Source organism: Artibeus jamaicensis, unplaced genomic scaffold, assembly GCF_021234435.1.
Source record: "Artibeus jamaicensis isolate MK-2021 breed Jamaican fruit bat unplaced genomic scaffold, CSHL_Jam_final scaffold_1689, whole genome shotgun sequence".
Lineage (NCBI taxonomy): Eukaryota > Metazoa > Chordata > Mammalia > Chiroptera > Phyllostomidae > Artibeus > Artibeus jamaicensis.
The window spans coordinates 8,551,955-8,676,294 of NW_026522029.1; the positions used below are offsets into that span (position 1 = coordinate 8,551,955).

Here is a 124,340-nt window from a genome sequence, read left to right on the forward strand (position 1 = left end):
TACAAGGATCTACTTAAAGGAAGAGGCAGACTACAGGCTGGAGACTGAACCCGGCTGAGGAGGGGAGAAGCAATGGTTAGGGCAGCCCTGAGTGACCGGAATTAGGGAGAGAGTTACGGCAGCCCTGGCCAGTCCAACAGGCCGGGCCTCCACCTTCTCTCTCAGCTCCCCAGGAGCATCTCACACACACCCAAGTCTGAGAACTACCGCAATGCTAGGCAGCATCCCTCAAACTTGAATATGCGTGTGAACCATCTGGGGATGTAGTACATCAGGGTGGGGCTGAGACTGCACATCTCGGACAAGCTTTCTGGTAACGAGAAGCAGAATCTAAGAGTGAAGAGTGATGGTTCTCAAGTATTTCTTGAGAAAGCACTGCAACTGTTTCTTTAACAAAATTTTAGGGAAGCCGAGGCTATACATGACTTCTCTCCTACAAGGAGCCCCCAGCATGCTCCCACCGCCCCTCCGTGGCTCAGGAGAGCACTGATTGAAAACCACTAGAAAACTGGAAACAGGTCTCAAGAATGCAGATCCAGGCCCATGTACAGTTCACTGAAGACTAGGTCATTGGTACTTGGGGAGTTTTTTTTCAGTATTTTTTTTTTATAATTGAGAAGTCTTTTCACAGTTCGTTTTTAATAAGCGAGGCCTTATTAAATACATGTAGGCACCTATTAGTAAGTGCAGGCACTGGAAACAGAAGCCCTTTAAGAATTTAGAGGGACTGTGCTTGCTAGAGCTGCAGGCACCCCGCAGTGCTCAGACAGCAGTGGTCTGGGAGATGAAGGGGAGACCAGGCAGTGGAGAGAGACTCCAGGCCTGAGCCCTGCCTGCGGAAGGAAGCGTCGGATGGGAAGCCGGCCCAGACTGGGAGGCAGGCCAGTGGGGGTGCTGGTAGGAAGGCTTCATTTCCACTCACATCCTCTGAAGTCAGCCATGTCCGACTGGGCACATGTGTGTGTGCACGCTGGCCTGTCTGTAGTTTGGCGGTTACAATGGCCTCTGAAGGTTTTTCCCGAGGTCCAAAACCAAGCAGTCCCCTAGGAGTGTGTGGCAAGCTTTCTCATGAAGCAGCACACGCTCCTGACCGGGTTGGCACGCACCACTCTGCATGGTCGTCTCTGCCATCTGGCCCATCACTGGCCTCCATGGTGCACCCAGAACGGCCTAGACGGACTCACCCTGAGCGCACCCAAAGAGGCAGGGAGCATTATCTTTATTCCAGTCTCCTCTCAGCACCCGTTTCCTCCACTGGGCCCATCTGCCCATGCAAACCGGAAGCAGACCCCCTGGCACCTGCCTCCCTGACTAACTGAAGAGCCAGCTTTGACCTTGACTTCACTGTCACCCTGAAATGCAACAGGAAAATCCCCTTCAATTTCATGTGAGAAAAATGCCTTACCCATTCCAAGCGTACTTCCAGAGCAGGTTACTGCAATAAATAAAAACACAGCATTTAAAATACACTTAGTGATATATTTAACATGATAAAGATAAGCCTTAAGGAAGAATAAAGGACAAGTAAGCCGAAGAATGAACAAGAATCAGTTTGGGTAACAGGAGAAGGAGAAACTACTAGCAGCGTGGCCTTGGGCAAGTCACTTTACTACTCTGTGCCTCAGTTTACCTATAAGTGATAAGAAGAATACCACCATTGTAGGGTTGTTATAAGGATCAATTAATACATGTAAAGCCCTTATAATAGTGGCCGGCACATAGTCCTCAGTAAATACTGGTCATTATTATCATTTACAATACTGTCCTAATTATCAGAGTAAGTCATTACCAACAGTGAAAAAATAAAATAAAAACAAAAAAAATTTCCCAAATGCACGGTTTTTACCTAGGAAATTAAGCATTCAATGAGGTGGGTTTTTTTTTTTAGCATTTAATGAGGTACTGAATGTGAAAACATTTGACAAACTGTAAAACATACAGATACAACGAAATGTTGTTATGAGTTGTAGGTTCTGTTATGAATTGTTATGAGTTGTTATGAATTAGGTTCTCTAACTGCTCATTCCCAAAAACCCATTTCTGTCCCTTTCCATAGGGCCATGCTTTGGGCCAGCTTGTCCTGTGGACAAAATAATGAAAAAATAAGGAATCAGAGCATGACAGCCAAGGACAGCGAGAACACCCCGACAGGGAGCTGGCCCGGCCCCATACCCAGGAGGCCTCCTGCACCTGCATGTGATTGGAGACTTCAGATTCTGGTCATCAGTAAAGATGTCTGGGCCCATGTTTACTCCTCTTCCTGTGTTGGAAGGCTTCCTCAGCTCTTTCTCTGTCTTTTTTTTTTTTTTCTAGAAGTATATGAAAAGCACACAGCTATGCTCTGGGCAAGGTAGCAGAAGGCAGGTGCTGGACCATAGAGCAGGAAAATTGCTGGTGCTCTTTCTGCCAGCTCTGGTGAGATGCCACTCGCTGACAGTCACATGTTGTGGTCACATATTGCCAGACCTAGCATATGACGTATACATTCCTTTTTTTTCCTGATCCTCCAGCTCTTCCTCAGTCATAAGGCTGAATCTGTGCAAATAAAAGCTCAAGTATCTTAATTTCTGGCACTTTAGGGTATCTATCATTATCTCTAAGGCTATGTCAAAAATGTAAACTCAGCCCTGGCTGGTGTGGTTCAGTGGATTGAGTGCTGGTCCGTCAACCGAAAGGTCACTGGTTTGATTCCCAGTCACAGCACATGCCTGGGTTGCACTGGGGGGTGGGGGTGGGGGGCGCTTGAGAGGCAACTGATCCAAGTATCTCTCACACATCGATGTTTTCTCCTTCTCTTTCTCCCTTTTGTCTCTGCTCTCTCTAAACATAAACAAAATCTTTTAGAAGAAAATCCATGCCCAAACCTCAAAGCAGGAAATCATTTTAAATTGGCTTTGCTATTTAAGTAGCAAGCCTCTGGTCTTTTTCCTGAAGGAGGAGAGAGGAAGAGGGAAGGCAGAGTATCTCCAAATCAAATAACAATAAGGCATCGTGATTCCGAAGAGAGTAGGGGTCCCCAGTAGCCAGAGCCTGCCTGCAGTGTGTAGAAACCTCATGCCCTCTTTGACCTTCCTTCCCACAGGGAAGCGTGAGTGCTCTGCATCTTAATTCACAGACTGAGTGAAGGGTTAGATTTAAACAAAGGGTCATAGCTTGCTGTACCTGAATATATCTTTTTGGGGCAGAAAGTGAGCTTCAGGCCTGTCTCAGCCACTGGCGACACCATCACGGTGTATACGTCCCCGCAGGGTATCTCGGTGACGTCACAGAAACTGAGGCCCGGGCCTGGAAAACAGGTGAAGATGCCTTTGGAGCCGTAGAGGTCGGTGCTGTAGTTGGCAGAGCCCCTGGAGGCCTGCCAGTCGATCCGGACGCCAGTAGGGCTCAGCCTGTACAACTTCACCCCCAATGGGCAGCAGGCACCTGGAGGGTAAAGACACACACAGATCGTTCAGTCCCCCGTCCCACAAACATGGCCTTTGTTACTGGGGGGAAACAGTGTAAGTGACTTATTCTAAATAACACACGATTGGAGCAAGATTTGATGAGGCACACAGTTCTTTCCATGGTGGGCCACATGGTTAGAAATCCATGAGGAAAAACAGTTGAGTAAATGCACTAGACTGAAAACAGGGAAGGGTAGGGTAGGGAAGGGAAGGGAAGGGAAGGGAAGGAAGGGAAGGGAAGGGAAGGAAGGGAAGGGAAGGGAAGGAAGGAAAAGAAAAGAAAAGAAAAGAAAAGAAAAGAAAAGAAAAGAAAAGAAAAGAAAAGAAAAGAAAAGAAAAGAGAAATGAGTGGGGCTGGAGGGCATGTATTTTTAATAGGGAGCAATGGTGAGTCAAAAAGCCCACACTTGGCAGATACGTGTTGTGTGTGAGTCAAGCCCTTATGAGTCAAAGGCCCAGAATCCTTGTCAAAAGCCTTCCTGATGCCCTAGTTTCAAATGAGTTTAGTGGGGTTGAATTTAAATGTAACTAACTGCTTTCGGATTTAATTGAAAAGACCTATTGTGCTGAGCTGAGGAGCTTGACGCCAGGAGAGCAGCGACTTGCACAGCCGGCAGGGGACAGAGCTTTGCTGGTCACACTTCGTCCACGTGAGCAGGCTAGGTGTTTTTTCCTCTCTTCCACATGCATGGTAGAAGTCACACATTGGATGTCAAGCAGGGCACCAAAGGGTGGATTCCTCAGTAACTAAGATAATGACGGGTTTGTATAATAATTTAAAAATTCAGCTATGGATAATCAGGCTCGTGGGATGTATTCTTTAAAAAAAATTTTTTTGGAGGGTGTGAAGCTAAGCAAAGGGCCATATTCCCAGAACTGGGTATCAGAGTGAGAATTTAGGCAGCACAAATCAACTTATGTATTTGTAGCACACGATAAATGGTTTCACATTGTGATTATTCCTATATCGCTTCCCAGCGAGGAAACCGAAGCAGGAAAGATGAGGCAAAGTGGCTGATAAGGAGCCAGGTCTTCAGACTCCTAGTCGCAGACTCTACTACACCCGGGATGGAAAAATCAGACTCCAGCTCCGCTGTGTCAGCCCGCAACAGACGAGACTAACCGATCGTCTAACTCTTTCCCATTCAGCCTGGGAGGTGTCCTCAGTTTTTTGGCGAAACACTGTTCCAAGCAGCCACTTCCATGGACAGACGAGAAAAGAAAAGCCTGATTTGCTAGTGCTGCACCCCTTCTCCCTTCGCTGCCACTCCCTGACGGTTTGGTCTTTGTGAAGCTGGAGAGAACACCGTCAGCAGGCAGTGTCCCTTCAGCTTGTGGAAATGAGAAACCAGAGAAGGAGCCCGAGTGGTTTAGGGGAGAGGTAATAGCGTAATAAGAATGAGAAGAAACCACGCAAGCCAAACACAGGGTGTGGCAGAAGGTAACGCCTGCTAGAGTGTGGTTCATGGGTGTAATAATTCATAGTTTTAACTTGAACATTTCACCTAAAATGCCACACGGTGTGCTCGAGTGTGACCAGGTTATGTTACACAATTACATGCTTATGATTTTGTAATATAACAGGGGCGTTACGTGTGCCAGACCCTGTACAACGCCTGCTCTAAACGTGGTCTGAGAACTGCGGGGGGCTGTGTCCTACAAAAACCCACCCTCTCTTCAGAAAAAGTGCACCCGGACCCTGGTTCTAAGGGAGTTAATTCAGCAACTACCAACAGAAGCCTCTGAAGCTTGGAGGTTCCAAGTCAAGAGCAAAACCAAACATTTTAGAAGGTAACCTGATTCATGACACAGGGTAGGTAGAGATACAGCCTATTTTTGGATGGAAAGGAGGGGCTTCTGGCTGGATGGATGACGGCTGGTCAAGGTCCTTGCCGGCAGAGCTCAAGTCCAGAATACACTTACTAGAGGAATAGCTGGGGTAGGCGCAGTCTGCGGTCACCCCAGTGGCACTTATTGCTTTTAAGGCCACTGTGTAGTTGACGCCACATGTGATGCATCCCAGGAGGCAGTGGTTCTGATGAGTGTGACATTTGGACTGTCCCGTGGGTGACTCCAGAACTGTCACGTAGGTTAGGGCCCCGGTCCCAACTGTCCAGCTCACGTTGATGACTGACTGGGTGACCTGGGTTATTGTCAGGCCAGCTGGACAGCACGGCACTGAAATGAGGAAAAAGAGAAAGAATTGGGGATTCGTTTCCATGGAAGGTTATTTGCATTTTGCCTGGGTTTCATTTCATAGCCTACATTTTGCAAACCTTCAATTGTTAATGAAAAGTTTCTTTTGTTAAGCAAAAATCTCACTTCCTCTGATGTATCACTTAACATCGACTGAATATATAGTGGGTGCTGTCCCCAAGGTCACAATGCACTAACTGGCTGTGGGTAATGTGAGGTCCCCCCAGTTTTTCTGAGAGTAAGAAAACCCTTTGTTGTCCCCCAGCTTTAAAATTCCAGTTGCAAATTCCAAAGCAGCGGCGGCACGCCCCGCTTCTCCCAATACCATGTTTCACAGCATTTGTAACTACATGCATTTTGCACTTCTCATGCATTTCATAGTATATAATTGATATGAAAGCTTGAAATAGTCCCAGCTACCTAAGACTGCCACAGCCAAGTCTCAATTTTTTAGGGAATCATTGTATAGGATATAGGGATATCCAGAATCTTCCTGTGTATTTGGAGTTGTCTCTATTCTGTGGCTTTTTACATTTCAAGTGTTGTAGTCCAAAGTCCATCTGTTGTTGTATGTGTATGTAAGGGACAATGTCCAAAGGCTTTGAGTAGTTGCTAAATTTCATTCACATGCAATACTGTACGGCAATCCCAGCATCCTTTCATCCAGCTCTTACTGTGCAGCAGGTACTATGCAAAGGGCTTCGCAGAATTAAATAACTTAATATTCACAACCACCGGGATGAAGCCATGACCCACCTTTACCAATTAGGAAATAGAAAGGCAGAAAGCATCGTTTAGAGGAAGACCTGAAAAGGGCTGACCCAAAGAAATAAGTAACAAACCAGCTCATTTGGTCCTTGCTAGTTGTTTTGGTAAACTGTGTCACTGGGGAAAATCAACTCCAATAAATGTGCTGCAGAGTCAACTTATCTCCCCTTTGATGTCAGTGTGTGACTATATTAGAGCCTCCTGATGAATGATATTTTTTACAAAGCCTGTGTCCGCATGTTGCATTATTTTGTAAGCTCGGGCTCTTGGAAAGGCCTCTGAGTGTAATGTATTTCTATCACAGTTAGGGGAGATCAAGTTAAAAAGTTCATGTCTGAAACAATTCCTTTGGACCCCATTGAAGTCAGCGTCCAGGCTGACAGCTGCCGGTACCAGGCCGGAATTAGATAAAAGTAGCCAAGAGGAACCCGAGGCAGGCTCCAGACTGACTCAGTACCTGTTTCCAGGGGCACATTGTAGCTGGGCAGGCTGCGTCCCGCCTGGGTCTCAGCCACCGCGGTGACGGAGAACATGGAGCCACAGGGCAAGCCCGCCAGGGCGCAGGACTGCCCTGTGCTGCGGCACCGGTACAGCCCGTCCTCGCCCCAGGCGGTCACCGTGTAGGTCGCACCATCATTACCGGATCTCCAATGCACATGGACTACAGAGAAGGCGTCCTTTGAAACACTTATTTCAGGACTGCAAGGAGCTAAGAGAGTTCACATTATTACTATTTTTTATTTCTTTTTAGAGAGGGGAAGGGAGGGAGAAAGAAAGTAAGAGAAACATCAATGTGTGGCTGCCCCTTGTGCAACCCCCCACCAGGGAACTGGCCCACAACCCAGGCATGTGCCCTGACTGGGAATCGAACTGGAGACCCTTTGGTTTGCAGGCTGGCACTCAATCCACTGAGCCACGCCAGCCAGGGTTAGAGAGTCCAGATTATTCATTGAAACAGTGAGAGTCAAAACTATCACCTGTGCCATTTGCTCTAAAACTAATTCTCTTCACCCTGATTGGGTGGCTCAGCTGGTCGGAGCCACGGCCCCCGCAACAAAAAGCTGCAGTTTCCGATTGTGGTCAGGGCACATATGTGGGTTGCAGGTTCGATCCTGGTCGAGGCACATGGGAGGCAACCAATCTACTCTCTCATACCCATGTCTGTGGGTCTGTCTGTCTGCCTCTCCCCCACCCTCTCTTTCTCTCACTCCCTTCCTCACTCTCTAAAAATCAATGAGAACGTATCCTTGGGTGAGAATTAAAAACGTAAATAAAATGAAATAAAACTGATTTTCTTCCCCCACGTGTCACTGTCAACCACACCATGCCTGAAAGCCAAGTTCATCCTGTCTGGGTGGGAACCTTGCTGCCCTTGATATATGGTCTTGGGTTCCTGGAGCATCAGACTAACTGGGAGATATTGAGGAGCATTTTGGACTCCAAAAGCATAAGTAATTAAGGCAAACATTTCTGGTCTTAACCTTCACGGTGCGATTACCCAGCAGGGCCCCCAAAGGGGGAGGGTGGTGACTGGCTGACAGGCAACACCTTCCATAATCCCTTCGTCTCCTCTTTTACTTGTTTTTTTTCCCTAGTTTCCCTCGTCCACCTTCTCTTCTGCCTCTTCCTAGTAAGACAGGGGCTCTAATGGACCCTGTAAACAGCAGGCCTGGCTGGGTGGCTCGGTGGTTGGATCACCATTGGTATACCGCAGGTAGTGGGTTCAATTCCTGGTTGGGGCGTGTATGAGAGGCAACTGATGGATGTTTCTCACATCCATATATTTTTTCTCTCTTTCTCTCTTCCCTACTCTCTAAAAATCAATTTAAAAAAGAACCATACCCTCAGGTGAGGATTTAAAAAAAAAAAGTGGTTAGTGGGAGTTAGCCTTTGGATAGTGCTTGCTGAAGGCCCGCCCCAGGGGCACCCTGGGGTGGGTCAGGCAGACGTCGATGAGCGAGGTCCGTGCCGCATCGTACCTGTGGTTACGAATCGGGAGGCACAGGACGTGTTGCTGCCCCGGACTTCACTGAAGGAATACACGGTGATGTTGTACTGGGTGTCGCACGCCAGAGCCGAGAGGGTACAAGCAGGAGCAGTGTCGTTGCACTCGACCGTGTTCAACCCGCCCACGGCCTTGGTTTCATACAGTTCGGCACCTCGGACAGGGGACCAGACAATCTCGACTCTGTCACTGGATACCAGCACAGGGTTAATGTCACTGGGACAACAGGGAGCTGGAAGCAGGAACAGAGAGGGGACGGAGGTCAGTACAGAGCAAGGCTGTCAGAGGGGGACGCAGATGCCCGCCCCTGAGCCCAGACTCTGTCGCTGCCCTCCTAAATTGTTGCAATGCTCTCTTGCAGGCCGTCCAGCCCTGAACTTGGCCTAACACCTGCTACGTAGGGGCTAAATCCTCTAAGCATGACATTCAAGTTCATTATAAGCTGTGCCCAGTGTGTATGTTCAACGGCATCTCCCTGGGTTCCCTACCACACCAGACCCCTCAAGCCACACGGCACCGGTGCTCACATTTCCCTGGGCCTCAGACTGCTGGCCCCCTGTGCAAGGCCGTTCCCCTCTTCTGCCTGACAACTTTCTGCAGCCTATTGGTCCTTCCAGATGCTAAACCAGATAAAACAGGGAGGCAGAGGAGGACAGGCAGCATCATCGTATTATCAGATGTTAGAACCATCCCTTGAGATCCAGTTCAAGGTCACTCCCTCTAGAAGACCCTCCTGTGCTCTTGAGACCTGGAGGACGCTTACTCCAAATTCTGAAGACACTGATTGATTATTTGATTCCTTCACCCTGGTAAAAATGTCTCATGATTCAACTGGTATTGTTTTTTTTTACATAGTTATATTGTAGTATCCTTATCTATAAACATAGTTGATTCATTTTAAGTCACTTCATTCACTCTTTAAAAAGCAAGCATCCCCCCACATGCCAATCACACAGTGATAAGCATTGAGGATAAGGTGATAAATAAAACATAATCCCTGCCCCTAGAAGATCCAAGCCTAGTGGAGCAGATTAATAATAGTAAAAGTAATAATGATGCTAATAAAAATGTTTGCATTGTACATAATCATATACAAATATTTTTTCATATTCATCCTCTTATGATTTATTATTCGTCCCATTTTGCAGTGGAGGATACTATGGGACTAGTGAGGAACCTGCCTAGTTCTAGAACCTGTGCTCTGGTTTTGGGGGAAGAATGAGGTGTTGAGACATAAGGAAAGCCCTTCAGCTCTTCCTCACCTAGCACAAGGCTGAACGACATATAGACCGTGGGGGAGGGTTCCCTTTTTCAGAGCGGGGGCAAACAACCATGTTCTTTCCCCTCTTTTCACCCCAAAACCTTGCATTTTTGTCAAGCCTGGGTCCACAAAGCCCAAATGTCCTACTCTGGAAAGAGTATGAAAAAAGAGCTCCGCTTTCAGTTCTCGGTCCCAGAATGACCCCTGGGGACCTGTGTAGCATAGGTGACCCGTCCCACCGCAAAGTGTAGCGAATTCAGAACTCCCTTCACTAGCAGCAAGTGCGACTCACCTGTGGTATAGTTGAACACGTCACCCAAAGGACTCTGCCCCGCCTTGTTATAGGCGAAAACACTGATAAAGTAGGTGAAGCCACATTCAGACCGGAAGTTGCACTGTGTAAGGGACGTGTTGCAGTGAACTTCCAAGCCATCGTCACTCTTCACAAAGGCCACGTAGTAATCTCCCAGGTCTACATGGGACCAAGACACAGACAGGTGGCCGGGAGGGTCTTCTTGGATCGTCACTCTTCCAGGGGCACAAGCCACTAGGAAGGGATGAGTAATAAACAGTTGCGAGAGACTGTCTTTGCTCCTTTGCAATTGTCCAAAACACTAGACACCGTGGACCAGAAATACATCAAAGAGTAGGCACAAGCCAATGAGACATTCTCACATGGCCTAAAATTTGTCTCACACAACGCCTGCTAGACAGTGTCAGAAACCCGACTGGCTAATGTGGTGGTAATATTGTTTCTCCATTAAGGCACCAACATCAGCACAGAACCAAGTCTTCTGAAGGAATGAATTCCAACCGAGGCTTGTTCTTCCGAGCTCTAAGCTCTTAAAATCTTAGTCATCTCTAATGGATATCTTCCAGAAATACACTACCCAATTCTCGGTCCCAGGAAACACATAGAACTTTCTAAACATAGTTTATCAATAAGTCAAGGTCGTTCCTGATGGTGTTGTGTACAGACTATAGGGGTGCCTCCCACCATGAAGGTGAGTGGGACTATTTCAGGATGCTTGCTTGCCAGAATCCACTGCAGAGTATTTACAGACTATTCATATCCTGTCTCCACTCCCGGCAACTCGATTTCACTGGTCTTCTGTGGGACCTGGGTGGCAGGATTTTGTAAAAGCTCTCGGGATGCTTTTAGTGCGCATCTAAGATTGAAAAAAAAAAACACTGGATAGTTCTCTCTGGAGTTGGATGACTAACTCAGAACTGCTGGGCTTTGGAAAATATATTTCTTTGTTTCTATTTTTAGGACACAGAGTTTTATTCAAATAATTGGAGGGGGGTGAAGGGGACACCACCCTTCTACTCAGTTAAGAGAAACATTGTTACCAGTACAGAGGTCTTTCTATTTTGTTTCTCTGGTCACACCATGCATTCATAGGGAGTGGGTTCCAGCAGCCCCGCCTCCTGTCAACTGGTTCTCACTAAACATGCATCTCTGGGTGGTGCCTGCTGGTGCTTCAGCTGGACCACGTATCTCTCTCTATGGCTTCTTTCTCTCTACAATCATTTTCCTTCACACATTTCAGGGAGCTATCCTAGCTCTTAGAATATTTACCATGCTACATACGTACATTGATTCTCTTGGCAAGGACCTGCCCTGCTGGACAGCCCTGCAGGCTCCTCCCATTTTGCCCTGAGAACACCTGCAGGCCTTCCTTTTTGAACAGTGCCCATTCCCTTCCTGCCTACAATATCACCTTTCCCGTAGGTTCGCAGGTATGTGGCCAAAGGGACAACTCCCTGTTTTCTAAAAGGCCCGGAGCACATAGAGCAGGTGCCTCTTCTCTATCCCTTTCGGCTACTCATTTTGGCGAATCACCAGAAGGTGGCTGAAAAACAAAGGGAAAGTGTGTTTCTTAACTCTCCTCTCGCTCTCAGCTCCCTCATCCTCATACCTGTTTCCTATGTGCCATCCACCTGAGAGGTCAACTCACCGAGGTGTTATCAGCAGCTTTAACATAATTATGATTTTACTTAATGCAATTGAACTAGGGTTTTATTTATTTATGATGCAGAGGGTCAGCTGTAGGTTTTCCCTGCGGAATACGGCATGTATCGGCTTGGCGATGGCTCTTTTCCTCTCTGCTCAGAAGCCTTTTAAATGGTTCTGCATTTGGGGTAAAGGGGACATTATTGTGGTTATCTACATTTTCTGTGCCTTAGAGGAGTGAAATCAGGCAAACTTGGCCTTGAATTCCAGATGGCGCAGGAACTGAATATCGCTAAGGCCTTGGAAAAGTTATTTGGCTCCTCTGAACTTCACTTTTCTTAGCTAATAAAGGAGGTACTAGAACCTGCCTCGCTGAATGGTTCTGAGAATTAAATAAAGTGATGTATTTATAATACCTGGGGCATCATAGGTCTTCACTAAGTGTTAGTTACCATCCCCAAACACATAGATATTTCTAAATAGAGGAATGAATCTTCACATCTATACATCTTTATGTCCTTGATAAGAATAATATCTGAAGATATCCGGAGATATAGCCAGAACTACAGACAGGCCCTCTTTATCTTAAAAAATAGCTCCCACCAAGCCTAGGTCTGTGAAACAGGATGCCAAGAACAGGCCACTACCTGTACTGCACAGTTAGAAATGGGTGCACCTCTAACCAGGTCTTAGAATTTTTGCGACTTTACAAAGTAAGATCACAACAGGAACCAGTTCTCCAAAGTTTAAAAGTGCGTTTTCTAAGGCACAGTATCTGGCTTCACTCAAACCCATCGGAATGTCCGACTCCCTGCTTTCATTTAGACCAGGCTTCTGTTTTCACTTCTTCCAGCAGGTTCTGGAACAGTGTCAGGCGGTCACCTGTTTCCCACATGCCGGTCACTTTGGCTCGCTGGCCACACAGTGACCTAGCCCCTGGTCACCTACCGGTTTTCAGGGTCACTGCTGAAGTTGACCTGCTGGACCCTGCGTCGTTCCTGGCGATGACGGAAACCAGGTACTCCGTCCCACACTGGAGGGAGGAAATGGTGCAGGCCCTGAGCAGGGTGCTGCAGCTCCGCTCGGAAGAGGCGCTCCGAGCCATGGCCGTGTAGTTGAAAGCACCTTCCGCCGGGGCCCATGAAACAGACGCCTGCAGAGCCCCACTGTCGAAAGAGACTTCGATGTCGTCAGGAGCACGAGGACCTACATTTTTGAGAAACAATTAGGATTTTGCAGTAGCCTGAAGCACCCAAGCACGATGTGACCTTCCAAGAGCTTTGACAGAAGGATGCCCAGGCAGACAGCGTCAGGCACAGCATCTGCACCATGTCCCAGAGGCGACAGGTTTCCTGAAGCCCTTTTCTTCATTTGCTTCTCCACATTTTACGTTTCAGAGACTTTGGGTTTAGCCTGACGGGGCCAGGACTGCTGTAACAAAGTGCCACATATTCAGTGGCTTAAACAACAGAAATGCATCATCTCGCTGTCCTGCAGGCGAGAAGTCTGAGTTAAGGGGTTGGCAGGGTGGGTCCCTTCCCAAGGCAATGAGAAAGGATCTATTGCGGGCTTTCTCCTTGGTCTTCCTGTCCATATGGCATTCATTCTCCCTGTACGTGCATGACCGTGTCCAGATTTCCTCGTTTTATAAGGCCATCAGTCCTACTGGAATAGGGCCCACCCGAATGACGTCATTGTAACTAATTGCACCTGCTATGAAATCAGCATTTCTTTATTCACGCAGAAAGCATTTCAGCTACCAAGGGGAACAGACAAGGCACTATAAATAAACTCATCATAAATGTAAATAGCTGCTGCCAGCTGCTTTGTGCTCATCCCTCGACACTGCGCTCGACGGTGACCATACACAGCCACTGTCATCAATCAGAAAGGAGATCTGGGGGCCGAGCCGAGAAGCCTTACTTGTTCTCTGGTTGCAGGTGGAGTCGTCCCCGGGGGCACCCTCGGCGTTCCACGCATAGGCCTTGACGGTGTAGAGAGCGCCGGGGTCCAAGCTGGTGAATGTCAAGGTGGTGTTCGTAGTGTTCTCCTTCCATACTCTGCCCAGACCGTTGGCTCGCACAAGGGACACGGAGAACCCGATGGCCATGTGTACAGCTTCCCACTGAACAAGAATGGAGTCTGAACTCGGGGAGCTTACCTCGAGAATCGGTGCGGCCAACACTGCGAAGGCAAAAACACGTCTGCTTGTGTCACGAAAGGGTGGTAGAGGAGAATTCACACTCAGGAGTAAGTAGTCTAAGGCTGATTTTCTGTGTTAGGAAATAATGATTTGCTTTGCAAATGGATTCGTGGTAAAGCGTGTCATTAAGAATGGCTATTTTTTTAAAAGCCACAAGAATTGCTATTTACATGCGTATTAATCATAAACAACTCATCACAGGGACAAAGAACAGAGAAATTCTAATATTAGGCATTACTTCAAACTGGAGGATGGTAAGGAATTAAATAAAACAACCTCATAATTATAGTATAAGCCAGTAGTGGAAATGGTGGTTTGTACTATTTTACTGTGTAGACGACCTTTCAGAAACTTGTTTAGGTACAACTTAGTCAAATCCATTTAAGTTATGCTGATGACAAACTCCAAATGTTTTTATTCCAAAAAAGTCAAAGCGCAGCAAAATCCCTCCTGTGTGTGCTTTTTATTTAGCATCATCTTGATGGATAACTGAGGTTAAAAACGGATATCCCTTTTGCACAGATTTACAAGCAGGGACACTTTTAAATATGCCCAGGAATAGTTACTTTAAAACGCAAATTCTCTGGAATTTAAATATACCTTCTAGCCCTGGCCTGGCAGCTCATTCAGTTAGAGCATCATCCAGATACCCCAAGGTTGTGGGTTCGATCCCCAGTCAGGGTACATACAAGAAACAACCCATGAATGCATAAATAAGTGGAACAACGAATTGATGTTTCTCTCTCTCCTCCCCCTGGCCCCTCTCACTTTAAAATATATAAATAAATAGGCCCTGGCTGGTGTAGCTCAGTGGATTGAGCGCAGGCCTGTGAACCACAGGATTGCAGTTTGATTCCCAGTCAGGGCACATGCCTGGGTTGCAGGCCAGTTCCCAGCAGGGGACTCACAAGGGGCAACCATACATTGATATTTCTCTCCTTCTCTCCTTCCCTTCCTCTCTAAAGATAAATATAAATAAAATCTTAAAAAATATGTATATATAAATACCACCTTCTCCACAGATAACCAAATTCCCAGAAGAGATCATTTGGTGCCTTTTGCTTCTAGGCCCTGAATCATAGGCACTCATGGGACACAAAACTGCATCAGGCAGTTGCAGCCCCGTGTGTCTGATCCTGGCCACAAGTAATGGCTCACAGAGGACGGCGTCTAGCTACCTGTCTTTGCCTGCTTCGGAGGCGAGGCCTGGCTTTTCCCCGTGGCACTGACAGATCGGACCGTGATTTGGTACGAGGTGGCGGCCTTCAGGCCTGTCACAGTGCCTGGGGAATTGGCCACCATGGTTTCAATGACGGCGTCCCCATCTTTGGCTGTGAGGAGGTAACCGGTGGCCCCTGGGACGGCGGCCCATTCCACAGTGATACTGTTGCTGAGTTTTGAATATGCCTGGTCAATAGTGGGTATTTCCGGAGCTGCAAGAGATTTTGAAGTTGCACATTGATTAGCTAGAATGCCTAAAAGAATTACTTCTTTCATCATCTTCCTTTGCAAACTACGTCATTTTTGTGTTATCCTTCAGACACAGACTCTACCCTTACTTTACAGATAAAAAAGAAAGAAAGAAAGAAAGAAAGAAAGAAAGAAAGAAAGAAAGAAAGAAAGGCAACGCCGATTTCCAGAAGAGAGTCAGAGAGCTCACCCTTTCACTCAGAAATGGGATTTCAAAGGGGTTTTTCCCACTTGCCTCTGGGATAATTTGCATTGTTTGTATTTTTAAAAGTTGAATAAAAATGGTGCCCTGGCTGGTGTGGCTCAGTGGATTGGGTGCAGGTTTTCGAACCAGAGAGTCGCCAGTTCCATTCCCAGTTAGGGCACATGCCTGGGTTGTAGGCCAGGTCCCCAGTGTGGGGTGTACAAGAGGCAACCACACATTGATGTTTCTTTCCCTCTCTTCCTCTAAAAAAAAATTTTTTTTTAAGTTAAATAAAAGTAGGAAATGATTGTGAGAAAAGCTCTCTGAGATGAGGAAGAGGATCTTTGATGCGCTTTATTCTAGAAGATCTTACTCTAGTATGGCGTCCTGGGAATTTCCCAGCCTGCTTTGCCACTACGCCCACTCCCTGCCCTCCGGCAGCGCTTTACCACCTCCAGTGAGGGCTCACCTGCATTGCCACCTCTGCCGTGGCTGAGTCTCCCTCGTACCTGTAGCTCACTTCCCACAGTGGCATTTAATTTAACAGAGGAAGCAGGGAGAACTGAGTTTTGTTTTCTAATTATGCTATCGTACTTTCCTGTTATTGGAATGAGACCATTTTCAGACTGTTCTATATAAAATCAGAATAAGCTTGATTCTCCCTTTCTCTATCAAACTATCTGCCTTAGCATAAAACGGACCTGGCCATGGTTTTCTAGGCAGATATGAACGTTCATGTCACGAGTTCCTGCGAAGCATTCCTACACGTTCAGTGCGGAGGCGGAGACATCGTATGATAATCAGATTCACTACTTTGCAAAAACCCACAGACACAAAAATGCCCCGGATGTAGATCTAAGTGGAAGAAAAGGTCAAACAAAAAGAGCTGGGTTTCAGGTTTGAAACTGGCACTGGGCCTTTTATGTTTAATGTAAAATGTTCACTGGGTTAAATCACTACACGCCAAATTCAGAACCAAAGGGCAAAGCATAACTATAGTGCAGAGGGCGGGGAGAGTACACGCAGACCCCATATGAGACCTGCCAGTATCACCCCTCCCCCTAACGGCCCCCACCTGCCAGATCCCCACGTGCCTGGCACGGCCACCTTCTCTTTCTGCACCAATAGCCCAGAGCGCTGGCTTAGGCAGCGTCTCAGAAATAACCACGCTGCAAGAGCAAACAAAGTCTCCACTGTGCACTGGCCAGACATTCCTTGAACGTCACCCAGGACTGTCTCCTTCGCCATCGAAAGAAAATGATGCTGATTCTGTGTACTGGGGGGACAGACGTTGCAGGCCTGTCCATCTTAGCTTAGCCATTTGCCAGCAGAAGCTCACTCTGCAGGAAGCACTGTGTCTCCTCTCCCCTCTGCAGGATAGAAAGGCCCCAGCAGGACCCTGGCTGGGTATCTCATTTGATTAGAGCATTGTCCACACAGGCCAAGGTTGCAAGTTTGATGCCTGGTCAGGGCACATGCAAGATGCAACCAATGAATGAGTCAATAACTGGAACAACAGATCAATGTTTCTCACTCTCTCACTCAAATCTATTTAAAAAAAAAAAAAGCCCCAGCAGGGACTCTCCCTTTTATGCCCCCAACACGCATGCATCCTTTTCCTGCTCCCTGAGTTATTTGCTCTGTGTTATATGACATCTTTCCTCTAAATCTGTGGTTTCTCTCAGCTCCTTCTCTTTCCTTTGTCCCCATAATTCATCTGCTATGTCAGCCAGTCTTGCTCATTGGAAAGAAAGAATTTCCTGGGAAAATGACAACCAAACTAGCCATGGACATGGGGGCCTGAGAGCGCATCCACGGGGTGGCCAGGAAAGAATTCGAAAGACGAGCAGGTTACAGACTGTTCCCCACAGGACTGTCAGGGGCCTGGAGACTCCGCACACCCTGCCCAGGTGGACTGAGCTGGGAGAAGCCTGCCCGGGAGGGGTGCGACCTGGAGCCAGTTCCAGCAGGAGGAGGAAGCTCAGGGTCCCCTGGCGGAGGAAAGTAGCAAAAGGATTTGGGTTCAGAGACTCTGGGTGTGAGCCATTTACTTTTGCTGGTGAAAGCGTACACACCATTTAACCTCTTCTACATTCAGCTTCTCCCTGGAGAATGTGGAATAGTAATAATAGGCACATATTAGGGCTTCTGTTGATGTGTAAATACCTACATCATAGGACTGTGGTGAAGATGAAGTGAACGAATGTATGTGAGGGGACTTGGAAAGGGTTAGTGTGCCTGTTTGTGCGCATGCGTTGTGGACCAGGTCGAGCAAGTTTTGGGTTTGGAAAAGCCAGGCTGCCCGAGGGGGTGCCAGGGAAGGCGAGATTGTGGGGAGCTCTGGTAAGCCCAGACTGGAGAGACAGATCACCCGTCTTTCACTTGGTTCTAGGGCAGGATCTGAAGAGGAACAGCAATAAACCGAGGTCAACATCCCTTGTACTGTTTCCCTTCAAAAGAAGAGCGCCGCCAACAGGAGGGCGAGGCTGCGTAAATGAGCAGCGCCTCCCTCTCTCTTAGTTCGGTGTTTGGCCCACTTGCGTCATTGATGGAAGAGAAAGCATTCTTCCCTGTAGAGGTGCTGCCAACCACTCGGATGAGTCAGACGTAACGAGCTTTGATGCTCAGCATCTGTGCATATTCTACCAGCCCCGAGATCCAAATTAGCCGGCGTGGCCCCGGCGCCCAGAGACAGACAGCTGACGCCAGAGGAGGGAGAGAACCAAAATAACACACACCTGAAAGGAAACCTCCTACGCCGTGTCGATAATGCACAGCCCTTTAGAGAAAAGCCAGGCCGCATCAATTAACAGCCTCCCTAGCAGCTCAGCCTGCCCCATCCTTCCCCCAAATAGTGAGGCGCTAAACAGAGCCTCATTCTGGGAGTTTGGTGGGCGTGTCCCGGGACCGCCAAGAGACAGCAGAGCTACCTCGTGTCCACCCAGAGGCCACTTATGTGTCCACCCAGATGCCACTTATGAAAAAGAAATTGCTCTGTGTATGGCCCCACAGTCCTCATAGCTTTCTGCTCAGTTCTGAAGATTTCTCAAGAACAAGTGAATAAGAAAAATGCACGAAAGCCCTGTTTGGGTAGCCCAGTTGGTTACAGTGTTGTCGGGATCTGCCAAGGTTGCAGGTTGAGCCCCGGTCAAGCAACATACAGGAATCAACCACTGAATACAAAAATCAGTGGAACAAAAATAGATGTTTCTCTGTCTCCCCCCCTTCTGTCTCCAAAATCAATCAATCAAGTAAGTAAATAAACAAAAATAAAGCATGAAGTGATTTTTAAAAACCTATTGTATATGTATGCATTTTATGGCTCAAAGATGTATGTCTAATACCAAATTTGAAATTGCCTTATTTATACCTGCTTTACTATGCTATAGATAAAATAATCTCTCTCTCAAGTCAATAAACATGTCCTCAGGAGAGGATTTAAATTTTTTAAAAAGTTGTTCTAATACCTGGCTGGTGTAGCTCAGTGGATTGAGCGCAGGCCTGTGAATCAGAGTATTGAGGTTCGATTCCCAGTCAGAGCACATGCCTGGGTTGCAGGCCAGTTCCCAGCAGGGGACACATGAGAGGCAACCATACATTAGTATTTCTCTCCCTCTCTCCCTCCCTTCCCCTCTAAAGATAAATAAATAAAATCTTTTAAAAAAGTTGTTCTAATGTTGAATTGGTATGAGAGTTTACTGATGGCATAAGTGATATCATAAGGTCCCTCCAGGTCATCTAAATCCTACAGAATATAAATTTCCATTCTGGGGGTTTGGGTTTCTAGAACGTACAAGCTAGGAGAGGCCTCTAGGGAAATAATCCATGTCTCCAGTCATCTACTCAAGAAAAATGGTAATAAAATAATTAGAAAAGAAAGCCTTTTCCCAGCTCCAACGTATCATTGTCTATATTTTAAGGATGCAATATTAGGAGTGTAAAATCTTTTTTTTATTAAAGTAGAGAATCCTAAGATTTTAATTAAAAAAAAGCATTTTTAGTTTTCTCCTCTAGTTCCTCAGAAGACAAATAAGAAAAGGTACATAGATTAGACTCTTCACTGTTTATAACTAAAATTTTGTTTCTTTGACAGAAATGATGGCCATTGTAATATTTTGCTGAAGGCTGCCTCTGTTCAAGAAAACCCGTAACTACATGACTCTATACATCTTAGTAAGAACATCTTATGAGGACTTTGAAGTTTGATCCCTGTGTTTGTCTTACCAGTTCCACTCACAGTATGAGTGCTCAGAAAATGTTGGAAGCTTTTCCCTGGTATATAGCCTAGGTCTTTCGGGGTAGCGCAAGAATTCACAAGGAAAATTAAAATCAGATATGAGGAGGGGAAACTTGCATTTTAGAACACTTTACCTGTTTTTGCTGAAGCAACCTGAAAAGGAAAGTTTAGAAAATTAGAACCATAAAGGAAATACCGTTTGGGGGAGTGGAAGACATCAGTCAGAGCAGTAATAAATTTATCACATTTTTTTCACACGTAATGTGAGTGATCTTTCAGCCCATACAGAATGTTTATTTGCACACATCAGTTCCCAACACTCATATTTACCACAAAGAAATCCTAAATAGAATTTAGAGGCTGCAGGCAGATCACATTACTATTTCATTTTTTTTTCTCCCTGAATCTGCCTATTGAACTAACTCAGTAGCTGCTGACGGATTTTTCAGAAATCTTTGTTCTTAAAATATAATGGTAATTTTGTTCTTTCTCCAGTAAATCGCATCACATTTCAAACATATAAACATACATGATCTTGGTATAGTCTAAAAATATTTTCATTTCTATCTCCTCACTCCCTAGGCCCTAAAAGAGAAGGATAATGAATGTCTCCCCCCCGCCCCAAATAGTTGTAGGTAGGTCAGAATGGCCAACTCACCATTTTCAGACAGAGAAGACTGAATCCAACCAAAGATAAACATTTCTCGGGTCCGCCAGCCATGGTGTTGGACACGGCACGCACAGGGCACAGAACGAGCAGGGTCCACTTTGGTCCCCAGGAGGGCAGCACAGTAGGGCGCTGGGGTGTGGGGCTGCAATTCTGGGAACAGACACTGGCAATTGGCTCCTCCCCTCCAGTGCGGAGCTGGCCTGTAACTAGGGGCACCTGGAGACTGGCAGGGACAGGCATTACAAAGACAGGGAAAAAGAGAGTTGAAGAAAGCCAAGCCAAGCAGGCCAAAAAGCTACGCTGACCTGGGTTTAGAGGTAATATGTAGACTGCTCTCCTTTCCTTTTAAAAAAATCTTTCATTTCTAAATGAAAATTGTTACAAAGCTGTCTAGAACATTGTTGAGATAGCAGAATGACCGTTTTCAGGTTGGGGCTCCTGGACGGTTTTGTCAACCCTTTCCACACCTTTGTTGTTCTTCTCGTTGTCTTTGTAGGACGGGTTTGTCTGCCGTGGGTAGCAATTTGCTGCAGAACTTCAATACTGAAGGTGACAGCATGAGGGATGGGGCGGGGGCATCAGGGAGGTGGTGGTTAAGGGCTCAAACTTACAACTAGGAGAGAAATGAGTCTTGGAGATCTAATGCACAAATGCACGGCTTAGTGATGGTAGTCCACAATATTGGATTAGAAACCTTGAAGCTGCTGAGAGACTAGATTTTAATCATTCTGTGCACACACACACACAAAAGATAATTCAGAGATATGATGGAGGTGATTAGCTAGTGCTGCTATAGTAATCACATTGTAATATATAAATATGTCAGACCAACACACTCTACACCTCAAATGTATACAATGTTGCATGTGAATTATATCTCAGAAAGAAGATGAAAGGGCGGAAACGTGTCCTTGTGCTGGGGAAGATCGCAGGAGGTGCCTGGGGAGCAGAGTGCATCCATCCAGTACCACCCTGCAGTTCCAACGCCTTTTATCTCCAGAACCATCTTCCCTATTCAGGCTCTAAATAATAATGAACACTTAGTCCAAGCACTGCAGTATTTAATTCTAACAATAAACAAGTACCTAAATGACTAATAAATATTATTAACTGACTTGTATGAAATCACACAAGTATTCCTGTATTTTTGCCATATATAATGCGCACTTTTTTGCCTAAGTTCTTGAGGGAAAAATAAGGATGCCCATTACACGTGGGTAGTACTAACTCCATGTCTATACAGATGTTTTTACTTCTTTCATTTATGCTTATGCCTTAAAAGTGTAACTCTAGAAAGCAATAATAATATCCATATGCAAAATAATACCCTGGACTATGATCACTGGTTTTGTCTCTAAATATAAATAATTAGAAATCAAATTAAAATATTAAAGTGAAGGATTTTTTCCCTTGAAAGTTTAGGCCCAAACCATGGTGTGCATCATACAGGGGAGCACATTGTACCCCACAAAATAGGTAAATGGTGGAGCTGGGGTTAAAACTCATCCGCACAGCCTCTGCTTCCAACTAACGTAGAATCATACTCTGGTTTTTCTTCAGAGCGTATATATCGTTCACCTTTAACCAACTACGATAGAATGAAAAGGACTGGATTCACCCTGCCTGGCTTCAAGACTATGAAGCAATGGCAATTAAGACAAGATTAATTATAAGGACTGGTAACAAGATAAGATAAATAGATCCCTGGAACAGACTGAAGTCCAAAAATAGACCCACTTAGATGGACAACTGATCTTCAGCAAAGGTGCAAAGGCATCCTGGAGTCTTTTCAACAAATGGTACTGAAACAATTTGACGACCATGTACGAAAACCATGAACTTTGTTCCATATCACACACCATATACAAGGTTAACTCAAGCTCTGGCGGGGTAGCTTAGTTGCTTAAAGCATCATCCTGATATGCTAAGGTTGTGGGTTTGATCCCTGGTCAGGGCACATTCAAGAAGCAACCAGTGAGTGCATAAATAAGTGGAACAACAAATTGTTGTTTCTCTTGTGTACGTTAAAAATTGTTTTTAATTAAAAAATAAGTAACTCAAAATGGATTATAAACCTAAATGTAACATCTAAAACTATAAAACTTCTAGAAAAAAATACAAGAAAATCTTTGTGACTTTAGGAAAAGATTTCTTAAATAGAACATTGAAAACTTGACCTATTTAAAAAATTAATTAGACTTCAAAATCAAAAACTTCTGCACTTAGTAAGGGACTAAAAAACATGACACAGAATGGTGGAAAATATTTGCAAATCACACATTTGATATAAGACTTGCATCCAATTTTTCTTTTTATCATACCTGGTTGAGAGCTTCATTTTAATTTTTTAAACGTTTTTTTAAAATATTTTATTTATTTATCTTTAGAGGGGAAGAGAAGGAGACAGGGAAAGAAACATCAATATGTGGTTGCCTCTCATGTGTCCCCTGCTGGGAACTGGCCTGCAACCCAGGCATGTGCCCTGAACGGTAATTGAACCGCAATCTTCTGGTTTGCAGGCCTGTGCTCAATCCACTGAGCTACACCAGCCAGGGTGCATTCAAATTTTTTAAATTAAAAATTTAACAATGTATCTATGTATGGATGTATTTGTTTATAACTCTCATAATAAGAAAACAACTCAATAAAACAATAGGTGAAATGTTTGAATTTTGTAAAATGAAAATTTGTAAAATGTTTGTGTAAAATGTTTAAACAAACATTTTACAAAAGAAGATGGGCAAATGAAAAAATGCTCACCACTATTAGTCATTAGGAAAATGTAAATTAAAACTACAATGAGATAACACTATATATTTATTAAATGTCTAAAATTATAAATCCCTGGCTGGTGTGGCTCAGTAGTTTGAGTGCTGACTGAAAGGTAGCCTGTTCGATTCCCAGTCAGGGCACATGCTTGGGTTGGGGACCAGGTGCCCATTTGGGGCGTGGGCAAGAGAAAGCTGATTGATGTTTCTCTCCCATGTGGATGTTCTTCTCCCTCCGTCTCTCTCTAAAATAAATAAAACCTTAAAATTAGAAAGAAAAATTGACAAGGATTTAGAGCAATTGGAAATATAACAGGTGGGAATATAAAATGGTACAATTGCAGAGCAATTTGAATATCTCTTTAAAAATTAAAAATACACCTATTGCTTATATATTTTTTAGATTTAATTTATCCATTTTTAGACAAAGGGGAAGGGAGACAGAAAGAGAGGGAGAGAAACATCGATGTGTGGCTGCCTCTCACATGCCCCCAACTGGGGATATGACCCACAACCCAGGCATGTGCCCTGACTGGGAACTGAACCGATAACGCCTTGGTTCACAGGCCAGCACTCCAGTGAGCCATACCAGCCAGGGCTGTTTATGTTTTTTAATTGATTATTGAATATGTTATTTATTGATCTAAGAGAGAGAAAGAGAGACATTGATTTGTTGTTCTGCTTACTTAGGCATCATTTGGTTGATTCTCCTTATGTGCTCTGACTGGACATCGAACCCAGAACCTTGGTGTGTGGGCACTTAGCCAGAGCAAATGTACACCTATTCCATGAGTCAATCATTTCACTCCTAGGTATTCACAGTGGAGGCGGAAGGGACTGCAATGGAGAATGACGAGTTGATAGGGGCAACAGACTGTTCAACCCACTGGAAATCATTGTTGGAAAGGATATCAGATGAAACTATGGGAGCTGGCGATGGGAGCGTGGGATGCGAGATGGGCACTGGAGGAGTTCGGCTGTTGGTAATGTCCAGCGCTGCGGTGTAGCTGTGGGAAGTGGCAGCTGGGGTCGGCAGAGAGAAAAATCGCTGGAGGTCAGATCGGAACACGGAGAGACCTGAGTATCAGAGAGACTGTTCAGTGGGTACTGGAATCACAAGAACTACGGCAGGTGAGGAGATACTGAGCAATCTGCTCAACTCTAACTACGTATTAAAGTACTAGGGGGGTGTCTTTCGAGATATGTGGGTGACATGAGCTGAAGGACAGTGGGTGGTTATAATCTGAGGATGTGAACTTTAGAGGCATGAGGGTGTTGAGACAAGAGAATCAATGGTCAGGAAGCACAGTGATTTTATGTTAACTACTGATTCCTGGCCAGTGTCAGCTTCTTGGTTGTTGTCAAAATAGGTTATGAGTGTTATTGTTGACCAGTCCCATCAGGGAGCAATGCCAATAAAACAGCTGTTTTGTGATATAAATTTACTTTAAAACTTTGACTTACTGGCGAGTTCTCCCTCTCAGGAACACGTCCACGCCTTCCTTCCCTCTGAGGCCTACATTTTTACTTTTCTCTCCAAACTCGAAGGGTCCCCAGGAGACCTGCATCCAGGGAGCAGTGGACAGCGGCAGCGTGTCTCAGGCCAACCCTCTGAACTTGTTTCCAAGGCCCCAGTTCAGTGAGCTGACTGACAGCAGCCCCGCCTAGGGTCTCCCTCCCTCCTGTTGACACTTTTATCCTAAGCACTTCCTTGTTTCACTGTCCCTGGCTTTGTAAATGTACACACACACACAGAAAATGTTAGGATGGTGGCTATCCAGAGTCATCATCGGCTTTCAAGCTCACAATACCTGCTGGCATCCCACCTCCCTCACTAGGCCGAGTATTTTAGGTTCTGTTACATGGTATACAAGTCAGAGAGCAAATCTGGAGTTAGGGTTAGGTTCTGCTGAGTCACAGAAAACCTATCAAGAAAGTAGTTTAAACAGAAGTTTCTTTCTGATATAAAGTGGTGGAGGCCAAGTCCTGAGAGGTGGTGGGCCATCTGTTCCATGGCGTCCTCAGACCCAGGCTCCTCCCACCACTCTGGCCTCCGCCTGTCACTCTCCATCCAGATAAAGCTCCGGCTATGGCAGCGGAGGGAAGGCAGAAAGCTGACAAACGATCTCTGCATGTGAAGTGAGAGTGAGTGTCGAGGTGGAGTAAGGGACTTACCAAACTAGTGAAGATTTAAAATTGCCCTTGTAAGGCCCTGGCAGGGTAGCTCAGTTGGGTAGTGTGTCCTCCCAGTACACCAAGGTCGTGGGTTTGATCCCTAGTCAGGGCACATAAAATCATCAACCAGTCAATGCATAAACACGTGGAACAACAAATTCTCTCTCTCCCTTTTCCTCTCTCTGAAATCTATACACTAAGACATTTTAAAAAATGAAGTAGCCCCTGGAGGGGAAATAAGAGTTGTTTAGTGATGGAGAACTACGGAGTAGGATCGATTGTCCAGGAAGACGGGACACCAGACCGAGGGCGGCCCTAGCTCACACTCCATCCTTCCGCCACGCCCGGGCATCGCCTCTGCCCTCGGAGGAACCACGCCCAAGGAAAAGGAATTGCGCCCAGCATGTGTCTTCCACTTCTTTGCCAAGTCCAATTGAGTACATTCTCTTACCGGTGCTGAGCAGAGACAGGTAAGAATGAAATGTCAAGAAAACGTGAGACCTTCCCTGATCAGGGGCCCCTGGGGGCTACCATAAGAGGATGAGTTAGGCTTGTGGATTCCAAGGAAGAGACACCCAGGCCATCTTGAAAAAAAGAGAGGATGGACATCCTCGAATAACAGCTATGCAAGCCTTACCTGTTTTAAGGACTGAACGGCTTTTACTTTGTTCTGAGTCCAAATCCTAGCAGCCAATCTGATTCACTTGCATGATTCCCCGCCGAGTTTTCTGGTGGAGCCCTTTCTACCAGACCCTTTCAGGGGTTACCAGCCAGCCTAACGAAGCTGTGCCCTCATGATCAGTACCTTAGGCCACTGTATCAGCCAGGGGCCAGGTGCGAGACAGAAAGCACAGTAATTTGAACAATGAGTTTGGTATCGTGAATTTCTGCCCTGGCCAGTGTGGCTCATTTGGTTGGAGCATGGTCCTGTACACTGAAGGTCGTGGGTTCAGTTCCTGGTCAGGGCACATGGCTGGGCTGTGCGTTTGGTTTCTGGTCAGGGTGCTTACAGAAAGCAACTGATCAATGTTTCTCTCCCTCCCTCCCTCCCAAATCACTAAGCATGTCCTGGGTGAGGCTAAAACAAACAAAAAAGCAACACAAAAATGGTGGCCACAGGAGCAGCCACTACCTCTAAGCAGAGGACCTATGAAAGAAACAAATTTGGAAAAGGTTCCCTTCCAAGACTGACAACCAGACTGTGGAAGTGACTGGGACCCTCCCCTCACTGAGGTACTGACATCTGGGACTGAAGAAGGGGTGCCAACAAAACTAGTATTAACAGATAGGAAGCCACTCACTAGGGTATGGATAACACTAGGAAGTTGTCTGCTGAAGCACCAGCAAGACTTGCTGGGAAGCTGGGGAGGGGGAAACCGGAGGACTTGCTGGGAACATCAGGGCCAGGAAGCCAAGTTCACCTTCTGCAGCACCCCTCAAGCCTCCCCTCCCAACAAGGTGGACACTGTGCCCACGGGCAACAAGGGGAACATTCAGGGCTCAGCCCCAGCCCCAGGAACAACATATCAGAGAGCCACGAAGGGTGGACTCGGGAGCTGAGGCTAGCTGTTCACCTTGAACGAGTGAGCGTCACTCCTATCTGCACAGGCTGAAAGGACCTCCCCACCCACCCTGCACACAATCCCGTGCATACATTGTGGACTGTGGCTGTATCACAGGGTCCCTCGCCCATCACAGCTGAGAAACAGAACGGTGGACTTCAAGTCAGCCGTGACAGTTAACATTGTTTGGCTGGTTGTACTCATGCTTTCATGTTTCCTACAGCAACGGGTGTTGCTAGCAGTGACACTGGAATGAAAGTGATCATTAATCAAAAGAGCTGGCACATCTCATGGGATGCTGTAAGACAATCCCAAATATACTTGACATTAACTGGTATTATACCTTCTATGAAAATGTTCCTCAAAACAACTTTAAATGACATAGGAAATGAAACGCAGCTCATGATAGAACTTTTCACCTCCATTTGAAATAAACTCTTCCCACCTTTTACATAAAATACACTATGGAATTAACATTTTAGGTGGCCCTGGCTGGATAGTTCGGTTGGTTAGAGTGCTGCCCCCATTCACCAAGGTTGCAGGTTCGATCCCAGGTCAGGGCACACAGGAGCAATCAATGAATGCACAGATGGAACAACAAATCCATGTTTCTCTAAAATCTGTCAGTAAAAAATAAAAATTGAAGCTATGTTTCTAGTGTTAATTCAGCTGATCTAAAAAAAAACCCATAGCATTTCATAGAGAAATTTCTTCATTTAATGAGATTTTTCTGGAGTTAGGTAGATACAAATAAATGTTAGGCCCACATATGACGGGCTCTTCAGAAGTACTTGTCTGCTCCAGTTAACACATTTGCCAGGCGGCTGCAGATGCCCCTCAGCTGGCCAGCAGAAACCGTGAGATGGCACAGAAGTTAACACAGGAGGGTTTCAGAGACGCTCTCGGCGGCCCGGGCACTATCTGGACGCCACCCCTTTGCGCCTGTTCCTGTGTTCTAACAAGAACTAAATGAGTGAACTTGGGAAAGTTCCTCTAAGTCCAATTATGCACTCTAAATGCAAAGTACCTCCATAAGCACCTTTGATACAAAACTAAGTAATCACCCAACCCAGAGAACCACCCAGAAACGCAACACGCACAGACAGAGGGGCCTGCCGTGAAGAACTCCAGTGAGGACTACTGAGCACCCGTATATGTGATCCCAGGCCACATGCTTAAGATTCACTAAAATGTATCTCTACAAAGTACGACTCTAACATTTTACAAGTTTCCACAAAAACACTTCAAGAAAATATTAACACATAGGGGAAAAGCCAACACCCAGGATAAAGGATTTAATCCAGTATTTATTCCACACTCATGATCCTTCTCTGTAATCAGAATACAAGTCATAAGAACAATCTATCAAGTAATTTGCTGATAATCTTAAATAATGCAGTATAGCATTACTTTTAATACTTCTCTGTTCTAGATTAAGTTTAAAAACTCAAAACAGCAATCTTCATTATCAATAAAAAAGTTTTGAATTTTAAAAAAAGGACACTATATCAAGCTGTTTTATAATTTAAGTATTTTCCATTTATAAAAATGCTTTGGAAGCTTGAGGCTTGAATCTATTTTCTCTACTCATCCGCCCCACCCTCTCCCAATTCCTCATCAGTGTAGGGTTGCTGCCCGAATGCCAGGCTTTAGACATTTTTTCCTTTAATATAGTACTTTAAAATCTGAGAAATTCAAGGAAAAAAACCCAATACATGTCATGTATTTTTTTCAAATAAAACAGAAAAAACTAAGTGAACATATTTTAGGCATACTAAGTGTCCCTTTGAGGTAGAATGCTAAAAGGACTTTTGATCAAATCACAGCCTAATTTAAACCTCTGGTATCAGAAACTACTCATAAAGTCTCTCTAAAGTTTACTGTGGAGAATATTAAGTGTAACATATTAACAAGAGCCTTCCGAGATAATATACAGTGGACAAGAATATTAATCCTACAACTGCTGGCTTCGTGTACATTGAAAGCACATAATTCTCCTACGATAAACAGCCAAGATCCATTCTCCAAGCCTTCAGCATTCTGTTACGAAAAGCACAGCCATGCGAACTTCAGTACACAAACCATAATCCCACACCTACAGAACGAAAATAGAATTAGTGGCAGTTTATTGCCTTATACAAATTTAACCAACATGGCAACCATGCCAAAGAAATGAAAACATTTTCAGGACATATGTACAGATTGTACACCTCAAAAACAATTAAACAATAAAAATGCAAGAACAACCTGCGCGCCAGGTACTTAACTCAACAACTGGTGAAAACGTCGGTGCGGCAAATGGGGTTACAAAGGCACTTCCCTACACGAAAGAGAAAATGAAACCACGGCCTGCAGGGAGCTCGAGAGTGCGTACTACTGCGACAACCTCAAGTTGGGAAGGGGAAAAAGCAGATTTAATCAAACATGTATTGGATTCAATGTGATCCACTTTCACAAGAAACGTTCACACAGCCTCGTCTCTGTCCTTGTGCTGCTTGTCTTGGCCCTCCAGCTCTGTGCTCTGGCTCCTCCGATGCTCGTGTCTGTCCGGCTGGTCCTTGCCGTCGCTGTGATCCCGCTTGTGGGAATGCTCTTTGCTCCTGCTGCGCTTGCTCGACTTCTCCTTGCTGGGGCTGTGCTCCCTCTTTCTGGCCTTTTCAGCGCTGTCAGTCCTCCCCTGACTGCCACTGCGACTCCGTTTGCTGGACTTCTCCTTGCTTTCACTCTTACGCTTGCTCGCCTTCTCTTTGCTCCTGCTCCTGCTCCGTTTCCCTGCGTTCCTGCTTCTACTCCTGCTTCTGTGTTTCCTTTCTCTGCTTCTGCTTCTACTGTGTTTTTTCTCTTTCTTGGAATCCTTTTTGTCATCTCTATGCCGTCTATCATCTTTGTCGTCTTTATGCTTTTTTTCTTCTGCCTCACCCCTGCTTCTCCGTTCCCTGGACCGCTCTCTCTCCTTCTCTCGGTCCTCGCCTCTCTCCTTCTCGTAGTCACGATCTCGTCTCCTACCCCTCTCGTTTTCTTTCTCCCTTTCACGATCCCTGTCCCTTCGATCTCCTTTCCGGTCACGACTTCGACTCCTGTGCCTTTCCCTACTCCTGCTATGCCTGCGCTCTAACCCCCGATCAATACTTCGGGATCTTCGCCTTTCTTTCTCTCTTTCTTTAGCTTCACGCTCTAGTCGCTGGCGTTCTTTCTCTCTTTCTAATTCTCGGTCAAAACTAGAACACCCATGGCCCTCCCGATGATGGCTTCTACTTCTTGATCTTCTTGGGGACCTCCGTGGACTCAGTGATCTCCTTGGAGACCTAATGTTTAAGACAGAAGGAGGAAAGAAGAAAATGTAAATGAACTGAATATACTGTAAAAAAAAAATTTAACTGTCACCAGTGTTGTTTATTTAGATCCACAGCTTACATAAACGTATCAAAAATGATTAAAGGGAAAAATGTGTACGTTCACATTTACAGATGAATAATTTTGTTGAAAGTGTCATGAAAGGCAGAAAATGACCTTTGGAAGAGAAAGTGACACTCAAAAGAAACACTATAAACAGAACTCGCCACTGACTTTCAAAGACCTCTGTATGAAGTGTGTTTTTAAAACAAGCTTAACGGAAGAGTTGTATTACCTTGAACGCCTGCGTTCAACGTGTCTGTCTATTTCCTCAGCACCTTCCTTCCCATCTTTCTTGATTTTTCTGGGCCGGGTTTTAATCTGTTGATCAATATTCTTCTGAACTGGAACTGGGATTCTTGGAAACAAGGTAGAAAACCACTCCAATTTCGTGAGAAAAGACCGCAGCATCTCCCCAATGGTCATCACGCAGCCCCCGCCAGCCTTCACATCCAGGTCCTGAAGAGAGAGCAGACGCCCTAGCCGTCACACGACCATCTCAACAAGCACGTGAGCACTATAAAAAATTACCATCCTTAGAATCTCAAATACAATACAGATTCTAACAGAACAATTGTAATCTGTGCACCCTTCTAATCTCACAATGAACAACAGAGAACTACGTGGGCTTCAGTGTGTACATGCAGGTGCGGACACACCCTGCAGCTTCCTGGGCGAGAGGAGAACTGATCTCACTCGGTCAAGGATGTGAAACAGGCCCTCACATCATTACTAACTGTGCGGAACAATCGACGTGAATCTGCATCCCGCACGATACCCACACTAAGTATACAGTTATGTCTGTGTTTGCACACATCATTCCTGGCACTGTGACCTGGCCACATATGAACTAATCAAGACAATTCCTGTCTACGGACTATCTTTTAACAGGTCAAGTATAAAATGAAGCCCTAATAACACTGGAAGCAATAGCAAACCAACTGCCATGAAGCAGTGAGGTTTCTAATTTAGAGTCATGTAGAAAATAAGTAAATGGACAAATCATTGGAAACGCGTAATCCAGGATGACCATTGTCTCTGAAAAGGGTCATTACCGCATGAAGGCCTTCTTGCTATGCCCTCTCACAGCTCAGGACATGTTAGTCAGCTATTGTCAGTCCCAAACCTACAGTGCAAGCACACAAGGAAAGTGAGATTTGTTATCTACACAGGAAAACAAGAGCTAAAGGTCAAACTGCTTGCACTCACACACATTTAAGTGTTCAGATATACAGTATTTCCAAATATAATCGCTGCAGATATCTAAGGAAGAAAACAATAAGTTAGCTTAAACAGAGATCCTTGGGTTTGTGAATACAATTAAAAAGACATCACGCTAAGTGTTCAGAAACCTAATACAATACCAAGTCTGAAAGAGACATGCTTCTTAAATATTAAAACGAGATGTATTTCAGCCTAAAAAAATCTCCTCTAAAATTTTTTTTTAAAGATTGTGGTTTACTGCCTGACACACACTTTTTGCTTCTTTTGAGATATTGAACAGAACTGTAAACAGGCCAACAAAATGCAGACAAATATTCCCATGTCTGCCCTGCCCAGTGCAGCTCAGTGGGTTGGGCATCACTCTACAAAGTGAAAGGTCGCTGGTTCGATTCCAGGTCAGGGCACATGCCTGGGCTGTGGGTCCAGTCCCCAGATGGGGCCCAGAGGAGAGGCAACTGATCCATGTTTCTCTCCCTCTTTCTACGCCCCCTCTAAAAAATAAATAAATAAATAAATAAATAAATAAATAAATAAATAAAGGATGGTCTAAAAAATGTTTCATGTTTACACAAGTGAGATTTTTTCAGGTGCGCACACAATAATAGTAGCGCTAGAGAAATTTCTACTACAACTGTCCTTTAATTCAACGACTTCTTTACATAAATTTTAAGAACAGGGCTCTGACTTGTCCCGGCCCACGCTTTCCTCATGCCCCGGTGCTCGGCTGCAGCGGGGAGGGCTGGCAGGACGCACGGTCTCCCTCTCAGCCTAGAAGGGCCACCCTGAGTACAGGGCTGGCTCTTAAAGGCACAAGAGGACAATGTTTAGAAAAATAAAGTAACGATGCAACACTCAAAGTTCACCTGTGAACCTGAGAATACAAAGCAGTGGCTTAAGGGTATGTATTTGGACAACACAGCCCATTATTAAGTCTCTTTTGAGTTCTTGGGCTTCACGATGTAAGCATGTTAATAATACCTATATAACTTAAACCTAACAAAGTTTTCCAAAGTAACTTTTGTTTTCTGAACATATGCAACAAGCTCAATCTCTTTAAGCTTAAACGGTCAACTAAATTTATAATGGGAAAAAAAAAGTGGTTTAAAGGTTTACTAGTGTTGTGCATATAGCTCACTAGAAGTCCAAAAGCTAGAATCAGAATGTTTTGGTGCCCTGAACGAGCCATCTTAACTCTCAGCCTGCTTAAGCCCCATCCAGCTCTTCAATTCTATGCTTCTACCCTAGCGAGAATATTAGTACTTGGAAGTTAGAGTAGAGAACTAAAAAGCTCCAGGAAAAAAGCTAATTAGTGTGTATCTTATCTATGTGCATATCTTATCTCTTAATCTTGATCGAGGTCCACCTTAAAAAAGCCACCACTGACTCTGCAAGTAAAGATCAATACCACACATGTAGCATAATTAGAAAAACAAAAGTCTTAATAGTCATCAAAAAACATTGAAAAATGGGGATATAAAACTTAAAAATTGACCTAAAATATATATGATCCATCAAGTCTTAGTAAAAATTTGAAAAGTATGAGTGAAATTTAACTACAAAAAATTCTGGAAGACATTGTATCCAGTAAGTATAAGATCCAGTATCCAGTTAAGTATAACATCCAGTAAGTATAAGATATTAAAAACATGAAAGTAATCAAAAGAAAACTAATTATTACCCTTGTCGACATACCTCTTCATCATCTAGGAAGGATTCAAACCAGTCCCAGAGATCTGTAGGGGGCTGTGTGTACCTGGAATTACAAAAGGCTGATTAGGCTGATGTGAATTAAAATGAGACACTCATCAAAAAATGGAGATAAACGCACGCTCACCTTATGTACATAAATCCGAGGGCTCTAATATACGGAGAGTCTGTGTGTGTTATAAGACCCATCACTTGCTTTCGAGTTAACTTCAGGGTAAATAACTTGTATAACAGGCAAAAGGCTGTAGAAACAATTCCTCCTGTTCCAACACCACGAACCTTTAAGATGAAAAAATTTAAAAAGCAGTGAAACAATAAAGTTACTTAACACCAATTGATTAATCCTGGTAGGTGTTATTAAAGCAAAAACAAAAACTGAACTTTAAGATTTGCCAACTACTTGTCATTTGAGAATGCAACTGACCTAAATATAAACTTATTATCAGACACAGAAAAACTAAAAAAAATGCACGTACTTCTACTTACCCCTCCGCACATCCCTGTCTGGCCCGCTGTCTTCCTGCTCCCTTTCTCCCACGGCTCGACATGTGTGACCTGAAAATAGAAAAGAGGAACACAGCAAACATTCATACTTCACATTTTTTTAAAAGTATGATTCAAGTAAACCCAGGGCATAACACAGCAGCTCTTCCAAAAGAATATTTTGACTGATGTATTTATTTTATTTACACACGTCAAGTATGTAAATCATCTTTAAAAAGCAGCTTAGGTATTTAAAGAGCACCAATAAAGCCTCTAGGGTTGAATAAAATCTCAACAGCTTTACAGAGCAGAAACCCCTCTGGCTTTGTAAGGAGCTGTACCATGTGAGGCCAAAATACTTCCAGTCTCATATATTTTTTAAAAATATCAGATAATACACCAACTTTATAGTTTTTACGAGTTGCTTAAAAAAATAAAGTCTCATTTTAAAATGAACAGAAACTCCCACTTAAAGTAAAAAGTATTAATGATTAAGTATTTATTAAAAAATTTTTATAATAACCTCAATAGTTCAATTTTATGGTGATTTAAAATTCAATGCTAAAATAAAAAAAAAAAACACAACTTGAAAAAAGTATGCCAAAACAGTAAGTTATTTCTGATGCATAATTATGGCATTTTTTTAAACCATGGTCAGATATTATATTCATTCCTGACTAAAGATGAAATTACAAAGACTATACCTATACTGATATTCTGGTTGGTCAATGTATATAATTCATTTTCAACCTAATTATGTGAACCAATTCACCCCCCCCAGAATATAAACTGTATAAAAACCTGAATATGATTAGTTATTACATCAAGTATACCCAAAGATTCAGTATCATCTTTGCTAAAGTGGGGACCCTATAAAAACCACATATTTTACCTAAAATATAACCAAAAAAAAGCTCTACAAAAGATATAACTCAAGAAGGCCTTTTGGAAAGATAAGATCCACAGTTTCTTAAAAACAAAACTAACTCCTGTTCTTTCACTATGTATTTCTAAAACTATTTTCATCCACCATGGTTAGTTACATTTTAGTCTTTTTTGGTGGCTTCAGACAGAAAAGCATACATTTAAACCTAAAGCACTACAGTATTTTGCTCGGCTGACCCCTACAGGGCTGCAGGGCTTTACGGTTTCATTTCCTTCCTCCCCTAGCCTGCGGCATAAAGGATGCTTCAATTCAGTGAAGTCTAGCAAAGGGGTGGCTGCAAAGCAAACTGGACTTACAAAACTGAGGCCCCTCAGCATCTCAGTGATCCGGTGATCTAATGTATCCCTGACAAAACCTGGGGCTTTAGTTTTATAATTAAAGTGAAATAATTTCTAGTAGAATCTGAAGTCATTTCAAAACACAGTATTTGAAGTTAGAAAACAAGCCTTTCTTCTCTTATATAAACATCTACCTGATCTTATATAGAACCTGCCACAAAACGAGCAGGAACCCTTTTTTCGACTGTTTGAAGTTGACTACTAAATAAAACTAAGGGCTGAATAATTCACCACACTGAACCCATGCTGAAAAAAAGCCTTAGCTTTAAAAACTCCCCCCCCCCAAAAAAACCCAACAAAAAAACCAAACAAAAACCTAGTTAATAGTAATACTCTTGCAAGAGGATATCAAAATTTCAGTGTACATTTTATACCCACAGTTGAATTGTATTCTCAAAATGATTTTCTATTAAAAGCAATTGATGTAAAAAAAAACCCTTCAATAACCTAGTCATTTAATTAGGGAAAAGGTGAACAAAACATAAGCTAACAGCAAATTTAAAAAATTTACTATTGTTTGACATCTCTACAGATATGTTCAGCTCACAGGAAATACTTTGTGGTCTGTCAAGTGTTTTAAGAGTCCATCTAGACAAAACGATTTGTATTTCGTTAGATACTCTACCTAAAATATTTAAAGATCAGTAAGGCTATTATAAATCTTCTTTAAAACCTTAGGAGGCCCGGAAAATATTTTTTTCAAACTATGTAATTGGCAGGTAAGTGGAGAAAGTCTATCTAGTTGTTGAAGACCAAAACCAATGGCCAAAATAATCTAATTAGCCGTTCATTTAACCCAGGGAAATGCATTTATGGCGATTGAGCATGATTAATAGTGCATACCTCTACCTGCGACCCTGGGCTGCTCCGAGCCTCGCTGCAAGACTGAGTCAATCCTGCTAACGAAACAAGAACTGAGACAAGAGTGCAGTGAGGAGGCGCCAGGTGAGCTCCCCAGCACAGCCAAGCCAGCACCGACCCTGCCGCAGAAGCCCAGGGCCCAGATAATTCTCATAAGCCCAACGCACAGGTAACTGAGACCACTCACTCCTGACTTCCTGCTGGGAAAATTTCCAGGCCTTCTGTTACACCTCTTGTACTGGCACCTCTCCACGCTCCACCCTCCCACCCCACTCACTCGCACCGACCACTTCCCCGTCTGGTCAGAGAGTACCAACGACACGAGGCCAACACTGCTGTCAATACATGCCCTGACTTGGAGTGAGCGGGAAAAGCACCAACAAGTTGGCGCGGGCTAGATCCGCATCAAAAGGAATGATTTTAAACTGTGAACTGGAGAGGCGACAATGACTCTCTTCGGCTTTCCCCTACCCTTCTCGTCCAGCTCCCCCCTGGGGTGGGCAGGAGATCTGAGAGATCGACAGCGGCGGGCTCTCCCGGTCCTAAAAATCCGAAAAGGAAACGAGGGCGGCCCCCGTCTGACCTGTGCCTGGCGGACTACAGGCCATCGCTCCCTCCACCCACCGAACTTTCTCCCTATCATCCACCAATCTTCAGCTCTCGGGGGCCGCCCCGCCCGTTCCCTCCGAGCTTCCTCCGAACTTAACCCCAGCCCAGGCCTAGGCGCGTCGTACCTTAAAGTAGATCTCGTCCACCACCTCGTGGTAGGTCTTGAGCTCGTAGAGCTGCACTTTGAAGTAAGGCGAGGACAGGATATTGGTCAAGATCATAGGGTTGAGGTTCATAGTCTTCTCGTTGCCCCACAGCGGCAGCACATTGCCCTGCTTGCCCGAGACCGCCGGCTTGGTGGGAGCTCCGCCGCCGCACGGTTGTTGCTGCTGCTGCTGAGCTGCGGCTGCGGCCGCCTGGTGCTGCGGCTGCGAGTTGCCTGTCAGCGCGGGGCTGTTGTTAGCCATGTTGCAGCGGAAGGAAGGAGGGAGGGAGGACGGGGGGAGGGGGCCAAGCTCGATCTCGCTCTTCGGGACAACGGTCCCGGACCCTACTCCATGGAACGCCGTCGGGACAGCGGGGCCGCCTCGCTGTGCCCAAGCCCGGTGAGGGAGGGCAACGAGGACGCCGACAAATGGCCTTCGGGTGGCGAGCAGACGCCGAGACGCTGGCCGCGAGAACTCACGGCAGAAGGCGAGCCGGCGGCCAGGGAGCGCGATCTCTTCCGCCAACTGCCCCTGGGAACAAGATGGCGGGCCGGCGGATGTGACGCCACCCGCCCCAGCGTTCCGCGCGTCGCAGGTAGCCAGACTGAGACGCCCGGGTGGGCCGGCCGGTCTTGTTTCTACTTCCGCCGCGCGTCCTGCGTGCGTTTCGGGCGCCGTGGTGGCCCGCCCTCTTAGATTTACGCCGGGAGTTGGGGCGGGGGGTGGGGGGGTCACGGGGAGGCGTTGTACGTCCGATTCGAATGTTTTCGTGTTTGCACTGGGGCCCCGGTTTCTGCTCTCGAAAGCCGGGCAGGGGAGGGTTCGCGTGGCGTGGGCTTGCAGATTCGTGACTCTGACTCCTGCGGGGTGTCCGAGTCTTTTTGTAAGGTTTTCTGGAAGGGATAATGGCCGGGACCTCAGGCCTCGGTATGATTACGGTCGAGGTTTTTTTGTCCTCCCGAGGGCTGTAGCGTCCTACCAGTGGTCTTGTTTGAGCCTAAATTTATTAAACTATAGATCGAGATAACATCTTGCTAAGCATTAAAGGAGCTACTATGCTTGGAGGGCCTGGTAGAATGCTCCAGGCATTTGTTAGAAGCTTTTTCGTTTCTTCCTACTCGAGTTCTGCGGGTGAACGATTAGTAAACGTTGGGCAAGGCACCGAAATGGGGCCGGAAAGGGCGAGAGGAAGTGGGGGAAAGTGTAAAAATGAGTCAGTATCTGTCTTATCTCTCAAAAGCCACTGTTAACCTAGAGGAGGCTCGTGTGTCTGAGAGTTAAGAGAAGGCTACAAAAAAGCACTTAAGTTTCTGCAGGTGGGAATGGACTGGGCAGTTTTACCGGCAGAGAATAGCCTGAATATACCTAGACATAGGGAAGATCAAGGCTTGTTAGAGAGTGAACGGCCCTGGTGACTGTAGCCAGGAAATACGCTTATATGGGAGTCGGGTACTGGATAGAAATTGGGCCACTGAAGTACCTAGACTGCTAAATTAAAGCAGGGATTCAGTGACATTTAAATCAAGAAGCTTTGTGGGCATCAGGAGCACTAATCCTATTCTGGAGGGCTCAGTCCTGACTTCAGCTCCTTCCAAAGGCTCCACCTAATATCATCGTCTCTGGGGGTTGGGATTTTAACGAGTGCGGGAGGAACACTTTCTGACCGGGTACACATGACCACGATCATGGTAACAATCTTGTACTGCCCTTAAAAGGTCTGTCCCTCCAGCCCCGTCCCCAATCACTTTCTGTCAACACAGTTTGCATTTTCTTGAATTTTTAATTTTTATTCATTTATCTTTAGAAGGGAAGGGAAGGCGAGGGGGAGAGAAATTCAATTTCTCCCGCTGGAGGAAATTTATGTCCCCCGCTGGGAACTGGCCTGCAACCCAGGCATGTGCCCTGACCGGAAATGGAACTGCAATCCCTTAGTTCGAAGGCCCGCGAGCTGATCTACACCAGCCAGGGCGATTTTCTTGAATTTTAAATGAAGTCCATACATTATGTTCTTTTGTGCCTGGCTTCTTTGACTCAACATAATTTTGAAATTCTTGTTGCTTGTACCAACAATCTATATGATTATACACACACATACACACACATATATATCTATAAAATATATGAATATTATGCCATTATATATATAATTATATAATTATATATGTATTACTGAGTAGTATTACATTGTACAGATTTACCACAATTTGCTTATCCAATCATTTGTTGATGGTCATTTCAGTTTCTGATTTTGGGCTATTACAAATAGAGCGTCCATGAACATTTGTGTGCTAGTCTGTGTTTCTATTAGCTAACCACCTAAACTCAGAGCAATGGGGTCATATGATAGTTGTATGTTTAACGTTTCAAGAAACAACCAAACGTTTTCTATTCCCACCAGCAGTGCATGAGAGTTCCAAGTTTGGTACGCTAAGTATTTTTAGATTTTAGTTTTTTCAAAGTATTGTTTTAGTTTACATTTCCTTTACATACAACTGATGATGTTGAACTTCTTTTCAGGTGCTTATTGGCATGCATGCATTTCCTAGTGTGAAATAACTTCAAATCATTGTCCATTTCCTTCCTTTGGCTTATCAGGACGATTCTCCAACCAATCGAGTTACCAGGCCAGGGCTGGCTTTTAATTTTCTTAATAGTGTCTTTCAAATAGCAAATTATTTTCTATTTTAATAATGTGCAAGTTATTAATTTTGTTTATGATTCATGCTTTGTGTTCTAAGAACTACCCAAGGCTGCAATGATATTTTATGTTTTACTCTTTTTTTTTAATCTCAGAAGAGAGAAAGAGAAGGGGATCAAACCAACCTTGGCATATTGGGACAACACTCTTAACTGAGCTACCCTACCAAGGCCTTTTCTTTTGTGTTTTCTAAAAGTTTTATAGCTTGGGATTTTACACTCAAGTTTATGACCATTTTGAGTTCATTTTTGCCTATGGCATGCAGTAGAGCTGATTTTAAATTTTGTCCACAGATATTCAGTTGATACAGTACCATTTGTTGAAAGACTTTTCCTTAATGGCATAATCAATAACATATATTATTAAAAAAAAGACTTTTCCTATTGAATTGGTTTAGCATCTTTGCCAAAAATCACTTAACCCGCTATCGTGGGTCTATTTCTGGACTCTACTTTGTTCCCTTGATCTTTATGTTTTTCTTTTCACCAATAATAAACCATCTGGATTACTCTGGCTTTTTAAGTTTTGAAATTAGGTAAGTTAAATCTTCCAATTTGTTCTCTCTCTTAAAAATTGCTTCGGTTACTCTAAGTCCTTTGCATTTCCATCAATTTCCTTAAAAAAAAAAAAAGCCTACCTATTGGCACCTAATTGGTGTTCATGAATGAATGAGTAAAGAATTAAAATAATTGCCATGGGTAACTAAAATAACATATGTCCTAGTGTTCTGAACACTTTATTGTCTAAAACCACCATGAATCTAGAGTAACTTAAGCCATTGTATAAAGTACCCAAGAACTAAAAATCTGATACCATTGGTAGGTTGTTCTGAACAACCAAGGGTGTTGAATAAAGCTACTCCTGTTTCTTTGGTTATGATTTCAAAGCAGTGAATCAGATAAGGTATGAGTTGAAGTTTAAGAGTTATTTGGAGTCACCAGGCAAATAAAGAGGAAAGGATATTCTATTCTCCTTAGGGCAGCCTGTGCAAAGGCTCTGGGGCATAGCCATACAGTTAACATACTGGTTAAATACCAGCCCTGAACATACTGTAGTTGTCTGGTTATTTGTCATCCTCAGCCACCACAGGGGGATTCCAGGCCTTTCAGCTAATCATCCCCAGCAGTGGGCACAATGATTGACACTTCGTAGGTACTAAGTAAAGATTGAAAAGAAAACTTTACTCACAAAACTCTGACAACAAATGTGTGAGTGTTTCTTTCCCCATACCAACTCTTTGGACACCAGCTGGGTGTCCCAGAATTTAATGTGTAACATTACATAGCTGGAGTTAGCAAATTGCACAGGTCAAGGGCTCAGCCCCATAAGACTACATGTAACTTCAGACATGCCCGGGACCTTAATGCTGGGTAGTCATAAGAGGTGGGTCCCCAGGTTATCCATACTTCTGTCCTACTTGAATACAAATCAGGGGTTCCCATGACCCCTTGTCAGGCTTAAGAATTCGCCATCACAGCTCACAGAGCTCAGGGGAGCCCTCCAGTGACCATCACAGGGAGACTATTGTTTAATATAAAGCTGGGGTGTTCAGCTCATTTTCACTGGGGGCCACCATCAGCCTCACAGTTGCCGTCAAAGGGCCGAAATAATTTTAGGACTGTATAAATGTAACTATTTCAACTGTTAAGGAGTTGAAATTATATCCGGCCCTTTGAAGGCAACCTCGAGGCTGATGTGTCCCCCTGGTGAAAATGAGTTGGACACCCCTACTATCAAGGATACCTATAAACCAGGAAGCTCTTTGAACCTCACTGCTTAGAGTTTTTATGGAAGTTCTCTTAGACAGACTGATTAAATTATGAGGTCATGGTCACAGGAGAGGCTGACAGTTCCAACCCTCCAATCGTATGATTTGGTTTACCTGGCAACCAGCTCCCACCTGAAACTAGGTTCACCCAGAGACACCTCATTAGCATACAGAAAATGGAATTTTATCACTCCATACATTGGCTGGGTCTTAGAAGCCCTTGTTTCAGCAACTTGGGGGCAAAGACAAAATATACAGATAATCATTGACTTAGGATGATGGGGTTACATCCCAGGAAACCCATTGTAAATCTAAAATACTAGAAGTCAAAAATGCATTTACAATCCACCTAACCTACACTACCTACTTTAGTTTTTAAAAGAGTATATTTAGAGAGAGGTGTAGGAAAGGAGAAAGGGAGAGAAACATCAATCGGTTGCCTCTTGTACGAGCCAGTATTTCTGATAAAGAATCCCCTCAGTGGCTGGGCGTTGTTTCAGCCTGTATACCATGGTCAAGTTCTCTAGTTCTCTGAGAGATTAGGTGAGATTGCAATGTCCTATAATGAATTTCTTGCAACTGTTACAGGAAAAACTCCATTCCTGATGACGCAGTATAAAGAATTACAGATCAGCAAGTTGATTAGCATGTATGCAGGGTTTATCAGTGGTACATTCTCACGGAAGGGAATGGCCTTACCAAGGTGGGGGTGAAAGGCATAGGCTTGATCAGCAAGAGCATCAGGTCCTTTATCTGGAGTTTTACCTTCCAGGTATATCTAGACTCTGCATCATTCCATCTTCACTGCTGTCCCAAAGTCCAGGCACTTCTCCCGACTCACTGAAGTGGCCTTCTGAATGGTTGCCTTGCTTCCATCTCCACAAAACAGCCAGAATGGTTGTCAGAAGTCCAGTTCCCAGAGCCAGACCCTGAGGTGGGAAGACCTGTGTGCCAGTCACCTTCCCAGGAGATTCCCAGCTTCCCAGAAGCTGCTAAGGGAGAGGGGAGGCAACAACAGGGAAGGAAACATTGCAATGATGCAAGTTCCGGTCAAGTCCTGCAGGTAATGGCTTCAGCCTGCTGCAGCAGGGGAACTCTGCAGTAAGAATTATACCCCATTGTGGTTCCAAACTGAAGTCGCAAGCAAAAAAAAAAAAAAAAAGCTACCTAGGGGAAAGTTAAATCTGAGACAGTCCGGCTCTGGGTGTCCACTTGTAAGGCAAGCAAGACCGGTGGATGCTGGTCTTGCATCTCAATCAGTCACAATTTTCCTTCTGGCCACAGACTGTTTACACTCATTCCTTTTTATATGCAAAAGACAATCAATTGCCTTCTCTCAAGCCCTCCAAATAGTTTATGCTATTTTGAGCCTCAGGCTCAAGCTGGTACACAGAATAACTGTTGGTTACTTACTGCAGGGCAGACCCACCTTCTGGGCCAGAAGAACCACAGAAGGTTCTTTATCTTTTTAACTCACACCAGTACTTGGTCCATAATGGGTACACCATATTTACTTACTGAATGGGTAATTTTATTTAATTTTCACTCTTCAACTGAATAAATCAACACTTTGAGAGGGTAAGTAAATTTCCAGAGGTTAGAGAGTAATAGTCAAATCAGGATGTTAGGTTTATTTGGCCTAAAACTCATTCTGAAAGTGCCTAACATGGCCTGTATCTCAGTGGGACTTAGAATCTGGTGGAGGAAGGTAAGATCAGGTATAACGAAACAAAGAAGCTGACAAAGGGTAAAGCTAAGGTATTGGCTGTGGGAAGGAACAGATGCAACTGACAGCTTGAAGAGGTCAAGGCCTGGTGAACGTCCAAGTGTGGGAAGGGTGGAAAGGGATAGAGCCAACAGTGATTTCCAGCCTCTGAAATAGTAGGAGACCAGGAGAATGATGAAATCGGCACATTTGGAGAGAGAGCAGGGCGTGAGAATTCAAGTTCATAAAGGAGTCAACCAGCAGGTAGGTCCAAAACCCTAGATTCAGGAATCCTGTCTCGTTCACGAACCTGAAACCTTGCCACATGGGGACAACACTCTAACCAACTGAGCTACCCCACCAGGGCCATTTATTAACTTTTAAAGGTTCTATTTAAATTACATATTCTGTAATAAGAAATATGTTCTTTTAATGAAGACAGTCTGTTAAACTGCAGTGTTCCTAGGCCAACAGGAACCTCTCAGTGAAGTTTATTTTGCCTTGAGTTACTTTTTAATGAGACTAGACTCCTCCCAATACCAAAAGCAAGAGTTACATAATTTCTTTGTGACACCCCAAAGTTGTTAGCACTCTGCTTTGCATATTGAAGGTATTATTTGAAAATATACTTTTTTGATATATTACTTGTGGTATATTAATGGGTCATTAAATCATTAGTAAACCATAGCTTTTGTTTTTTAAAATATGACTAAAAAATTTTTACCCCCAAAGGCAGCAGCTTCCTTTTTCCTCTTCCCCTCCTTAAACTCTTCCATTAAATACCAAAAAAAGAAATACTGATTTATAGAGTGTCTGAGCCCTGGCCGGGTAGTTCAATTGGTTACAGCCGAGGTTGTGGTTTTGATCCTGGTCAGGGCACATAAAAGGATCACCCAATGGAAGCATGGAAGAGTGGAACCACTATTCCATCTTTCTCTCTCCCTTCTCTCTCTCTTTCAAATCAATAATAAAAAATAAAATAATAGTTAAAAATAAAGTGTCGAGTTGAATCTCTGCAGGGGAAGGAGGACCGCGTTCAGCGATGTTTCTAAGAAATCAGCTGTGACCCCAGCATGCAGAAGTTACCAGTCGGAGGGCTGGGGGCTGCAAGTTTTCCTGGGAGTTCAGATGCACTGAACCAGCTTTACCCATGCCAGGGTACGCCCGAGGCCCCTGTGGATTGTCTCCTGCACCTGAGCGGCCGCTGAGTGGCCTGCGGGCTCGCGCTCCTCCTGATCACTGCGCTGGCCCGGACGGTTTCCAACTCCCGCCGCGCTCGGGGAGAGCCACGCCCCCGGGTAGCCACGCCCCCAACAGCCGCCGGAGCCACCGCCCCGCTCGCGGCCAGCTTCTGATCAACAGTCCGGCCACGCGCCCCTGCTGCCGTTAAGAGACCCAAAACCGATGCCTTGCAGCTGGGCTCTCGGAGGGAATGGGCGGAGGACTAGAGCGCCTCGCGGAGGAACTGGCCGCGCAGGTGAAGACGCTGGCAGGTAACGCCAGGTATCCAGACTGCGCGTGCGCGGCCGGCTGGGCGGGGCCAGGAGTTACTGGCGGCTGCGGCTCAGCTCCCTCCGCCTGCGGTCCACGCCCCGCGGTGCTACCAGGTTGTGCTGCTTTCCTACCCGAGGGACAGGCATCGCCTCATGCCCGGGACCTTAACGCTGGGTAGCTGGAGGACAGTTTTGGGATTCGAGGTAGGCCCATTTTGGCATCTCTGGGCCACATATTAAATACATAAATACTAACGAAAACTGATGAGCAAAGAAAAGGTTTTAAGCAAATTTCGGATTTTGCGTTGGGATGCATTCATAGCCATCCAGGGGTTGGACACCCCTGACTGTAGAGAATAACTCGGAAAGCCTACATTTTAGACCAAGCTGTTGATAGAGACAGGCATGCTTTAGAGAACCAAAATTTAACTGCACGTTCATCCGCGCACTGGATAGATGTTGGAGCCTCTCTAGCTTGTTACGTGGGCCACGTTTTTCCCCTCGAAATTTCATTTTGAGCATGTGTGAAAGAGTAATTGTAAGCAATTTGAATGAAGTTAAGGGCTTTAATGGAACAATCCAACTGGTAAGATTGTTCAGTTTGTGTCAAAGTAAATGAGTGGGAAAAAGAAAGAATGGTACCTTAGGGAGGGGTTGTGCAGTGCTGAGTTTGGCATTGTGCAGTTATGTAGGTTTCCTGAGCTGCTGGCTGTTTGTCTGAAACAACACTTAACTGAATCAATTCTGTGGGTTAAATGGTTACATGGAAAGAGAACACAGAAGGCCGACTTTCTCCCTTCCCCAATGACCTAGGCAACTGTTTCAACCAGGCTCCTTTTTATAACTGATATTTTGTATTTACAGCCAGGTGGTTACTGATTCCTGGAACCTGAAGGATACATCTACATTTTTGTTTCAGTGAAACTTGGGGAGACAAAATGGAACAGAACAACAGAGAGGTAATTGCTGCCCTTCCTAACACAATCACATGACTCTTGAGAGTTATTCAGTCGATTTTAGGTATATTGGGTTTATAAAATATTACAATTACACGTTTAAAACTTTTTAAAAAATAGGCTACAAGGAAGTTGCACTTTTATTTCTCTTGGACAGAAGTGCCTTTGGGACTCTCCTCCTTTGTGGCATTGGTATTTTAGGATCAGCTATTGGGGATTCATCATAATTCCTTTTTCCAAATGAGGTTTTGTTAAGGAAACATTCTGACAAAATGATGAGGGCTATTGCCATAAGAGCATTGGAGTTAGGGGTGAGATTCGGCTCAATTCCATAAACGGCAAAGATTAATGGCTTTATAGCCTATGAGCAGAGTGGGGGAGGGGTCAGTGGATGGGAAAGAAAGGAGACATCAAGGGTGTGGGGATTCTTGCTAAGGATTTGCAGATTTAACGAGAGGATTCTTGTTGGAGGCAGGCCAAGGTGATCAGAGATCAAGGGTGGGAGATAAAGAAATTGATCAGAGACAGAGTTCTATGTGTGTCAAGGGTAGGGGATCTCTCCAAACTGACCTAGTAGGAATCGTGTGGTACAACTGGGCTAGGCAGGCCCAAGACAGGACCAGGTCCAGGCTCGGCCCTAGTCAGACGTGGTCACAAAGGAACCTGACTTCACTTTGGTCATAACTTAGCGGTAATCAGTTTCCAGCCTCCTGCCTGCCTGGATGGCAGGCTTTGGAAGTTTCTAACATCCCCTTTTGTCTGGGAGTTTTTAATGGTTTTATCAAACGCATTCCTGAGAATTTTCCGTCCAGTGGCCTCTGAGCTACAGAAAGCGAGATTCTTAAGGAGAGAGAAGATGCAGACGAACTGTGGAGGAAATCTAATGCTTTTAGAACGGAAGAGGCTGGGCTGCTGTGCCCAGGGGGACCCTTCCCTCTGTCCCATTCCTCCACCAACAAACTCTCCATCACTTTAAATCACTTTAAACTTAAAAAAAAAACCCAACAGAGGTGGTTGAAGGGCCAACTTGTTCTGCCAATTGAGGAAAATAAAGCTGTTTTTTTTTCCCCTATGGTTAGGACACTTTTTGTTTGTAAACTTTCAGGGCAACAGTGCGGCAGATGGCAATTTTGACCTTCCCACCAAGAAGACAATTAATTTCTTCCCCCCGTTGTACAGACAGCGTTACAGCTTCGTTAATGACCTGGTGAATCGACATAAACCCAAGAAGGTAGGTGTTTGTTTCCAAACATTTCATTATAACTGTCTTATAAAACGTCTTGTCAATGATAGAAGTCTTGGTTAGTAAGTAAGCAGAGAACTATTCAAAAAGATTATTACGAAAAAAAAAGGGTTATTGCAAGAAGAAAAAGATTATAGAAAGAAAACTAAGCTGGGAAGAGCTGGGTGAGGGAAGTGTAGTAAAATTTTGGATAATGTGATGTTAAACAGGATTTATCCCTGCAACCCCAAGGCTTAGAATGTCTCAAGATTACTTTCCTTTTGTGTACTTTTTCTGCCAAAACGACCCTTCCATATAATGTATTGTGGTTTCATTTTTTGATACCCATTCCCTATATAGAAGTCTTTGATCACATTTGACCTGGCTATAAACGCCCTTTTTGAAATAACATGCCGTCTCATCTACAGGTGGCAGACTTGGGGTGTGGTAACGCTTTGCTCATACAGATGATTAAATCACACAGTTGTCTTGAACTGATTGTTGGAGTAGATATCAATGAAGACAAAATAGGATCCCAGAGGTAATGCCTAGTTCCTAGAAGCGTTGTATATTCATCTAAAACCGGTGGCACTATTAAATACGCAACGGATGAAGAACGTTAAACGTTAAAATGTGTTGTACATGACACACTAAGGGAACCTCAGTCCCACTGAATAGAGACCATGCCATAATATTAATCAAGTGGGTACATTGTGAGTAACAGCTGTTTTCCACCAGTGTAGAAAGGATAGCCTCAATTAAGTCATTGCAGTAGCCAAAGCATTGCAGATTCCATTTCAAATGGCAACAATGTAATTACTTGAGTGCTGGGCGCATGATGACAGCGGAGCCGCAGGCTGCTACCTCTGTGATCTGCGACGGCAGCTCTCCAGTCTCCTGCGTGCATCAGGTGTACCCAGGTAGTTGCAAGGGTGTTCTTCTTTGGAGGAACAAGAAATCGTAGATCACTAATCCAAAGTGAGCTGGGAGACCAAAAGTATTAGAAGTGAGAGCCATATCAAATATGCAGAGTCTGATTCTTACTGTCCAGTTCCTCCCCCATGAGAGGAAGCTACTCTGTGAGCTGGCACTTAATTCGTGGTGGACAGTGGGCCCCGTGGGGAACAGCGTTGTGGGCAGAAGGTGGTTTTTAGCACTGGGGCTGGGGTCACCCTAAGTAAGCAGTTTGCGTTTGAACGTCCTCACTTCTCCAACCACGCTTTTGCAGGTGTAAATTGTCTCCGTTCTCCGGGGATTACCTGTGTCCCCGGGATCTGAACTTGTCTATCATCCTGTATCACGGCTCCGCTGTGGAGAAAGACTCTCGTTTGCGTGGATTTGACTTAGTGACGTGTATCGAGTTGTACGTATGAAAACGAATTCCTCCCGTAAAAATTCATTAGAAAAATCTCAACTGAGTTAATTTTCGTAATCTTGGCATCCTAAATGCGATCCCAATTTTTATCTGTAAAGAAAATTGCTGGCCAGTCGGGACTGGTTTTTTACCATTCTGTCCCGAAATAAGCGAAGGGAAGGATGAGCCTCTTTTAGGTCACTGTTACCTCTTCAAAGAAGGGATCGATCGGTGTAGAGGGAGAAACTGTTTTTCTGCGTTACTTAGGGAAATATTGCAGGGGCATCTAGGTTTGACGATCTCCTTCCCACTGACCATTTCAGAATAGAGCACCTGGACTCACAAGACCTGGCCAGGTTTCCCAAAGTCGTGTTCGGGTACTTGTCCCCAGCCATGGTCGTCATCAGCACACCCAACTCCGACTTCAACCCCCTGTTCCCAGTCGTGACCTTAAGAGACTCAGATCACAAATTTGAGTGGAACAGGGAGCAGTTTCAGACCTGGTGAGTTTGCGCGTGTTTTGGTGTTTTGGGGAGGCCACTGAGGTTTAAAGTCCTGTGAGGCAGATCCTTATCCATACACGAGTGAAACCATTTCTTCCTGTAGAACTGATTTCCATTTAGCACATAAATGGGGAAGATTGTTCTGTTAGGTCTCAGGCGGGCGGGGAGAGGGTGTGCGGGCCCCAGGTGTGATGGCGTCAGGAGTGTGGGTGTCCAGACGAGCGGACAAATGTAAGGGAAGGTGGGGGGCTGAGTGTGTCCCCGGCTCAGGGGCCTCTCCCGAGGGCTTGACCTGTTTGTGCCGTAAATCCAAACCGGGAGTATAGCCCTCGTGGTGTCCTTCTTCACCCCCGGCCACAACTCTGCATCTCTCCTTTTCTCCACGTTCTTGGGGTTCATTAATCTCGCAGTCACTGCCATCATGCCCCTCTGAGAAGTAAGCAAACCCACGAGGTGGCGTCCTGTGGTGCTGTAAGGATTTGTCACTGAGAAGTAATTTTGTTTGTTGTACTTTCACATTCTAGTCTACCGGAAATTGCTGTCTGTTTAACATTAGCTCTAAGTTTAGGTAAAAAGGTCTCCTTATTTGGATTTCAGGGCCTCGGGTGTGGCCAACTTCTACAATTACTCTGTGGAGTTTACCGGCGTGGGGGAGCCCCCCGAAGGAGCTGGGAATGTCGGCTACTGCACCCAGATAGGGGTCTTCCGGAAAATGGGGGCCCCGGCGACCTCCCAGTGTGCTGCAGAGCCCTGTGGTGAACACGTGTATAAAGTGGTGAGTACTCTTCGTGAGGTAGCTGTTGGGAACAGAAAGACACTTGCTAGGAGGGTGACCTTATCAAGCGTCCCCGCCATCGAGATTCAGTAGTGACTTTGTTATGAGGCTGACCCTGGGACAAGCCTGCATGCCCCTCGGCTGTCAGAGGTCCACCGTGGCCTTGAGACTGCCTGGCCTTCTGCCAGCAAGGAGGGCCAGCAGCCCCCCTTTGTCAGGCGGTAGGGTGGTCAGCAGGGGAAGGGAAGCCAAGGCCAGCAGCGGTTTCACAGCTGGGCTCATGGAGGCACCACGGACTGAGCTGCCGAGCGTTTCAGACCCTTTGGGTTTCAGGAGGCACGGCAAAGAACTCATGTCTTTCCCTTTTTATTTATTTTTAAAGATTTTATTTATTTATCTTTAGAAGTTAAGGGAAGGAGAGAGGGAGAGAAATATCAGTGTATGGTTGCCTCTCGTGCGTCCTCTGCTGGGAACTGGCCTGCAACCCAGGCATGTGCCCTGACTGGGAATCAAACCGTGATTCTTTGGTTTGCAGGCCCGCACTCAATCCACTGAGCTACACCAGCCAGGGCACGCCTTTCCCTTTTATTTTATTTTTAAATTTAATTTAATTGTCGTTCACGTACAGTTTTCTTTTACCCCCATCCCAGCCCACCACCCCAGTGCTCCCCACCTCCCTCCCATTTCCACCCCCCTTAGTTGTTGTCCGTGTGTCTTTTATACTAGTTCCTGTAAATCCTTCTCTATGCCTTTCCCTTTTAATGAGCAACTGTCACCCTGTGTATCAGTGGTGTGCGACCCCCCCCCCCTTAACAATGTGGCACTTAACGATGCATAGGGTTTGACCTTGGCACCTACTGTTAATGCTTCATGTGGTACAAAGTTACTATCAATAGTCTGGCAAAGTTTCCTATATCCTAAGTGGCTTTCCCTCCCCCTTTCAGGTTTACTCAGTGTCATACCCGAGTTTACAGCAAAAGGAAGTGCGCAAACTCGCGTTAGCCAACGAGGTGTCTCGGCAAGTCCAGAGCATGAGACAGAGCTACCTCTCGGGCCTGAGCGAGTCACAGAACGGCCACAGACAGGGCCCGCAGACCAAGGGCAATGGGCTGGTCGCGTTTTCTGGACCGAGCTTCACGGAGCTGGAGAAACGCAACATTGAGAAGGCCCCCAAGCCCTTCTGCTGCGGGAGTAAGTTTTACGTGCCGCTGGAAAGGCTCCTCGCGTATCCCAAGGTGAACCGCCTGTGTGATGACCCAGACGCCCTGAGGGCGCTCCTTCAGGGCACGGTAAGGCTGAGCAGGGATGGCTCCGCCGTGACCGTCGACCTGCACGATGACAGTCAGTGAGCCTCCTGTCCCCAGCCTCTCGGCCGAGGCAATTGATGGGACCACTGAGAACTTTTTGTGTAGTCCTAATTCAAGCAACTTTTACATTTTTTAAAATCTATTGATTTGAGAGAGAGAGAGAGAGAAAGAGAGAGAGAGAAGAAACACATTGATTTGCTGTTCTACTTATTGATGCATTGTCAAGTCTCGTATGTGTCTTGACCGGGGATCAAACCCACCACCTTGGTGTATTGGGATGAGGCTTTAACCAACTCATCTGCCTGGCCAGGGCAACTGTTAATTTTGAAATCACTTAACTGGGTCTTTCTTTCTTGTTTTTTCAGTAGGCTTATTTTGTTTGAGGGTGTGTGAAGAGAGCTCCTGATATGTTTTGTTGTTGTTGTTATTGTTGTTGGAGCTGTGTGTTGCCATTAAAAAACCAGAAAGGAAATTAGTGTCTGAAACTTTTTCCCAGGCGATACAGGTCGCTCTAAAACCTCTCCAGGATTCCGCGCCTCCTCTGGGCTAAATTCCGACGTGTAATTCATAGCCCGAAACATCGTGCAAAGTGGGAACGTGGGTGATGGAAGGACACGGGAGCATCGTGATACACACTGCCCACAGTTTTCCAACACTGTCTCCGGCAGCTGGCTGGTCGGGGCTGGGAGATGGTGGCCGTGGAGGAGGGAGGAGCGCATGCTGCTCCGCGTAGTGCAGGACGCAGCGCCTTCGGTGAGCACGCGGTCTCTTGAGGCCTGGGAGGGCGGCAGCGAGCTGACCGGCAGGACAGCTCTGCCGCCCCAGGGACTGACCAGTGTGTCCTGCTCTTCTGCTCCCCTTGGCGCACTCCTCAGGGACAGACAGACGCATGAGCCACCTCTGGCGTATGCCACCCCGGGGCAGAAAGGGAAATGGAGGAAGAAAAGGGGCCCCGGGCATCTGCCAGCTGTCCAGTGAGGTTTACTGATTGTTACATGCAGCTGCTTGCTTCTTCACCAGTTTGTCTCTTAAAACATAAGAGAGGCTGGGGGTTGTGACCACTGAATGGTCTTCTGCCACGGAATGGGGAGCAAAAGGACATTGTGGCCACTTCCCAGTAAGTAGAAGGCAAGTGCATTTGAAGGGGAAAAGCGACCCCGGAAGGGAGACCAGCTGGCATTCAATGGCCAGCTGTTCCGTCCTTAAATTGCACAGGCTGCTGTCTCACACACCTGTCCCCCACTCACGCTTGGTCCACACGCCGATTTTTCCTCCCGCGTGCACACGGTCCAGTGGGTATGTTTTGCCGCCCTACTCCCCCGTCACCCCCAGGCCCTCTTGTCTGTCTGCCCTTTGCTTTCCTAAGCCTCTGCACAGCCTTCGCCCACGACTTTCTTCCCACCATTGACCTTCTGTGTCGGAGCCGCGGTGATGTAACAGCGCATGCATCCACGGACTTAACCTTCAACTGACAAAAGCAACACTGCGCAAATGGGACAGTACGGGACCACATGGGGTTTAGAGCGGCGGCACACCCTCCCACACCACGTTGAATTCTCTGCCTCAAATCCGGTCTTAAAGGCAGCAGCCCCGCCTGCCTACGTACTCCTAGGCATTCCAGTGGGTAAATGCCTACTTTCCGATGCCAGTGAGACAACTATCCGGGTTTTCTTACGTCTCTTCCCAATGAACCAGAAGGAGATTCCAGTTTTGCAAGAACCAAAGGCCTTTTTTTCTAGGAAAACCACTGGAACGGGTCACATGGTTTTGTAAATATCAAGCAGAGGCCTCAAGAAGAGAAACCTAAGGTGTCTCGGCCCCAAGGAATTAAGCTGTACTGTGCAGCAGTGGAACGAGCTTCCACGCGACATGGTTAGTGACCTGCACGTTTTTCTTGGAGGGAAGGTTTTCCCCACACCACCACCACGGGCCGCCCCACCCAGGAGGTATGAAGTGTGTTCCTTGGAACATTCCTTGAGATCTGAGTTAAGACCTGCTTTCAATTCCTGTTTCCATAATCTGGGCAACTCCAAAACCCTCTTAGCGACTTCCACGATTTCTTAGGGGCTGAGGTGCTCCCAGACACACGGTCTCCAGGCTGAGATGTGACCCTGCCCAGCAGTGTCTCTGCGAGGCTTGCTCCTCCCCACTTCCTTTTTTAAAAAATATATATTTTATTGATTATGCTATTACAGTTGTCCCATTTTCCCCCTTCATTCCCCTCCACCCTGCACACCCCCTCACCTATATTCCCCCACTGTAGTTCATGTCCATGTGTCATAAGTTCTTTAGCTTCTACATTTCCCACACTATTCTTGCCTTCCCCCCATCTCTCTCTGTCTCTTTCATTTCCAATCTTTCCATCTATGCCATACTCAGCAGTTAAGTTCTCTTTCAAGTATTGCTCTCAGCCCTCAGGGGGTCTCATTTTTGTGAGTGACCAGCAGGGGATAATTCCAAACAGTACTTCGCCCAACTGGAGTTTGGATGGCAACAAAATCACACTGTTTGACCTGCAGCTGTGGAGGGTGCTGTGGGCCAGCTGCTGGCAGTCCAGGGAGTGAGCCGCAATCGCAGCCGCAGGAGGCAATCCCGATCGCGCTTTATCTGGGATGCTAGGTGTCAAACGGTAGCTAACACGGTTCACCTCCTGCGTGATGCACACCCTTGGGGACATCCTGAGGCAGGGGATGAGAATGGCCGAGATCCAACAAGCTGGCAGGAGTTGGAACTCACAGATGTGCATGATGTTCATTTCATCTTGCAGCAAGCTTCTGAAGCCGACGGCACACCAGGCATGCACCTGTCTTTTGAGAATTAACTCAGTGCCCTCCTCATGCTCCCGTTGAATTGTGTGTACTCTGCCTGCCCTGCTGCCCTCCTCTGCCAGTCCATCCATCCGTCTGCTGTGGCCCGAGCTGGGATCAGTCCAACGAAGCTCCGTGATTGCACTGTCTTTCCTACAAACACTGTGTTGCTCTCTACTTCCACACCTCGTCCTCGAGTCGAGGTTCTTTGCTCCCGCCTAATCGGCTGGTTTTCCGCTGCTGTGTCTCTGTCCGGCCTTGGTCCTCTGTCTGGGAACCCAGGACTTCCTAGTGCGAATCCTCATGGAACTGAATTTACAGCATCTTTCACTAATCCCAGACTAAAGGGAAACAGTTTCATCCTGTTTAAGCAAAGTATGGGACGTTGCCAAATCTTTTTGCAAGTGTTTCAAGTCACTAAAAATACTGAAAAAGTTCTTTCCCTTTGGTCGTAACAACTCGGACTGTGGGGAAGGAGGGGCGGACACAGGAACACGTGGGAGAGGAATGTTGGAACCCAGTCACTGAAGTTCAATGCCAGAAGGTGGCACACTTTTCTCACTTCAAGCAAATGCATTCTTTTGCTTTGAGGACTCCCTAAGATGAATGGGGAAAAACACCCCCCAAAAACCTTAGTCATGCCAACTTCTATAGAGGTTTGAAGGTTTTGCAACACGGGGAAGTCACTGCTGAAATGACTTAAACGTCTAGTGGTGAATTCAGTTTTACAGAGAAAAGGGTTCAGGAGGCATCTTGACCTACCTGAGCCATAACCGCACAGGGGTGGGGTCTAACTAAACTTGTCCAGCAAGGTCAGACATTTCTTCCTCCCGCGGGCCCATCTGGAGTAGAGGTCACCAACTCATGGAATGTCTAAACGCAGGCCTTTCCTGTTTTGTATCTTGTGTCATGTGGGACGGCTTCACTCCACCAGAGATTTCCTATCATGCAAATGGAAAGATTGTATTTCCTTTTATGTGCCGCTACCAGGTATGAGATACACAGAAAGGGAGAGGTAAATTAAGGTGAAAGAGAGGGGAGGGTCGGGGGAGGACGGGACAGAAAACACTGGGTGTTGAGTCAGAACAAGACGGGGACCAGCGGGCCCGACCACGGGGCTGCCAGGCCCTGCCGTGGTGGCGCCAGTCATCCCGGGTGGTGCTGTGTGATCCTGTGTGCTGGGGAGGCGACTGGAGGGTTTTCCTGGAGTGCCCAAACCCCACTCCGCTTCTGCTCCGCTGCCAGCAAGCAGGGAGGTCTCTCCTTCACTCACGCCATCTTCCATGACCACGCTGTCCAGGGAAGCTGGGACAGTCTGCAGAGAAACCTGTGCAACCAGCCTCTCCCGAACCTCAGTTCTTTGTTCCCTTTCAGTCGCCATCATAATTGGGCATCAGCAGAGAGAACGCCTTGGCAGTGCCCTTCCTTTGGGAGGTCAGTCTCATCATGGGAAAGCGCTGCGTACAGGGCATGGTGACGGCCTCGTTTCAGAGGTGACCTTCACCTCCCACAGTGGCATGCTCCTGACGATTTTCTGTGGCTCCAATGAAGACACATGTGTAGATGGACACAAGGGCCAGTCTCTGGCTTTTGATAAAACACCGAGTGCTTACCCAGTGGCATGTGCTTAACATCTTACCACCCGGAAGAGTTAGTGGTATTATCTACATCCCAGGTCAGAAAACAGGTTCAGAGGGGGGTCTGAAGGCAGACGCAGGCCTCTCGTTCTGAAGGGCAGGACCAATCGGGGTGCAGAGAAATGTCCTTCCCTGGGAAACCCTGGGGGACGCGACCCCGGTCCTTTTCGCTGCTGCTTTCTTTCCTCGGCAGGTACCACTCTCACCTGAACTTCCAAAGTAGAAACAACACTCTAAACTTTAAGATTTTTTATTGATCATGTATAAGCTTCACCTTGACATTTATTACAAATACTTTACAATAAAAAATTAGTTTTTGTAAAAAAAAAAAAAGAAAGAAAAACACTTCCTGGATTTATAGTTGTGCAGGTAAAACAAAGAAATATATGAAAATGAAGGTCATTCTCCAAGTATCAGGATACTAATGGAATCACTTCAATAACAATTTTTTTCCATAAACATTTACGCGACTACTCACAGCTGTATCAACGTCCACAAGAATAAATGCATAGGACAAGGGCAATTCCCCAATAAGATATATTTCCAAAAAATATAATCGAACTGAATGTACCTTAAATGTCTTTCTCTGCAAGGGATTTGGTCAATGAGTATCAGCGAGAGAGTTTTCTTACATATACAGGATGAACATAAACATTTGTAAATGCAGAACATATAGCCTGCGTAAATTAAAACATCTGTCAGCTTTATTGTAGAGAGGAGTAGCTAGCAATCGCTACACAACCATTTAAAATACACGGTGTGTGTGCACAGTGGGATGAAAGAAGGTTTACAGTTGTGATTCTGCAAAACATGAGTTTCTTCTTAGATTATTATTATTGTATTATTTTCCATATGAACTGTAAACCTACTTTTGCTCCCCCCTGTATATTATCATATGAAAAGTCACATATATAAGGGAATAATAAGGCCTGATTTCCAGGGCAGTCTTAAAACAGGGTTAATAGAGGCCTACTTCATCCTTTACATTTATTTTTATTCTCTAACATCTCAGCTATTAAAAATTATGCACAGTACCTAAGCCAACACATCGATAGCGGCAAAACACAACAGCAACTACAGTACCTGATTATAGTCACGTGAGGAACCGGGGAGACGAACTGACCAAGTGGAGTTTCTGAGCCGCCCCAGTTAGAGACCTGCCAGAATAAAGCACAGCCCGTCAAATGAGCCTGGGCTCTCCAGAGCATCATTATATATCCTGGAAGCCTGACTCTTCCGAGTGCTTCCATAGCATGTCGAAGCATCCTGCCAGCTGGAGCTTGCCAAGTGATCATCAGCATGGAAATCTTAAAGCCTGGAGTTATGTCTGGGTGTTTTAATTTACTAGAAGTTGTTGCTACCTGACTGTGTTCCGACTGGAGACTAGTAGATACTTTAAGATTCTTGGTCTAGACTTGGTCTGATTATAAATACTCATCCAAGTCAGCTATTTGTGTAGAGAGCCTTCTTACCGCCACCAAGGGGAGTCAACCATCCAAGTGTGAAGTGACGGCCCAGGGCCTGCTCCGTCCCCAGCCACCCTTCTCATCCCCTCTGGTCTCGGTCACCAGCACAAGTCACAGGAAGTGGCCTCGGGGCCCGCTTCTTCTGAAATTCCCCCAAACGAGGCATTTAAGACTCTTATCACAAATACTAGCTTTAAAATACCACTAATCTTTTCTTCTCTGGCACAGGGTCAGAAAATGTTGCACATCTGCAAATTCCCCAAAGGCTGGGGATCTGAAATTGGAGCTCAAGATTGAGAAATCGATGTATTAAGATCTACGTTTTCAAAGTCCATTTGCTACACTCAAAATGAAACCAAAAGGGGACTTGGTATTGAATAAGCAGATTTTTTTTTCTGCAATAGCTACATGGTTAAGATATTAACAGTACATGCTCTAAGGAAAAGAAAAACTTGGAAGTAAGGCAGCCGCACAGGCAGCCTTGAACACATATTTCTAAGGGCTGTGATGAATGAAACGTGGCTGCAAAGCATGCTGATGGAACATGAACTAGACCAAACCGAGTCCAGACTTCCCTGGCTACAGAGGAATGCTCCCTCTTTTCTTCCTAGAGTTACTACTTATTAAAATGTTTGTTACCTTGACTCCTACACAGATCAAGATGTTACCCAGTGGCTGCTGAATGTCTAAAGGCATGATTTTTATGCTTTTCGAAAATCTGCATTTTGGGTTTAAAAAACAATGCTGTATCATTTTTAAATACTGAGAGCCAGTTTTGTGTAAAGGTACTGGCCAAGGGCAGCCAAGGGCAAGCCAGAGGGCCAGTGCCCGGGTCACAGTGTCCTCACTGAACTCGCCTACAGTCTGGACATTAGTGATCATTCAAGACTGTATAAGCATTTGCAGAAGCGCCAATAAGAAATATAGCCTAGAAATAATATTTCAAAAATAGAAAAATAGGTTCTTAAAACATGTTATAATACTAAATCTCTTTCTAGACAGTATCATCATATCTGTTGAAAACTTTCTTTGATTTTTTCCTATAATACACAATGAATGAATCATTCACTTGTTTACTCCAAGACAGCGAGTCTCTATCACTTGAGACGTTTTTCTTGGCTAAACTTAAATCTTTGGGTCAGTTCTTTTTTTTTCTTTCAACATGAATCACAAAAAAGAAAGTTGGATGGCTCAGAAAACCTTGTCTCTTGACATTCAAAATATTCTACATGGGGATGTCATCTCTTAAAATCTCAGAATCTACTTGTAAAAGTTGTTTTGGGTTCATTTGGAATACCCAATCCTTAAAATATTTTTAAAAAAAAGAAAAGAAAACCCCCAAAGTCCTTACATGAACTATTTAAATGTTCGCCAACTTCTCAATTTGGATATTAAAATACTGTTTTCTTAAAAATAACATTTTTGCCTTATGCAAAAGCAGTAACATTTTTGCCAACATGAAAATACCTAGACCAAAGTAATTCTAACACATCACGTTACTCGGACGTGGTTTTGAAAGTAAAAACTGGGAATTTCTGATTTTACAGAATCTACATTTTTCTTCACTAAGTGATTCCAAGATCCTAATTTTAGGATCTTTCCACACAGAAACTGCCACATAAAACCAGAAAAACTCTTCAGGATTTGTCTGCTGTGCTGATAAGATTCCCTTACTTTAAAAGCTCTGTTTGATGTATGTTATAGTCTATTCTTGCCTCAAAACAACCGATTTTTGATGCAGTAAGAAGAAAGCTTAGAATGTGCTCACAGGGAGGGGGAGGGGCTAAAGAAAGAAGAGCACGGGTGCAGGTGAAGCGGCTGTTCCCTGCGTTATCCACCCCCTCCTGGGAATCGTTTTCAATTTCAGGAACCTAAGTGTGAACTCGCAGAGAAAAGGCTGCTCTGTTTCTCATTGTATCACTGCTTCCCTCCAGTTGTTCTAAACGCTGACTCCTGAAACCCACAGACATCATTTGGTTAGTTAAGTCAGTGCTGATATCAGAGCGCCTCACACCAAACACTGCTGAACTTCTCCCGAATTGCTTACACTGTGCCGGTGGGGATTCTGCAGCTCATTTAATATGAACGAGGAACAATACATACTGCCTAACAGTGGCCTAATACCCACTCATTATCTCAGACTTAAATACACTTGTTACTCAATGGATACATTTAGATTAAGCAAGCATTTTACATGTCTCAATTGCAGTATAACTTTTTCTCAAAGCAGGAACACCCACACTTTTATATCAATTACTGTATTAAAAGGAGTTAATGAACTTAGTACAATACTGTAGGTAGCACAATATGGATTTCTTTAACTGGAATCATAACTATCTTGACAGAGTTTATCGGGTTTCCGTCTTCGCTTATTGTCTCTCAAACACACAGTGAAGAAATCAGAGCCCAGACCGCGGAGCACCTTGATCGCGGGTTTTGAACGTCAGCAGCAAAACCAGACGCCGGGCGGGGAGTGCGGCTCTCCCCACCGGGAAGCTCTGAAACGACAAGCAGTCTTTCAGGTGCCACGTGCCATGACCGTGGAAGCCGTGGAGCTCTAAACACGCAGGCCGTGCGGCCTCGCTCCCACCGCTCCAACGTCACCTCAGAGGGGGAAGGACCATGGAGGGCCCTCGCAGAGAAGGAACCACTGCTGGCTCTCCTCTGGGCAGGTGGACAGGCTCCCTTTTCAAAGAGGTTCGTGTTCTCAGACGTGCCTGAGTCAGTGCCTTGTCGGCTCAGCAGCCTGCATCCCTGACCCCCAGGGAGGCTCCCGACCTGGCTCAGCTTCTAGCGCTTGATCACAACTTGTTCATAAGCTCCAGACGCCACCCTAGAGCAGCAGGAGGGGAAAACACAACTTTAACTGAATTTTCAGCAGTAGTGACGGAAACTATTTGTTAACCTGGGCTCCAAAGACAGAGTACACGAGGCCTTTTCTACTAGATTTGAGTTCCTCAGGGTTTGAAGATATCACAGAGAGAAAATACTTGAATGCAAACTGTTTATAATTAATACACTGGATTAGTCCAGTCCCCGATCCTCTCAGACTTACGTCCCACAATAATCTAGTAATGGTTCCAAATTCTTACCCCTATCGACACACGGTGGCAAAAATGTTCATATATAAATCCTCAAATCAGTTCATCCGAGAACAAACATGGACTCTGGCAGTTCAAGTCTTGCACAGAAATAATGGATAATAGGGTTTTTTTTTTTTTAAGATTTTATTTCTTTTTAGAGAGTTGGGGAAGGTAGGGGGAAAGAAAAAGGAGCATCAACCGGTTGCCTCTCATACGCCCCCAACTGGGGACCTGGCCTGCAACCCAGGCATGTGCCCTGACTGGGAATCAAACCAGCAACCTTTCAATTAGCAGACCAGCGCTCAATCCACTGAGCCACACCAGTCAGGGCTGGATAATAGTCTTTAGTTGACTTAATAGTGTGGTGTTTTTTGTTTTTTAAATCTTCATCTGCAGATATGTTTATTGATCTTAGAGAGAGAAGGAGGGAAGGAGGGAGAAAGGGGAGAGAGAAAGAGACAGCAGACACTGATCGGCTGCCTCCTATATACACCTTGACCAGGAATCAAACCCGCAACTGCTGTACAGGATGGTGCTCCAGAGCCACCGGCCAGGGCAGTTGTGTGGGCGGTTTCTTAATGTAACACTTCCCTAGGAAGGGCAACGATTCTTTGAATCAATATGCAAATGTCTTTGTCCATGGTCTGTACTTTAAATTAGTTTTAAAGGGAAAATGATCTTGAAGAGGGGTTACTTCTTCACTAGCTTGCTTTGACAGACTGCTGGTTGTACCCCCAAAGCTACTCTCCCCTTGTTCACAGTTTTAAGTACAGGCTGTTGGCTAAAGACAATTCCTCAGCTCCTCTGCGGACAGGAGTGGCCACGGGACTGAGTTTTCCCCAGGGAACGTGAATGGAATGGAGAAGCGTCCATTTCTGCCCCAGCTGCTTGAAAGGAAAACTGGGTGGGGGGACCCACCCACAGCTCTGCGTGGCAATCAGAGGTCACAGCTCCGCGGTACTGGGGGCTAGAATTGTAGGCCAGGGTATCTGGAGCTGGGGGAATAATGGCTGCAGAATTTCCAGATTTGGTGAAAACTTCTAAAAAACAGTGCTCAAGAAACCTGCCAACCTCACGTCCCACAATTCCATTTCACAGCCTCTCTCCTCAAAAGAAGCTGTTATTGGCAGTTCTCTAAGTAGGTTATTTACTCTCGAGCCAGAGAGGTGGTTAAGTGCAACAAACGGGCGTTGAAATCAGAGACAAGGGTTTGAATCTTGGTGTTACCACTACTAGTCTGACAGTCTTGGGTGAATGACCTTTAACCTCTTTGTGTCTTTGTTTCTTCGTTTGAAAAACTAACAACAGTATGTTGTGAGTACTTAAAGAGATAATGTAAGAGCTCAGTGAAACACACATTATTATATAATTATATATCGTAATCATCACACCTGTAAGTTCCTTCGATTTGTTCCCACCACCAGGAATATTTCTCTCCCTCATTCCGGCCTGGTAACTCCCACCTGTCTTTTACTCTCCTGAAGATGCTCTGCAGGTGCCAACTCTTCCAGAAAGTTCTCTCTGAGTGAGGGCCCATCTCTGTTCTCCAGAGTCCCCTTCACTTCTCTGTTTTATAGTACTTATCATACTACTACCAAGTCTGAGTCACCTGCTAGGAAGGGCCAGGAAATAAGTATCTTAGCTTGGTGACCCGTACGGTCTCTGCTGTACTAATTAACTCTGCTACTGCAGCATAAGGCATGAACAGGTGTGGTCGTATTTCAACAAATCTTTATTTACAAACACAGGCAGTGGGCCAGCTGGGCCCTAGGGCTACAGTCTGCCAACTTAATGTGCTCGAACATAAGCTAAGCTGGGGTAAGAGCTGGTCTTTCCTCTCTGTGACCTTACCACAATGTAGCCCAGTAAATAGTTACCGAACTGAATGAGTGGGCAAGTCAGTGAAAGTTATGAAAAGTCTAAATTGTGTCAACATCCCCTGTAAACCCCCTTTCGATGAACTTCTTCCTCGTCCTATCTTTCTGTGCTCCTCTCTTATCTACCTATCACACCTGATCGTAGCCAGTAGTTTCCCACAACGAAATTCCTTTGCATCCTTTGCGCCCTGCAGTGCGCTGAACACAGAGCAGGTGCTCAATAAAAGCTGCACCGGAAGAAGAACGGAATCAAAGGGAGAGCACGAGAGAGGTCAAGATCAGTGTCTGTTGCCCAGCGGCTGCACAACAGCTCCTAACAGACAAGACTGCTGACCAAAAATGTAATTACACTGTGATCTTTCTAAACGATCAGACTAAGAACTCTATTCTAAATGTCCTTTTTACATTGCATCTTGCCCAAGGCTCTACTGGTCCTTTATTAGTACACCCTAAAAATACACCTGAGGAAATCACCAAAGAAACGTATAAAATATAATAATTTCAAGCCTACTCAGAACAGGGAGCATCTAGGGCCACGCAAACAGCTGTAACCCTTCCTGTGAGATCCCTGCCGTCTGTGCGTCCGAGCCTCGGTCTAACGCGGCTTCATAGCCTCTCCTTCTACGGGCGGACACTTAAAGGAAAGGCCAGTCTGGCCTTCGCCCCACAAGATGCTGCTGGGACTACCTACCGATTTGTCCGGTGGTGGCTGCCGAAGGTGGTCCTTCCCCCGGGGCCCACGAAGAGCCGCAGTCCCTCCTCTGCACATGGAAAACATTTGTTGTGGGTACAGTGACTACTGCCAAGCGACAGTCATATTACAGTAAAAGCCTATTTTCCAGTTCAGTTTCATTAAAGAAATGAAAGACTTATAAGAGCTACCCACATGGTTTAAAGTGGACGATTTAAGAGCTACTCTAATCACTGTTTCTCATCAACTCTCCTAAAGGTTTTTTCTTAGAACTGAGTAAAGAAGGCAGTTCTTCCTACGAATTTCCACGAGAGGTTCAAAGATTTCCCTTTACAGCCACTTACACAATGAAACCAAGTCCATTATTAACTGCACTCCACTCCCACCAGCATGAATAATTACACCTTTCAAATGGGCGGCCTGTAAATTTTTCAGTTTCAGTGGAAATTCGAAGGAGGGCAGGAGGGATTCTGTTATTCACCAGCATTTCAAGTTCATGACGCAGCCTACCAAATCACGACAGTGACTTGAGGCACGAAGGCCCCAGTTATGACAAAACAGATGTAAGTATGCATCCTCAGGTATATGAACCTGGCAGACACCGATGCATAATTAACAAAATACAGTTAAAGAGCTTTTTTTAAAAGTACCTTTCTGAAGTCTGTTCTTTACCAAATTTAATTCCCATTCTCAGAAACAAATGAGCTACAAAGCCACCTTCCGATTTTAATGGGTTGTGCAATGCAGTTCACCAATGTGCCACCCACAGCACCGCGACACACTCCTCTTTGCTGCTGACCCCTGGGGCACACGCCCCGGTGCCACGCGTGTGCATGTACTCGGGGCTGGTCCACACACCTTCTGCACTGGAGTCCAGGCTGAAGTCCTGGCTTTGTAAGATTTTCTCTACAATATCATCTGCGTCCACTCTGGTGTCATCGACCCGCTTCAGCTGAGATTCTACCGAATCCTGTTTCACTGGGCATCTTTGAAAACAATTAAAAAAAAAAGTCCTCCTTTTTACTGTTGCGAAAACAAAGCCCACCCACCCCCTCCCACCACCCGGCCTAAAGGATACCTGTTGAGAGTTTCGGAAGCTGTGTCTTCCTTGTCAGCTGCATCCAGGTCTGCTTCCGCCCCTTTTTGCTCCACTTCGTCACAGGGTTCTAGGGTGCTTTCGATGCCTGTCGAGGTGCTTCCCACGGACGTGTTCCTCCTGTGGCAGAACTCGGAGAAGCTGGACGACCGCGAGTGGCAGGAGCTGTACCCTGTCGGAGAAAACCACGGCGGATGTGATGCCGACACCAGACACGCGGCAGCCCAAGCCTCCCCTCCCATCCCGTGGCCATTTCCAGGCCTGGGGGAGCAGTGGATGTCTGAGGACCTCAGCTTCACGGCCGGCCGCTACCTGACACTTTGGACTGCTGGCTTGCATAGCTCGATGTTCTCGAGTGTCCACAGGCACCAAGTTCATCTGGAATAGAGGCGCTCTTTGCTGAGAGATCTGTAACATGTCATAACACAATGTCACTACTACAGCCAACAAGTCGTGGTCAGTTACATTCTACTCTGTGGATTTTATAAGCTTCCAAGTTCATGATCAAGAAAAGCAAGTTGCAAAGTGAAAGAGATTCCTTTAAGTCCGTACTATGGGAACAACTGTGTTGTGAGAAAAGTAGGAAACTGAAATACCTTAGTTTACTGAAGAAATACAGTGTTTTTCATAAGATTTAACAGAACTCTACCTGAAATAAAACTTTCAGTTTTTATTGCTTAGCATTTCTGATTAAGAAAAAATGGGTCAGATGTGTTCTCAATAATTCTCACGACGCTGCCAGGCTTTTGAGAGGTGTTTGAGGGAACCTCGCTCCCAGAGACCGGCCACTGCAGGAAATGGGAGAGCACTTGGTCACGGCGACATTCGTGTTGCCAGCGCCAGGCTGTGACTGGGCACAGGCCTGTGCTGAAGGGCAGCGCAGCAAGGGGCGCAGCACTGAGAGTGAGGCAACAGATTATGTCCAGTTTCAAAGTCAATGTACAAAAATGCCGTGTCAAGGCCATTCCCAGCAGTTCCCTGATAGCGGGCGTGTCCCAGATGCCAAGGATGTGTTTCCAGGCCCAGGCTTCCCATCGGGTGCAGAACTGTGACCGTGTCCACAGGGGGGAAGTACCTGGAAATGCAACTGCTCTTCACTTAGAAGCAAAAGGGAACCCAGTGGGTAGCACAGCAATCGTGGCGGCAGCTCCCTAAGTAATACCGAGCACAGGTGGACCGACACGTGCCACCAAACACAAGGGCCCTCATCCAGGACAGACGGGAGGGTACAGTGCACACCAGCACCTTGTCCTGCTCTACTAGGGTCCCGAAGCCACAGACCAGAGACAATAACATCTGAACTCAAAGACTTGGTTCCGACCGAAATGACACAGGACTGACACCTCACTCTCAGCGTGGGCTCTGACCCTGATGTACCCATTTATCTATTGGTTTACAAGATTTAATCACTCAATAAATAGTTACTAAGCCCTTACCAGGTTAGGTGTCAATACTGCGTAAGATACAGGGGGTATAAGATAAATGAGACAGACCACATGCTCTGAGTTTGGAAGCAGAAGCAGCAGTGAGAAATGTGCACAAACATCACAAAGCAGCTACTCAGAGCTCCGAGGGCCAGCGGCTTCGAACGCCACCTGCTGACGGGGGAGAGGCCTCATGGAGGAGGGAGGGCGACTCCCGGTCCTCACCCAGGTCCAGGAGCTGCCCAGTGAGAGGAGGAGTGAAAGGCACAGGGACAGCACGGCTTTTCGGGTAGAGCTGGCACAGAGGATGCAGGTACTAAAGGTCGCAGGGAAAGGGGACAGGAGCAGGTGCCTGCTGTGGAAGAACTTTGTTTTGAGAAGGATGCGGCATGACCGGATCTACATCCTGGGAAGATCACTTTGGCAATAGGATAATCGGAGTGAAGGGATGACAGTTTTCATAATGACCCAGCGGAGGGTGGGAGGTGACTGGCGGGCGCGGATGACAGCACTGGCTCCTAAGCATAAGTGACTGTCCAGATAACCGAGAGAGAAAATGCAGGAGGAGGAGGAGGAGGAGGAGGAGGAGGAGGAGGAGGAGGATGCGGGAAGACTTGAGCTGGATGTGCAGAACTGAGACACCTGAGGACACCCACTCACCACCCACTGAATTTCTGCCCTCTCCCTGGCATTGTGCTGGAGACACAGTGACAAGGCCTGATCGTGGGGGACTCAGCATCCAGCTCAGGAGGCAGACGAACGGACGGACGGCTTTCAGTGTGAGATGGGACGTGAAGTGGGCCTTTCCCTAGAGCATTTGGAAACGTGAGCTGCAGCTCAGGAGGGAGGTGGGAGGTGACACAAATGTGTAAATGGAAAGGACAGAACTCTCACCAATGCGGTCACATTAGCATTTCAGTGGTCATTATGTCTGAGGGTATGGATGATAGCGTGAGCACAGGGAACCAAAGCCCAAGGAACATCAGTATTTAAACAGAAGATGAAAGAAGACAAAGCCTCCAAGATGCTAGAAGAGGAAAGGCCAGAGGCATGGGAGCCATGGGAACAGAAAGCTTGGAGAAGGAATAAATGGCCAAGACAGATGAAAGCAGAAAAAGTGCCCCGAGGAAGTGGCAGTCATGTCACTGGAGACATCAAGAGAGGTGGAGGCAGAAGCAGGGGCCGGGCTGAGGATACATTTGGGAATAAGAGGGTAGTGTGGTCATTACAGAAGTTGGGCTACAAAAAGTGTGAGGGGGGAGGGGGAAGGGGAGCAAGAGCCTGTGAAGAGCAGTGGAGAAGGAGCTCAGCCCTGGCTGGTGCGCTCAGTGGGCTGGGCATCCTTCTTGCAAAGTGAAAGGTCCCGGTTCCATTCCCAGCCAGGGCACAGGCCTGGGCTGCAGGCTCCGTCCCGGCTGAAGCCCGTGGGGGAGGCAACCGATCAGTGTTTCCACTCACACGTCAATGTTTCTCTCCCTCTTTCTCCTTCCCTTCCCCTCGCTCTAAAAATAAATAAAATCTTTTAAAAAGTGCTGACAAGGAGGAGCTAAGGGGAAGGTTCGAAGGACCACAGATCCCAATCCTGCAGTGGCCTGTTGTAGCTGGGGGTTGGGGGGGGGAAGCATACAATAGTGGGTGTGTGTGGGGGGGCTGTGTCATTGAGACATCAGGCTTCTCATCTGTCAGAGCATAGCACTGAGACGAGATGAAGAGCTTAACTAAAAACTGCATAACTAAAACTCTGTGAGACTCAACACCCACAGAACTTTAAATCTGGGACGGACAACGGGAATCTCACAAGTGAAGAAACCAGTCGACTACACATCCGTACCTGCTATTCCAAGATGGGCTTTGAGGGTCTCTCCCCCTTTCCTATCTTCTTCCAGAGATTCAGCTTCCCCAGCAATCGGTATGGACATTGACGTAGAAGGAGGCCTGGGAACAAGCATTTCACAGGATCAGTATTTGGTTCCCAGGTCAGAGACTGGTTGTGTAGTCAGTACACGGCCTTAGTAAGGTACCTGAAGTGTCACACCTTTGAAGATGACATGAATAAAAATCAACACATAATGTACGAGCATCCTCAAACCTGAATAAAAATCCATGGCGGGGCGGGGGGTGGGGTGGGGGAGAAGAGTTTACACAACCAAAAATGTGAGACCAGAAAGAGAACCCAGAAAGGAGAGGAGGACTCTGCCAGCGTGTCCCCAGCACTACCAGTGGAGGGCGCTCCATCCGTCAGTCCTAGTCACACGGCAAGCCCCTCCCACCTGAGGTTGGAGGGAAATACCTCACCTTTGCCTCGGTGCCTACACTCTGTTGTTGACTCCACTAACTCTTTAAATAGTATCCAGGTTTTCTTTTCCACCTTCTTTTTGAAAACAGTTCGCCTGCCTCAGGGAGAGTCTATAAAGATTTGCTTTTTGGGCTGGATTCCCTGGAAGCTGATTGTAGGTATATTTTTCTTGGCTAATTCAGGGCTCCTATCTCCTTGTGGAAGCCAGGAGCCGGGAAGAAGGGAGGGGCACGTTTGAGCTCTAACAGGACTTTTTTTTTTTTTTAAATAAAGCATCCCTGGCCCGCTGAGGTTGATTTTCCAGAGGAAAACCACATTTCTGGAGACTTGGAGACCTGAGCTGAACCAGGAAGGTGGCCCAGGCATGGGAGAGCTGATTCTGGGCCCTGAGGACACAGGCAGGTAAGAACGCCACAAAACCTATTTATAGATTACTTACACCCCAGCATCTCCTAATTTCCAAAACTCCACGCCCCAGAGAGAAATCTTCAAGCACTTGTCCTGAAGGAGCATCAAAGTCAGTGTGTCCCCACCTAAGTCTGTTCCCTGATGCGGTCCCTTTCTCCGCAAGCTCCGTCACAGCCCACGAAGTCACCCGACGACAGCCCCCTAGGCGGCCTCCGTCCCCCTCCTACTCCCGTTTCTCCACATCCAATCAGCTTCCAAATCCCAGATGCCCTCTTAACACGTGTGTGGTCGTTTTCCAATTCATTGCTCTTCTCCACCTGCAGCAGGGACTTCAGTCTGGCTTTGTCCTTGTCCCGGATGGCACGGCGAGTCTCCCAGAGAGTCTGCCTGCCCCGGCTGCAGTCCCTGTGTCCTTTCTGAAACATGCATACGGGCAGGTTACTCTCTGATTTAAAACACTCCAAACGCTCCTTGGGGACAAAGCCCAGACTCCTCGGAATGGCCCAGACCTGCCTCTTCAATGACCCAGAGCTGCACGGTCACTAAGCAAGTCCCCGCGTAACATCGTCGATGGGTTCTGCAGCCTGAAGTGGAACAGGGTCGATTCCACAGCAGGCCAACTGAGATGAACAAGGTTAAGTTCCTATATTAATCACTGATGGTGGCTCAGGCCTGCCTAAATTCTTTTTTTTTTTTTTAGTTCTTATCTTTAGAATGCCAGTTCCTTCGGTTTTCCTTTCACAGATGGCCTGATTACGGTGTCTCCTCCGGCCCTCCACCTCGACCTGTTTCCCAGACGTCAGGAGCCCAGCCCGAGGCCTCTTCCCTTCCTCCTTGTCTATCAGCCTCCCTCCGGCTCCACTCTTTCCTGCCTGGCGACTTCGCAGCCCCCACACTTTCAGCATTACCCTTGGCCTGCAGTCCTGAAAACCTGGGGAGCCCCAGCCCTTGATAATTTCAGCCACTGTGCCCACTGCTCTAATTTCAGGGCCCCAAAGCATTGCAGACAGAACTCGCCCACACGGGGGCTGATAGGAAGGCAAAGGTGGGATCTGAGATCTCAGCAGGGCCTGGGCAGCTCCCTCGACAGCTCGCTGTGCTGAATAAATTGTCACTGAGTACCCCTTTGTTCTGAAAGTGTCTGTATATCCCTTATTGGAAATGGTTTAATATAGCTCAACTACAGCAACACAAGAGATGGGTTTTCTTGTTTTAATGTCACAGTAATGTTAAGAGCACAGAAAAAACGACCTCCCATGATGGCAATACTGCCACAGGCTATCGAGTGACTACTCCACGCCCTAGGACAGTGCTGCAAACTTGGGAAAGCTGTGTTCTCCTCCTGGAATGCCTCCACCCACCTCCTCTGCTTAGCAATTCCTCTTCTTCTTCATCCCTGACACTTAGATCCGTGTTACTCCCTCGGAGAAGACTTCCCAGAAAAGTGGTCGGGGACTTGTCCTCCAGGCCTCAGTAACACCACAGGCCACGTGTCCGTCTCCCACACGCTCTGGAGACCGTGAGTCCTCCAGAGCGGCGGCTGGTCATGATTCAGTTTGGTAAACATCGGCAATGGCAGGCACAGGAGGCACAGATACTGAATGAAGGGGTGCATCCCGGGACCCTGAGACTCAATATCCTCACTTAAAAATATGGAAAATACTCAAATCACAGAGTAAAGAATTAAACGGGGAGGCAGTAATATTCGTAAAATCATTTGGACGAACGGTAATTTCCTTCCTTTTAGAGTATAAATGTTCCCGAGTCCTCACTGTTCTCTCGCTGTTCAAGAGGGTCAGAGCGTCCCTAGAACTGCTTCGCCGCCGTGACCGAATGCCAGTGCAGTGTGTGACTGTCCTCTCGAAACACCCTTTTCCCTTATCAGCGCGAGTGGCGGCTTTCTTTCCTGGGTCGGCTCCGCTCTTCTACAGGAGGTGGTGGGTATCTGACGCGCTACGGAGGACTCCAAAGTGGAGCTGGGGGCAGGTGGTCAGAGGCTCACTTGCCGGCTGTCTTCTCCATACGCGTTGGCCTCACAGTGTAAAATCCATTTCAGAAAAATCACACAATCCATGCCACAGATTTTCTGCTCATAAACTATCCGAACTAGCATTTAAATCTGAGCATGTCAAGGGGTCAGCTCTACTCTTGTTTTTTTTTTTTTTGGTGTGTGTGTATATTTTCCCTTTCCTTTTTGTTTTTGCATTTTTTAAAATCTTTTTTTCCCTCTCGTTTTTCTAGATTTTAAAAACATTACACCATGAAAAAGTCAAAGGCAGATGTGAGCGGAGAGAAGAGTAGCAGGAGGCTCCCCAGTCGTCATTCAAATCTGTGCCCTACAGGGGAATACACAGCCAGGTCGCTCAGTTGCTCTGTGCCTTGAACTTGGATTATACAAACACTTGAACTGGCTTCATGAAGCTCCCTTCATGGGGGTAAGAAGGTATTACACCCCTGACCCTCATTAGAAAAATGTTACACACTAGAATTCATAATACAATTGAGGAAATACATTTGTGGCTAAATATTCTGGAAAATAAATCACCAAACTAGACGACTTCCAACATTCTTTTCAGCCATAAAGGAGTTCTGTGATTTTACGTATTTGATATATGTTAAAATATAACTTGATAAAAAATTCACTTTTTGTATCAGTGGTTCAAACACTTTTCTGTTCCATTCCTACTCAGTATGTGTAGGTGGGAGAGTTGCCCCTTTCCCACAGAAAGCTGCACAATTTCAGATATTCAAAGATAAAACAAATATTGAGGGTTTGATTTTCCTAAGAAATATTTTTACTTCTCTTGTGATGAGGTGATGTCTGTTTATTTTAATAAACCATAAAAGTTTCCATAAATATAAGAACTGTCAGAACTGCATTTGTGGAGCTGATACAGAACCCAAGGGGACCTATTTTTGAGCTTGTTAGCATTTGAGTTTCACAAGCAGGGAGGGAACACAGTGGAGAAAGGGCCAGTGAGTGGCTGCTCAGGAAAAGCCCATGAGAAGAAATGATGAATTCATATTCTTCCACTAAGTTTTGCTATTCATTTGCTCCTCTTACCCTGAAGTAATTCCATTAGAAAAATACCGTCGCCCAAGAAACCAAAAAGAGTATAGCGAAAATGGTTTAGTCCCAAGAGAACAGGAAATTAAGAGAGAAGCCAGGAAATGATGGTTTGAGAGAAGACAGTGGAGGGAGGCTAAGTTAGAGGCAAACACACAGTTTTAATCAATAATTGATTTATATCAAGACATATATTTTCATCCTTATGAAATGGCTCGTAAGAAGAGAACTATGTAGATGTTGCTATTAAAACATGGAGTCGATGATGCATAGGGACATAATTAATGCTTCCTCTTCTAAACATGTTCTCCTCAGATATTTAAATAACATCTAATTAACTTTCATGTTTAATTATTAAGTGTCTTCCAGATTGCTGACAGGCAATCCCTCCTTCCTCCCATTCCATCTCTCTCTCTCTCTCTCTCTCTCTCTCTCTCTTGCCTTTTACACATCTTCCCCTCTTTCCCCAACCCCCACCTCCACACCTCACTGCCCTGGTCCCCTCGGGTCACCTGGCTTCTCACTTCACTCAGAAACCAGGAGCAATTTGAAAATAACTTCTCCGTGCTTCCCCTTCTCGTGTATCTGCATCTGCAGCCATGCTCCCTGCCTTCCTCCCTCTCAACAACCCAAGGCGCCGTTCTAGCATTTTCCTCTCTCCCCTCTGCACCATGTTTCTCCCTCTCCATTGGGCCACTCAGAGCAGCGAACAAACCCAGCCGTCCCCCCTTATCTGTGGGGCACGTGTTCCAACTGTGGGTAGCCCCAAACCCTGTAAGTACTGTTTTCCTGCACACACATACCTATGGTAAAGTTTAAAGTGCAAATTCGGCACCATGAGGGATTAACAGCAATAACGTGTAGTAAAATAGAGCCACTGTAACAACACCGTCAGGGTTACCTGCACACAAGCACTGTAGGAGTGGATCTGATGAGCCAGACGGCTACTAAGTGACAGATGGTGGGTCAGTGTGTCCAGAGGGGAGATGCTGGACTACGGGGTGATTTAAATCCCAGGGGCACAGGGTGGGTCAGCATGAGATTCCCCCATGCTACTCTGAATGGCACGCACCTTAAAACTTATGAACGTGTATTTCTGAAATTTTCCATATCATATTTTTGGACCACGGTTGGCTGTGGATAACTGAAATTGGAGAAAGTAAAACTGCAGAGGGGGGAACACTACTGCACTCACTGTCTCCAAATTGTCTCTTCCAAACCCCTTCCTAACCCCCTTCCATAAGGCTGTCATAAAGGGCATGCTGCCAAAGTGCTTGACAAGGTCACCGGTAATGTCTACGCTGTAAAAGCCGAAGGTCGACCCTCAGTCCCCATTTCCCTGATCTGCCTCCCTAGCACGTGACGCCGTCGATCACTCCTTCCTTTCTGACACAGGTCCTCTGCTCAGTTTCAGGACAGTCCTGTCCTTGGGTTCCTTCCTCCCACCTCCCTGGCCGTTCTTCCCTGGCTCCCGGCCTGTCACATGCTGCAGTGCCCACACTGCTGTGCTTTTCTTTCTCTGTAGTCACTCCCTCGGGGTCATGAAGCCAAATCTCACGGCTTTAACGGGTGTCTCTGTAGGTGCCGCTGATGTCATGGTTTCGCATCGCCAGCCTGGGCTTCCCACTCAACCCCTCGGTGGCATAGCCAGCTGCCTCCTCCACGTGCTGGCTGGATGTACATTGGGATTTCAAAGCTAACGTGTCCGACACCCAACCTGTCCCTCCTGGAGACCCTCCCGTTTGGCACAGGGGAAAACCAGTCTCCTTGTTTCTCAGTCCCTGACCCTGGATCGCTGAAGCTGCTGCCTAACTCATCTACCTATCCCCCCCAACCCTTGCCCCCTTCACTGCTCCTCCAAACGGCTCCCACCCAGCAGCTGTAAGTCAGATTACATATTCCTCTGCTCTACACCCTCCGGGAGCTTTTTACCTCATTCAGATTATACGTTGCCAATGAGACCATTACCATAATGGTCCACAAAACTCTATCAGCTGGTCTCGTCTCCTATGACCTTCCTCCTCACTCACGCTATTGTCCATAGGCTGGTCTCCTGGCAGCTATTTGAACATGTCAAGCACACACCTCCCCGAGGGCCTTTGTCTTTGTTGCCTGTGCCTCAAACGCTCTTTCCCCAAACCCCACGTGGTGCCTGCTTCCGCCTCCTTCAGGTCTCTGCTCAAATATCGTCTTCACCAGGGAGGACTCCCCTGACTACGCCATATAAAACAGCGACAGCTCTCCCTGCCACAGACGGTCCTTCCACCCCGCGTTACTTTTCTCCAGAGCACGCGTGGCGGTCTTGACGTCACATGCTTACTCGTTAGTCTGCTGCCTGTTTCAGAATCCAGGCTCCAAGATGCCTGGTCTGTTGCCCCTGCTCTTTCTGTCAGGTCTAGAAGACGACTAGCACACAGTAAGGCACTAGGTGTCTGTTCAAAACATGAGTAAGTCCAGAGAGGTCAACTGAAAATGTTTAATTTGTATAATTCCACCTAAAACCTGAAGATGACAAAAGGCCTAGAGTGGAAACGATTCAGGGTGCGCTGTGCTCTCAGGTAACAGGTAACAGGATCTTCTCCTCTGAGGGTCAGGGGGTCGCCCAGGGGAGCAACTGGTATCAGCTTGTAAACACGACAAAATAGGAACCTCAACACTGAAACAAATAAATCACTATTGTACTTTCAGGTAAATAACTCATTCATGGAGCGTTGACTTACGTTTTGAAACACGGGTCGCCGGACATCAGCTGCATGCTGATTAAAACCTAAATGGGAGAAAAAGAGACACTGTGACCCCACAAGGTCTCCCAACGGGGGAGGCCCAGCTCTGCGAACTCACGCAGCCTCCACGGCCGCCCGATCGGTGCCTGCTGCGCAGAAAGGCCGAATAACCTGGCTGCCCAATTGTTTTACGCCCAGTACGAAAGTGCTGCTTCATACAGACATAGATGAAACACCATCTCTAATACTCAGAACCGTGTCCTCGAAAAATCAGGGTGGAACAGACAGAAACCGAAGGTGAGTACTGTGGCCGCAGCGGCCTCGTCAGTGCTGTGCCGGGCGAGTTTGTCTTGGGGTTGGAGTGTTTCCCACCTTGCCCTGCTGGCTGTCACTCAGGGCTATGTTGTCACTTCACGGGGTGCCTGCGGGTGGCTGGCAAGAGCAGAGAGAGCGCTTCCCGCCTTCGCCCCAGCTTTAGATCAGGACTGAAAGGGCTGCTGAAGAAAGCGTTGTCTGACTTGCTGCTGTTCACTAGCTGCTGGCTGCCTTTAAGGATCAGCCACGGGATCTTCTCATGTTCTTCTGGGACTAACAATGATAGTATCAATCATCGTTGACATTAACAACCATCATGATTGGGGAACGTATTACATGCTGGGCCTAAGATAAGGGTTTTATGTGGGTTATTTCATCTAATCTTCAAAGCTTCTATGAGAGATTGATGCTTCGAGTTTAAGCCTAGGAGGTTAAGGTCAGACAGCTAGTGAAGGGGTCTAAACCCAGGGCTGCATGTTACTAAAACTCAAGGTCTTAATGAAGACTGTGCGTTTCCCGCTAATGGCTGACATGTACGTGTACTGGGCTGGCTTCCTCACCACCTCTCCTGACACGGAACTTGACAATCTGGTCTCCAACTCCACCAAAACAGTGCTCTGGAGATGGAGATGGAGATGAAGGAGATGGAGATGGAGATGGAGACGGAGGTGAGGCAGGTGCGGGCAGCTTTCACAAAACCACAAGGAGGGTAAGGTCGAAGTGGGGCAGTGGTTGGAGGAGGTAAGAAGCTGCCAGAGCCATTTCCTTACATGTTGATGAGGATGGTTCATTCAAAGGAGAGAGGATCAGGGAAAGGGACCCTGGAAGGGGCAAAGCTCTGGATTAGGCAAGTTTCAGATTCTAGAACCTAGGAGGAAGGACAGACTTCTCACTGGCAGAGAGACACTTCATTCATTGTAACATGAAGCAGAAAGGATAATGGGGCTGGAGAGACTGGAAGGCAGAAATTCTGTGATGGGAAGAGGAGAGAATTTGAGTTCAACGGCATCTGGGTTCTTAATAAAAGATGAAGCAAAACCACTAGCTGAGAGCCAGGGTGGTGTGTGGAGACATGAGGAGAAAAGCCACGAAAAAGAATACGTAGATCTGGCTGTAAACCCCCCCGGGGGCTGGGGCTGAGGGAGACGGAGGCTCCGGAGTCCCAGGCTCTCCTCTTAAAGGGCCCGCACGTGGACTCACCCAGACTCATGCCCTCAGAGCTCCAGTGCCGGGGTAGCAGCTCGAAAGGCACCAGGGTTGGAGGGATGGTGAAAAAGGTGAACTGATTAACACGTACAAACTGGTAGTCACAGGGATGTAGAGTGCAGCGTAGGAAATGCAGTTCATGATATTCCAGTAACTATGTGTGGGGCTGGATGGGTATGAATCTATTGGGATGATCACTTGGTAAGTTATAATAATGCCTAATAATGTGTACACCTGAGACTTGTATAATATTGTATATCAACTATAATTGAAAAATAAAAAATGATTTAAAAAGAAAAAGAACCCCTAGGTCACTAGGAAAGGAAGCTTCCAAGAGAAGAGGAGTGTGGCTGCTTGCTGGCGGTGAGCATGGTGTGGGTAACTCCAGCTGCGCCCGGTGACTTCCCTGCCACGTCTGACAACCAGACGCAGACCCACGGGGGATGGAGGGCTCTGATTAGGGTTGGCCACACTCAGGGGACAGCAATGGAGGGGGACGGGGGCCGAAGGCCAAGGAGCACGTTTCATTTCTTATCATTAGATAACCTAACTAAAATACAGCAAAAATGTTTACCCAGTGAGTTTTCCGTGGTGCAAGGCACTTTCCAAACGCTTTCTCAAGCAGTCTCATTTAATATACCCTGCCCGAGGCCACCAGAATGTTCGGCTCCCAATGGTTCTTGGAAATACGTGGGTGGATGCCCACAGTGACTTCCAACTATTAATTCACTAGTTCGAAGAGGACCCAGTGACTTCTGTGTGGCCACCATGGCTGCTCTGGAAATCACCTTTTGGGAGCTATAAGCATTTGAAGGTGCCCATTCACCATGCTCCCTCCTGCCCACGAGCCCGAGGCCATAGTGGTTCAGTGCACTGACCCCTGCATGGCCACTGCATCAGAGAGAAACCCCCTTAGGGTTGCGAAGGTGAAATTTTGTGACTTTTCACCGCGTCTGTGATTCTGGGACTTGGGTAGTTTTTGCCCTAGCTGGTGAGTATTTCAGTGGTATGCTTAGCTTGTGAGATCATCAGTACCAACTCCCATCTTGCCCTTGACAGCAGACAGTCATGCTTTTTTAAAGGCAGAGAACCTCATCTGTTGACATGTGCCTCTTGAAACGTGCTTACTTTAAGGATGGAATTATCCTGTCTCGTATTTTTGGTATCATAGCCTTCCAGTAAACAGCGACGAGTGGTACTTCCTGACCCAGCAAACTCTGCCAGGTTTAGATCTGCAAAGCCCAGCTGTGAAAAGAAAAAAAGAATTTAATAAGAATATCTACGAGGCTTCTATCATGTTCTTCTTAACATAAACATTCACCCCATGTTCTAGAGAAGTTATCGCCAACTGCAGTCATTTGGAATTGTTGCTATCTTAACAATACCTGTTCCAGTATTTGCGTAGTATGTGTCTTTAAATTGGCTCACTTCTGGTAAGAAATATATTCCCTAATGTCCTCATTTTAGGCAACGCAATCTTTGAAATCATGGATTTGATGTGCTAAATATATTCTTCTGTACACATTAAAATATATAACTGTTGCAGTACAAATAAATAATGCATATGCAGCAACTGAACTCATTGCAAGGAGCAGGGGCCCTTGAACTAGAGGAAACACTAGAGGACCAATCAAGATCATGTGCAAGGACGTACAGGGCACTGACCAGACTTGCCTCTCCCTACTCTGGTTCCCCCTCTATTCCCAGGCAACCCCTGGTGGCTACAGGCAGCTGCAGGTTATTAAAGTCACACTCTCCGCTCAAGAACTAGAATGATTTAAGTACATGTCACACACTTTTGTTGGTACAAAACCCTTCTCCTTCAGCACCTATCATAACCTTGTCTTGCTGATCATCCTGGTGATGAGTCTTTCACGAAAAACCCGACTTCTTCCCTTCCCCAAAGCTCAGCCCACACCGGCCCTCTGGGCTGCTATCCAGAAGCTCGGCTCAGACCTGTCCCTCCCTGGTCACCGTCTTCCGCTGCTACCAGAGGCCACCCTCCAGTCTTTCCTCTGATTGCGTCCAACCCTCGACTGTGTTTCCAAGTGGTCAACCCCATCTTATCTTTTTTAAAAAACAAATTAAGTCTATTCTACATGACCAAGTGTATACGGTTTTTTGTTAACAACAACAAGAAGTTTTGCATGTACGATTAAGCACATTTCCTTAAATGTATAATAAAGACTACTGACCATTTCAAACACTGCTATGATTTTAAGTTGCTTGCTTTAAGATTTTAGTAACACCCTGGGCAATAAGAATAACATTTGAGATGAAGATTTTAGTTGCAGACTGGAGCATTATTTTAGGAGTGTTGAACTGGTACGAAAAGAATGAAGAATAAGAACTTAAGAGTCCAGCTAAAGGGTCAGCGAGGGCTCCCATTCCAGTGAGGTACCAGAGAGCCTACACATCCTTACGACTTCCTCTTTGGCTTCCCTGAGATAACTGTCTCATCGACATGGTATCTGTAGTCGATATTACTCCATTTTGCAAAGAAATTCTGAGCACCTACATTCCAGCAAATGTCAGGTGTTAGGAATATATATATATGCATCATCCCTGTTCTCAAGGAGCTCACAGTTTTTAATATGGGAAGACAGAAAAGTTCGTATAAAAATCTATGTGCCGTGCTAGCAGAGGGCACAGCTGCGAGAAAGGGAGGAAGAGAAAACCTCTCAGCGGGGAGGGATGAGCAAGCTGAGTGTTCAATGACAGCTGGGCTGCAGGGACAAGAGAAGGGAGAAGCACACGTCTGGCAGGGAGGACGAGTCACAGGGCAGAGGCTAAAAGGGCAGGTGCACGGGAGCAGGACATTCAGGAGGCCGTGCATCTGTGCACAGGGAGAGTGTGGGTGTGTAAGCCCCAGGGTGCGTGTGCACACACACGTGCAGGTAGGCGATTTGCAATCCACGATGGGTCTAAGAGGCAGGGTTAAAGACTTCACTTTCCTTCCAAGGAAACAGACAGCTGCTGGCAAACTGAAAGGGAGGGGGTGATAGGACTGTGTCTGAATTTTAGAAAGATCCCTCTGGCCACACAGAAGAAGGACTGGAGGGAGACAACACAGACAGAGAACAAAAAAGAGCAGGCCAACGCAGGTTTTAAATAAGAAATAAACGGCATAACCTAATGCGGTGCTTTTGGGAATGGAGAGGAGATGGTTTTCAGAGCTTCTGGTAGAGAAAAGGCAAGAGGATCTGTCAATCACAGTAGACCCTGCTGCCTGCCCGCCCATCACTCAATGCCCTGATATTCCTTGCTATCAGAGCTCTGATTTTATTCGAGTGTCTATTCTTAGCTCATCCACGTGCACAAGGAAAGTTTCCCAACCTCTAGCTCCTTGTTAAACTGTGATTCATCTAAACGAACCATGGCAATCCATTCCTATTGCCCACGACTGGCTTAGGAGTGAACATATGATCCAGCCGTGGCCAAAGACAGGTATGAAGTCCTCTGAGGGCCATCCGGAGAAAGCTTTCTCACTGAAAAAGAGTCGCACATAAGGAAGCAGCTGGATTTTGTCCTAAGTGAATGTTGACTAAAACTTTAGCAGCCAGCCTCCTGGTGACCTCAAAGGGAACTGGCCAAGGACAAAGCCAACATGGAGAGAATGAAAGCACCAAGAGTAAGGTAGCACAGGTTCTTGATGACACTCTCCAGTCAGTGGATTAACCAATCCCGGAGCAGCTCCATCTCACACCTACTTGTTCTGCGAGACTAAAAACCTCTGAGTGAGGAGGGTTTTCTGCTACTTGTAGCAAAGAGTATCCTGACTGGCATGGCAACCTGCTAGTTTCAGGGAGCGAGGCAGACCTGATGGTTGGAACTAGTGCCCCAGGCCTTGGCTCAGATGCTGATCAATGGAGATACCATCACAGGAACTGGAAATGAAAGAGGAGCATGCGGGTTTCTAGTAGTATCACTAATTCCTTCTGGTCAACAAACACGGTGAACGCATCCTTTAGTAATTCCATACAGGTAGTGAAAGTATGAAGAACAGTAGAGATCACGTACATACAGAGTATAGAAGGGTACAGAGGAGGGGCCCTATTCTGCTGGGGGAGGCGGGACTGGAAGTACCTCCTGGGAGAATGAATGAACAGATGCTACTGCTTAACACAAACTGGCGATCATCTTCTAGTTGGCAAACTGAAACTCAAGAACCTCCCACAACCAGTATTTACAAAGAACATGCCTAACTAACTGTTGAAGCCAACTGTTTTCTCTCCAAGTTGCTTTATTTAAAAACACCCTATTTGAATGGCAATTAGAAGAACAAACTACTTAATCTTTAAGTTTATGAATAGCAATGAGTGATATTACACAACCCCAAAAAAGTTAGACCATTTACTTACCTTTGCATAAGCTTTTCCACCTTTTAATTCCTGCCAAAGATAAAAAACACTATTAAGTTATCACATGATTATGAATTTAAAACACAATATATATCAAATAATTCTAAGTAGACATTTAAATACCAGCAAATATAGATAGCCTAATTCTGATGATCTTAAATCTAACTACTTAGATGCTCCAAATGACCAGAATTTGTATTTAGAATGACCAGAATCGTTATTGAGAATTTAACTTAAATCCGAAAGCAACAAATGGTGAGAAGACAAGCTAATATTTGATCTATTTGCTGAAAAAATTGTCAAAAGCTCTTAGACACATTGCAAGAACCTGAATCACCAAAGAAAGGTTAAATTACTTAGTTACGTGTATTAACACACTGTAGAAAGAGTCAAAGTCATTTCAGTAAGAGTCAAAACCCTAGCCCTGGAGATAACAACTGTTACCAATTTTTAGGAATTGTCCAAAGAGGCTCTATGCATATAGACAGATAGATATTCCCCTTTTACTCAAATGATAGCACACTATATATACCTTATTATTACACTTTACTTTTTAATGTATATATATATATATATATGTATGTGTGTGTGTGTGTGTATAGGTTCCCTGTTATGTAATGTGAACAAGACTGGCAAAAGTGAAAAAGAATAAAAAATAATATATACCTAAGATTCATTTAAAATATGAAGCTGTATATTAATTTGCCGAGTCTCTGGATTTAGGAAATCACACATGTGTGAGAATAAGTGTCAAATACTCGGAACTATGCCTAACACGCAATAAACACTGTTTGTGTATATGTACAATTAGGGCCAAACTCCTCTCTACCCCCCACCCCCGCACTTTTAAATAATGCATTTGCTGGATGGAGTTGGTTTTTATCTTTCTTGCAGAAACAAGATATATAATGTATTATCTACCATTTCCATCTTTAAAGTGGTGAATTTAGATAAGTTCAAGAAGAAACTGATGATAAATTCTATGACTCGTGAATATCTGCTTCCCTGGCCTCCCCTGCCCCACTGGTGGAAGGTGTGGCCATGTTGCTATGTCTAACCCCCTCATGAATTACCAAATTCTTCTTTATTAGGTTATTGTCATATCCCTTAATAGCACTCTTTGCCCATGACCTCCACTTTTGTTAAAACCGAAGCCTGTGTCTTCACCTTAATCACAGCAGCACGTGGCGGGCTTGCCCTCCATCTCCTGGCTCACATCCTTGTCTTCTGACGTCCATGGTGCCCCACTGCCTGGCTCTGCTGCCTCGCTGGCCACTCCTGCCCACTCTCCCCTGACGCACCCACCCCCGTATTCAACTTTGGTAGAAAGAATGCTGCTCGTACCCCAATCACCCATTCTCCCTCTCTGCATCGTAACAGAATCCTCTATTTTTAACTGGACATCTGGCTACCCCAAATAATGTGACGATTACATCCTCTCCCTTCCTTTGTGCTGTGGCAGGGTGACTAAGATCTGGCCAAAGGCATGTGAGAGGTGATGTGGCTGAATGAATCCGTGCCCCTTTCTTGGACCTGATGACAGTTACGTGGACTGTCTCTGGGTGGTAGAAGGATCCAGGATTTGGCCTAAGATCGTTCTCTGCACTTTCTCCCTGGGCGATCCAAGGGATCAAGTCTATGGCTGATCAAGGCTATAGTGATTCAAGTCTATGGCTCTAAATTAAAGAAAAAAAAAAAAGTAACCTGATGACTCTCACATCTCTATCTCTAAGTCTAAACTTCTCCCCTGACTTCCAGACTAGGATTTCTATTAAATGCCCACTTAACATGTCCACTTGATGTCTCACAGACAATGTCAAACTTAGCATGGCCAGAAGAGGGCCTGGCTGATCTGATTATTGTCCCTGCAACTGTTCCACTCTGAGTCTTTGTCATTTCAATAAATAGCATAATCGTCTACCTATTCATTCAGGCAGAAAGGGCATGAGTTAGCCTCAGTTCTTCTTTTTTCCCCCTCATTTGCCACATCCCGGGGTCTCCCTTCAAAACACATCCTGAATTACACCATCTCCCCTGTTACAACCCCATGCCAAAACATGCAGTCCTCACCTAAACTGTCCCCAACACCCGAGTGGTCTCTTTGCAATTCATCCTCTACATGGCAGCAAAAGTGGTCTTAGGAGGCCATGTCTCTCCTCATTAAAATCTTCAAATGGGTTCCAATTACAGTTAGAAAAAATCAAAGCTCCTCACCGTGGCCTGTGAGGCCCTACCTGACCTAGTGCCTCCAACCTCGGCACCAGCAACTTCCCCTTCTCCATGTTTTCCAGGCTGGGCTGGTCTTGTCTTCCATACATGCCAGCTTGGTTGTTTACCCTAAGTGGGGTTCACAGTACTTCTGGATCTGTGGCTGATATTCTTCATCAGTGTAGAAGATTCTCAGCCATGACCTCTCTCTTCTTCTTCTCTCCAACCACATATGTTAGACATTTCCCCCATTTCCCAAATCTGACACTCTTTTCTGTGTATTCCACCCCTTTTCTCCTCTGTGATTTACACTGGATGTTTTCTTCTGTCTCACTTCCCAGTTTACCATTGCTGTTTTTGAGCTGTGGGATCTACCTGTTGAGGTTTAGTTTCGTTTATTTAGCTTTACATTTTCATTATTATTTTTTTCAGTTCTAGAATTCAATCTGCTTCTTTTTAAATAGTTCCTAGTTCTCTAATGAAAGTCCCCACATTGTTCACTAATTATGTTTATTGTAAAAGTTTGTCTCTGGTCTTCCAATATCCTTGGATCTCCTTTTATTATTATTTTCCTTTTGTTGTTCTTGAAAGTTTTTTGAGCATCAAGCCTTAATTGAGTTAACAGTCAGTTCTTTGAAGTCTAAGCTTTAAAAGCTGTCCCTTCATTTATTTCCTCTTTGCACAAATGCTTTTTGCACGCCTGCATTTCCCCGGAGTCAGGGACACAGCATGGACTCTGCTCTCTGGAGCTGTCTCCCTAGTTTTTCCTTTTGATTTTTGGTCATGCACATGTCTCTGGGTATGCTCGGTAATTTCTGTGCATGAAAACTTGAAGAAGTAATTTGAGGTTCAGGGTACATTTGCACCCTGACTGGTGTGGCTCAGTGCACTAGGTGTTGTCCTGTAAACCGAGAGGTGGCCGGTTTGCTTGCCGGTCAGGGCACATGTCTGGGTTGCAGGCCAGGTCCCTGGCTGGGGGCATGCAAGAGGCAACCAATTGATGTTTCTCTCACATACTGATGTTTTTCTCCCTCTGTTTCTCCCTTCCTTCCCTTCTCTCTAAATAAATAAATAAATAAATAAATAAAATATTTTAAAATTACATACACTTGCTTCTGGTAAGTAGTTAAGACAGAGGCAGATCACCTTCACCCAAGGAAGGACTGAGCCGATTAAAGCTGAGTTTGTCTTTATAAGGGCCAATCTACATCCACTCTATTCCTCCTTCTAGGCTGAAACTCTTAGAGAGAGAGTCCCAGTGAAAAGTGTGGGGTATTTTCCACGGGTCCTGGGCTTCCGTTCTTGTCCCTTTAGACGTGTAAAACGGCTGCATGCTCAGTTCAGCTTCTCCCCTTCTCTGTCATTGCTTTTGGCTCAGCTCCTTAACCACTGTGTGCAAATCAGCACATGCTTCGAGGGTGAAAGCAATGCTGACTGTCAGGCTCGACTCTCTGCTCCTGTTGCCTATGATCCTAAGTCCCTACTCCCTGGGGCAGCTTCTGATGCCTTCCAGCAGCTATTTTTAACGCGTCGTCTCGCTTTTCTGGTTGTTCTCAGAGGGAGGGGGTGATGTGGAACAAGCTAGTCCATTAACTTCAGAAGTATAAATCCCCAGGTTTATTACAACCTTCGGGCCAGTTATGAACCAAATTGTAGGTCTCTCCCCCACAAAAGATACACTGAGGTCCTAACACCCAGGACCTCAGCATGCGACCCTCTTTGGAAATAGAGTCTTTGAAGACTAATCTAGTCCGAATGAGGTTCTAATGCAACATGACTAGTGTCCTTATTAAAAGTGGAGACATTTTAATACAGTCACAGACACACACAGAGGGCAGATGACGTGAAGACACAAAGGGAGGAGACAGCTGTGGAACTGGAGAGACGCATCTACAAGCCAGGGGATGCCTGCAGCTGCCAGGAGGCGGGGGGGGGGGGGCGCCGAGGAGTTTCTTCCCCAGCACCTCCAGAGGGAGTTTCTTCCCCAGCACCTCCAGAGGGAGCACAGCCCTGTGCCCCCTGGACTTGAACTTCTGGGCCCCAGGACTGTAAAACGATGCATTTGGGTGGCTTTACTTTTCTGTTCTTACTTATTTTTTAATTTTTAAATTTTCATTGAGTTTATTGGGGTGGCGTTGGCGAATAAACTTATACAGGTTCCAATTCAGGGGAGCAACTCTATGACACATCATCTGTGTACGGACTGTTCGCACCACGTCCCTTCAACCGCCTGCTTTGCGGAGCTTCCTTACAGCGGCTCCAGGAAGCTGACACAGGGAATCTGAACTTGGAGGTCTGGGATGGTCAATTTCATGTGCCAGCTTGACGTTTTAAAACAGGAAAAAAGCACCCCTACTTTCGGCGCCGTCATTAGACATCATACATGTGAGGTTCCTAAAATAATGTCCAACAAAGAGGAAGTTCATGCCCAGCAGGAAGCAGACACATGCAGCCCCCAAAATAACAAACAAGGTGAACACTCATATGCACCACGACAGTGAGACAAGGTTCTCAAACATCTTAATTTATAACCTCAGATTCTCCACCGTATTTGTCAAAAGGTGTTTGAATTTTTGCTGCCGCTGTGAAGCAGAGTTGCCCGTAACAGTTCTGAGGAGGAAGCGGGGCTAAATAAAGAGCATCCGTGACTAGGGGACTAATTATGGCTCCCAACAGGCTATTTTCGTACCTTGCGCACAGACACCCTGTAGACACAAGGATCCAGGATGCCCGTGGCGGCACTGGCGCTCATTTTGCACATGAACGAGAACTTCTTCCTCCAGTGAACACAGTTGGCTTGCACCACCTCCCTGAGGGGGGAGAAAAAGAACCGGTTAACGACCTCTTATTGACAATGTGGTGAAAAAGCACACACACGCTTTCACCCATGCCTATGGTGCAAAAGGGATCTATCGAAAGCCAGTAGTTAGCCCTGGCTGATGTGGCTCAGTGGGAACCCCAAGCCTGTGTCTGTGTGTGGCGTGGACACGGATGTTTAAATACACACAAACAGACACACGAGTGGGAGCTGAGGGCAGGTCTTCTGTCACAGGTTTCACACAGTAACTTTAGCCATTTTATTTTATTTTTCACTAGAAATCTTTAGATGACTTCATAAGTTAGGATGTGAGGAGAATATGTACGTGTCCTGAGGAGCGTTTCCCTTGAAATCCAGCAGGGGGCGACTTCTCTGCAGAGTCACAACACAGGCAGAATGGAAGTCACTCAGCCAAGGATGGATGGGGAGGCACAGTGCGTGACAGGCAGCGGAGGCGTCCCCAGGGAGGTGAGCAAAAACTCCCTGGCACACTCAGAAGTAAACAAACTCTTTAAAAATCGGTGAATAATAATGGCAATCACAAAGAGGAAAAAAAATAATCCAGAAATTTAAAAAAGATTTTATTTATTTATTTTTAGAGAGGGGAAGGGAGGGAGAAAGAGAGAAACATCAATGTGTGGTTGCCTCTTGTGCCCCCCCCCCCCCCCCCCCACTGGGGATCTGGCCTGCAACCCAGGCATGTGCTCTGACTGAGAATCGAAAGCCAAAAATTTAAAAACTATTGCTTCTCTTTCAACCTCCCTTGGCCTCTAGACCCAAGGGCGGCCTCAGCCGGGGCCTCTGCAGCTTGAATGCCAGTGGGCTTGGGGGGCCTTGGAGGAGCAGGCCGAGCTTCAAGGCACTCGGTTGTCCCTGTCACTCAGACCACCGACGTGAGATTGGGAATCAAAGACAACATTCCAACTTTTCCAAAAAAGCACATATGAACTTCTAGTTAAAGATGGCAGGATGAGGGCTTCCTCCTCAAAACATTCTGTTTAATTTTTAGCGCATGATTTTGCCAGGACGGAGATACCCAGAGGGAAGACAAAAATAAGTAGCCGGGGATGGACAAGGGAGAACTGATGGGGCAAGCCACAGGGTGGCGGACCCTGAGCCGCGGTGAAAGACAAGGGCAGGGTCTCCAGGTGGAATGAAGGGGGACCAAAGGGCAGAAGCAACGACTGAACACTGTTGTGGAAACAACTCCCAGATCCTCTCCCTGACCCTGTCCAGAGACTGGGCCTGCTCCTTCTGAGAGTAAAGCAGAAGGACCTGTGCAGGACCTAATGGGCTGGGGGGGTGGGGAGGTTTGGGGTGGAGCTAGGGAGGAAGGGGTGGGGCTAGGGAGGAAGGGGGTGGAGCTAGGGGAGGAAGGGGGTGGAGGATGCAGGAGGACTTACTCAGCCCTGAGACCTCCAACCTTCTTCCCCTACCAGGATTCCACGGACTGTGTTCTTCACGATGTGGGAAGAACATTCTCTGGGGCATCTGACCCGCCCCCCAAAGAAAAGATCTAAGGAGATGGGCGTTAAGGGTTCCCAGAAAAACGGCTCAACCAGCTCAGTCTACAGTGAAAACCTGAGTCAGAAACATTCTCCACATGGGCAGAGCTTCTAAGGAACTTTTAGAGCCTTGTAATTACATAGGAGGAAAGGCTCTTAACATGAAAGACAGACTGAAACAGCGAAAGCATCTGTAACAACACGGAGTCTCTGCCAGGAGAAGAAAAGAGACTCAGGGAGGCAGAAATGGCTGTTTCATTTAACAGAAGGGAGGAAATAGTAAAGATGACAGTAGACATCAATCAAATAGAGAACAGAAAAACAACAGAAAAAAAACCCCAACAAACCCTGAGCTAGACTAAGACAAAGAAAAAGAGAAGACAAAAATCACAAATGAAAGAGGAGACATTGCAATGAATGCCTCAGAAATAAACAGAACTTTAAGGGACTATGATGAGCAATTGTATGCCAACAAATTAAACAAGCTAGAAAAAAATCAATAGTTCCTAGAAACATACGACTTACCAAGAATGAATCTAAAGTAGTCAAACCCACAGAAGCATAGGGTAGGCTGGTGGTTGCCAAGGGCTGGGAGGTGGGAGAAGTGGGGGACGGTGTGGATCCGAGGGTACAAAATTCGGATATGCAAATGAGCCAGTTCTGGAGGTCTAATGTGCTGCGTGGTGAACTTAGTTAACAACGGTGTATTGTACACTTGAAATTTGCTCGGAGAGTGGATCTTAAGTGTTCCAGGAAAAATAAAGGTAAACTATGTGAGGTGATGGATGTTTGTTTTCTTTTTAAAGATTTTATTTATTATTTTTCAGAGGGGTAAGAGAAGGAGAGAAACATCAATGTGTGGTTGCCTCTCATGCGCCCCCTACTGGGGACCTGGCCTGCGACCCAGGCATGTACCCTGACTGGGAATCGAACCGGTGACCCTCTGGTTCGCAGGCCTGTGCTCAATCCACTGAGCCACACCAGCCAGGGTGTGATGGATGTTAAGCAGCTTGATTGTGGTGGTCATTTCACAATGAATATATGTATATCAAAACATCCAGTTATATGCTTTAAATATATACAATTAATTTGCCAATTATTCCTCAGGAGAGCTAAAAATATAAAATAAAATTAATGTATTGATGAAATGCTCTGGAACCTATTGTGCGTATTTTGCATAACCTGCATAGCCCCGCCCAATGAAGGCCTGAGGAAGCTCAGATCCAGCTGGGGGTTAGAACACTGCGCAGATGCATCGATGCTCAGTGCCTCCCAGGTAGGGGCTCCGGAGTGGGTTCTTACGTGAGAGTGGGAAAGTCTAGCAAGCCAAGGGATCAGGTGGGAATGAATGGGGGCTATGGATCGTGTCCACTCATTAACTTACGAGGCCGCACAACGAAGGATCCTCACTGGGGGTGATGAAGGCAGAAAATAAGAGCCCAGCAAATGCCCCGGACAGTACTTTGCCAAAGACAGCCAACACTCAATAAAACTTGTTACTGGATGCAGAAGTGCCATGCATGGGCCACATGTGAACAGTCCCAGCTGCCGAGTCTTGCCTGTTACTTCACCCCCACCCCTACCCTCACTCAGTCCTTCCACAGATCTTCTCTGAAGTATGGCCACAGCCTCCTAAATGATCCTCGAGCCAACCTACCTTCCTCACTGTGCCGGAGAGCTCCTTCTAAAATACGAATCTGAGATGTCGCTCCTCTGTGTAAAATCCTGCACTGCTTCCCTGTATCTGGGAGGATGGGGTCCCAGCTCCTTCACCACGAGGCCCCTGCTCAGCCTTCGGTCCTGACCCCTCCTGTCTCATGCTGCTGGCCACTGCCCCCTTACGTCACACTAGTTCTCACCTGTCCACCTTTGTTCATGTTCTCTTTCCCCTGAACACCCTCTACTCTCCCCTTCAACTTCCCTTATTCACCAGTTTAACTTGAACTCCTTTCCTTTCATCGTTACCTCCCCTAAGGGTCTTTCTCAACTCGGCCTGCAGTGGAAAGCCTGGTGTGCTGTGTGGCGCAGCTACCCCAAGAAGCTCGGTGCCTGCCAGTCCCTGTCTCAGAACTCTGTCCCCAGGGAAGGGCTGGCAAGAACTGGCTGACTTGGCTTCCTCTGTCATTCTGGAAGTCCTCGTCCCCAGCACAAGGTCCTAATGTCCTTTTCCCTGCATTGTCTGTGGCAGATTCTCCTATGATTCCACACATACAGGGGTGGGCAAAAGCAGGTTTACAGTCGTTCATGTGGCAAATGATACAATAATGAATAAATGGCGATACAAGAATAAACTGTTTCATGTATTCACAACTGTAAACCTGCTTTTGCTCACCCCTGTATATTTCAAACGAACCAATAATGTAAATGAACTTTAAAAATTTATCAACTTAAATCATTGTTGACGATGGCCTTCAGAAATAGAAATAAGTACTAATAGATATGTTAACTTAAATAATCTTTTAGGTTTTGTAGTATCAAAATAATAGCCCTGGAGTCTTCAGCAATTTCAGTAAATAAAAAATATTTTGGTGCCTATGGCAATCACTCAGAAATTTTTTGTGATAAGAAAATCTTCAGTGGGTGCGTGTACACACACACAGCTGTTAGAAGGCTGTCCAAACTACACAAATAAAAAAAAAGTGGCAAAGTTAGTTTGTGACAATTTGTTATACTGACAGGTTACCATGGAAACAAACAGACTACTTGGCAACCGAGACAAAAGGCACATTAGTAAATGCTTTCCACTATATGAGTCATCAATTTCCTATGAGTTTTACACAGTTGCTTAACCACTTTCAAGAAAGAAAGCAACACAATATGATCTGTGAGGATTCTGTGGAAAGCCAAGTATTCTCAAGACAAAATGATCAAGATGCTGACTGTGAACTTCATAAGCAGAGGATTGAAAAGAACATAAAGGCAGCTATGGCTGTTTGTGCCTCAAAAGAATAAAGGAAAATCTACACATTCTTTAAAAAAATGAAATATAAAATACAATACAAATTATGGATCTGTTTTTGTGACTACTTAGTTATTGTACTAGTAAACTGTGGTACTTAATATTCTGAGAATAACCTGCATATGTATATTCAAGGCACCTATTTAAAATCGTGCCATGTGTTGGTAATTCGAAGTATTTTTAAGTTTTCAGAAATGGTGACACAGCTCTGGCTGGTGTGGCTCAGTGGACTGAGTGTTGGCCTGTGAACCAAGGGGTCGCCGGTTTGGTTCCCAGTCAGGGCACATGCCTGGGTTGCAGGTCAGGACCCCGGTTGGGGGCACACGAGAGGTAACCACACATTGATGTTTCTCTCCCTCTCTTCCCTCCCTTCCCCACCCTAAAAATAAGTAAATAAAATCTTTTAAAAAATGGTGATACAAACAAACAAACAAGCAAACAAACAAACTGCTGTCAGGAATGGAAGCTGTTTTGCCAGACAATATCATTGCCAGGAGTTAGGAGCTCGTACCCAGATCCGGTCTGTTGGGGTTCAAACCCCACCTCTGCCACTTGGCGGCCGTCACACCACACACATTCGCTAACCTCCTTGAACTTCTGTTCCCTTCTCCGTAAAACAGGGATGGTAACGGTGTTAGCATGTCGTGGGAATTTTGGAAGATCAAGTGAATTATTACACCTGGTGTTTGGAACTGCGCCTGGCTGATGGCGGAGCTCAATAATAAATGTTTCAAGCTGTCATTATCAAGGATCTAAGCAGTTCTGAGTCCACTTACATTTGTCCTTCAGAGAGAAACAATGGTGAAATCACAAGTAGGAAGCTCTCTTCAACATTCATTTATTTCATGAAAGATATAGATCCCTGAAAATAAGCCTTCGGACTGAGGCAAAAAGAAATATTTTACGACTCTGGGGATAAATCGGATCTCTAACTCGGTGGCTTTTAATCGCAATGCTAAGGATCAGAGAACCTCCTTTCACAGCCGGGAGGCCCTGCTGGCCGGAGGAACCGCCTGCCCAGCACTGTCACTCAGTGGAAAACGTCCGAACCCAAGAACAGTGTCCTTCACTCAGGCGTTCTGCGGGTGGCATTGGACAGCCAGGGAGATGACAACCCAACTTTGGGCCTTTTGATGTTGAGGAGCCCGCGGGTCCCTCCCTGGGAAGGTCCAGTAGGTGGACAGATAGAGACCCAAACTCAAAGGGGAGGACTGGGCTGTCGATGCAACTGAAAGCCCTCAGCTTGGAAGACTGGTCAGGGAGGCCATGGGAACGAGGAGGCCCTTCGGGGGGCAGCTCAGGAGAAGGGGACAGCTGCGTCCGGATCTGCGGGGACCTGGCAGGTCTAGGAGAGGACAGGAGGCAGGCAGAGGGGACTAAAGGTCAAGGGGAGAGAGAAGCAAAGGACACGATGTTATCTCAGAAGCCAAACCAAGGGGAAAGACCTTGGAGGGATTGCTCAACAACAATGGGCCAGAGGTCGGGTAAGATAAAGGCGAGGCAGAAGCAACAATGAAGCCACTGATAATGTTGGTGAGCGCAGTTTCAGTGGAAAGGTGGGGGTGGAAGGCAGATAACTTTGGGAGGTGGAACAGGAACACAGACAATCGGTGTCAAATACTTTGGTGATAAAGTGGAGAAAATGGGGGAGGGGCAGACAGGTGGGGACATTCGGTTGAGGGAGGATTTCATTGTCACACCCAAGAGACTTGGTACGTTCTAGTGCTGGCAGGAGAGAACCAGTCGGGAGAAAAAGCCAAAGATGGACAGGGTGTGAATGCGTGATGGTGTCAGAGGGGACCGCCCCTGAGAATGTCAGAGGGGACTGTGTCTGACAGGGCCACGGTGGCAGTGGTGGAGCGGTGGTGTGTGTGTGTGTGTGTTTGTGGCGAGGAACAGCCGTGGACAGGATGAGGGTCCCCTCTGCATCATGAGGAGTGGAAGAGAAAAGAACAAGCTCTCACGCAGGCAGGTTTGCCCACAGGCCACCGTTCGCTGCCTGGAGCCACACCGATGAGAAATTTCACACACAGAACACAGCGGTACCGGGTGGGTGCGCAGGGGGTCCTCAGGACACATGCTTGCTCACAGTCCCCTGTGTACTTGTCCAGAAATCCCTGGTCGCCTCACGCTGGAGAGACTGCCACTCAGTGATTGGCAGGCGTCCTGATGAAAACTTTCATTTAAAGAGGTACACAAACTTATGTCCATTTTTATAGTATGCCAGACTAGTTCATTGTTTTTGTGAGCAAAAAATGTTCCCACTAAAAACAGGACTTTAGAGACTTCCGCCAAGATGGAGGCGTACGTGGAAGCACTGCGCCTTCTCCCACAATCAAGTTTAAAAACAACAAAGTTTTAGCAAAACAGCCAAACCACAGAAAATTGAACTACACAGAAATCTGACAACAACGAGCCATTCAGCCAAACCAGTAAGAGGGGCAGAGCCAGCAGCAGAGCGGGGTCAGGCAGGAAAGATCCACCAGACCTACCCAGGCGCGCAACCCAGGTGCGCCAGCAGCCGTGGGCGGATCCCAGGTGTGGAGTAGCGGGCGGACCCACTGAGTGCTGACCACAGTCACACATTCACGTGCAGATAAACCGGTGGAGGAGCAAGCAGTGAGACGGACCATGCAGGCCCCAGTGGCTGGAAGCAGCAGAAGGAACTGCCATTGTCCCTCTCTGACTCCGCCTCCACATACAGCATCACAAACCAGCGACCTGGGCGGCCCCGCCCTGGTGAACACCTAAAGCTTTGCTCCTCATAAGTAACAGGCATGAACAGATCAAAACGTGGCTCAAGAACAACTCAGAGCCCCAGAGGCGATAAATCTAAGTGATGAGAAATAGCAAAATTTTCAGATGCACAGTTCAAAACACTGGCGATCAGGATGCTCACAGAACTGGTTGATTTTAGTCACAAATTAGAGCAACATATGAAGGCTAAACTAATTGAAATGAAGGGAAATGCACAGGAAACCAATAGTAATGGAAAGGAAACTGGGACTCAAATCAAAGGAGTGGACCAGAAGGAGGAAAAAAATGACCGAACAGAAAAGGATAAAGAAACAAGAATTCAAAAAAAGGAGGAGAGGCTTAGGAACCTCCAGGACATCTTTAAATGTTCCAACATCCGAATTATAGGGATACCAGAAGGGAAAGAGGAACAGCCACGAGTGAAAAATTTATTTGAACAAATAATTAAGAACTTCCCCAATCTGGCAAAGGAAATAGACTTCCAGGAAATCCAGGACGCTCAGAGAGTCCCAAAGAAGTTGGACCCAAGAAGGAACACACCAAGGCACATCATAATTACATTAGCCAAGATTAAAATGAAGGAGAGAATCCTAGAAGCAGCAAGAGATAGGGGGACAGTCACCTACAAAGGAGTCCCCATCAGACTGTCAGCGGATTTCTCAAAAGAGACCTTACAGGCAAGAAGGGGATGGAAAGAGGTATTCGAAGTCATGAAATCCAAAGACCTAAAACCAAGATTGCTCTATCCAGCAAAGCTTTCATTTAGAATGGAAGGGCAGATAAAGTGCTTCTCAGATAAGATCAAATTCAAGGAGTTCATCATCATCAACCCCTTATTATATGAAATGTCAAAGGGACTTACCTAAGAAAAAGATAAAAAAGATGAACAGTGAAAGGACAGCAAACTCACAGTTATTAACAACCACACCTAAAACAAAAGTAAGCTAAGAGGACAGCTAGATCAGGAGCAGAACCATAGAAATGAAGATCACATGAAGGGTTAGCAACAGGGGAGTGGGAGAAGAAGGGGGGAGAAGGTACAGAAAATAAGTAGCATAGACAGTAGGTAGAAAACAGATAGGGGGGAGGGCAAGAATAGTATGGGAAATATAGAATCTGAAGAACTTGAGACATGTGGTCATAAACTAAAGGGGGGAATGGTGGGGGAGGGGTGTGCAGGGTGGAGGGGAATGAAGGGGGAATAGAACAACTGTAATGGCATAATTAATAAAATATATTAAAAAATAAAATAAATAAATAAAAGAAATAAAAAAAATAGGACTTTAGATTCACCCAATGACACATGTATTCTTTAAGCTCCCTCATAGCTAGTCATAGGTCATTCCTTCCATATATATTTTTATCACATTTCTAAACATTGTATATGAACAATTGAAATAGTATAAAATAGGGAGACCAGCATCCACGTCATCTGTCAGTTAACAGAGTTTCTATTCACAACTTTTCAGCCTAATGGCCGTGAAAGAAAACAAGGAGGCTATAATGGAAAGAGTAAAGGCTAGAGAATGACGATGTTTCTGTTATAAACTGTACAAGTGACTTTGGACTAGTTATTTCACCTGCTGGGGCTTCCAGTTCCTTCATCTTGAAACAGAAGTGTCAAACTAGATGCTATGTAGCCTAAAAACTTCATAATTCCCTGTATCAAAATGAGTGTTTTTGACAAAAACATTTTATCATCCTAGAAAATTAATTTGTGTTGCTCTAACTATTCACATTCGACAAAGCGTCACTTCCCTAATTCCTAAAAAGGACCCTACAGATGAAGAAGACACAATGAAAAAGGAAGTAACAGAAAAACCCTCATCGAAGAAAAGAACGCTTGCTAAAAATGTAATAATACACAGTACGGCATACAGTCTAGGAAAATTAAAACTACACAAAACTTCCCGATTTCAATAAGGTAAAAAAAATCCTTCGAGCACATAGGAAACTAAAACCAGATTATATGCATAGGCATGAAAATATGTTCTCCTAAACTCTTAGAAACCAAGGGACAAGGGGCTAACCGTACAGGTCTCAGAGGCTGAGATTCATTTTCACTATCAGCTGGTACTAATTTCCTGCTTCTCAAATCGGGAAATGCCAAGTACTCACACTGCCATTACTAATTACTGAGCTCCTGGTTCCTTCACGAAGGCTTACACTCTATTAGTGTAACGAGTTTCCTGTTCTCAACTGTATACAATTCCAAAGGCACAGGACCTATATTACTAACTTCATAATGGAGTTTTATTTTCTCTTCACTGGCAGAAATTATAAAGGTATCTTACGGTTGCTTATAACAGGTTCTTTCCTGATGGGCCTACAAGCAAATGTTGGAACCAAGGCCCTTCTTTTGCAAGTATGAACAAACCTTTCCTAACTACCTTCCAGGGGCTGTGACATCTGAAACTATCCTGCAGAGAGCAAACAGTACTGCCCACAGGGCAGTCCAAGTAACACGCTCATCTGGGTGTTCTAGAAGCCATCCCCTAAGGAATGACCAAAAAAATGGGAAGACCTTCCTGTCCAGGATGGTACACAGAGGGGACACTTTTGAAAATGCAGTGAGCTCCCAGATTGGCCCCAAAATGTAACAATGGAAAATAAAATGTTAATAACTTCGTATGTAGACACCAGCCCTAGAGGATTCCCAGAAATCACTTTTGCAACGTGGCTGCCATCTGCAAACAGGAAAGATACGAAATGTTGATTAGAAAGACAATGTCACTAAATGAGTTCATTCGAATGCTATGCTACTGATGACTCACTAAAACGAAATGAAGCAAACATGTAAAGTCCAAAATCAGAATTATGGGTAGTTCCTCGTTTCATTAAGTTACAAGAAACCTTGGGTGTAAGCTAGTTTCTAAGTCCCAATGCTTGGAAATAACTATTCGATTAGGAAAAGCCTGAGAATGTCTTCTGAAAAAAGTAAACAGGTTCCAGGAAAGAAATTTTATTTTTTCTTGAAGAAAGACAGACTTTCAGTCGTAGGTTTGTTTTTAGTATTGTATCCCTATTTTATTTTACACTACTCCTTTGCCCCAAACTATAGTCATGTTCAAGTCTCTCTCTTAAAAATAAATACATAAACTAAAATTGTTGTTGTTTGTTCCTGCTTCCCCTCTTTTACTGAATTCTACTTTTCTCTTTTGCTTTATTTTAGCAAACGTTCCAAACTGAAGGCAATGCTACTCAAGGCTTCGGCTGCTTCCCCTGCTCACTTCCTAACTGGAGCTTGGCTTCTGCTCCTGGAAGCTCCTCCCTCCAGCTCTCCACCCGACAGCCAATCAGGGAAGAAGACACTGGGCCTCTACCTTCCAGCACACAAAAACCCAACTCAGACCGGATTAAAGTTTTAAAGGTGAGCACTGAAACCAGGACACTTCCAAAGGGAAACACAGGCTCTTTGCTGGAAGTCTTGGTAATGGATTTTTTTGCTTTGACACCAAAAGCAAAGGCAAGAAAAAATAAACAAGTGGGACTCTACCAACTTAAAAAGCAACTGCACAGCATGGAAAACCACGAAAAAAGAGAAAAGTACCCTTCTAAAGGGGAGCAAATATCTGATGAGGGATTAACATTCAAAATATATAAAGAAATTCATACAACAGCAAAAGAAAACCCCAAATAATCTGATTAAAAAATGGACAGAAGAACCTTGGCCTGTGTGGCTCAGTGGGTTGGGCATCGTCCCACAAGGCAATAGTTTGTGGGTTCGACTCTTGGTCAGAGCACATGCCTGGGTTGTGGGTTTGGTCACTGGGTGGGAGTCGCTCTCACACTGACGTTCCTCTCCCTCTCTCCCTCCCTTCTTTTCTCTCTGATAAATAGATAAAAAGAGAAAAGGACAGAGGATCTGAACATTTTTCCCAAGGAGACGCATGTCCAACAGGTACATGAAAGGGTGTTCCACATCAGGAGAGCACAAACCAAAACCACGATGAGATATCGCTTCACACTTGTTAGAATGGTTGTCACCAAAAAGACAAGAAACAGCGAGTGCCAATGAGGATGTGAAGAAAAGGGAACTCTTGGGCCCTGTCGGTGGGATGGAAAACCAGCGCGGCCACTATGGAGGACAGAACGGAGGTTCCTCAAAAAATTAAAAACAGAATTAACTACCCTATGCCTCAGCAATTCCACTTCTGCGTATTTAAAAGAAAAGCAAAACCCAAAACAAAAAACCCCCACTAACTCAAAAAGATATAGACACCTGCATGCTCACTACAGTATGATTTATAAGACCCAAGACATGGAAACAACCTAAGTATTTTTTCAATGGATGTATGGATATATAAAACGTGATATACACACGCACAAAAATTATTCATCCATGAGGAAGGAAACCCTGCCATTTGCGACAACATAGCTGGGTGTTATGCCAAGTGAAATAAGTCAGAGAGAAAGACAAATACTATTCATTTTCTTGTGGAATTAAAAAACCCAACAAAACAGAACAAAACCCCAAGAAACCAAGCTTATAGAGAACTGACTGGAGATTGTCAGGGGTCGGGAGTGGAGTGTGTGAGAAAGAGGTGAAGGGGTCAAAGGGGAGAAGTCACGGAGATGCAACATACAGTAGTGACTGTAACTAACAACACTGCATCTTATGTTTCAAAGTTGCTGAAGAACAGAGCTTTAAAAATCCTCATCACAAGAAAAAGATTACTTTGTGACCAGTATGTTTGGTGACAGATGTTGACTCCACCTGCTGTGGCAATTATTTTGCCACATACTTACTGGGTTGCCCAATAAGTTCGTTTATTTTTTTCCCCAATGATGGTTTTAGTAGAGCTTAGCGGTCTTTCACTTCATTCGAAACAAGTTTGTTAGATTGTACTGTGACAGCTGTCATTTGAGTGTGCATTAAAAAAACTTATCAAAGTCGGTTAATTTTTCTGCAGCCATTTTAATGTTGAAGATGGAAAAAAATGGGCAACATTTCAGTGTCTTCTGCTTTATTATTTCAAGACAGGTAAAAACGCAACTGAAACAGAAAAAGATGTGTGCAGTGTGTGGAGAAGGTGCTGTGACTGATCAAACGTGTCCAAAGTGGTTTGCGAAGTTTCTTGGTACTGTTGACATTTTGGCCAAATAATTCTGTGCCGTGGGGCTGTCTGATGCATCGGAAGGTGTTTAGCAGCACCCCTGGCCTCTACCCACTAGAAGCCAATAGTAGGAGAGAGCCAATATACTCAAAATATCTAAATCCATAGAGTTAATGGTGAAAATGAAAAATGTGCTCTTTATTTTACAGGAAAAAAGAAACGGACTTTCTGGCCCACCCAATGCAAATACTGAATCGTTATCTTGGGAGGTTAAATGGGGGCAGAAGGCTCAAGGAAGCCAAGACAGCCACGGTTCAAGCCGTAGCTAATTATCACAAAATTCCACACAGAGCAAAAGGCACCAAATAGAAAACACTGAGCAGACGTGGCAATTAGAGACAACCGATGAAGAGTTCTGCTGCGGGGTGTGAGGAAGTCAGAGTGTGGGGTGGAGGGCGGAGGAGCAACGCCTAACTTTTTCATGAAATTTGGATCAGAATGGCATCGAGAAAGGAGAGGAAAATTAGGTAAAGGTGGGACCCAAGGACCAGGAAAATGGGCTGGCACTGAAGAGGAGGAAGAGTATCTTGTCCTGTGAGATGAGAGTGAAGAGATTATTGAGGATGAAGATAAGTCGTTAGGTTAAGGTTAAGTCCTCAGGTCTTGAAGATTAATTGTCAGTAGGGGGTTGCAAGACAGGAAGACAGACGGAGATCATGAAGGTCCCTCAGGAGGGGAAAGGCAGGACCTAACGTGACCTCCTTCTGCACTTCCAGGACTGGCAGCTGGAGCCATGTCTTGTGTGACCTGGGCCTTAGAAATGACACTCAGTCGTTTCCTATCCATATCGGAAATCCTTTTTTTCTTTTTAATATATTTTATTTATTATGCCATTACAGTTCTCCCCATTTCCCCCCTCCTTCATTCCCCTTCACCCTGCACACCCCTCCCCCACCATTCCCCCCTTTAGTTTATGTCCATGTATCACAAGTTCTTTAAGATTCTATATTTCCCCTACTACTCTTGCCCTCCCCCGTCTATTTTCTACCTACCAGCTATGCTACTTATTCTCTGTAGCTTTTCCCCCTTCTCCTCCTCCCATTCCCCTGTTGCTAACCCTCCATGTGATCTTCATTTCTATGGTTCTGCTCCTGATCTAGCTGTCCTCTTAGTTTGCTTTAACCCAACCCCCCCCCCCCTCTTTTCTTAAATAAAGTGTGGTTGTTAATAACTGTGAGTTTGTTGTTAGTTTACTGTTTGTATTTTTAATCATCTTCTTTTCTTGGGTAAGTCCCTTTAACATTTCATTATAATAAGGGCTTGGTGATGATGAACTCCTTGAACTTGACCTTATCTGAGAAGCACTTTATCTGCCCTTCCATTCTAAATGAAAGCTTTGCTGGACAGAGCAATCTCGGATGTAGGTCTTTGGATTTCATGAGTTGGAATACTTCTTTCCAGCCCCTTCTTGCCTGTAAGGTCTCTTTTGAGAAATCAGCTGACAGTCCGATGGGAACTCCTTTGTAGTCAGAAATCCTAAGGCCATTCAGTTCTCTGCATACCTTTCACTCCTGTAATCTTCAGGAAAAGACAGAGCACCACATCCGGGTCACCTAGCTATTCTCCCCAAATCCCCCGTCTGCTCTTTCCTGCCATTCTCTTCATCATCACTCTGATCATTCCCCTGTTGCTGCTCCTTCCCCTCTCACTCTACCAACCACACAACCTGAGATCCTGGTTCCGTGGTCAGGCGCCCTCTTACCCCCTCCACTTCTTCATGGAACACTCACGCACTGCCTAACTACAACCCGGCTACCTCTCGAGGACACCCCTGTCCTGCTGCCCTGCAGGGTGGGTGTGCTTACTCTCCACCCCCATCTTCCACAGGAGGCATGTGGCACCTGGCTAGGCCACACTCTCCCTCTCGTTAAGGGCACGCTGAAGTACCTGTGTTTCCTCCTCTCTCTCTTTCACTCCCCACAGCAGCAACCACATTGGCTGCTTTACACCAGGCCAGTATCCGAACGCCCAGGACTCAGAGTCTCTGCCTTGTGCTGTCTGCATACCATTCCAGTGACACCCACACCCTGCACTGGGCCAGCTCCCTTGACGGCCCTACTGAAGAATCTCAAGCTCTGACAGCCTGAGACTGTCCTCTGAGCACACCCCACCCCATCCAGCCCACTCCAGCCTCATTCCTCCTGGGCACCTGCATCTCCAGCCATTCCCTGGTTTCCTGATTCATCTTCCTGGCCTCCTTTCTCCTTTCAGAGTGTGGACCCCATGACTGATTCCTTCCATTCCTTTCTCACCAACACTTTCCTTGTCTTAGTTCCCTTGTCTTTTTGGCCTTTCCACATACCTACAAACTTCTAAACTGGAATCGACCCCCATCTACGTCCCCCCATCTAAGAGCACTGCTGGAGAAATATGCAGGAACACGCACCTTGCCCTCACTAACAATTCACGTTTTAAATTTCAGCTGAGCCATCTGGACTTGCCTGTGGTCAGCTTCCTCCCCCATTCATTCCACACAGAAGCTTTTCTGATCTTTTGTCCTTGTCCTCCAGTCCCTTATTCCACCTTCCGTGGTTGCCACTGAGAAAGCCAAGGTCATCAGAGGAGAATTCTCTTAAATTCTAGCTGTAAGCTAACCTACTAATTTTGCCTATGCCCCTCCCCTGCTTTTGGCTCCCTAGGCCCTACAATAGCAAAGCAAGTCCAGACTCCTGGAAACGAGCCTTCTCTCCTCCTCTCCTGCAGCGGCAGTAGTTCAGCACTCTGCTCACGGCGCCCCCAGCGCACGCACACCTGCTGCTACGCCATGTGTGTGCCACTCCTTCTATTACCCACCCCCCTTTCCCAGCTTGACTTTGTTCAAAGCCTTGTGAGGAATTCCCTTCCACGACACTTCTCCTGCCCACCCCCCCACCCGGAAGAAGCATTACACGCTTCTTCCTACCTTTCCTTGTATTAATTTTCGCTACTATAAATTTTACACTCACTGCATGGGAATGTTTTATAAAGGTAATTAAAACACTAATTTGTAATTTGGGTGAAATAACTGGCAGAAACGAGCATACAGGGATTGAGAGGTGAAATCACAGTGAGACCGTGAGGAGAGATTTCATTCATTCAACAAATAACCAACGTTTCAGAAGGACGAGCGTTTGTACTTGGTGTTGGAGGGGATTGGTGGGTGGGCAGAAAGCTGATGAGGCATCTGATCCGATCTTAAAGAATGGCTGGAGTTTGAATCAACGAATGAAATGGTGAAGAAGCAGGAAAAGGAGAGAAAACCAAGCAGGCAGAAATGCACGTATATTTGGCTGACAGAGGCTGACCAGTCTCGGCTAAGACGGAGCAGTATTAAGGAAGAGCAGTATTAAGAAACAAAATTTAAAGCTTAATCACCAATGTTAACATCCTGACTTCCGCCAAGATGGAGGCATAGGTGGATGTGCCGTGCCTTCTCACACAACCAAGTTTAGAGACAACTAAATATTAGCAACAGAAAACAGCCAGAACACAGAAAATTGAACTTTTCGGAAGTCTGTTAACAACAAATTCTTCAGCCTGACTGGTAAGGGGCAAAACCAAGCAGCTGGTGGAGCGGGGTTGCACAGGAAAACTCGGTCAGACAGACTCAGGGGCCCAGAATCCTGAGCCACCGAGCCAGCGACCAAGCGAGCAACCGCGGGGAAACAGCGAGGGAGCAGGGCTGCGGGTTGACTGTGGTCGCGCATTGGTGCGCAGATAGACAAGCGAGGGAGTGGGCGATTGTACCAGGTCCCCGAGGCAAGTGGCAGGGAGGGCGCCGCCATTTCCCTGCTCTGACCCCACCTCCACATACAGCGTCATAACCCAGCGACTCTGAGTGGCCCGGCCCAGGTGAACCACCTAAGCCGCTGCTCCTCACCCAGTGGCACGAAACAGCAGAGGGGGCCGCCATTTCCCTGCTCTGACCACGCCCCCACATACAGCGTCACAACCCAGCGACCTGGGAGTCCAAGGCGCCGCTCCTCACACTTAAAGGGCCAGAACAGACCAAAAATGGCTCAAGAAGATCTCAAAGCCCCAGAGCCTATAAATCTAAGCGATGAAGAAATAGCAAAACTCTCAGACGCAGTTTAAAACACTGGTGATCAGGATCCTCACAGAACTGGTTGATTATAGCCACAAATTAGACAAATAGATGAAGGTGAAACTAACTGAAATGAATGGAATTGCACAGGACACCAATAGGAATGAAAAGGAAACTGGGACTCAAATCAATGGAGTGGACCAGAAGAAAGCAAATAATGGCCAAACAGAAAAGAGTCAGGAAGCAAGAATTCAAAGAAATGAGGAGAGGCTTAGGAACCTCCAGGACATCTTTAAACGCTCCAACATCCGAATTATAGGCGTACCAGAAGGGGAAAAGGCACAGCCACCAGTGGAAAACTTATTTGAACAAATAATAAAGGAGAACTTCCCCAATCTGGCAAAGGAAATAGACTTCCAGGAAATCCAGGAAGCTCAGAGAGTACCAAAGAAGTTGGACCCAAGAAGGAACACACCAAGGCACATCATAATTACATTAGCCAAAATTAAAATGAAGGAGATAATCCTAGAAGCAGCAAGAGATAAGAGGACAGTCACCTACAAAGGAGTCCCCATCAGACTGTCAGCTGATTTCTCAAAAGAGACCTTACAGGCAAGAAGGGGCTGAAGAAGTATTCCAAGTCATGAAATCCAAAGACCTACAACCAAGATTGCTCTATCCGGCAAAACTTTCATTTAGAATGGAAGGGCAGATAAAGTGCTTCTCAGATAAGATCAAATTCAAGGAGTTCATCATCACCAAGCCCTTATTATATGAAATGTTAAAGGGACTTATCTAAGAAAAAGAAGTTAAAGAAACATGAACAGTGAAAGGACAACAAACTTACAGTTATTAACAACCACACCTAAAACAAAAGCAAACTAAAAGGACAGCTAGATCAGGAGTGGAAACATAGAAATGAAGATCTCAAGGAGGGTTAGCAACAGGGGAGTGGGAGGAGGAGAAGGGGGGAGAAGGTACAGAAAATAAGTAGCATAGACAGTAGATAGAAAATAGATGGGGGGGCAAGAATAGCATGGGAAATATAGAATCTAAAGAACTTGAGACACATGGACATAAACTAAAGGGGGGGTAATGGTGGAGACGGGGGGGTAGGGTGGAGGGGAATGAAGAGGGGAATAGAACAACTGTAACAGCATAATCAATAAAAAAAATTTAAAAAAAAAAGCTTAATCACCAAATCTTGGAGTTAGAAAGGACCTTATGACTCATCTAAGTCACCGGTCCTTCTTTTTTTTTTTTTTTAAAGATTTTATTTATTTATCTTTAGAGGGGAAGGGGGGAAGGAGAGAGGGAGAGAAACATCAATGTATGGTTGCCTTTCGTGCGTCCCTTGATGGGAACTGGGCTGCAGGGAACCGGCCTGAAACCCAGGCATGTGCCCTGACTGGGAATTGAACCGCGATTGTCTGGTTCGCAGGCCTGCGCTCAATCCAATGAGCTACACCAGCCAGGGCTAAGTCACCGGTCCTTCTAATGAAGGGTGACCTTCCTGACAAAGGGACAAGCCGTACAACAGAATTGTTCTCTTGTAAATGTTTCACTGAGTATCATACAGTTAGGCTGTGTGTCACATTTAAATATCCTACTGAACACACATGCCTTCTTTAACATCTCATGCAACATAAATCTCTTCCCTCCTTATGGGACTTTCAAATACCTTTCACTGAACTGATGTCTGACCTTGAAAAAATGAAGGTCACTTTTCTGAGGATCAGCGTTCTCCTCTCTAAAAGAGAGGTAAGAGGGGTGTGGCAGAGGCTAATTGTCCCCTGATATCTGCCCTCCCCCTTCTGTTCATCGTAACTGAATCATTTGCTGGGCACCTGGATACCCAGCAAAGACCACGTTTCTCAACCCTCCTTGGGACTGGATGTGGCCTGTGCTTACGCTTGGGTCAATGGGCGGTGAGCAAAAGGGACCCTCCCCTTCCTATTCCTCTTCCCCAGAGGCTGGAATTCGGATGTGGGACCAGCTTCGTCTGTCCCTGTGGATGGCAACAATACCCTGGGCAGGACAGAGCAACCAGATAAAGTCAGGGCTCTGACAACTTCACAGAGCACAGCCACCCCACCAGCTTGGGCTTTACACAAGAGAAGAATAAACCTCCACCTTGTTTAAGCCACTTATTATTATTTTTTTAATATATGTGTACAGCACCTGGCGCATACCCTAACCCAATAAGAGGTACCACCTCTATAAAAGAGATTTTTTAAATAATTTTTTAAGATCTTTATTATTATTATTATTATTTATCTTTAGAGGGGAAGGGAAGGAGAGAGGGAGAGAAACATCAATGTATGGTTGCCTTTTGTGCGTCCCCTGCTGGGAACTGGCCTGCAATCTAGGCATGTGCCCCGACTGGGAATCGAACCATGATTGTCTGGTTCGCAGGCCTGCGCTCAATCCACTGAGCTACACCAGCCAGGGCTTAAAAGAGATTTTTATAAGAATTAAATGAAGTTAGGGACGTAAAATATAGACGCAGATATACAAGTTCATTTTTTATGACTTGAAGACCATCATCTTTTCTTGATATTCACCTCAGACTCTGTTATTGACATAATTCACGATTCCTCAGAATCTTCATGTATTGCGCTTCCCTGGTGGCTACCTAACACCCCTCAGAGGCTGACACCCTAAACTGAACGTGGGTGAGGATGTTCTGTTGTGTGTGTACAGCTGATAAAGAATCAGCAACTGGACCCTTCTGAAGTTCACTTTCAGTAATACTCTTACAAAGAATGAATGAACTGTGTACCCAGAACCCTACATACTTTCCCATGTGGCTCCCCCATATATTTAAATTTGGAGTCTGTGTGTATTTATGATCCTTAGCCAAGCTACAATAGCACTTTTCTCCAAACATCTGCACTCTTTGATAAATATTATAAATGGCCCACTGTGCAAGGCTTAGTGATACAAAAGCGAATATTAATTTACTGGCGTAAAACGGCATTAGTACTAATTTCACAAGGTAGTCATCCAGGAATGAGACTGAGTTTTGAGGGCTTACTATTGGCAAGTCCCGCCTGGGGGGTGTAGGGGAAGTACATGTGTGTGTACTATGTCTCGTCTCTTCCACATACAACCACCTCAGGGCAAACCGAAAGGGGCCAGGTCTCGCCACCTGTTCAGTGGTGTCATGTACTAGAACCAGTTTCCTGAGACTGGCATTCAGAACTGTATGTACGTATCCACTATTTTGTCAAACATAAAAATGAGAGCCCTGGTTGGTGTGGCTCAGTTGTGGAGTGCCACCCTGTAAAGTTAAAGGTCATGGGTTCCATTTCTGGTCAGGGCACACGCCTAGGTTGTGGGTTCGATCCCCGGTTGGGGTACAGACGAGAGGCAACCAATCCCCATTTCTCTCTCCCATTGATGCCGCTTTCTCTCTCTCTCCCTCCTTTCCCCTTCCTCTTTAAGATTAATAAGCATGTCCCGGGGAAGGATTAAGAAAAACATAAACATGAGAAAACACAGCACAAAATTTGAGAGGCAGCAGAGTTCAGCGATCGATGCCATGTGGACCCTGGAACCGACCACCCCGAGCTCCGGTGCTTTCCAGCTGTGCACACACCAGGCGCTCGGTGGTGTTCTGGTCGCCTCAGGCAGAAGGTACGTGTGATCATGGTGATAATGTGCTAGTGCCTTCCTCCCAGGGTTACTTTGAGAACGTGAAGGCTTAGAGAGGTTCCTGGCACATGGGGAAAGTGCTCAATAAATGTGGGCTACTATTATTAAAGCTACTGTAGTACGTGAATAGATCACCCCACTTCCGGTCAGGGGATAAAGAATTCTGTGCCATAGGGTCAAACAGCATTTACTAATACTGGTTATTTTTTATGTTTGCTACTCATGAGTGATTTTTTTTTCCCATCTTAGAAAGTCAATTTAATGTACTAAAGGGCAAGTTGATAATACGTATCAAAAGCCTGAAAAACCTGCAAGCCTTTTGACTCAGTAATCCCATTTCTAGTGTTAATCCTAATAATAATGAATGTTCATTAAATCTGGCTATCAGGATGCTCACGGTAGCATGTTTGTAAAACAAACATGCATGGATAGTATGATCCCATTTTTGTGTGTGTGTGTGTGTGTGTGTGTATACATAAGGATCAATAGACTCCTAGGTAATCCACCAAAATATTAATAACAGTGATTATCTCTAGTTGGTTCATTTTCCATGCAATTTTCTTTTCCTTTCGCTTTTCTATTTCCTAAAACTTCTACATGAATCCATATTACTTTTGCAATCAGGAAAAGGTTACTGAATGGGAATACAAAATGTGCAGTGAATTAAGATCTTGAGAACATGAACACAGACTCCGGCCAAAGACAAGAAATCCCTTTGGCTTGTTTACAGAGCAAAAAATCCAATACACAGATGTGCTTGTTGGCTTCCTGGACACTCCCTGAATCCACGTGGCTCTGTGCCGCCAGCCCATGTGAGACCTAGAAAAGTACGTAGTTATGGGCACCCACAAAGATGAACAGCATGAGGCAGACTTGGGAATCTCCCCAAAATACAGAGAAATCTTCTTATTCCTTTTATTCCAACAGTCCAGAAATTAAACCTGTCCTGACAGTCTTAATAAATCTGAAAGTGATTTAAACATTTTTACAAAGAAAGAGTGCTTTGAGAAGATTTAAATAATGTAACATCTTGCCTTTGAAAGGTCTGCAAAACTTTTTATTAGGCAATAACTCGGCTTCAATTTTCAGTAATCGTACGATGTATTTTCTGAACGCTTTATTAACTGTGCTACGTAATATCTGATCCTACAAGTAACATTCACTACAAATAAATACTTTTTGGTCTTTATAGTCTTTCTAACCTCTTCCCTGGATATTACCTTTCCAGGAGAAACTGAATTCTTCTAAAATTAGCTTTCGCTAACAATCTTTAAAAGGGCAAAACAAGAAACAAATACATTGTATGTCCACTGTTAATTGAAAAATAAAAGAAAATACGTTCAGTTAAAAGTAAACAAGTAAGTAGAAAGCAGAGGGCACACCAGTGTAAGGAGACACTAGTGGAGAAAGCTTGGTAAGCAGGCTTACTTACAATGGACGAAGACCTAAGAAATGCACCCTGAACATGTCTCATCGGGCTGCTACCTGTGTGTCGCATGTTAAATACATAGCTTAGTGCTTCACATCTTCCTCCTCCCTATATTATAGTCTCCCCAACAAAGCAAAATAAAACGAAGATGCTTCTTGACATCTTTCCTGTTGCGTCACCACGGCACTGACCGTAGCATTATCATTTCATTGGTCCCTACAAGTGAGAGGCCTCCAAGTTCAGGTTCTTAGTAGCTCCTGCCTGGGTTATTTTAATAGACTCCTGATTTGTCCCCCCATTTCTGATCTACCCCCATTTGAATCCAAAGAGCATCCACCCACTGGTCAGCTTATGTGCCGCTATAATCCCATTGTGATTTTCGGGGAGAATCTTAGATTAACTCTTATCTCTGAGCGGTGGAAAGCACAGGGCACCTTGACATCCAGAGTCTTGGTCTCCTGCTGCGATTCAGTGTGAACTCTCCCGGCTGATCTCATCAACTTCTGTGGAGGACTAGCTCAGGCTGTCCACTGCCTTCTGTCAATGCAAATGCATCCTCCCAGCATGCTGGAGAGCTGGTAAGGTTTTCAGTAACCATTACAGCTGTGAGTAAACTCTACCTTCGCAATGTCAACAACTCTCACCAACGGTCTGATTCAGTGGTCTGGCACTAATCATACTGTGTCCTTCTATCAACAATTATACGTCTATGGTCTAAGTTAATTGAATAAATGTGATTCCCTCGTGGGCCTTTAGTTTTTGTTGTACTTCTCATAGCCACTGACAGCTCGAAACCTGGTAAATCCTTGATATCTGATGAATAATGAATGAGCAGCACCATCAGCTTTTTCACAAGTATAGTTACAATGTCCTGTGCACCTCTAAGGCTTTTCTCTAACACAATAAGTGATTATTTTTCATAGGCTCATGCATCTGGGGGCTGAAGACCACCCCGGGGCTCACAGGACTCAGCATATAGTCACGCTCATGTCTGAGATTTACTACAGCAGAAGGAATCAAAGCAGATCAGCCCAGGGAATAAAAGGTACAGGGGACAAAAGTCCTGAGAAACCAAGGGAAAGCTTCTAAGAGTCCTCTCCCAGGAAACACAACTTCTCCAGCATCCAAATGCAACAGCACAGGCTGTATCCCAAAGGAGCTTGTTAGAGACATGCTGCCTACGGCTTTTTTTTTAGGCTGGCCACATAGGCACCCTCTGCCTGGCACAGACCTCCAGGCTCCCAGATAGTATCTGGCATAAATCACACAGTAGTCTGGGCGCAGCCAGCGTAGGGGCCTGCTGGTCATTCGGGCTCCCAGGCGCCAGCAGCTCGAAGCAGGCCTTTCTAAGGAAAGTAATCTTGCACATGCTGTGTAGTTCACCTCATGTTTTCCTGGGAGAGATGTTCAAGTGTGAACTGTATCGAGTTGATAAGAGGCATGGAAAGGGATCTTTAAAACAATTAAAATCTAGCATTTCTTTAGAGACGCACTGCCTGGACTGGCACCTAAGATTTAAAGTTATACAGATTTTAAATAACTCACATCCTTTGGGTATTTCGGGTTTTCTTTTTCCCTGGTAAATGGGGTGTAATATTCAACCCCAAACTTTCCTCGTTGTCAGGATAAAGGAAGTCAAGTGTAACATCTAACAAGCCCTCTTGGACAAGCTCCTGGTATTCTCCCTAAAAGTGAATTGGGTGCCAATTAGCTGTGGGGGCTGGTTCAGGTGCAGGGTCTTACTAAGTCCTCATAATAACCCCTCCTGCCAGTGATGGTTTCTACGTTATAGATGGAGGCTTTGGGAGGGTACATACCCCACCCAGGTTTCCTACGGCAGAGCTGGGTTTTAGGCAAAGAGCGGCCTAATTTCAAACCCTACCTCCACCTAACGAGGCACAGCCTCCTTATTATGGCTCCTTTACTGCCAAACGACCTGGGTGGGCTGGTTAGTTAGTTTGTACAGAACACTATTCTGAACCTTACTGATTCTGATTACAGCCACATTTTAGTTGGAAGACAAAGGGGTAAATTTAACCCAGATGTGCACCTTTTTCCTTTCCGACGTGTGCAGATTCCCAATCACACTATAGCCCTGGCTTGTTAAAACCACTGGGAACCTCCCATTCATCATAGGACACAGTTTTCTCTATTACCAGGCACTGAATCTGTTTGACATTACACAGACCTGTCTCAGAATCTTGGTGTTTGACTTAGCATATGTGGGGACCTTGGGGAAGTTTAGTAATGCTTTCTGAGTCTCAGTTTACTCATCTGCAAAATGGGAATCCCTAGGTCCTGGACTTGCTGTGAGAATAATATAAGGTGACATATTCAATGGACCCAGACTACACATAGTTGCTGAGTAAATGATTGCCTGCACCTGAATAACTGATTTGAGAGGAGCCAGCCATCTCAATAACCTGTGGGAGAAAGGAGATGGTAGGGAAGTACCCTGACCACCAGGTGTCACCACTGGTTCAGGAGACGGTGTCTAACGGCCAAAAGTGTGGCGTGTGACTCTGCAGCAAAACAGGGTAAGGTGCAGGGTAGGACGGTCACTTGCACCTACAGGTCATTATAGAATGGAAGTGGCTTTTCAATGCCTAACAGCTTTATTTGTTGCACCATTCTAAGCTCCACTGTTCTCTTACCTGTGTTAATTGTGACCACAGTATAATTAGCTGAATAGTCACAGAAGAAAAACGACCCTCAGCTGACCACGTTTCAATTCTAAAAATCAACAGTGCTTCATATCTGTCTGGCTTTGGCCAACGAGGTATTACAACTTCAGGTTTCCATAGGTTTCAGTATAGTCGCCATGGGCAATTTTCTGGCCCCAGTTCCGCAACCTATTGATGGACATTATGTCCTTTACATTATTAATAGGAATGACAAATAAAAGGGAAGTAGAATTCTTAGGGTAAAAGTAAACTCCATGAACAGTAAATTTAGGCAAAGGAAGCATCACATATTGATCCTTTTCCTTGATCTCAGGAACTGAAAAGCCCGTTTAAAAAAATGCTGTAAATTTTCTATTTTCTTAAGGAACGCTTAGCTTAGGGTAAATCTGTCAACCTAGGAAAAGCCCTGAAAGGACTCAAGAATGACTCCTGATTTTATTCTGCAACCTGCCAACGACCCCTCCCTGACTGCCCAGGGGTTCATTTCAAATTTGTGGGGGAAGGGGGCAGGGTCTTGGCTCTCGTTCTGGGTCTAGGTCCTCTGCACTGAGAACCACTGCTGGCCACACCAAGGTGGGTCACTCAGGCACTGCGAGCGCGGACCCGGGCACTCCGCTCCCCGAGGAGGCACTGACTGTTGTCCGGCCCGCCAGCGAACACCTGCCTCCATCCAGCCCGTCCAGGCCCAACCCTGGCTCCAGGTGGCCGGCAACCGACAGGGAGGAGGAGTCAGGCTCCGCACCGGCTTCTGCTCCGAGCTCGTGCTCGGAACTCCAGCACTTAGGGTTATTTCTGTGAGTTTTAACAACAGCTCAAGTTCCACTCTGCATTTCACAAATATGGAAATGTCTTAAGAGAAACCAGAAGCATCCTCTCCCTTCTGGCCGTTGCTCCCTAGCCTAGAAAATTTAGGGGGGGAAGAGCAGATCCCAGGAAGCACCTGGAATCAGGAGGGCAGAAGCCCAGATGAGCGTATTTGCGAAGAAGCACTTTGTGCAGATCAATACATTGCTGACCGATTTCAGGATGGTCCCGAGAGAGGCGCCCACGAGGCCGGCCGTCCTGCCAGATCGCAGGGGCGGCGGAAGGACGTGCCGGCCCCCACCCCGGCCCCGCGGGCGCGCCCGCGCCTTACCTGGGGGACTCGGCCGTGAAGCTGCCGCCGTCCAGCAGCCGCATCTTGCAGAAGAGGACCCCGTTGACGAAGGGCACCGAGGAGAGCTCCTCGAGCTGGAAGTCCACCCTAAACTTAAACTTCTTTTTCTTCATCATCATGAGAGCCAGGCGCCGGCGAGCGGGGTGCGGGGGCGGGCCCCAGGGGCGCGCGGGCCGCCACCGCCTCAGCTCGGCCGAGCCCCGGGCCCGCCCAGCCCCATGGCCGGGGCCGCGAGCTGCGCGCGGGGGCGCGGCCAGGGGGCGCCGCGAGCCGGCCGGGGCCGGGGCCGCCGCCCCTCGCCGCGGTCCGGGCCGGAGCGCGGCGGCGGCCGCGGCGCGGGAGCGCTCGTGCTGCAGCTCGCCTGGGCGGTGGGCGCCGTTTCGGGGCGCAGCTCCCCGCCGCCGCCCGTCTGAGAGCCGGAGAGGCGCCGCTCTGAGAACCGCTGCTGCCGCCGCCGCCTCCTCCTCGGGCCCCGGGCGCCCCCAGCGGCGGCGGCCAGCGGCGCACCGCCGGGCGGAAGCGGGAGGGCGGGCGCTCCGCGGAGAAACCGGCCGCGAGGGCAGTTAGGGCGTCACGTTCTCCGGGGTTCAAAAAACGCCAGCCCGACCCAGAAGGAGCGCCCTTCTCCCGCTCGCTCGCCGCTTTCCCTCCCGGGTTGCTCCGCCCTGCGCCTCCCCAGGCCCCTCCAGCGGAGTGATTTCCCCCCTGGGACTGAGAGTCTGGGTGAATATTATTCATCGGAATCTCCACGTTGTTTTCACCAAACTGAAATCCTAAAGCTAAAACTTCCCGTAGGCGCTCTAAATTCACGAGCCTTTAATATAGAATAAGGACCAGGTAGGAAAGAGCAAAAGCATCAGAATGTATTGGGGGCCTACCAGGTGCCCAGGCACCGGCTGGACGCTGCAGGAGTTCTCTCTCGTTTATACTCTTAATTCCTGTCACCCAGGATAAAAGTACGGAACAGGTTAAAACAATAGCTTCCCTTTTCAAATTTGGCTGTACAGACAGAGAACCGAAAAGCCTAAAAATAAAGAAAGCTCCCTAGACGCCTAGTGTTTACCTGCCATCTGTAGGCAGGTAGCAATTTGTCGTTTAGGTGCACGTTGCCTACTTGCTCACACAATGCTCGGGTCCCCTCGCAGTAATCTCTGAAAGGGTGTCATTGATGAGGTTCCCATTCCCAGGTACTCATTTATGCATGCAGTCATTCCTATAAAAATATTTCTTTAATAGAATCGAATGTCAGTCTCCGGCTAGACCCAGTGATAAACCAAGTAAAAACAAAAGCCTGCCCTCAGAAATGTTACAGTCTAGTGAGGGAGACATATGTAAATCAGTCATTAGAAAACAAAACCTAGCATCAAGGTGTGTTTCTTCAGAATGAAGAAGCAATCTGTCTGGAACTCAGAAGAGGAAGCGATTAATTGAAGTGAATCAGTGATCTGAATTTTAACCCAGGACCAGGATTGCGCACAAAGTGGGAGTGATGTTCCACGTGGAAGAAATGGAAGGCGCCCAAGCAGAGTTTAGGATTTGGGGGCGCGGGGGGGGCTTGGTAGTGGATAAACTGGGTTGCACAGCAGGAGGAGGGGGGAAATGGTGGAAAGAGTTAAGGGGACGCCTTGAGGTTTGTAACTTGGACAACTAGATGGATGTTAATTCCATTGAATGAGCTTTGGAAGCTGGAGAAGGGCAAGATGGGAATGGACGAGGTAATGAGGATTTGAACTATCTGAAAGACAATTCAAAGAAAGAAGGGCAGCCTTAGCTCAGGTGAAAGGTTAAGACTGAAATATATGTTTGGGAACTAAGAGTATTCCCTGTGGGTGGAAGCCCCAAAGGTGGATACAAATGAGTTACTCTGAAGAACATTTAAAGGGTAGATGGAGGAAGAAGAGTTTGTGAAAGTGCCTGAGAACAGTCAGAAAGACAGTCTTAAAGACATTAAGAAAGATGGCCTGGAAGCCAAGAAAGAGTTTTAATCATTTGATGTTCATGGTTACTAAGAACTACCATGTGCTAGACACTATGCAGGGAACCTGTGATACAAATGAAAAGACACAGGGATTTATAAATGAATGGAGGATAGTGTAAATGTGAGGGTAACCTAGCAAGCAGGGCGGGGGGGGGGGGGGGGAGAGAGTTAGTTACTTAGTTATTTTCATGGTCCCTGGAGAACAGAGCAACAAGTTTCCAGAAAGTGCAGCAGAGCAATTCTGGAGCACTCGGACGGTGAGGGGAAGCAGAGTTTGCCACCCCAAACTAGGTCGTTTGGGATATGTATTCTTATAAGCTATTTTTTTTAGGAAATAAAAAAAACTCAGAAAGAACCTTGGATCCTCCCCCTTACCTGCCTAAAGGAATTCAGGTAGAAAAAAACCTTTTAAAGGAAGGAGTCACCACCTTATCTTAAATAAACTAAGTGTGACTTCAGGGAGGAACCTAGCAACAGCTGTTTGTTGGACTCCCCTGGATGTCTCATTGTTTCCAGGTGGCCCGGCATGAATTTGTTTACTAAAGGTTTGCTCTTTCTCACCTACCCCGTCCCCCCGCCCGCTAGAGCCCTGCCTACCTCCAGAACACCATTATATATGCTGTGTCCACCTTGACTGCCCTGTATGTCCTCAGGGGCCCCTACTCTATGGACCTTCTGTCCATACACACACATACACACACACATATGTAATAAACTCGGTTATTTTTCTCCTGTTAATCTCTCATGTTACTTCTATTACTAGAGCAGCCAGAAGAACTTAGATGGGTAGAAGGAAAATGATATTTCTCTCCTACGATGGAAAAGAAGCCTGTTCGGTTGAAGATCTCGAAGGTCATGGATAATCTTGGCAGAAGTCTCCCTAAAAGGTGGTGGCAGAGTAAGATTAAAATGGTCTGGGAAGTGAATGGAGGAGGGTAGTCATGAGGAGTGGGTGACTAAAAATGATTCTTTCAGGTCTTTTTGTTGAGTGAAAAGAGAGAGGACAGTAGCTAAAGGAAGAGGAGGCCCAAGCCTTTCCAGTGCCGTCTGGGAACCACTCGGGATTGACGGAGAGCCTGTTAGGTGCCAGGCACCTTCCAGGTCCTGGAGATCTAAGACACAGCAGCCGTTCCATACCCCACAGTCTACGGGAGGGAGGGTACTGGAGTCTACCGGACACAAGCAAGCAGGCAGTTACAGCACAACGTGCCCCGAGTTCTGTCTGTGCGTGACGGTGAGCGGAGGCTGCTGCTGGAGCACATAACCACATCTAACTAGGAAAGTAGGTTTGTTGAGTGACATTTGGGCTGAGGTCTGAATGAGGGAGTGGGGGTGGGGGGCGGTTTCCGGGAAGAAGCTCCTGCCTGTGCAGAGGCTCAGAGGAAGACAGACCATGCTGCAGGAGGAACTGAAAGTGGCTTGATAAGGGCTGCAACATAGAGTGGGGTGCGGCCACGGGCTACTGAATCCAGATTTGCATTTTATCGGGATCTCCAGCTGCAGCAAAACTAGAGGTAGGGAAAGAGCCTGGTGCTCCTTTTTAGACTCATGTCTGATTGTGAGACACTTTGTACGAGTCAAGGTCCAGGCAAGAAGCAGACATCGTGCTCAAAGTGTTTAAATAAAAAAAAAGTTTAATGAAAGGACCCTTTACAGGACTCTCTTTTTAAAAAGAGTTTATTTATTTATTTTTTAGAGAGAGGAGAAGGGAGGGAGAAAGAGAGGGGGAGAAACATCAGTGTTGCCGCCACCAGGGATCTGGCCTGCAACCCAGGCATATGCCCTGACTGGGATCGAACTGGTGAACCTTTGGTTCATAACCCACACTCAATCCACTGAACTACACCACCCAGGACTTTTTACAGAACGCCTCATAGGGCAGGGCAAGGGACCCACAGTCTGGTAGTACCTCCTGTTATCCAAAACTAACCCAAGCCATAAGGCAATGGAACCTTGAAGGTGTAGTTCATAGAAGATGCCCGCCCCCCTGGGGCACACAGAAGGTCACAGAGGATGGAGGGTGGATGGCAGTGAGGGGACAGAGAGCTACCAGCACATGCCTGATGCAGGTAGGGTTCTCTGGAGGAACCCGAAACCACTAGATATTTAAAATAACAAAGGGATATCAGCCAGGCCATTCAGTGCTTCTGAAACCCTTGGAAGGGCCGAAGGAGCAGAAGTCAATGGACCTTGAATCATTGAGTTCGCCTCATTTGTGGCAAACATCACTAGTGTTCACTAATATCTGGTTCTCCTTTACTTCCTGGGCATATGGGAGGTCACATTTCTGGGCCCCCTGTAGTTAGGTGGGGCCAGTAACATGTGAGAAGCAGTGTGTCACTTCTAGGAGGAGGCAGTAGAAAGCCTTTGAGCAGTGCCCTAGACTTCCTCTTCCTGGCCACGAGAGTCATGGAGGAAACCTTGGGTTAACACATAGTGGCTGCGGGGCTGAAGCAGCCCAGATCACTGAGTCAGCACGTGGAGTACTGCCAACACCAGCAGTAAATTCCCTCCCCGCACCCCTGCTGCTCCAGTTGAGATATAACTGCCGTATAACATTGCATTAATCCAAGAAGTACAATGCAGTGACTTGATTTAGGTCCATACTGTGAAATGATGACCACGATCCCTTTAGCATCCATCATCTCCCTCACTTCTGGCATCCGTTGGCTGGAAGTTGATGTCAAGGGAAATGTTGGAACTTACATGTTGAAGACGACAGAGCCTGGGTCCCTGGGTGACTGCGTGGCCAGAGTCACTCCCTTGCTCCTCCACCCCTGACCAGGGACACTGACATTGAACTGTCGTGTGAGCAAGAAATAAACTTCTGCTGTGGCCTTTCAAGGTATGTTAGTCACACCAGTGAGCATTACTGTAATACAGAAATTGTCACAGAGGTAGGGTGCTTCTCTAAACATCTAAAGTGAGTCAGGCAGGCAGGAGACGGCAGGGACACTAATATTAGGAGCTGGAAAATGGGCGTTGATGGTGAGACATCGGTAAGAGTTGTCCGCAATCATCAGAAGGCACGTTAAGTGCCTACAAAGTCCATAGCTCTAGCAGAGGCTGGAAAATGGAACATGAGTGGGTTATGCGTACTGGCTGCATTTAGAAAGGTATTAGGAAAATGAGCTCATGCAATAATAAACAGGTGTGCAGCACAGATGAAAAGGAATACAGAGAGCACAGAAATTTGGAGCCCCAAGGGGTGGGGAAAACCGGCTGCTCTAACCTGCAAAGAATGGGAAATGAGATCGAAAAAGCTTTCGAGCAACTCGGGCTCATTAAAACTCAGCCATGCAGCAGAGATTAGATTTAGGGTGTGGCCTTCACGTTTAAGTTTGATGGCCCTTCAATCTAAGAAGTATAGGGGTAAAAAAGCCAGAAAGAAGTTAGCATCGAGAATTATCTCTGGGAAAGAACCTCATTTAGTGTTACTGGTGTATGAGACTGGATGCAAACAGATCACGAGTCTTTTGTTTGGGGGACTGAAATGCTACGGAAATCACCAGCCTGGGTTACAAGCTTCACTGACTACCAGGAAGTCAGGCTTTCTAACCACCCGCTTCACTGTGGACTTAGAGGAAAAACTTTGAAGGGCAGAGCCATTGTGGTCCAGTGACCACAGGGGACCATGGACATGGGGCTCCTGACAGAAAGCAGAGGTGAGGTCTCGCCTGGGAATTTCCCTGGTCCTGCAGGTTCTGGGCCATCCCAGTGCCTCCGGGTGGAATTTTGCCTCTGCAGCCGCCCAGTGTCCCCCCGCTCCCTCCTTTCCCACCTGGAAGTGTCTACTGCAATACGTTCGCCTCATCATTATTCCCATATATTGGGCGTGATTGAGGAAGATCTTCCTAGTTCATAGGTCATAGTGAGCTTCGCACCCTTGGCACTACTGACTTCTTGGACCAGACGGTTCTTGGTTGTGGACCTGTCTGTGCTTTGTGCCGTGTCGGCAGCATCCTTGGCCTCTACCCGAACGATGACACGTGCATCCTCCTCCTTGGACTCCCATTTGGTCCCTCCTTTACTTGCCACCTTTGATCTAATGTTAGGGCCCCAATGGGAATGATCATGGCCTCACCTCTTCATTACTATTTGTATCGGGCAGAACTAGATTTCTCTCTCCAGAGAACACAAAATATGGATTTCATAAACAAATACATTACAGAAGTTTTAGAAAATAAGAGCCTTTTAGTAAAAGGTGAAAGATTTATACGATCCGAAGAGAAACCAGAGTATAATAAGAGCCTTTTAGAAAGTATTGATGCTCTCAAAAAAAAAAAAAAAAGCTGAGGAAAATTTTTAAGAACTCAAACCAGGCCAAGCTTGAATCCCAAATCTTATCTGTTGATTTAGAGCCAAATATGTACTTTTAAGATTTTATTTATTTATCTTTAGAGGGGAAGGGAAGGAGAGAGGGAGAGAAATATCAATGTATGGTTGCCTTTCGTGCGTCCCCTGCTGGGAACTGGCCTGCAGGGAACTGGCCTGCTACCCCGGCATGTGCCCTGACTGGGAACCGAACCATGATTGTCGGGTTCTCAGGCCTGTGCTCAGTCCACTGAGCTACACCAGCCAGGGCAGAGCCAAATATTTTTTACAAATTAGTAAACCAAACATAAATGGTTTCAAGGAACCAATCCTTAGCGAGGCACCTGGAAAGTGTTTTTAAAATTAGCATTATTTTCTATGTCTACACCAGAGATAGAGAACTTTCAGGCACATTTTAAAAATCTGTTATATATTTCTTGTTTCTAAAGCCTGCGAACTGACCAATTGGAATACAAAAATAAAATAGCTTCTATGGCAACCACAAGACAAAGGCCATGCCTCCCGTAATATCCCTAGCTCTCAGTTAGGGTTACAAACAGTTGGAACTCTGCAATGAATCAGTTATGACTTAACAACAATGGGCCTTGATTTAGAAGTTCCAAGGATTAATCCCAGGTCTGCTTCTGATGGTTTGACTTTGAGCAAGGGACAACTGCCCCATAGAACTTTCTATAATGATAGCAATATTCCCTGTTTTGTTCAAGATGGTAGCCACATGTTGTTACTCAACACGTGAGATGTGGCTGGTATGACAGAGGAAATGAATTTCAAGTTTCCTTCGGTCCTAATTAATTTAAATAGTCACATGTGGCTAATGGCTACCACATTCAGTCACTCAGCAAGCATTCGAGTGCCTGTCAGCTGCCAAGCCTCAGGCTCTGTGGGAAAGATGGGTCATCATAATGTCTTTGCCTTCAAGGAGTCAACAAGGGGAAAAGCTAAATAAATATTTGCTAAAACGTGTGCATTCAATGAACATGCACAAAGCACCCTGCACACAGAGGAGGAAGGGCAATGACCAGAAGGTGAGTCATCTCTAAGATCCTCTCCAGCTCTAAAACCATATGAATTAAGTTCAACAAATATCTACAGAGCACCTATTTCCTGTCTGGCTCAGCCTCGGCTTGATTTCTGAGCACAGCATCACCTCTCAGGGAGAGTAGCTGACAAATAGTATCAGGACTCTTAGTTTGTAGATTTGTCCATTCAGTATTTAGTGAGCGTTTATATACCACTTTGCTAGGCATGTATGAAAAAAATGAATCTGATCATGTTTTCAAGGTGATCTCAAAAGGGTAGAGCGAAACAAAAACAGACTTTGTGTTTTGAGAACTAAAATTACTGGGAGATGGGTTTGGTTCAATTTAGAGCTGAGAGTGTTTCAATTCAATGATATGTTTATTGGTCTTAATATTACTTTGGTCAGTCACATTTAGGACTGATGAGGTTTCAAATATTATTTCAACTCTCTGGAGCCAAACCAGCGGCCTTGACTCGCATTGATAATAAAGAAAGTGGACATAAAAGGAACAGGCGTGGGTGTTCACTTAAAACTACCCGTACACACACACACACACACACACACACTACCCGTAAGTTCTGCATTAGAATATATTCTAACGCAGTTAGAATGAATACTTTGAGAAAGTATTTCTTAACAAGAAGTATTTTTATTTTATATTGATAGCTAGATTTAAACGCATAACCCCCTTTCAGTGTTCTTTCTCTGCTTGTTTACTGGCATCTGGCTGCAGTATAAAGTCAGTATTTTTCCATGCATTAGATTATATTTTCTTTGACATAAAACTCTTATTTGCCTCAAATGCCTCTTATTTATTGGATATATAGATATTTATTTCTTCAGCTATGATTTATTTAGTTGGCCAGTATGCAAGGATTCAATTAGAGAATATAGAAGCAAGTAAGAGTTGGACCTTCTCAAGGAGCTGAAGGGAAAGGGGAGAAAAACAGAAAAGAATGGAGAAAGAGGAATTTACATAAATAACAACCAGAGCACTTCAGAGGAGGAAGAATTACTTCCAGATGAGAAATTAAGAGCAGGCTTTGTGGGGGACACGGCATTCAGCTAGACCTTGGCCCCTGAAGGAAGCGAGGGTCTGCAAAGACAGAGAAGGAAGGAAAAACCATTTCCGACTTGAGCCAAGACAGAGAGGCAGGAAAGCATCAAGCCAGGGAGGAGTAGGCTCTGGGTCGGAACAAAGGAAAAAATAGCTGTGAAGAGTAGAGGAAAACCTGCTTGGAAAGAGATTGTGGCCAGAACCTGGTTTTAAATGCTAGGTTGGGTAGTCCAGACTTTATTTTGTAGGTCGTGAGGCATTTAGATTGAGCAAGTGAATGAAAAATCAGAGCTGAACATTAGGAACAATATAACCCGACTGGAATGTTTAAGGTACCTGGGGTGGGTAAGAGGCTCCTGAGGGGCCAGTTGGAAGGCTAGTTACTACAGCTGTGCAGACAGTGGGTTATGAGGCTTCGAGCCTCATAATTATTGCATATGATGGTAGAATAAGGGAAGGAAGTGAAAAATGACTTCAATTTTTTAGAGCTCCGTAACAGGATGCTGGTACTTTAAGCAAATTTAGGGGATGCAGGAGGAAAAAACAGATCGAGACTGATACAGAAAATATGCTCTTGTAAGGAAGAAATGCATTTGCACTATATTCTGGAAATACATACATTAGACTCACTTTAACTGATGCTGGTGATGAAGACGTGAGGTGCTCCGGGGGAAGGGACACCCTGGATTCTGCACTGTGATAATGAGCGTCCAGGTTACCTGCATTCAGTGTTGCTTCCTTGTTTAAGTATCTTTATGTTCTCATGCTGATGAGTCGGAGAAATGTCTCTTGTAACCTTAACCTGACCTTCACGGCTAGCCCAGTGTCTGAGGTTTATGGATTTTTTTTTTTGCTGTATTTATAACCAAGGACATCCTTAAAATAGCACATGAGATCTTTATCTCTAACAACACCTACAAGTACTTACCTATGGAAGGACTTGATTTAAGCTCACATGCTCTTAGAACACTTAACTCAGGGTTTTCCACGTTAAAGATGATATGATTAATATATTTCAAATAAAAGCCCACCGACAATTTCTGTAATTGTTGTGACTAAGAAAATAAAATATTTCCCAGTTGGTAGGAGCAGTTTTTATTTATACAACCTTTCCAAGAAGGAATATTCAGGTTTCAGTAGAATGGGTTAAGATAAACATTTTTAAGGGTTTACCAATTGTTAGAAATTACTAATGCTCTCGAAGAAAGCTCAGAAAATCTCTTAAAAGTTCAAACCAAACCAAAGCTCAGAAAATCCTTTAAATTTTCAAACCAAATCAAAGTACTTTCTAAAGAGGGGGGTAGGGAAGGTCTGCTATGAAAAGCGAGTCCATTTATAACACAAAATGTTGGAAGAGATACCTTCCTCCGTATCTTGTGGTTATTTTCAGTCTTAAAAAGAATTATAGTTGGAATATGCTGTAGGCCTATTCAGTCTGATACTTTGAATGCCATATTTAACTGTACTCATTTTTAATTTTAAGAGCTATCTTCATAAAAAGCTTTTTAAAATTTAAATGTCATTTAATTTAATTGTTTTGAGGGAGAGGAGGGCTAAGACTTCAGGTACAAGGAGACACTCGGTACCATGGACTTTCTCTGGCTCACTTCAAAATCCAGGCTGACGACATCTCTTCCGTGGGAATGAGAGGCTGCAAGCTTGATCGGTGGGCTTGGCCGGATGAAGGAGATCGTAGCAAAATCTCACCCTGATGGTTTTACTACAAAGCAAAAAGCAGAATGACAATGTGGGATATAAAAACTAAAAAAAAAAAAAAAAAAAGCTTTTCCAAAGACACGTAGGAAAGGAAAATGAGGTAAAGGCGCAAACAGCTGACTTGAAAGCAAGTTTTATCAACATTGTTCAGGGATTTGCTTCAATTTCTGGCTTTGTATTTGGCGCAGACTTGATTTCTTCACACAGATCTAGCTATTCAAGCACCTTCATTGGTGGAAGCCTTTTTTGGGGCTGAATGTATTGGCCTTGCACTAATACGATAAGGCTAGGCCACAGCGAGAGTGATAATGCTGCTTTCCCTTACAGACGTTAGTGCTGGGGGGTGTCGTGGTTATGCGGCAGAGAAGGGGCGGGGCAGGAGGAAAGGGCACCCAACTGTCTTTGCTGATTAGAGTGGCGTTTGTATTCAACACAGATAAGCTTTAACTGACACTGTAGATGTGTTCCCAAAAAGTTGTATATAAACTGATTTTTTTTATTGTCGATTAAATCTGAATGGCTATGTTGTAGTTTCAGAACTCTTTTACTTACCTTTCTGATTGATCTGTAATTGGCAGAGGTTTTCTCTTTTTTACATTTTTGAAAAGATTTTATTTATTTATTTTTAGAGAGAGGGGAAGGGAGGGAGAAAGAGAGGGAGAGAAACATAAGTGTGCGGTTGCCTCTCGTGCGCCCTCTACTGGGGACCTGGCCTGCAACCCAGGCAAGTGCTCTAACTGGGAACCAAACCAGTGACCCTTTGGGCCGTAGGCCTGCACTCAATCCACTGAGCCACACCAGCTGGGACTCATTACGCTCTTTTGTTCTTAGCTATGATACTTGCGACTATGGGGAATTACATTGACTAACATAATAAATTCTGCATGCATTTTATCCCCAGTAAGTTGTGTAAACTTTATTTCTGTTGAAGAATGTATATTAAATCAGAGTTATGACCTCATACCATTTCTTGAGAAGAAAGTTCTGATTTGAAATTGTATTGTTTTCTTCAAAATAATGTACAGTGCTTGGTTGAATAAGAAATTGATGACATCTTTTAAAACATTTCCTTTTCGCTCTGTCTTATTAAAATAAAATCTATCAAGTCCTTTTATAAATGATGTAAGGGCTTTCAATAAACCATATTTTAGAGTTAACAGAATTTAAATATATTTTCCACATGTACACCTTTTTGGGTCATTTTTGGTTCAAATCTAAGCTACTGAACTTAACTGCAATTTTTCTGAGAATATTACTTGTTCAGCAAATATTTTGATGAATTTATTTAATGACAAAAAAACCTCCCTGCATTTATTGTGTGCAAATTAATCACTCATTCCTTGCAGGCAAAAAGTAAAATAAAATAATATGTATAATACTATATGATAAATATAAATATATATATACTTTTAAAAAATAATTTTATTCTTCCCTACTTTTTCTTTTGAAACTTCTATTTGCTGGATATTGGGTCTTCTGGATATTGTTTCATCTTTCTCTAAAGTTTTCTCTCATTTTATCTTTTGCTTTATGTTCTAGGAGAGGTCTTAGAATTTGCTTTCCAATCCTTCTACTGTTTCTTAAAAATGTCAGCAATTAGATGCTTAATTTCCCAGAAGGCTTTCTTGTTTTGAGTTCTTGCTTTGGTGTGTGTGGGGAAGTTGGTCCAAAAGCTGGGAGCCTCCAGTTCTAACTTTATGAAAACAACACCTTTCCAAATGTTGTTAATGCCAATGTAAAAAGTTTCAAGCATCTTTTTCCATTCCATAGATAATCTCTGCTCATTCCCTAAGATCAGTACTATTGATCTCCGTCTTCCTCTTTTCGGTTGCTTGTCTTCTTTGTGTTGCCTGCCATGTTTAAAATGGGGTGGATGTTCGAGATAGCTTTCAGAAGCTTCTTAACTGCTGCATAGACAGGCCTGTTTTTCTGTGGGATAGTTCTGTGTATACGGGAGGGAAAATTAATTATGGAAATGCTAGTTACCCAACTAAACCTCCAAGTTACAGCGCTTTGCACAGTAGATGTTTTTGTCTCATCTGTATCACAGTCCAGTGCAAATGCTTCTGATTGGCAGGGGCTTCCTTGCACATGATAATTCAGAGGGTCAGGCTCTTTCCCTGGGGCCGCTAGCATCTCCTTGGGCCTTGGTGGCTTCTGCTTCTGGCTGCCAGAAAGATAAACAAAGGCCCTGGCCTGGAAGTGACCCACATCACTTCTACCCACATCCCACCAGTTAGATGACCACACCTGCATGCAAGCGAGGCTGGAAGCAGTCCCTGGCTGGGCAGCCGCCCCCCAGAAGAAGCATCACACTAAGGAACGAGGAGCACAGATTCTTGGTAGACAGCCAGCCACTGCTTCTATAAATAGCCTTATTCATGGTTGCCTTCATTTTAGGGTAAGAATGCTGGAGCCTTTTAGTTTTAGGGGGTTAGGGTAGATTGGCACTCCAAAATGCAAAAATGGAGAGAGTTTGTTTGGGCCACAGGCATTCAGCTTTAGTATTCCTAATTCTCCTCAGTTTATTTAGTTTTTCAAGACAAGAAGCGTTTTTTTTCAAGTCGGGAGTCAAATGCTAGTAGGCATTCCATGTACTCAGGAATGGGAGACGAGGGTGGGGAATGCAGGCAGGTGCCTGGTGCAGTCCTCTGCCTCCTGCACCCCCAGGCACCTGTCAGCTGCGGCTGAAGCTTCAGGGGCGTCCATCCATCGGACAGGACCCTCTCCTGCACTGGCAGCCCTCCCTGTGTATTTTGAGCTGTCTGTCCTCTCTTATCTAACCTAACCGCAGGCAGCTTTCTAGTCTCTGTCCCTCTTCCACATAATTCCTCATCCTCTCTCTGTTCTGTTTACTGTCCTGGGTTTGTCCCTGTGTTGTTGTTGGGTCTCAGAAGGTAGGGAAATAGGAAAGACAACATTTTTTGCTGGCTTTACTGGATCGATCGTGAAGCCCCCCCTTGAACTGTTTCTTGTGGAAAATTCCGAGTTTCTTTGCAGGTACCTTCAGAATATTTGTCCAGTGTTCTATTTGGATTCTTTGATTTTCTTTAAAAAATGTAACTCTCCTACCTTCTCGCTCACTTGCGTTTAAAGCATGTGTAGTAGATGTAGCACCTCAGATTTTAGCTTTCTGTCTTCTCACCGATGAGCACAAAAGGCCAGGTGGCAGCGTGATATTTCGGGAGGCGTGTTGGAGGATATTTGTTTCAGTGACTCTTCCGGGTCCATTAGCTTCTGTCCGTGGAGTAAGCTGGAGCCATGACTGGGGTTGTCTTCGCCCTTTTGTGACTGCCTTGGCTAAGTTGTGATAGCATTATGGCCTCCCCCGAAACAAAGCAATGGACAGGAAGCAGCTGTTCCTGTCATTGTGATCGTTTTAGAATACTTTAAAGGATGTTATCTTCTCCCTTAATCACTCATTGAGACATCTCTGCAAAACGCAAGGCTTCTTCCAAGAAGGTGATGTACTTCCTCCTGTCTGATAATGAGAATTGTGCAACTGGACGCATCTTCCTTTACCATCTGTGTCTCAGCAGCCTCTGGGCTTGAATTTCGACTCCACCTTAAAACTGGGACGTCTCGGTTGGCAGCTGGCTCCCGTCCTCTATCTAACTGGCTGCAGTTCTCAACTAGGGACCAGTTAAATGTGGCATCTTTGTCCAGGTAAAAAAATCAGAAAACGATTCCTTCTTTGTGATAATTTGGGGCTTTCTCAGTTCAGTGTATGGTGCACACTTGTAATAATTGGTCTGTTTCTTACTTATTTCATAAATTAAAACAAATAAAATACATAATAACTGGAAGACTAACTAAAAGGAATGTTTTCTTTAACATTTTGATAATGTGACCATGACTTTCCCATGATGGAACTTTTTGGATTCCACTAATAGAGAGGGTATTACTTTATCTTCCTTTATTATTCAATCTCTAATTCTACTGGGTCTCAAAAATAAGCAGACTCTGCTTATGACGATGAGTCCTATACATTTTATGTTGTGCACGTTACTATCTAAATGTTTTGTTGTGAGAGACCTCAAAACCGCTATAGAACAAGGCGAGGCACAAACACATGAATATGAAAATAGAGTAAAAGTAAAATTAAATTAAAATAAAATAAAGTAAAAAGATTAATGAAAATAAAGTAAAATGAGTTAGTTGATCATACTTCGGGATATGTCTATTCTGAATATAATAACTCAGTTTTCTTATTATTTCCATGATAGAAAACCACATTTTTCTCTTTTAAGGTTTCTTTGAAGCCATACAAAAATAGCATGACTACTTGTACTGGGTTAAATAGTGTTCTGCCAAAATTCCTATCCCCCTAGAACCTCAGAGTACGATGTTATTAGAAATAGGATCTTTGCAGACATAATTCAGATGAGGTGACACTGGATTAAGGTGGACCCTGAATTCAGTGACTGGTGTCCTTATAGGAGGGCCATGTGACGACACAAAGAGACACACAGAGGAGAAGACCATGCGAAGAAGGGGGCAGAGATTGGAGTGACGCAGCTAGAAGCCACGGATTGCTGGCAACCACCAGAAATTAGGAGACACATAGACAGAGGTTCTCCTGCAGAGCTTCCGGGTGAAGCCAACCTTGGTTTCAGGCTTCCGGCCTCCTGACTTGTAAGCAGGTAAATATCTGTTGTTTTGCGCCACCCCATTTCTGTTAATTTGTTACAGCACATAAATTGAGCAACTAAGTGGGTGCCCCATCAAAAACTGCCAATTGATACCCTTCAAAGGGGGTAATTAATTGTCTATAATAATCTAAACAAGAGGCCCTTTCACAATAATGTTAAACAAAAAATTCTCATAAAGAAAAGTTTTCTTTTTCTTTTCTGCCTTTTTTTCCTTCCTTCTTGTAAAAAATATACTGTGGTTCTATATAAAGTGATTTATCATAGTTGCATTTTGAGTAGCTTTGATCTCAACATTACATACGTAAATTATAGCCAAAGAAACTTACATAAATAAGGGGGATTAAACCCCATGCTTCAAACATGATACTACTCACAGAAAACAGAGATTTTTATAATTTATTTTCTGTCAACATCTACAAC

General features: G+C 45.6%; 4 protein-coding genes and 1 non-coding gene across 8 annotated transcripts; 2 read left to right on the forward strand and 3 right to left on the reverse strand.

Moving 5' to 3' along the window:
* Positions 1-1,175: 1,175 nt before the first annotated feature.
* On the reverse strand, positions 1,176-20,665 carry FNDC7 (fibronectin type III domain containing 7). The gene is made up of 11 exons (XM_053655864.1): positions 20,386-20,665; positions 19,862-19,880; positions 15,015-15,269; positions 13,557-13,817; positions 12,582-12,839; positions 9,969-10,223; positions 8,390-8,647; positions 6,868-7,119; positions 5,370-5,624; positions 3,163-3,423; positions 1,176-1,435 (listed from the first exon to the last, which is right to left on the reverse strand). Exons 1-11 carry the CDS (start codon positions 20,635-20,637, stop codon positions 1,236-1,238), a joined length of 2,526 nt encoding a protein of 841 aa, XP_053511839.1. The 5' UTR covers positions 20,638-20,665; the 3' UTR covers positions 1,176-1,235.
* Positions 20,666-28,189: 7,524 nt separating this feature from the next.
* Positions 28,190-37,168, reverse strand: PRPF38B (pre-mRNA processing factor 38B). 2 transcript variants are annotated; one of them, XM_037152452.2, is made up of 7 exons: positions 36,326-36,532; positions 35,837-35,889; positions 33,713-33,781; positions 33,354-33,505; positions 33,212-33,272; positions 30,531-30,754; positions 28,190-30,207 (listed from the first exon to the last, which is right to left on the reverse strand). In XM_037152452.2, exons 1-7 carry the CDS (start codon positions 36,495-36,497, stop codon positions 29,367-29,369), a joined length of 1,572 nt encoding a protein of 523 aa, XP_037008347.2. In that variant the 5' UTR covers positions 36,498-36,532; the 3' UTR covers positions 28,190-29,366. The 2 variants fall into 2 exon arrangements, with proteins under 2 accessions (XP_037008347.2, XP_037008346.2); XM_037152451.2 differs by lacking the exons at positions 35,837-35,889; positions 36,326-36,532 and adding an exon at positions 36,589-37,168.
* Positions 32,205-32,341, forward strand: LOC119054606 (small Cajal body-specific RNA 11). Its single transcript, XR_005083547.2, has one exon. It is a non-coding gene; the product is annotated as a small Cajal body-specific RNA 11 (non-coding RNA).
* A 6,422-nt stretch (positions 37,169-43,590) lies between the features above and the next one.
* Positions 43,591-50,848, forward strand: HENMT1 (HEN methyltransferase 1). Of its 3 annotated transcripts, none has more exons than XM_037152456.2 (8): positions 43,591-44,477; positions 45,138-45,232; positions 46,335-46,460; positions 46,880-46,992; positions 47,680-47,814; positions 48,129-48,308; positions 48,906-49,083; positions 50,028-50,848. In XM_037152456.2, the coding sequence occupies exons 2-8, from the start codon at positions 45,212-45,214 to the stop codon at positions 50,430-50,432; spliced, it is 1,158 nt and encodes a 385-aa protein (XP_037008351.2). In that variant the 5' UTR covers positions 43,591-44,477; positions 45,138-45,211; the 3' UTR covers positions 50,433-50,848. The 3 variants fall into 3 exon arrangements, with proteins under 3 accessions (XP_037008351.2, XP_037008350.2, XP_037008352.2); XM_037152455.2 differs by having other exon boundaries at positions 43,591-44,283; XM_037152457.2 differs by having other exon boundaries at positions 43,591-44,273.
* A 4,220-nt stretch (positions 50,849-55,068) lies between these two features.
* On the reverse strand, positions 55,069-109,618 carry EEIG2 (EEIG family member 2). The gene is made up of 11 exons (XM_037152488.2): positions 109,141-109,618; positions 83,745-83,865; positions 78,848-78,877; positions 75,615-75,731; positions 72,963-73,009; positions 66,303-66,406; positions 63,360-63,455; positions 63,030-63,219; positions 62,810-62,937; positions 61,952-62,021; positions 55,069-59,133 (listed from the first exon to the last, which is right to left on the reverse strand). The coding sequence occupies exons 1-11, from the start codon at positions 109,278-109,280 to the stop codon at positions 59,091-59,093; spliced, it is 1,086 nt and encodes a 361-aa protein (XP_037008383.1). The 5' UTR covers positions 109,281-109,618; the 3' UTR covers positions 55,069-59,090.
* Positions 109,619-124,340: the final 14,722 nt, after the last annotated feature.

Bases quoted from the DNA above. Each gene is read 5' to 3' on its own strand.
- EEIG2 (XM_037152488.2), bottom strand. From the start codon at position 109,280: ATGATGATGAAGAAAAAGAAGTTTAAGTTTAGGGTGGACTTCCAGCTC. The intron at 63,456-66,302 runs GTACGGATGTGT...GACATGTTACAG, and splicing joins AGCCCATCTTGGAATAGCAG to ATCTCTCAGCAAAGAGCGCC. The intron at 62,938-63,029 runs GTATCCTTTAGG...TTGTTTTCAAAG, and splicing joins GCTTCCGAAACTCTCAACAG to ATGCCCAGTGAAACAGGATT.
- PRPF38B (XM_037152451.2), bottom strand. From the start codon at position 36,870: ATGGCTAACAACAGCCCCGCGCTGACAGGCAACTCGCAGCCGCAGCAC. The intron at 33,782-36,588 runs GTACGACGCGCC...TTCTATTTTCAG, and splicing joins TGGACGAGATCTACTTTAAG to GTCACACATGTCGAGCCGTG. The intron at 30,208-30,530 runs GTAATACAACTC...CTTAAACATTAG, and splicing joins GTTGAACGCAGGCGTTCAAG to GTCTCCAAGGAGATCACTGA.
- HENMT1 (XM_037152456.2), top strand. From the start codon at position 45,212: ATGGAACAGAACAACAGAGAG. The intron at 47,815-48,128 runs GTACGTATGAAA...TGACCATTTCAG, and splicing joins TTAGTGACGTGTATCGAGTT to AATAGAGCACCTGGACTCAC. The intron at 48,309-48,905 runs GTGAGTTTGCGC...TTTGGATTTCAG, and splicing joins AGGGAGCAGTTTCAGACCTG to GGCCTCGGGTGTGGCCAACT.
- FNDC7 (XM_053655864.1), bottom strand. From the start codon at position 20,637: ATGCCTGTCCCTGCCAGTCTCCAGGTGCCCCTAGTTACAGGCCAGCTC. The intron at 8,648-9,968 runs GTGAGTCGCACT...TCCTGCTTCCAG, and splicing joins CGTGTTCAACTATACCACAG to CTCCCTGTTGTCCCAGTGAC. The intron at 7,120-8,389 runs GTACGATGCGGC...GAACTCTCTTAG, and splicing joins CTCCCGATTCGTAACCACAG to CTCCTTGCAGTCCTGAAATA.